The sequence below is a fragment of the Rhinichthys klamathensis genome, unplaced genomic scaffold (assembly GCF_029890125.1).
Source record: "Rhinichthys klamathensis goyatoka isolate OS25496 unplaced genomic scaffold, OSU_Roscu_1.1 h1tg000201l_1, whole genome shotgun sequence".
NCBI lineage: Eukaryota > Metazoa > Chordata > Actinopteri > Cypriniformes > Leuciscidae > Rhinichthys > Rhinichthys klamathensis.
The window spans coordinates 751064-893946 of NW_026606727.1; the positions used below are offsets into that span (position 1 = coordinate 751064).

Genomic DNA, 142883 nt, shown 5'->3' on the forward strand with positions numbered 1-142883 from the left:
ACTGTGAAGCTGCTTTGATGCAATCTGTATTGTGAAAAGCGCTATATAAATAAATGTGACTTGACTTGACTTGACTTTTTCTGACACTGAATAGGCTTTTTCTGCCCCCCTCAATAACCGTGATGCATAGGCAACGACACGCTCAATTCCCTCTGCTTCCTGGGTAAGTACAGCTCCTAAACCTACTTCACTCGCATCCGTCTGGACTCTAAAAGGTTTCTCGAGATTAGGTGCTGCCAGAATGGGTGCTTTGGTTAAATCCAGTGGTTAATTTGTAAAGTGGGAGGTCCCGGAGCGTAGAGGGGGGGTGGATCCGGCGACTCAAAACGGGGGTTGGAGGTAAAAAAAAAAAAAAAAAAAAAAAAAAACTACGTAGCTCTCTCTTTGTTCTCTGACAAAAAAAACCTTAACAACGATGTGTGTGTATCAGGGCAATGTTTATTTTAATTTCAGAACATGCACTACATGGGTGCAAAATGTAAAAAAAAAAAAAACTTTTCACAAGCAGCAAGGGGGTCGCACAACGGACGAGAAGCGCCGCGCCGCGTCTGACAACTCGAGCAGGGGCGGCGCCAGATCATTTTAAAGCAGGTGCTGAGGGGCGCATCTTACTAATGCTGTTCAATTTTCATAATCAGCATGTAAAAAAATAACATTATAATATTTTTACAAAAATTAAACTAAATGCGCTTATTTAATGGCTACAACAACACATAGTGGGCCATATAAAGACTCTCTAAATATTGACATTGACATTAACAATGCTGTAGAAGTGCAGTTTGTTACGAGCTAAATGTTAACTAATCTATAAGTGTTAGCCTACCGATTTTTTATACACCGATTCAGAGGTCTCGTGAGTTCAGTGTTGGATAGGTCAGTTGTTTTAACTATTCAATAAAGTGAATAGTTAAAATGAGTCATTTTGCGTATCGGACGTGTCATTAGTGGACGTCCAGCCATGGCACGCTTGTGTGATTATCTCGGCAGTTTAGGACATCGCACAAGATTTGCGTCAATACAGAATACATTTAATCACTGGATAGGTTCTTTCGGTTATTGAAATGTGGTTTATGTCAGCTGAATGGGCGGAACGCTTTTTAGAGAAAGGCAACGTGTTTTTTTGTTTTGTTTTTTTGCACAATTCACACACCGCGGTAATTCAGGAGAAAAAATCTCCAAATGCTCCACGTGAAACTGCGATCTTCCGACCTTTTACTATCGTGTCAATTGATTTTGATTAATATGCGCGGGCGAGAGAGAGAGCAAAACAGCGCTCGTGTTGTTTGAAGACGTGAGAGTGCGCGCGCGTGCGCGCGCGGCCGGGGCGCTCTCTCTCTCTGCTCGTTATGCGCCCTGTCAAGCGCAGCAGTCATTCTATTCTACATCACTCACCGATCAAAAAAGGCTTTGGCGGGACAAAAAATTGCTTTGGTGACCGCCAAAAAAATTAAATGCTGGAAAACCCCTGTTATTATGTCGAAATAACGAGAATCTCACCTGAAAATCCGATAACATCAGCAATTTTAATTCAAGCAACTGATTTCTGTAAATGAATGTAAAACTAAATGTATATTGCATGCAGCACAGGGTGAAGTCAAACAGTATTTACATTAACAACGCCGAATGGCGCTGCCGGTGTGTGTAGAGAATAATGTGTTAGAATTTTAAAGACTTGGCGCTGCGCTTCTCGTCCGCTGTGCGACCCACTTTACCCTGAAAATTCACCTCAAAAACGCATCGAAACTGCAAACACAAGATTTTTGTGGAACTTCAATGGGGAATAAAGACTAACAAGACAGATAACAACATTGAACACTACACAAACAGTAATTATTAATTTGCCATAGTGACACAGGAGGTGCCGGATCCAATAAAAAAAGGTTCCGGATCCAACGTCGGTGGTGCCGGAACATGTTCCGGCGTGTTCCGGCTCAAATTAAGCCCTGGTAAAATCCATCTTGAGTAGATCCAACGATTGCTGACACTGCTCTGACCAAATCCAAGTTGTATTTTTTTGTTTTAGTGCATGAAGGGGTGCTGCTTTTTCTGAGAAGTTGGGAATGAATCTATGATACCAACCAGCTAATCCCAAGAATCTTTGTACTTCTTTCAGGGATCGAGGAGTGGGAAATGATCGAACAGCTGAAACTTTGTCTGGATCAGTTCTTATCCCGTCTCCAGAAACTATGTGACCGAGAAACTTAAGAGATTTCTGAATGAAATTGCATTTTTTCATATTGAGGGTGAGACCAGCTTTGGATAGGCAATTGAATACCTGTTGGATGTGCTTGAAGTGCTCTTGTTCGTCTTTAGAGTAGATCACCACATCATCAATGTATACCATACAGCACCTCCCCTTCAGATCTCTAAGCACATGCTCCATTAATCTTTGAAAAGATGCTGCCGCATTTTTCAGGCCAAAAGGTAAACGTTGGAATTCATATAATCCTGATGAAGTCACAAAGGCTGTTTTATGAATACTGTCATGATCCATGTCTAGTTGCCAATACCCGCTTTTCAGATCAAGGGTACTGAACACAGATGCACCATGCATAGACTCCAAAATGTCTTGAATCTGTGGCATTGGGTACGCATCCAAAGGTGTCTTGGCATTAAGACCCCGATAATCCACACAAAAATGCGTCCCACCATCTTTCTTTGGTACCACAACTACCGGTGAAGCCCAAGGTGATATAGATGGACGTATGATGTGTTTATCTAACATCTCTTTTACCTCTTCATCAATGAAAGCTTGCTTCTCCTTTGACACTCGATAAGCTCTTTTTCTTACAGGCACCTCATCAGTGGTAAGGATTCGATGTTTAACCAATGTTGTATGACCGATGTCATGAGTACAAACTGTAGGCCAACCCAACATCAGACCTTCCAACTGAATCTGCCCCTGTATGCTAGTGTCTGCTTGGGCAGTCAGACTATGGATAGCCTGAAGATCCTCTTCATTGCGTGATGGTAAAGACAGGGCAAAGTAGAAGTGGACAGTATGTATCGTCGGAATTGTATCCTGACAAATAAAGGGATGGATAACCACCTCGTCCCTTTCTGTTGGTAAGATATACTGAACACGCTGAAAATCTATCACCATTCCTGACTTCAACAAAAAATCCATTCCCAATATAACAGGTACTGCCAGGTCAGAATCGTTCATTATGTAGAATTCAACCTCCACTGGAACATCATGCACTTTTGTTATCCAGAGTACTTTTCCTACTGCAGCTTGATGATGGCCGTTGGCCAGAAGAAACGTTTGTCCTCCACTTGACAACAAGACTTCCTCCTTACACAACTGTTTCCAAAGGGACTTTTGCATTAAAGACAAAGTACTACCAGTATCAACGAGTGCAGCTATACGTTTACCTTGAATGTTAAGCGGGATGGTGAGGTTTCTGGGATTAGGCTGCAAATCCTCTTTAATGTTTTGCACAACTCGAGTATAGGATGGAGCGTTTCTTCTTTGTGACTCCTGACTCCCGACATCCTTCTTCCACTGCTCATCAGCGTTCATCATGTTCCAGTACTTCTTCGACTCACTAATGTCTCTTTCAACTTGCATTCCAACCCGAACCAGTTCGTGGACTGACTGCAGGTTCCCTCTTAAAAGACTGGCAAGCCGAGGGTTGCAGTTCCTCAATATGGCCTGAATCATCTCCTTTTCAGCCATTCCCTTTTTCCACCTTAAACACAATGCCCGGTAATGGAAAGCGTAGAAGTCCCTAAAACTTTCATTTACCCCTTGCCTCCTTTCCATGAGCTTTCTCATGGCCACTACTTCATAATCTTCATTTAAGAAGGCTTGAAGAAAAGACTCTTTAAACTGCTGCCAATCACGGACCCTTTTCTTCTCCGCAGTCCACCAATCTTTGGCTGTGTGACTCAAAACAGCAGTAAGGGCTGCTATTGTTTCTTCATCTGTTAATGGGCGGACAGCAAAAAACTCCTCACAACGTTCAATAAAGGCAAGTGGGTCTTCCTCTGGGTGATTGCTGAACTTAGGGAATTTAAGCTTGACAGGCGGATTAAACTGGCTTCCTGACATACTGTCAGCGGTACAGTAGGTATGAGAATGAATGTCCTTGGCAGGCTTGTGTATAACAGGTCTACTCATGGATACCTGAGGGGTTGAACTTGTTGGATGGTACATCTGCAGTTTACGATCTATCTGCTTGTCTCGCCGCCTTAGACAATCTACCATAGATTCACCCAGATCTTTCACAAGCAGCTCTAGGTATTTTTTCACCCTTCCACATTCAACATGATATGACACTTTTTCTTCAGTGGATCTAAACCGTTCCTCACAATCCTGTACGGACATTCGTTCTCCCACCTGTTGTCGAAGGTTGCTGACATGTTTTTCCAGAGAATCAAGGCGATTGCTAATCTCATTATTTATGGTTGATTTAGACTCTGGTTCTGTAGTCTCAGGATCTTCATAGACCTCTGGGGGTGGATGAGGTGGTGGTGGAAAAACTTCATCAGGGTCTTCCACACCAGCTCCATCTTCCTCATCTGACATATATAAATCGCTAAAAGTATTGATCAGCTCCTTTAATGGCTCTCGGTGTGCTCTAAACGATGATGTTGAAAAGTCTGGGTCGGGTACAGGAACATCCCCTTCGAAAGCCTTTGAATCAGACATGATTTAATTGAAACCAATCAATAGCAAACAAGTACCTTAAAGCCTTCCCAGTCCCTGTTCGGGCGCCATTTATATAACCGTTACCCCTTTTGGGCTTAAGTTATATATCAGAGTAGGAATGGTAAGACTTAATATTGTCTTAGGTATAGATGAAAAAACTAGTTTACACAGCTATATTCCGGAAGAATCAGACACAAGCTTTACGCTTATAATGTATTCACCAACCCAAAATCTCAAAGGTTTACATCATACAAAAACAAAACAAAAACCAATAATAAACAAGGTAGAACACAGTAAAACACCAGGTACACCAATCATCACACAAGAAAAGTTAAGCGTTAAGGGAATCTGCACTGGAAAAGTGAATGATTCACTTTTCTTATGGTGGAGTCGACAAGGCTTGGTAATGGAGGAAATGTCCTTGCAAAAGTCAGTACTGTTAATTTGATAATCCCAAGGTTGTAGATAGAAAAGGTGTCTTCCTGTCTTCCACAAGTGCAATCCAAACCCTCTAGTGCACACATTAAACGTCCAAGCGTCATAATCCAGGCACCAAACCACCAAGCAGAAAGTTAGGTGAAGCAAATACTTTCACCCATACAAGAAAGCACCGGAATAAAAAGGTCCATCTAAATAGACAACACGGTCACAATTAGCATGAATAGGCCAATGCATTCAATACCTTCAATATCATCTTTATACATTAAATACATGTACACTCTGGTTTTGGTAAGGTTTGTAAAAAAAAACATACTACTTACTGATTGACCAAAAAGGAAACACATTCCTCAATCATAGGACCTTATAAAGTCAAACGGAATAGCCCAAGAAAGCCATTGCTTCCTCTATCCACATCCTTGCCTACTTCTTCAGGTATAGTACCTGGTTAAATACTCATCTATGAAGATGATTAACGCCCCCTAATGGAGTGGAGAAATATAACCGCTAAGGTAACAGAGTTAAAACTGTTACAAACAAACAAACTTATTTTAAAAACAAACACTTGAAATTAAATCAGCGTGATAAAAACTACAATAAATGACAGAAACCATATTTGGAAAAACGATATTTGAAGTGTAATTTAAGTTGTTCACTTGCCGTTGAATAACATGGGGAGGCGGGGTTTATGACCTATACTAGGACCGGCCACCGGGGGGGCGATCGAGACGTTTTGGCATCACTTTTCAGGGCTTGTGCGGCACGCTTGGCTTAGACAGATTGTAAAATATATCCATATGAATCAAACAGTTTATGAACGTTTTGAAATATCAGTTTTGGTTCAATAGACTTTAAATGGAGGGACAGAAATCTCTTAGATTTCATTAAAAATATCTCTGTGTTCCGAAGATGAACAAAAGTCTTATGGGCTTGGAACGACATGAGGGTGAGTAGCCTAATTGATGACAAAATTGTATTTTTTGGTTGAACTAACCTTTTAATATATAAAATATGATTAGAGCTTTGTGACATGGTGAAAGTAGCCATCAGAGGATGGGTACATGGTGGCCATAAAGGGATGGACATGGTCAGAAACAATGCTCAGGTAGGCCGTGGCATTTAAACGATGCCCAATTGGCACTAAGGGGCCTAAAGTGTGCCAGGAAAACATCCCCCACACCATTACACCAACACCACCAGCCTGCACAGTGGTAACAAGGCATGATGGTTCCATGTTCTCATTCTGTTTACGCCAAATTCTGACTCTAACATCTGAATGTCTCAACAGAAATCGAGACTCATCAGACCAGGCAACATTTTTCCAGTCTTCAACTGTTCAATTTTGGTGAGCTCTTGCAAATTGTAGCCTCTTTTTCCTATTTGTAGTGGAGATGAGTGGTACCCGGTGGAGTCTTCTGCTGTTGTAGCCCATCCGCCTCAAGGTTGTGCGTGTTGTGGCTTCACAAATGCTTTGCTGCATACCTCGGTTGTAACGAGTGGTTATTTCAGTCACTGTTGCCCTTCTATCAGCTCGAACCAGTCTGGCCATTCTCCTCTGACCTCTGGCATCAACAAGGCATTTCCGCCCACAGAACTGCCGCTCACTGGATGTTTTTTCTTTTTCGGACCATTCTCTGTAAACCCTAGAGATGGTTGAGATGGTCAATGCACTGAGTTGCCGCCATGTGATTGGCTGCTTAGAAATTAAGTGTTAACGAGCAGTTGGACAGGTGTACCTAATAAAGTGGCCGGTGAGTGTAGATTTATATATAATTTATATTATATATAAATATAAATATGTTATATATAAATAATATTTTTTCCTAAAATATACATGCATGTGTGTGTATTTATATATATACAAAATAATTATACACAGTGCACCCACATATATTATGTAAAAAAAACTTTTATTTTGGATGTGATTAATCGTGATTAATCATTTGACAGCCCTATTTTAAATATATATATATTACACTTAATATATTGTGTTAATATTCAATCATCAATATAATGCTATAGTTTCTCTTTAAATTTATTTTTGTGTGCAATCTTTATAATATATATATATATATATACATTTAAAAATTGCACACAAAAATCAATTTAAAGAGAAACGAATGACGTACCCAGTAGTCATGAACACCTGTAACCGTGAACAGTGTGTTTTTCTTGGTATTGGTGACATGGTGTTGTTTCCTTTCTCCCATTTCTCTTTTTTCCCTTCTGTGCTGAAGACTTGATCTGGCTCTTGTCCGACCTGGCCGTGTTGATCTGAAGCAGTACGTGGGCCCCTGTTCTCACTGGCAGCTGACTCAGATGTTCCGGAGGTTTTACCCTCAGGAGTCTGCGGCCGAGGCTGAGAGGTTCGCCGAGCAGGCGCTGGCAGCACAAACAGACCTCAGCGCCGCTCAGGTACAAGGACACTTCATGCTCTACAAGACAGACCCGGCTGGCTCCATCAAAAACATTGCAGAGATCAAGCAGTGAAGACCTACAGAGACAATACTGACTTTTGAATGATACAAACTGAGCAACAGGCAAGTGATAAACAGTGTGGTTGAATCATTCTTTGAAATTTACACCATAATTTACACTGAAATTTACATAAAGACTCTTCTCACATTGGAATAATAAAATCCCACTTGTGAAAAATTTGTGTATTTGACTTTGTTATTGTTAATGTTATACAACAACAGATGACATGATGCACTAATTGTGATGTAAACTAAGTTATTAGTATTTTTTTGCACATAACATCAATATTATATATGTTATCTAATCTTTTAGGTGATCGAAAGAAAAAAATGTACTAAGCATTCAGCAAATTTCTTTCAGGAATAAGAGCCGTTGTAAACACGGGTATGTTTTTTTGAAAAGGTTAAAAACCTGTTGTTTGTGTTGGTTCACTACAAGAGCAGAGGTTAATGTTAGAGGGATAGTTCGCAATGAAAACTGTCACCGTTTCCTTACCCTCATGTCATTCCAAACCTGTTTGACCTCATTCCTGTGGTGTAATGGAAAAGAAGAACTTTAGCAGAATGTTCACACTTCTGTTTTCTGAGGACCAGGGGCAGCTGTGGTCATCATTCACTTTCATTGTATGAAAAAGAGCAGCTTTTGTGTTCCAAAGAGGAAAGATGAAGGTTTTAACATGAGATGAGGGTGAGTAAATAATGATGTTTTTGAGTGAAGTAAAGTTCGATTATCTCCAGAGGTGAAATATCATTATTTGTACGAGAATGGTGTTTCAGATTTCGAAACAAACCTGCTCACAATATTACATTACAACAGATATTGAAGGGTTAACTAGAGAGGCTTTTGCCCCACCTCCCTCTCCCTCCCGTGTGAAAGAGGATCAGTGTTTCCCTCACTCTTCTCCCTGCTTCCATAATGGCTGTTCGTTTTGCATTGAGCTCTGCAGAAAGAAGGATTGGATTTGGTTTTCTGAGGCCCACAACAACAACCACGGACATCAGGAGAGGGGCAGTGGGTAATGCTGTTGCTTCTGTCACTGTCCAGGACAGCCACGGGAAGCTCAAGACTGTGGCTGACCTCCCAGAGATCAACACATCTAGGATGTTGTACAGACTGATCTTTAAACGGTACCTGAATCGCATGCATGAGCTACAGGTAAAGAAAGAAAACACAGCCGTAGTTTATTTATCATGTGACTGTAACTGCAGGACTGTTTAAATGATTTCTGCCACCTTTTATGTACTCAAGAATGTCAATGTTTTGCCTTTAAAGACACTGAATAGATAGGAAACAACTGTATAATTGAACACTTTTAAATAATTCAGTATAATTTTTGTTTATTTTTTGCTCTGAACCAATTTGGAGGTGCATTGCAATTTATCTCAAAATTAACAAGAATTTTTTTCTTAACTTTTTTACTTGTTTGTTCTTCACCTCTTGTTTTTCATCTCTCCAGTTATACGAAAAACAGCTTTATGGTCCCTTGTACAAAGTGAACGCTGGAAACTTCCAATCCATTTCAATAAACAGTGTGGACTTACTGGAGGAACTCCTTAGAAAAGATGAGAAGTTTCCTTGCAGAGGAGACATGACTCTGTGGACAGAGTACCGTGACATGAGGGGCATCGGCTACGGCCCTTTCACAGAGTAAAAACACATTGGCATTGGTTTCTTTATCCTTAACATGTTTTGGAACTTCTACATTATGTAAGACTAGTCATGTCATGAGATTTTATGAGGTCAAAGTGCATTGGGCTAATGTAGCGGTGTGATGTTGTGTAAACTTATCAGGTTATGTTGTTTTTTTGTTGCTGTTCTGAAAAGAGAATATGTTCTTCAACAGAGAAGGAGAGAAATGGTACAAACTGCGGTCAGTGCTGAACAAACGCATGCTGCATCCAAAGGACTCGGTTCAGTATGGAGATGTGGTCAATGCGGTGGTCAAAGACTTCATCAAACGGATTTACTATCTGCGGGAAATGAGCCCCACTGGTGATCTTGTACCTAACTTGACCAATGAGCTTTACCGGTTTTCCCTTGAAGGTATTTCCCCTCCATAAGCACTTGAAATTAGATAAAATCGGTAACACTTTACAATAAGGTCTCATTTGTTAACATTTAGCTAATACCTTAGTAAACATGAACTATATGAGCAATATATTTTTTACAGCACCTACTAACCTTTGATAATGTTAATAAAAATACATTTTATACATAATAAAATAATAAAATACATAATATGAACATTTACAACTTTTGATTTTAATAATATAATGGTCAATGTAAAAAATACTGTAAAAGTGTTGCTCATTGTTAGTTCATATTAACTAATGTAATGAACTAATGTTAACAAATGAAACCTTATTGTAAAATCAGACAATAGAAGACACAACTGGCTTGTCACAATTAACGGTAATTAGGAACCAACCACCTGACACTACATCATGCAAGACCTAATTATGCAACATTAAACATTTCACCACAAAGGACAAAATGAAGTAATTCTTAAAAAATGCAACATAATTGCTTGAAAAATGCAACATTTGTAGACATTTTTCCCCACATAATATATTTTAGCAAATATGGTAAATTACTAAATAATAACCTGTATTTAGTATTAATAAATAATACTAAATAATAACCTGTAATTTTTACTTGTCAAATTAAGTCATTTAAGTTGCACTACCAAAAGTTTAGGTGCGGCAAGATCTTACTAGATCAAAAACAGTACTGTAAAAAGCAGTAATATTGTGAAATATTGTCACAATTGGTAATGTAATTTAAAAGAAAACTGTTTTGTATTTTAATATATTTTAAAATGTAATTTATTTCTGTGATAACAAAGCTGAATTTTCAGCATCCATTACTCCAGTCTTCAGTGTCACATGATCCTTCAGAAATCATTATAATATGCTGATTTAGTGCTCAAGAAAAAAAACTTATTATTATCAATGTTGAATTATCATAGTTGCTTAATATTTTTGTGAAACTTTGATAAAAAAAATTCTTCAGTGAATAGTAAGTTCAAAAGAACGCCCTTTATCTATTTTAAATTAATGTGTCGTCTTTGCTGAATAAAGGTATTAATTTAAAAAAAAAATCTTACTGACCCCAAACTTTTGAACAATAGTGTAGAAGCAGATCCCTTTATCCATGACTTTATTTATAATTCAAACTTAATCAAATAGTTTTAAGTATTAAGGTATTTTATTAAGTTATTTTATTGAGAAAGTTAATTAAGTGACATCCTTCTGCTATAAGATCCCTGATATAATGTTGTCATGCAACAGTAACAGCGATCTGCATTGGGTGCTGCACAGTGAGCAGATGTTTCACAACAAAGTTTTAAAGTCATCCATTTTACGAATCAAATTATAGTCTTTATATTATCATTGCAATTAATGTGCATGCCAATTTATCATGGGTGCCAACTAATAGCATAATGTTTTCCATTTGCCCACAATAATTGTGAATATTCTGCCTGTTGCTTTTCTCATATAGGAATCTCATCCATTCTTTTTGAGACGCGCATTGGCTGCCTGGAGAAAGAGATTCCTGCAGAGACACAGGATTTCATTAATTCTATTGCACAAATGTTCACCTACAGCATGCCTGTGGTGGTGCTGCCCAACTGGACTCGCAGTTACTTGCCATTTTGGCAGTGGTACCTCAATGGCTGGGAGGGAATATTCAAATTCGGTGAGCTTGTTAGTTCACACATCTTTTTCAGATAAACTACAAGAGATACAGACATGTTGTGCAGTGTGATGATGTATTGTACTTGTGGATTATGCACAGCCGGAAAGATGATTGACATGAAGATGGAGGCCATTCAGAGGCGCGTGGATGCAAATCAGGAGGTTGCTGGGGAGTATCTCACCTATCTGCTTTCCAATGTTAAAATGAGCAGTAAAGATGTTTATGGAAGCATTTCTGAGCTTCTGTTGGCTGGAGTGGACACAGTAAGAAAAAAGTACTCTATCTTTGACTATTAAAACAAAATATATAAGAGTTTTAAAATGATAGAACATAAGGCTTTGTTTCTTTTCGCGTTCTAGACCTCCAACACCATGTTGTGGGCACTGTATCTCCTCTCAAGAGATCCAGAAGCTCAAGAGGCTCTGTATCAGGATGTAACCAGAGTCTTAAAGGGCGACAGAGTCCCAACAGCACAGGAAGTGAACAACATGCCTTACCTCAAAGCTGTCATCAAGGAAACACTAAGGTGGAGGATTATGTTGTGTAACATACATCGTATTTGAGAAGCCAAATTAAAATCTGACAGTGGCCAACCAAACAGCAAATTCTGGATATACACTCACCTAAAGAATTATTAGGAACACCATACTAATACTGTGTTTGACCCCCTTTCGCCTTCAGAACTGCCTTAATTCTACGTGGCATTGATTCAACAAGGTGCTGAAAGCATTCTTTAGAAATGTTGGCCCATATTGATAGGATAGCATCTTGCAGTTGATGGAGATTTGTGGGATGCACATCCAGGGCACGAAGCTCCCGTTCCACCACATCCCAAAGATGCTCTATTGGGTTGAGATCTGGTGACTGTGGGGGCCATTTTAGTACAGTGAACTCATTGTCATGTTCAAGAAACCAATTTGAAATGATTCGAGCTTTGTGACATGGTGTATTATCCTGCTGGAAGTAGCCATCAGAGGATGGGTACATGGTGGCCATAAAGGGATGGACATGGTCAGAAACAATGCTCAGGTAGGCCGTGGCATTTAAACTATGCCCAATTGGCACTAAGGGGCCTAAAGTGTGCCAAGAAAACATCCCCCACACCATTACACCACCACCACCAGCCTGCACAGTAGTAACAAGGCATGATGGATCCATGTTCTCATTCTGTTTACGCCAAATTCTGACTCTACCATCTGAATATCTCAACAGAAATCGAGACTCATCAGACCAGGCAACATTTTTCCAGTCTTCAACTGTTCAATTTTGGTGAGCTCTTGCAAATTGTAGCCTCTTTTTCCTATTTGTAGTGGAGATGAGTGGTACCCGGTGGGGTCTTCTGCTGTTGTAGCCCATCCGCCTCAAGGTTGTGCGTGTTGTGGCTTCACAAATGCTGTGCTGCATACCTCGGTTGTAACGAGTGGTTATTTCAGTCAAAGTTGCTCTTCTATCAGCTTGAATCAGTCGGCCCATTCTCCTCTGACCTCTAGCATCAACAAGGCATTTTCGCCCACAGGACTGCCGCATACTGGATGTTTTTCCTTTTTCACACCATTCTTTGTAAACCCTAAAAATGGTTGTGCGTGAAAATCCCAGTAACTGAGCAGATTGTGAAATACTCAGACCGGCCCGTCTGGCACCAACAACCATGCCACGCTCAAAATTGCTTAAATCACCTTTCTTTCCCATTCTGACATTCAGTTTGGAGTTCAGGAGATTGTCTTGACCAGGACCACACCCCTAAATGCATTGAAGCAACTGCCATGTGATTGGTTGATTAGATAATTGCATTAATGAGAAATTGAACAGGTGTTCCTAATAATCCTTTAGGTGAGTGTATATTTGCATATTATAATCTCTTTGCACATGTAATCTACTGTGCAGGATGTATCCTGTGGTGCCCATGAATTCTCGTCTTATTGCAGAAAATGATGTTGTCATTGGTGGACACTTTTTCCCAAAAAAGGTAAATTCTTCACATGTTGTTAGGAAGAAAAGAAGAGTTGCCAGTTTAGAAATTGACATCACTAAATCAGCTGTTTTTTTTAAACAGACAACATTCACTCTGTGCCACTATGCAATCAGCCGTGATGAGAAAGTCTTTCCAGAACCACGGAAGTTCAAACCTGACCGCTGGCTCCGAGATGGCAGAACAAGACCCAACCCATTTGGGTCAATCCCATTTGGCTTTGGAGTCAGAGGATGTGTTGGCCGTCGCATTGCTGAATTGGAGATGCATCTGGCTTTGGCAAGGGTAAGAGAAACGTCTCGGGTTACTTAGCTGTAACCCTGTTCCCTGAAAAAGCGGGAACAAGATGCTGCGCTTATCTCTATGGGAATACTTCTTCGTGTGACAATCAGTTAATTAAGTGTACAAACTCTGACTTGCTCCATTGGCTAGTGTGGTGGACGTAAGACTGAAGAGCATGGACTGGACAAAGTCGGTGAAGTTTCTCCTTGTTGCGATCCAGAAGGATCACTACAAATAAGGAGAGATGAATACCTTTACATTGCAAATTATCTGAGCTTTATTTTACATTCTTCCTCAAAATGAGCCGAGAATCGACCATCTAAAGCCACAGCTATCGACGCGAAGGACAAGAAACTGCTACAAAGTCCAACGCAGCCCCAGAGCAGACTCTTGCCGACAGGAAACAGGCAGCTTTTGTAAGGAACGAAGAACACCTGCGCGCCGGTGCTCCTAATCACGCCGCAATCAGCCAGTCACCTGCAAACAAGACAGATGCAACACACACACACAAAACAAGGAACGGCCGACAGGGACGTCACACTCCTGCTCCTGCGTTGTAAACGGTGGAGGGAGAATGGAACCTTAGGCAGGTAGTCAGGATGAGGATGCCAGATAATTTTCACCATTCCTGGGTCAAAGTCTAAGCAAGATGGTGAGGTCGACAGAGCTTGCAAATCTCCAATTCTCTTTAGTGAAGCGAATGCCATCAGACAACAATTTTTTAGGATCAGAAGCTTGTCAGGCGCTTACTCTAGAGGTTCAAAGGTATTCTCAATCAGTCCCTCAAGGACTATAGCTAGGTCCCATGAGGGAACTTTGATTCTAATGGGCGGCCTCAGTCGCCTGGCACTTCGAATGAAGCCGGCGATCAGAGGGTGTTTCCCGACTGATACCCCATCAACCAGGGCGTAGCAAGCCGATATGGCGGCCACATACACCCTGAGAGTGGCGGGGCATGTGTCTGCTAATAATTTCTCCTGCAGAAACTCCAGCACTGAAGCAACTTGGCAGTGGACTGGGTCCACGTGATGTACAGTACACTACCACTCAACGAACACCCCATTTAGTGGCATATATCCTTCTCGTGGAGGAAGTCCTAGCACTAAGAATGGTCTCAATAACTTCGTCCGAAAGCCCAGTGTCCCTCAGCTGGTACCCTTCAGGGGTGGTACCCACATGAAGGTTCCACAACTCGGGCCGGGGATGAAATATTGTCCCCTGTCCTTGCGACAGAAGGTCCCTCCTGTTCGGTGTTGCCCAGGGCAAGCCGTCAAGGAGGGATGTTATCTCTGAGAACCAAACTTGGTTTGGCCAACGCAGCGCTATCAGTAAGAGGCAAACTTTGTTAGAACTCCCGGGAGCAGCGCAATCGTGGGAAAAGCATACAGGCGCATTCTGGGCCATTTATGTGCCATAGTGTCCAGACCCAGAAGTAGAGGGGACATTGGACTGTCCCTTGAGAGGCGAAGAGGTCCACCTCTGCTTTGTAGAATCTTTCCCAAATTTGTTTCACTACCTCGGGGTGGAGTTTCCACTCCCCATTCGGAAATGTCTGTCTGGACAGTAAGTCTGTTCCCACATTCAATTATCCTGGAATGTAATCGCCTTGAGAGACAAGAACTTGTCCTGAGCCCAAAGCAGAACCTGTTGCGCTAGCTTGTTCAGATGGTACGAATGCAGGCCGCCCTGGCGATATATGTTGGAGACTACTGTAGTGTTGTCCACCTGCACTAGTACATGGTAGCCTCTTAGCTTCTGGAGGAAGTACTTTAGAGCCAGAAACAGAGCCATCATTTCAAGGCAATTAATGTGCCAATCGAGAAGATGACCTCTCAGGTACGTAGCCCACAGCACAAAGCCCTTATATGCCTCTGGGTGTTGACCCTTGGATATAACCCCTTGGCTTTGAGACACAACTGAAGTGGCCTCATGTGCAAAAGGCCCATAGGGATCAGCGTGCACGCAGATGCCATGATACCTAAAATCCCCTGGAACAGACGAAAATTCATATTCTGACCTTGCCTGATATTTCCTAGGGTGTCCGAAATGGTCTCGACATAAGCGGAAGACAGCTGTGCCCACATGGTGACCAAATCCCATATGTCTCTTCTTTGCATTGAGTCTCAGACCTAGAGAGGGCAGATGAGCGAGGACGACATCTTGATGTTAAAGCACGCTCTTTAGATTGGGCCAGTATCGGTCAATCGTCTATGTAATTTAAAATGCGGATACCCTGGAGTCACAGCGAAGCCAGAGCTGCATCCATGCATTTCGTGTATGTGCGGGGTGACAAGGCTAGGCCGAAAGAAAGAACCTGATATTGGTAAGCTTCGCCCCCGAAAGCAAACCTCAGGACAACACTTCCTGTGTTGTGGCAGAATTTCTATGTGAAAGTATGCGTCCTTGAGATCGATTGTGACGAACCAATAGTTAGTTATTTATAGATAGTTAGCATCTTGAACTTGATATTTCTGAGAAAAAGTTTCAAGCCACAAAGATCTAGACCGCACCCACGATAGTCGAATATGTCGACGTCGAAGGCGCGCAATGTGTAAGGTTTCCCCCATGAGCGAGAGATCTCGTCATGGAGGTCCTTGAAGAAGGGTTGAGATTGTTTTTGAAACCCTTCCTCCTGGCCACCGCACAGAAATCTGTCCTCTAATTTAGAGCGTCTGGGGAGATCTTCTTCCTGTTGCCAATCCAGCTGTAACCTGGCCACGGTGCAAGTCACCACCTCGAGTAGCTCTTCTTGCTCTTTGTCATCACGCGAGGTATGCTCGGAAGTGGTGAACTCAAGATCCATATCACAAGAAACAAGAGAAGAACTGTCCTCCACCCGAGCCGAAGAGAAACCGCCGCACGCTTCGGAGTCAGGCAGAAGGACATCGTGATCTGGAGAGAGAGAGAGAGCGATAAAGACAGACCCGTCTCTCGCCCCTCACCCAGATCAACATGCGAGCCCCATGATCTCAATGTAGGTGCTGGCCCTTGAAAGTAAGTAAGGCGAACGCGAAGCACTTTAACTGTTAACAACTCACAGTGCTTGCAATCACACTGGTCCAATGCACGGGCAGCATGCTCTTCCCCTAGACAAACAAAGCAGAACTAATGTGTGTCGAGTTCAGGCATGGGCTGTGAACACGGAGGCACACAAAACTTACTCTGTATGACGCTCATAATCCTTTTGAATTGAAGAAAAGACTGCGCAGTAATTTCAACAGAAGATAGGCAGAGAGCTTGAATCACACACACACACACTATGGCTCTGAAAACAAAGAAAACTGAAGGTGCACCTGCATCACATCTAATTATAGCCTCTGACGAGTACACACTCCAGTGACATCACTGTCAGAAGCCAACAAGTTCAAAGCCAAATTCTTTGCCGTGTTTACACACATAATTCACATGAAGACGTGTTCCCACTGCTAAGCGCAGCATTGAGAGTAGCTTTTGAAAGGGAACAGACATATTTATTTTTGATTTTGTGCCAGACAGTTCTATTACATTTATTAATTGTGCTTTTTGATTGCATCTTTTCATTCCAGCTAATCAAGTTGTTTGAAATCAGACCGGACCCAACTGTAGGTGAGGTTCAGTCACTCAATCGCACAGTGCTTGCGCCAGACAGAAAGGTTAACCTCCACTTTGTGGAGAGACCAAAGATACATTCTGAAGCATAGCTAAAGAAGACCACTGTCTCAGCAAGACATAAGCTGCATGTGTACATTTGAAAATTATCAGCTGAAGTGAATCATGTGAATATGTGAACTTAATATCTTCATTTGATAATGATTCTGTTGTGCTTTGGAATATGCAATATAAATGAGCCTGTATTACACTATGAACATTTTTTTTCCCATCCTATTTTATATAGCTTTTGCCATTAAATTGTTCCATTGTATTTCATTATGCTGATATATATGTATGTCTTTTATGAACTTGAATTAAGAAATAAATGAAACTTTTTAATGAATCCAAAATATATTTGTTTTATTATTGTTCAGTATTAGTGTAAGAGGATTTATGAATATTTATAATATATCACTGTGATAGATATAAAGGAAGGGAGGGAGGGGGCTTTCAACTGAAAGAAATTAAAATTAAAACCTTTCATCAAAGTTATAAATGAATTCTGAACAATACCCGGTCTTGTCTTAAGGCAACTTTGATTAATTTTTTTGATCCACTTCAAATGTCGACTACTGTGTGTGTATATATATATATACACACATATTTATATTAACACAGGGTGTGCATTATTTTTCTAATAATTCAACGGTCCATCGTCAATTATTCCTTACATTAAAAAAATGCAATCTTAATTTCAGATTTAGTTTTTTATGCATCCAGATAAAACTCAAAAGTGGTCAAGAAATTGTTTCTTTAAAAATTATAAACTTGATTTATCCAAATACAAAAACCTATCATAACAATTGGAGTGAAAGAAAAGTTGTAAGTTCGCATAACTTAATGGGGCTATGTTTTACAATGTTGTATTGCTGCTAAACCATGTAGTGTGGACTGTGGGGGCTTCTATGTTTCAAAACGGGGGCAAGACATGCTTATTACAGCAAATGATGTTGATTCCAAATTATGATAGCAATCATCCTAATAGCATTTCTGTATAATTTTTGACTAGGGACTTTGACTTCTTGTTAAAGGTAGGCCTAAAGTTGTGACATAAAGTCTATTTCACATTTGTGCATATTTGGTGATTTATTTTTTGTGGATTTCTACAATATGTTCGTTATTTTCAGCCCATTCACCCACCTGTAGTAGCCTACTTCTCTCTTCATCCAATGGTGTCATGCTCTTGCCTGCCTGTAGAGGCCGCAATCGCCTAGACTATCGTTGGATCGACGTGTCTGTTCACGAAGAAGAGAAATAAACATCCTGGCCGAGTGCGACGAGAACACGAACAGCGCTAAAGTATTTGCAGATAATATTATTCCTTTTCGATTTGAGTGGGTTTAATTTTTATATATATAGTGTAGAGATATGAAATGCATACAAATATTATTAATACTTTAGTTCATTTTGTGAGTTTGCAAAGGTAAAACGTGCTCAGTATTCAGAGAAAAACACACGGGTTTATTTTTCTTCTTTGAGCTCTTAACACGGTTTGCACATTATACAGATATTTCTGTTAAATACGTTCTATATTTGGGTTTAAATCAACTAAGCCACAGGTAACTGTTTTCTCTCTTTGTTTTACAGGATTCAGAGTAACGTTACGTTACGTTGGTCATGACCAGCAGGCGATTTGCTCAGGATCACATCAGTAAATCTTAACAGTTGCTGTTCCTGCTTCATCCATCATGAATCCAAACATCTTTGGTCAACCACAAACTGCCTTTCAGGCATCGAACAACACTAATCAGTCTGGAAACCTATTTCAGTCCTTTGCCCAGCAGAACCCAGCACAGGGTGTTGGCTTTGGACAACCCTCAGCTTTTAGTCAGCCAGCTTTTGGCCAGTCAACACAACAGCCATCTGTCTTCGGCCAAACACCTACTTTTGGCCAGGGCGGTGGGTTATCTCAAGGATCGGTGCAGCCGTCATATTCCTTTTTGGGAACAGCCCCAGCCTTTGGACAGCCGAGTTTGGGTCAAAGCACGCTTGGATATGGACAACCACCGCCATCATATGCTCAAGCTACAGGACAGAATCCGATGTCTGCTTTTGATCAGAGCTCAGCTTTCGGTCAGCCTTCTGCGTTTGGTCTATCCTCAAGTGTCTCCCAATCGTCGACCAGCTTCAGCAGCACTGTTACCAACCAGCCCAGTTTCGGTCAGCTTTCTGCCCTCTCCGGACCCACCGCAACATCCCCCTCAAGCTCCTCTATAGGGGGTAGGACTGATAATCCCCCTAGTGGGAACCAGTTTACTTTCAAGCCGCCCAATGAATCTGTTTTCAAACCTATTTTCAGCGTCAGCCCAGAACCTCCCAGTTCAAATCTGTCTTCAGCCTCTGAAACTATTGGATCATCCAAGGCCGTAACTAGTACTATGGGCAATTCCTCTGGTGGTTCGTTGTTCTCATGCGTAAAGCCAAGCGCTCTGGGCTTCAGCTTCTCACAGCCAGCAGCAGCTCCTTCTGTCTCACGTTCTAATGCTAATTTTTTACAAAAAGAGACGCTCAGTGTTGGCAGCAGCATTCAGTTCACCTTCTCTCAACCTGCCAACCCTTCCAGCAGTAGTACGCCTGTTTCACAGCCCACGACTCCCTCCACCTTCAGCTTCACACCGCAGACCCTTCAGCCACAGTCAGATACCAAAGTACCTGCGTTTGGTGGTACTGGCATTGGATCCTTTGGATTTGGGGTCACAAAAACTGAAGCCCCACAAAGAATGGAGGATAGAGCAGGAGATTTGCAGAACAGTGGAGGAGAAACAGCTTTTGTGAGTTTCGGCATAAAACGTAAAGAGGAGACGGTAGACCCAAATCCAGCTAAAAGTGATAGAGAAATTGGAGCAGACGGCTTAAGACAACCCGCTAAACGGCCACTGCTGAGAAGCCGTGGCCCAGCTGCAGGGCTTTTTCGCAGTGCGATGTCTGAGCTACTGAGATCCAAAGTCAGCCCAGTCAAGAGAGAAGATCATCCTCCAGAAAGACCAGATCCTCCTGGTCCAGCTGATGATGTGGCCACTACACCTCTGAGATCTCAGGCTCCAACAGTTTTGAAAAAAGCAGAGGAAGTTTGTAAGATACATTTCTTTTCTTGTGATGTTTTTTTAAGGTTCACACACAGAATTAAAATTCTATATGAGGTGCTAATTATTTTTATTTTATTGGCGGATATTAAATGTTGTACTATTTAGTCTGACAAAATAAAAAACACTAAAAACTTAAATTTAGACATCACAACAACATAATGTACAGTATGGAAAATGGATATTAATTTAGAGATTACATTTAAAAAATAATTTTTACATTTATATAATATAGATCTAAATGTAAAACAATTAAATATCCTATATCGTCTGATGCTGATAAAAAAATAAAAAAGGGCCGATACAGTACCGATATAATAATGCATCCTTAATTTTTATACTAAACTATTTTGAAATATTTTTTCTTGCTAACATTGTTGTGATCACTTGTCTTTGTAGCGCTCAAGCCTGAATCACAGACACACACTCCAGGTAGACGTGCTGCTCGAAAGGATAGCACAGGCAGTTTGGCTGGTCTCTCTCCTACCGATGCCACTGTTATACAGTGCAAAGGCATACCACCCAAACTCAACAGGAAGGAACTCGTCACAGAGCATTTTGGGCACTTTGGGAAAGTGCTTAAGGTGTATTGCAGGCCTCAGAAACATCTGGCCATTGTGCATTTCCATGATCATGTGAGCGTGACTAGTTAAATACATGATACAAAATTCTCATTGCCAGAAAAGCAGTTATATTTAATGAATGTGTTTGTGGTTTAATTAAGTGAACTCTTTCTTGCCTTCAGGCATCTGCAGCCAAAGCCAAAAAGAAAGGAAAGCTGTTCCAGAGGAATGAAATTCAGATATTTTGGCAAAGAAAGAAACAGAGTGAGTAACAGTACTATTTAGAAGTTTGTTTACTGTTTAATACAATAAAAATTCTAATTCATGAAATGTAAGATTTATTGTGTTGGACTGTGAAATTAATCAAATTAAAATCAAAATTGTGGTTTGGCCTTGTGGAAATGTTTAAACTGGAAAATGTTGCTTAAGTGCGGTGTTAATGTCATCCACAAAATAACTGATTAAATTGAGTTTTTTTATCAATATATTGATAAATTGATTATATTGATATAATTTTATCAATATAATGAAAGCAAGATGAAAATGTTTTTTAAACTTAATTAAAACATTGTCGAAAATATGATATAAAGAAATAACAGTGCAAGATGCATTAACTATGTACTAACAAATTTCTTTTAAGAAAAAAAAAGTTTAATTATGGCTACTACAAGTTACAATACAAATCCTTGACAGGAAATGAGGACGTGTGGTTAGGGGTCGACCGATATGTGATTTTCGGGGCCGATACCGATTATTACAGATCAAATAGACCGATAACCGATATTTTGAACCGATATATGTCTGGTGTAAAAATGTAAATTAATGTCAAAATTAAGACTAACAAAGGGTTTTGACAAATACTTTCTTTAAATGATTTTAAATATATCTTTGAATCTGAGAACTGTTATTAATAATAATAATTATAATAACTTAAAAAGTGCAGGGAGCACCCAGCAGCATTCTGTAAACATTTTGTAAAACTTAAAGACTCTATTTTAATGTTTAAATTAAATTTTAGGAATCAAAAAGCATTTCTAATTAATTGAAATCATCAAACTCATTCAATTTATTTACAGTTTAACAAAAATTACATTTTTAGGGCCCTATGAAAAACCGAACTTTTATTTTGACGGGTTACCGTGGAGATCTTTGAGTTTCTGTGTGTTTATGATATGATATGACGATAACTTTTCTCAGTTGAAGCATTAAAAAGCTCATGAAGTGACTTAGCGACTCTGGAGATGTTGTTTATGCAATCATGTCCTCATACAATGATGCGGCTGAGGCTGAAACCAGCGCAAGCGTCACGCGTGCTCCAGTGTGTGGTAAATGAAATCACCAATCACGCGTCTGCGAGGATTCATATTTAAATAGCAGCTAGTCTTTTTGCGGTTTGAAATTCGATTTGATTTGTACTGACCTGCTTTTTATTAATTAGTCAAAAAGTTGACAAATTCCATGATATTCCGCTTTATACAGTAAATTCCGTTTTTATGACTGTATTTCGTCTGTTTTCTGCATCGCGGAAATCACAGGGCTCTATTATATTGAGATATTTTGCAACTTCAGTGTAGTAATTTATTGCTTCTTCAGCAAAGTCTGCTGCTGCCTTAACTTTGAGAGACAACTGATGATCAGTGAAGCAGCTCCAGTCAGCAAGTGCTTTCGGTGTGATGGTGCGTTCAAGTCATCTCGTATAGATCGTATTTACGAGTTGAACGCATTTGAACGCCACCACAATGTCGTAAAAACCAGTGGGGAGTTCGGGATTTTCTAGCCCCGATCTTTCCGAGTTGTGGGCGTGTCACTGAGAAACATGGCGGAATACCACAATACTTAAATATTATGCAGTGATATTGTCAAGGTTTTCTTATTTACAGCGCAGTTAATATGAATATGAACATATTTCACAGAATATGATGGCATTATAATATAACAGTGCAACATGTAACGATAAAGTTGGCAGTGGGTTCATAAATTAATTAAAAACATAAACAAAGTACATCCGATGCACATTTCTTTGTTCTTCATTTTCTAGAACAAGAGTTTAAGAACCTTACTGTATTTTTGTGTAATTAATTAAGAGAAAGTATACTCCGCCATCTTCCTCCGACGAAAGTGACTTGAACGCACTGCCGTCGTAAACACGACTTCCCACCTCGTACGTACGAACTTCCCCAGGAGGACTTGAACACACCATGAGAGTGCAAAACTTTCAGTGCCTTCAGCTTTCCGCGTTGATTGGCCGGACTCCTGAATCCCAACAAATCAGATGGGCGGGGACATTAGTCTAGTCTACAGAGTGGTGATGAGTTCTATGTGAGTTCCGACCATGTTCCGACCAAGCGTGCCGCACAAGCCCTCAAAAGTGAAGCCAAAACGTCTCGATCGCCCCCGGTGACCGGTCCTAGTATAGGTCATAAACCCCGCCTCCCCATGTTATTCAACGGGACGTGAGACCAACTAAATAATTAAATTACTCTTCACATATCTTTTTTCTAAAGATAGTTTCTGTCATTTACTGTAGTTTCTATCACGTTGATGTAATTTCAAGTGTTTGGTTTTAAAACAAGTTTGTTTTTAGTTAGTTATTTGATGCTATAAAAACAGTGCTGTGACATCATGATTGACCGCTGTGATTGACAGGTTCTCTCTGCGAAGAAGTCACTGAAGCACCAACGGGCTTTTTTTCATAATGTTGACTATGTGTTTAGTAGTTGTATTTACCTTATTTTAACGAGGTACTGCAATCAGCAGACATCATTTGAGAGGAACGGAGCAGACAAGGCCACTTAAGAAAAGTGCAGGGCGTGTGCTTGCGATTGATTCAACGAGAGTGAGGACGGGGCCTTGATTTCGCAGCTTTACTTCCTGCTCACGACTGCGCATGACTGGTCCCGAAAACGCTACTGCGCAGACTCAAGTTCCTATATGTCAGCGCCATATCGGGACACTGGCGGCTTCAGTTCTCTCCAATGGAAAAGAGCGAAGGGGCGTCGTCCATCTTTTTTTACAGTCTATGGTTCCGACCAACAGAGGTGGCTGCATTAGAGCCAAATATAGTGCATTTCAAAATAAAATTATTTTATCGGCAAATCAGTTTTGAAAATGGCCGATAAAAATGCTTAATATCGGCGCCGATAATCGGTCGACCCTTAGACGTGATGGCTTTTTTTTTTAGCTGTGGACTGATGTGCATATGAAAACCTGTCCTGTTGGTGACATGTTAAACGTGATCTGCTGTGTAAATGTCATTTTTATGCCTGGTTTTAATGTGTTCTTTTATCCTTTAATCTAGGCAGAAACCGTAATGTTAACCTTTTTTTTTAAATCGCAATATGATTTTTTTTTGCACAAAATTATGCCTAATATTTGCCTGTATTAAACATGGCTGTGAACTTTCTCTTTCGTACTGTTATGCTCATAAAGTGCTTGTCATTTACAGGTCCTGGTGAAAAAGCTGCTAGACCTTCAGAGGTCAAAGATTTGATGGGGGACTCAGAGTCTGGGGCTGATTTGTTACAGTCCTCCCCTAGTCGCAAGCCTCTTCCCAGAGCACTGCCCATCAGCACCACTAGCTCTCTTACTAAAGGGTAATTTAAGACATGTAATATCAAACAATCCCTTTGCATGATGGTTATTTGGCCTGATTATTAATTGCTGTGTTTTTTCTGTTAAAGCTCTCCGATCAAAAAATCATCTGTTGCTAAAACACTCCAGTTTGAAATTGAGACACCACTGGAATTGGTCTCAGAGGAGCGGAGCGTAGAACGGCCTAATAGTAACCTGCCCTCAGTACTGCAGCCTCTCATCGGTCAGGTGGCTGAAACAGCAGAGGAGAGATACCGCCTCCTAGAGCAGAGAGATAAGATTTTACGCCAAGGTCTCTGATACCATATTGTATTGAACTTATTACAATATTATGTAATAAAATATTATATATATTGTTTGTTTTAGAATATAAATTATAGAGTAATAATGGTCTTTTTGTCTCTGAAGCTCGGCCCAAAAGAACAGACCTGGATATGTCTAAAGTCTTTGTGGGAACATGTCCTGATATGTGCCCGGAGAAAGAGCGGTATATGAGAGAAACCCGTAACCAGCTGAGTATCTTTGAGGTTGTTCCAGATACAGAAAAGGTTTGTGACAATCAGTGTTGGGGAAGTTACTTTTAAAAAGTAGTGTTTTCTCGTTACTAGTTACTTCTTAAAAAAGTAATCCGTTACTTTACTTAGTTACCCCCTTTGGAAAGTAACTTTTTATGTTACTCGTTACTTTTACGTTACTTTTATGTTGCTTGACTTTGGGCAGAACCCAATATCTGTTCCTAAATGTGTAGGCCTACATAAAATTCTACTATGAACTCTACTTATTGAAAAACTAGAGAAAAAAAAGAGAGATTTTGAGATAGAAAAAATATATATATTTATTTAAATAACATTTGAAAAACCTGTATAAACTCAACACCAAAGAACAATATTAACTATTGAGTGGTGGTGACGCGTTCATGAAAAATGTCACAAAGAACCGGCAAAAGAAATGATTATGAATATCAAATATAGCAAGGAGACATTTCAATTGTTTATTAATAAACAAGTGTTTTCCTTGTCAGTCAGTGTCGGCTGCAAAGATAAAGTTGACGATGCTGACTCGCGATCTTCACAGTAGTGAACGCGCCAGAGAGAAATGCACATTTCATATGGATTACATAAGCAGAGAGTAGGCCTAGTCTGTTTTCTCTCGTTTTGAATAGTTTTGTTTTAAAGTACACATTTCAAGCTTTCTATATATTTCTCAGATCTTTAAGGCAAGTAGCTTGCGCTAAGTTTCGGTTCATTTATGAGACGAGCTCAGTCCACGCGCCGGCACGGAGCTCCTGAGAAGTCCTGATTATATTGCCTGCTATATTTACTGCTTATTTATTAAAGACAATTGGTTGATGAAACATTGATTAAAATTAAGTTACAATTAATACAAAACGAAATTCACTTTAAAGGAAGGCTTTCTACAAAAACAAACTTAATGAAGTGGTCAAAATCATGTCTGCCCACTCCATTTGTCTCCCGATTGCGCATCTTATGCTCTTACTCATGCTTTTCACTTTTCATATAGCCTAATCAACATTGATGAAATTAAAAAATAAATTATTTTAATTAAACATAAATATGAAACTAAATCGTTTTCTTTAATGACTAGGCTACAACACGTAGGTCTATACAGAGAAATTTACTATCGGAGCGGGATTTGAGCGAACGCCGTCTTGCTGTAAGCATGTGGGGGTAGAGGTACGATTTTCGAGCAATCATCGAATATTATTTTGCTTGATATGCCAATCCTTAATATTTGGTGTTTTAAATGCCTGTTTGAGGTCTCTGTGAAAGATTTAAAGCAGTCTTTTAGTGCCGCTTTCAGAGCGGTCAAGTCCGAAGAACTGTTACGTCCATAACATTGTTTCTTTCCTCATAAATGCGAACACGTGAAATTCAATAAAATTAATATTTTATGTTCTGTGGAGAGCCAACCCTTCTTCATCCGGTGGGAGTATAACTTTTGGTTTGCGCAGTGTAATTCACAGAATTGATTGCTCTGCTACCAGCCTCTGTCACGTACCATGTGGAGCTTGTGACTATTGCAAGCACGCAGCTTAGAAGACAGTGTTGCTGTCAAATCTGTCCATGGGAAAAGTAACGTTGTGCGGAATTGAAAAAGGAACTACGTTTCGTTACCAAAATTTCAGTAGTAACGCGTTACACTACTTTTTACCCGAAACTTTGTAACGCGTTACACACAACACTGGTGACAATACAGTCCAATAATGATTTGAAATCCACATATTTATTGGAGTTCTTGGCTAAGGGTTAATATTATGTCAAAATGCCTTTGCCATTGGTTACCTTTGAGTTATTTGTCTAAATCTGCTTAGGTGGATCATTTTGCTGCCATCAAAGAATATAGCAGGTCTTCGGCCGATCAGGAAGAACCTCTCTCTCATGAGCTTAGACCACTTCCTGTGCTAAGCATGACTATGGACTACTTGGTGACTCAGATTATGGACCATGGTGAGGGCAATTACCGTGACTGGTATGACTTTGTCTGGAACAGAACGAGAGGCATTCGAAAGGTGGGCATAACAACTTTTAGTCTTATTTCTACTGATGTTATTATTTAAAAATATTAATACTGTCAATGTGAATATGTCGCCATTGTGTTTTTTTTTACAACTTAGCCTATTTTTTGTAATTATGCCTGAACATCTTTTGTAGGATGTTACCCAGCAGCATCTATGTGATCCAGTAACAGTATTGCTCATCGAGAAATGTACCCGTTTCCACATTCACTGCGCCCATCACCTCTGCCAGGAACCCATGATGTCTTTTGATGCCAAGATCAACAATGAGAATATGACAAAATGCCTGCAGAGTCTGAAAGAGATGTATCAAGACTTAGCCACCAAGGAGGTGTACTGCTCCAATGAGGCAGAGTTCCGCCAATACAACGTGTTGCTTAAGCTCAATGATGGAGATATTCTTCGGTAATGCGCCTCACCTTGCTAATGTTTTTTGTCAATAACGCTAATCATAAAACTATTTGGAATTTGGAATCAGCCCTTTTTAGGTAGTTAAGGCATCCCTGTTGCTCAAACAGTAGAGTGTGGTGCTAACCATGCCAAACAATAACAATATTTCAAAATAGGACATGGGTTTGACTTATGAACTGATCAATTGTGTACCCAAAGACTTTATATATAGAAAGACGGTGCACACTCGTATTACTATGATTGGGAGAAAGTGCGACATGCAATATGGAGGAATAAGTCCTGCATTCTAAATAAGAGCCAATTGCCGATTGGCAAGTCATTGCGTCACTGCAGCTGGCATTAGAAGCCCCGATTCCCATTGAAACAGTCAGTGTTCTCAGACGCACGCTTAGGGCTGGGTGTCCGCATTAGCTTGGTCCAGCCTGAAAAATGCAGTTTTTTGTCATGATTCGAGTGTTTAAAAACTAAATTTATGAGACAGTTGTTATTTCATTGGTGATGTCAAATATGAAATTTAATCGTAAGCTTGGCGAACAGTTTTGGAGAATTTGATGTTTCCCCATTCAAAGAGATAGGAGCTGCACTTGCATGCCTAGAGGCCTTTCAAAGATGTCCGGCGAGTGAAATGACTTCTTAAAGGCTTTGGTATACCTAAGGCCTGGTTTCACAGACAGGGCTTAGATTAAGCCTGGAATAGTCCTTAGTTCAATTAGGACATTTAAGTAGCTTTTTATAAATGTGCCTTACAAAAAAACATTACTGGTGTGCATCTTGAGACAAAACAATGGCACTAACATATTTTAAGATAATGTCAGTGCAAGTTGCTTTCAGTTAAAACAGCTCAAACATGCATTTTAGTCTGGGACTAGGCTTAAGCCTGGTCTGTGAAACCAGGGATATATGTAATAAAAGTTACCTTGGATAAGCGCCTGTCAAATACGTAAATATAAATGTACCGGTATTAGCCTTAATTTCTTGCCATATTTTTATATGATCAGAAAATAAATGAATTTGACTCTTCAATGTGAGCACATTGAAGAGGGAAATAATCTGGCTACCAATGACTGCACAGAATGGTTCTGATATAGATATTTGCTGAAGAGTACCAATCAGTAATTCTTTGCACTGACGGTATAAATAATACAAATGGATTTGCTTTGTGTCAATCCAGTGAGGTGCAGCAGTTTCGCAAAGAGGTACGGGAGTCTCCGGAGGTGGATTTTGCTGTGCAGGCCTTTGCAGCACTCAACAGCAATAACTTTGTCCGGTTCTTTAAACTTGTGAGTGCAGCTTCCTATTTGAGCAGCTGCATACTTCACAGATACTTCAATCAGGTAAATGCTTCTTACCCAGAGGGTAGTTTAGTAGCCAGTATTTATGAAGTACTTTGTCATTCATTACACTTTTAAGTTTCTTAAGAACTATTTTTGTCTCTGCTTGTTTAGGTGAGAAGCAAGGCACTGAAAATCCTCAATGTGGCCTTTACTGTTGGGTCCCAGAGATCCACCATTTTCCCAATCGAGGACTTTGTCAGAATGCTAATGTTCCGCAATGCCACTGAAGCCGCAGACTTTATTCAACAGTATGGCCTTAATATCAATGATGGGTATGTCCTACTTATATTCTCTGTTGTCTTGATTTTTGCAAAACATCTTTTGTTGTTCAATGTTAGATCCTTTCTCAATACAATAGTATCCAATGTCATTTTGGAGATGCAGAATTCTTGAAAATGAATGCCTTATTTTGTTTATCATCCAGCATGGTAGAACTTAGTCGGACAGCCTATCAGGAGCCTGATTTCTCCCTGCCGCAGAGCAAGTCTGTGGCTATTGAGAGGAAGAGAACTGTTCTGATTGGCGAGGTGGTGAATGGTGGACTGCTGCCCAACCCGCCTCAGCACAATCCCGTTTGCAGCTTTGACTCCAGCAACAAGTACACTGGAGATCGTCTATCGTCAGAGGCTCCACCAACTGCCCTGAAAGGTGTGAATGCACTTCAGTTCTTACTTCATTAGTGAAAAGTAGAATGTGCTTTTCTTTACAAGATATTTTGGTTTTGGCAGTTCATCCACAGAGGCAGGAGTTGAAGCCTGTGGTGGAGCCTGACTCCAGGCCTCAGGTGAAAACAAGGCTTCTGGTTGAACCACGGCTATTAATGGATGTCCCTGGCATGACCGAGCCTGTAAAACCTGACTATATGGAGGAAACCGGAGAGAAGTCCCAAACAGCAGAACCCACTCTGCCTGGGGTGACACAGATAGTTTTCCAACCCATATTAGCCCCACAGCCAGTCCGACCTCCATCTCCTCCACCCAAACCAGAGCCAGTCTACACAGATCAAGTGAGACACTTTTCAATCTTAACCACAAAGTGCAGCAGTCCTACATTGTGCTACATACCAGGGTTTCCGTTGTCCGGTAATTACCGGACATTGGCCAGAAAAAAAAAGGAAATGTCCGACAAAATTAAATCTCTCCGGTCAAATTGTCCGATTAAAATGGCCTAATAATCCCACGCCCATAACACAATCTGAATTTGAGAATAAGCCTAAAATGTATAAAGCAAAAATACACCGACCGATCAGAAGGATTATTTGCCATTTTACAAGCATTGAGTCTGCGGACACCGCTCCTCTTATCGATGCCGTAAGCCTGCGGCGTGATGCCCTCGCTGTCATGACAGCGCTCCGTGGCTATGGAGGATTGCATTTCTCCACAGCCTGCGAAGTCCTCATATGTGATTTCAACGAAATGTATCCAGTAGGGATGCTCATTTCGGTTAATTTTCCCCACCGACAACCGCCGCTCGTTAATCAATTATTAACCGTTAACTGATAAGATTATAATATTGAATTGGCATTAAATAAAAATAAAATTGACGCGTATCTGTGACCCGTTAAAAATACAAACATTTTTTTATCAATGGGTTTATTTTAACATGCAAAGTGCAAACAGCAGCATACAGATCAGATCAACAACAGAACCTGGATTCAGATAAAATTTTCACTCATTTCTGACAGTGACAACAGAGAAAAACAGAATAAAATAATACAAATAAAAAACATAAAATTGGCCAACACTAAATATATTTTTTTAACTTAAATAATTAACAAATTAAGATGACAAAAAGAAAACACTGAATCCGTTTGAACGAAGCTTTCAAAAACCGGCAATTTTTTTCCGTTAGACTAAGATTTTTCGTTAAATAAAAATAGCAGCCCTACCTCAATCCACACCTTGTCTAATTTTTATTTTAAAAAAGCAACAAGTCAACGTGATATGGGGTTAGTCTTATGGGCAAAGTGTCTTTTACTACCATTGATCAGATTCTCTGCGTTATCTCCTCAGATCGCCGTGCATCGCATCTTCTCCCTGATAACACGGTGGGCAAAGTTTGTTGTCCTTCATCACTCGATCACTCGATGCTTGTGGATGTTTGCTTCGCAAATGATACTGCATCGTACTTGTACTACTACTACTGTATTTTAATACCGCGCAGCATATTTTACAGGTAACTTAGTCGCCCTTTCTGTTGAAATGGTCCCACACAGTACTTTTCGCTCGCTTCATTTTGCTTGCTCGGAAAAAAATGTCTGCAGGCACGTGTGTGGTTGCGCGTGTCGACGCGCCCCGTGAGTTAATAAATATAGACTATATAGTATTTTTTTTAACCATGCAGCGAACTAATAAAAAAGAAGCTTAAAAAAATCGGACGTTCATGTTTTTTTCCGTCTATTTGAAAGTTAGGCTAATAAACATGTTGCATTCTATACGGCCTGATTATGTCATTTTTTTAAGTTACATAGCCTGCCTCCAGTTTTCCTCAACTTGACTAATTAAGAGGCGATATTTGACCGGCATATCATCAAAATGTCCGTAAAACGAAAACTCTGACCGGCAACATTGTTTTTTAGCGGAAACTCTGCTACATACATAAGATCACTGATGATACAATTCTCTCTGGCAGGATATCATGGCAGAGGTGGATGCGGTGCTTCTTGAGGTAGTGGAGGCTGAAGTCTCTAATGTAACCCGTGCAGCTGCTGAATATGTGTCTGTAGCCCTCAGGTAGGAACTCTTTCCTTTATTGACCTACAGGTTTAAAATTCTTGAGGGTGAAAATTAAACAAATTTTTTTTTCTTAATGTATCTGCTCACATGTGTCCTGCAGTGCAAGTGACAGTGAGCTGGAAACGGTTGTGAGTGAAGTCTTACATCAGCTGCTGAGGGAACTGTCCACATCAGAGATCAGAGCTGAGAAGGAGAGAATTGCAGAAGAGAAACGCAAGAAGGAAGAAGCCAGGTGTGTGAAAGACCTTCTACATTCATGATTTAATACAATGCTTGTGTTTTTGTGTTTAAGTTTCCTACTCTTCTTTCATTTTTGTTTGATTTTAGGCAGAAGGAAGCCTTTCTTGAGCAGTTCAGTGGTGAGATGTGTCTTAAGATCAGCGACGAGGTGCTAACAGAGAGCATTAGAGCGACCGCTGAGGCTGAGATAAGGTATGTCATCCTACATAACCATCTCACACAAGTTTTCCTGGCTATTGTCTGTCACCTTTGGCTTTTTCATGTTGTTGTCTCCTCAAAGGGATAGTTCAACCAAAAATATTGTCATCACTTACCCTTAAGTTTTTCCAAACCTGTATGAGTTTATTTCTCCTGCTGAACACAAAAGAAGATATTTTAAAGAATTTTGGTAATCAAACAGTTGACGGTAGCCATTGACTTCCATAGAAAAAAAATACAATTGAAGTCAATGGCTACCGTCAACTGTATGAGGTTGAGTAAATTGTGACATTTCATTTTTAGGTGTACTATCCCTTTAAGTTTAATCGTTTGTTGTATTCTTCATTTGTCACTTTGGATAAAAGCATCTACTTAATGAATAAATGCAACAAAACAAGTTATTATGATACATTACTTGACTGTGAAACATGACTTGGACACGTATTGACAGGTTTTAATGAACTTCACCAATAAACGTTTGCAAAACTGGTAATGTGGTACTTCTCTTCTAGGCTTGCTTTAGAGGTGAAAGCGGCTTGTATTGCGCACTGCTCTGCGGAGGAATGCAACAGCATAGTAGAGGAGACGATGGCTGAGGAGGTGGCCGCGATGGCACAAGAGATCTTGGACGATGAGTTGAGGCGCGCCCGCAAGTTCATCAAGAGGTTTGAGGAGCTAATTGTTTCTCTTTATGTGTATAAAGCAGGTCTTGGAGGTGTGTTTTATCACACTTCTTTAGAAACCTTTAAAGAACAGATGTGTGCATGTACTCTAGGTGGCGTGACGTGGTAGCCGTCCGTCGTCAGCTAAAGAGACAGATGCGTGGTTTCCCTGCAGCCCCTGGCTGTGTAGATCCACAGTTCAAACTGAAGGCCCTTGTCCCCAGTGCTCCTTCCAGCCCCTGTCTGGTCCTTTTGGCTCAGGGGATGGTCAACCTGGGCAACTCTGGGAACATGGCAGTTTCCTGCACAAGGTCTGTTATTGGTGATTTCAATCTAGTTATTTTATTTTGCCTGGATTTGTTTGTTGTTTTGAATTCGTCTAAATGATTGGTTATAGGTTGCTGAAAATGAGACAAGAAGCAGTTCATCAAATGAAAGTGTCCTACTACTACAATCTCTTACTGAGGTAAGTTTGGCATAGATGTGCAGGATGCAGATCCCTGTGATTGTCTGTATGCTTAATTGTCCTTCTTTGGCAGTGAGCGTGTATGGATGCCTCTTGACCTTCCCACCCTTGTGGCAGAAAGCACCCCTAATGCACCTGACAGAGTCTATTGGAAAGCCACACTTCTGTTGCCAAGCACCTGCGATAGTGACATAAGCTTTGCCAGCAGGTAAAGAACAAAATTATGGGAACATTTCTTAAATCATGTGAAATTATAACTGACATTTTTTGTTTAATTTATGTTTGTTTCCATGCAGGATTCTGACAGACTGGCTTGAGGTTAAATTGGGTGGAGGAAATCAATCTAAAGATAGTGAGAAAGAACCAAAAGGGCAACTAAAAACGTTGTGCATCAGTCACAGCCTGACAAATATTAAGGGACAGACTCGTGAAGTTCACATTTCTATAAAGGTGAGCCTCAGAAGAAATGAAAATTCTGTCATTATTTACTCAGTTACAGTGAGGTAATGAGGAGAAAATGGACCACAGGGGGAAAAATTGAGTGCTGCAGTGATGACATATTTTTGTAGGCCACCCTGGTTCCCTTGTCAAAAACTCGGTAGGATTTTTCCATTGACTTTTGGATTATTGCTGAAAATAAGCTCTGTGACCAACAAAAATCTATTGTTTTTACATTTAATGGGTATCAGGATAATCTTCACAAATTAACACAACTGAATTTTGAAGCACCTCAGTCGAGTGACTTCAATATCCCCATCACTAAGCTTCCGACAGCTCTTTTAGTCTTTATTTAAAAAAAGTTTTTGAGTTACAATAGTTTGCAAGACTGCGATTATAAACACAATGGGTCTCATTCATGAAACACGAGCAGAACGAATTTTTGTGTAAATCGTGTGTAAAGTGGATCTGGCGTAAATTTTCGGATTCATTAAAATGTTCGTATTTTCCAAATGTTAGTTGGTACACAAGAAATCTACACCTGCTCCCAGCCACGCGTAAATAGTGCGCTTAACACCCGAACGTTTTGCTCATTAATAAGGCTGCATTTTAATTCACCTTAATCGGGTACATATTTGCACAGCATTTTGAAAAAATATTATATATAGTAATTACATACGTTTTTTCTTATTATGAGAGCCAGTAATAGCATCTGCGATGGTGGTCCTTCTCCAGTTTGAATACTATTTTTCCAAAGTGAGCTAATTCGTTTTTTGCTCTCAAGCTTAATGTCGAATCATTTTCTTCTCACTTCTGGGAATGTTCGATTAACAGATGAAACTCCATTAACTGCATCTGTAATATGCTGCCAAGCTTCCTTTTTTTTAAGGACCCGATATGCCACTATGTACGCTTGAAAATAAAATGTGGCGTTTTGAATGAACTTCTGAAAATAAAACTTCAATTTCTGCATTTGACAATTTTTTTTCATTCGCATTCATGTCATAATATGATGCCCATATATAGTTGTCAGTCGGATTTAATGGGCGGGATTTATGGAAATTGAGAATGAACGTGCACGCGCATCCCATTTACGACTGAGTGGAATTCATTAACACACACACACATTTCACTATCACATCTGACGTTTACGAAGTATTTGTGAATCAGGAGAAGAGTTTTCGGGAAGGTCTCTTTACGCGCAAATCACTCGCATATTTACTCGTATATTTACGAATGTTTCATGAATGAGACCCATAGATGCTGTAAAAACAGACTAGTGAATAGATGAGTTTATGTGTTCGGCGTGACGTTTAATGTCCCTGAAAACCTCTGTAGGCAAAATTAGCCACTTGTTAGCAACTGCTTTTTTCAAGACAATTAAAAGCTTTAAAAAAGGGCTATTACTGATACATAATTTTATTTCTTAGAATAAAACGTGACCATTTTGAGTTTGTGTGTTTCAGGCATTTACCCAAGAACCTATTTAAAAAAAAAAACATTGACGATGGAACTGAATGTAAAAAAACAAACAAAAGGATTTTGACCCACAAAAATGCAATTTCTCCGGCTCATTGTGAAGCTCATTAGAATTGTATCTAGGGGTCCAAATGTCTCTGCATTTACAGATGATTAACCCCTGTGTCTCTGTGCAGGCATGTCATGGCCCCCTAAGTGCAGAAGACCAGTGCCTGCTGGAGGAACAGAAGGAGCTCCATGGTACCAACGCTCTGCTGATGCTGCTTCCCCCTCTTAACAGTGCTGGACAGGGCGAAGAGGACGAGGATGTGACCCTGCTCTCTGCCCTCCTCCAGCTGAGGCAGGTGCAGCAGGCCAGCTGCTGGCACTCTCCTCTACCACTGGTTGTGGTGGTTACTGGCAACCAAGACAGTGGTATCGGCGATCAGGGTTTGAAAGAAGGCAAGTTTGTTAAAGAAAATACATTGTATAATAGACAAGGGGTGTTAAAGACTACAATCTGATTATTTTATTGTCTCTCTTTCACAGCACTGATGTTGAATATGTTAGTGAAAGATGGCCTCATCTCTGAATACATCTTTGTCCATATTCCAGCAACCCTCACTGACCTGCAAGGCTCAGAGCAGGTTGGTCTGCAAAAATAAAATAAAACAATTAAAGTAAATATAGTTAAACCTTTTTGTGTTAGAGATGTGATCATATTGGTATCATAAACATCTCACTGAGGTTTTCTTTGCTACTGTCTGTCACTTTTAACTTTCTCGTCGACAGTTGTAAGGGGTTATTATGTCCAGGTCACATTTCTCATCGAAATTGGAAATTACATTTTAAGTGAAGAAAATTAAGCCATTTATTAGGATGATTTATATGACAATATACAAGATGATTCTTAATATTTTATTTATGAAATGACTTCATATTGTAGTAATATACCTTAAAATCATTAGTGTACACTGTACAGCAACCCTCATTCAGCAGGTTCGTCTGCAAAAAATATTGAGAATACACAGTTATGTTGTGTATGTCTATAAAATATGTCTGTTAGGGATGCGTATACATATGTGTGTGTGTGTATCTTATCAGAATCAGTCGATAAATGTGACCTTATAATGCTATTGGTATTGGTCCAATAGGCAAAATGGGGCGATATATTTATAAATTATAGCCAAATGATCATTGGGGCCCCACATTTATTTTTTAAGCTGTGTTTTTAGTTTCCATTTATTTTCTTAAAGAGTTTGTATAAAAAAAAGCAGTTTTTAGTTTTTTAATGTTGTCTGGTGTAATTTGAAGCATGAATAGATCTGGATGCTTTTATGCATTTTTTTTGTAATCAGCCAAAATGCAGGTTTATATCTAATATCAGCTGATATATTGGTTATCGAATTCAAAATATAAATAATTATCATATCAGGCAAAATTCCCATATTAATGCATCCTTAATTTGTGTTTAACCTCACTTAGGCATTTTTTAACTAAATATAGATGATGTACTTACTCATTCTTTTTATAACCATTCCACTTCAGATGAGTCTTGTTGTAAGGTGGCTTGCAGCCCGCTCTCCCGCTGGCCCAGCCCTCTGCTCTCAGACCCTGCTGCAGGTTGTTGAGTTAGGCCTGTGCCGTGAGTTCCACTCCAGACTACAACGAGACAAGCAGGACAGGAAACATGCAGGTCTCCCGTCTCAGCGCCCGGAGCCTATTGTGCAACTCTGTAACAGTGTGCTGAATTTTCTGGCAGGTGTGGTTTCGTCAGAGCACCTGTCCAGTCTGTGCTGGCCACCTCCTGAATTCTCTCTCCCCGAGAACAGCGAGCTGATTCCTCATCAGGCCTGGAACTCTCCAGAACACCAGGACTGGCTGAGGAGAACCATCCTCAGTCGGCAACTTCCTGAGTGGGATCTGCCTCCCGTTAATGGTATGGGAGAATACTATGAAAAACAGGAAATCCACACACCAAACAAATTCAAAGTTCAAGATCCATTTTTTGTTGTGTTTTTCATGTTGTGTAAACTAAATCTACGCACGCAGAAAATGCATTTCATGTACAAATTGGCACATTTTTCATATATTTTGCTAATGGGAGAATGCTTTTAGTGGAAATGTATTCCTTATTTATTCCAAACTTTTTACCAGTAATGTCTCTTATCCTCAAAATACAGTAAAAACCAGTTCTATTGTAAAATAGTATTACAATTTAAAATAACTGTTTTCTATTTTAATATATTTTTAAATATGATAATTTATTCCTGTGGTGGCAAAGCTGAATTTTCAGCATCCATTACTCCAGTCTTCAGTGTCACATGATCTTTAGAAATCAATCTAATATGCTGATTGTTGCTCAGTTATTATCAATTATTATTGTTGATCAATTATTGATGGTGTTTCTTATTAACAACGTTGAAAACGGTTGTGCTACGTAATAGTTTTTGTGGAAACTGTGATAAATTTTTTCGGGATTCTTTGATGAATAGAGTTCAATGAACAGCATTTATTTTAAATAGAAATCTTGGTAACATTATAAATGCTGAATAAGCCCTTGCTGAATAAAAGTATTATTATTCTTTTCTTTCTTACCCCAAACTGGTAGTCATGGTTTTAACAAAAATGTTAAGCCACAAAAACCTTTCAACATTGATAATAACGAAAAAAAAAAAAGAAGAAATCTTTCTTTTTGTGACACTGACGACTGGAGTAATGGCTGCTGAAAATACAGCTTTGCCATTACAGTAATACATTTTAAAATATATATTACATTGAAAAAATAAGTTATTTTAAATTGTAATATTTCACACTTTTGCTGTATTTTTATTTTTTTTTAACAAATAAGTTCCGCCTTGGTAAGCAACGTTGAAAACGGTTGCTTAACGTTTAAGCATAAGAGCTTAATTAAGCATAAGAGACTTAAAAAAAAAAAAACTTAATTATTTCAAGCTTTTGACTGACATTTTAGTAGAATTTGGGTATTTGACCCTGAATTAACTGTAGATAAATGCTATGGATTTGTATGGTGGCATTAAAACAATCTCTTCCCTTGCTACTCAGCTTCCTGGCCACATTTGTGCGCCTCTATAATCCAGTACGTATCCCAGATCCCCACCTCGCCCTTAAGCCAACCCATTCTAATGTCCCGCCTGGAGAACCTGCTAAGAAGAGTGAACTACCAATATTTTCATGTGAGCGGTGCAGATGGGGATGACTATGAGAAGACTGGACCATCCTTTCAAGAAATTCCCTGGGACGATATCATATGCCTGTGTGTAGAGCATCGTATGAAGGACTGGAGTTTAGAGCCTCTTGTGGCAAAAGGTGAGAATAACAGATTGGTAACAGAATGGACATTATGAACTTCAGACATTTTCCATTGTGATTAAAACGTGTGTTTTAACGGTTTTAATCACAGATGCACTCACAGATGATGGTGAGATTTATGTATATTTTAACAAAGACAGCCTGAAGAGTTTCCAGCCCCCTGACAGTTGGATAGAGGCTGTGAAACAGACATACCAGGAGAAACAGCATGCCTCAGAAGTGTAACTATCACTCTTTTACACATTTATAATTCAAGGTGTAATCTTATATAGTATAGCAGACTTACAATAAAAGATTCAAGCACAATTTTTAACTTTCTTATAGGTCTAATATCAGGCCCACCACAGCAGCCAGACATTTCCCCAAGCAGAAGCTGTTTCAGAGTCACATAGAGGAATGGCCTTCTGTCCATGATACTGCACAGCTTCCCATTGCACAACGCTTTGAACAGATTCTCTCTTCCATACGCAATATGAATGCTGAGGGCCAGAGGTTAGCTTTAACAAATTTAATATAAAAGTAAACTGTTGCCTTTTTTTGCCTGGTTCTGCTGCTGTAACCATTCCTTAACATGTATCTGTAGGATTGGAGAGCAGATACAGCATCGAATTGAATCGGATCATTTGCACCCTTTATCTTTTCCTCTTGCCCTGACCTCCACCAACCTTTCTATGCCTCTGATCATGACTCCCTCCCGAAAGCGTCCTGCTACTGGCACTGTCCATATACAGGTAGAGATATACCAGAGCCTTCGTCACAACTGGAGTTAATAGTTTAAAAAGTTATGATCACTATAAATGCGTTAAATCTCTATTTTTGTGTTTTTAAAGGAAACCTTTGACCTGGTTGAGAAAATATCATCTCCTAGCAAAATGAACAGACTTTGCTTTGCTCCAGACAGCACACAGACTCCCATAATGGAGCGACTTCAACATTCTCTCTCAACCGTTCAAAAAATGAATGCTGAGGGCCAGAGGTTAGGTTTAATATTTTTTTCCCAATGCAATAAAGTGATTTTTACACAGACTTTAGAAGATGCCCCTATTATTATTCTGAAATTCAGAGATGTTAATGGGCGTTTCATTTCCGACACACGCTGTAAGCTGTAGAGTGTAGACCTATCACAACAGGCTGGGTCATCTGACTCATCAGAGCAAAGTAGGCTCACGGAAGGGAGGGGTTTAGGGAGACCGGATCCTTGATCGAACCGTTTCATACACTGAGAAAAGAGCTGGTGATGCAGTGTATATTAAAACAATTTAAGTGTTTGGATCCAAGTGAACCTATTGTAAGAGACAATTAGGAACCTTTAAAATATCATAGTAGGGGCCATTTAAATTAGTGTTTGTACCTTATTCCCCATCCATCTTTTAAATTGTCCTCTTAAACATGCATTATGGGATTTTGTGTATTTTTATTCATTTTCTTTTACTTCTAGAATTGGAGAGCAGATTCAGCGTCGGATTGAGGCGGATCCTTTTTCCTCTGCCTCTTTTCCTCTCTTCCTCCCCTCCACCCTCCTCTCTGCACCTCCTCTAGTCATGAACTCCTCTAGGAAGCGCTCTGCTGCTACCTTCCACATACAGGTACAGTATTCCAGTATAACTAGTGCTAATATGAAAGTTGTTACAATGACAAGTAAACTGTTGGGAATTGCGTTAACAAGTATAGAGAGTATATATAAAGAGAGTGCTGAATAAAACTAACATCATTGTGAATAATAAGAGGCATTCTTTATCCTATGCTTTTGAATTACTGCCATTACTGGCCAACGGTTTTGTTCCCCGATGCATTAATAACAGGTCCAAACTATCTTTTATCCCCCAAGCAATTACATTTTTAAATTATTTTTCTAGTGTTAATTGATGATCTCTACGGGGACAAATAAACTGACTACTACTAATATGAAATTAAAAAGTAGCTTTCATTAAAATGTATTTGTTTGTTATTTGAAGGAAGTGGTTGATTCTGTTGAGAAGACTGAATCTCCTAGTGGAAAAAGCAGACCGGTATCTTTATTCCGGCGTTTGCAGGACTTGAAAAGAGAGTTGTCAAGTCAGCAAGAGGAGGAACGTGTGTGTGGCCTCAAGTTGAAGTGTCTTTTAGACATTGTAGAGAATTAATGTTTCAATATAACCGCAACTGCTCAATGCCATTTCCAGTCTTTGCTATTTGAACGAAAATGTCTTTTATTGGCTGGGTATTAGTCTTAACAGTTTTGTTTTTGATGTTTTTATTTTATATATTTGATTAAATACTTTTGCTTAAGTCATGTGCCTCATCCATTAAGTATAATTAGATCTTAGTGTGTATTTTCATGTACTTAAACATTAATTTAGAATTTGTACATTTGTCTTCAGACATACTTTCCCAGTTTCTGAAAAAGAGAGTTCAGTGTATTTTGTTTATTTCAATAATTATGTTGTATTTTAATGTATATTTTTGACAACCATAAAGATGTTTTTATCAAACTTCTGCCCATTTCGTTCAAATTATTTTTCTAAATATGCTGAGAAACCCTGTATAACATGGATAACGTTTGTTCAAATACCTGGTAAATTACGAATTATTACATGAGGGATTTAATTATTCACGACACTCCAAACGTGGTTGGTGTAAACTGGAAATTCACGCCCATTTTACTATGTTTCTATCTGCTGATTGGAGGACCTGTCCTCTGGTCATGTCTCTCCATTCGATATCACGCTCGGAAGGCCGCGCTATGTATTGTGGGAAACGTAGTTTAGGGATGAAGCTCTTTTGCGTTCTTCTACCGTTTTGAGAACGATCTTCTAGGGTGAATAAAAAACTACATTTCCCAGGGCGATTTGAAGGAGGTGTTTAGCGTCCCAATCAGCTGAAATATGACTGGTTCTTTTCACTTTACAAGTTTTGCTCTTTAACTTCAAAGATGACAGACGGAACGTAAGTATAAATTGTTTCATATTTGTGAAAACGAATTATATGTTATTTTAAAACCACGCAGATCTGAAACGAATACATTTATTTAAGACGCGTCAAAGAAACCAATAGCTATAATAAACAATGACGATTTGGGTTTTAAATGACTATTATTATTATTATTATTATTATTAGTAGTAGTAGTAGTAGTAATAGAACAATCCCTACCTGTTGCACAAATACACATTAATTATTTATTTATTTTTAAATCAACATGTTGTAAGGCACAAGTATGTTACTCCTCTGAAATTGAGATTAGAGAGGGATCCACCTTCCTAATTTGGTCCAGAACCGGTTGCCAGATATCAAAAAATGTATAGGCACTGCCTGCTGTAGCGTAGCCTACCTTATTTTTTCCATGGTCAGATTGTATAAAAGATCAATGAGCCACATTTTAAAAATTGGAGGGGACTTGTCTTTCCACTTAAAGGGATACTCCACCCAAAAATGAAAATTCTGTCATCATTTACTCACCCTCAAGTTGTTGCAAACCTGTATGAGTTTCTTTCTTCTGCTGAACACAAAGGAATTTATTTTAAAGAACGAAATAATTTTTGGATGGGGTATCCCTTTAAGCAGTATCCGCCGTCTAGCTAAAAAGAGTAGTAAATGCTTTGAGGCTTTTGTTGTTTTGATTTAAGTGAAGATGCTGCGGTACAATGCCGAATACAGAGATCATGGCATCAGGCTCTATGACTGTCCCCAATGTATCGAAAATAAATTTAAATATAGGCTTCCAAAAATCTTCAAGTTTTGGACAGAGCCAAAACGTGTGAGACAGAGTGCCTGGTTCGGCTTCACATCTATCACAGTGAGGATCTATGTCTGATTTGAATTTTGCCAGTTTTACTTTAGACCAGTGCAATCTATGAACAACTTTAAATTGAATCACTCGATGTCTTTGACATTGAAGAATGATGAATGTTTTTCAATATAAATTCCCATACATCCTCAGAGATTCCTATAGCTCTTCCCACAATCTTTTCACATGAGCCAGAGGTCCCATATTATGAGTATTCATTGCACTATAGATTTTACCAATGGCCCCCTTGGAGTATGGATTCACTTTTAGAACAGTCTCTAGAAGTGACTCAGGTGGTAATGAGGGGAAGTGACTAACAGATGATGTGACAAAACTGCGAAGTTGAAGATATTTAAAGAAGTGCATGTTGGGAATTTGGAATTTAGTTTTTTCACTTGCTGAAAGGTTGCAAAAGTGCCTTCAATATACATATCCTTTAGTACCCTAAGTACGGTGGCCGAGAGAGCTCAACGCGCTGCAAATGAGAAAACACAGGCAAATAGAAAAAAACACATGCATCAAAAGAATCATCTATAATAGGAGTAAACATGTGATTTCTTACTATGGGAGGATAGACTGATACATCATTAAGTGAAAAATGTCTTCTAAACTGTCCTCATATTTTGAAGGAGTGCTTAACCACTGGATTCGACTTGAATTTTTTTATTGTGGTTTTATATTTTAAAAATGCCCATCCAAATGTGTAACATTTTAAGGTTTTATTCAGGTGTTTGCGGAGAAGGGGGGGCCCCTATAAGACTGAGCCGGTGACGGATCTCAGCCGCTGGAGGTTGAGTAATGTGGAGGGCAGACAGACCTGGAGGTACATTGAGGAGGCAGACAGCATGGACAGACAGCAGAGCATGCTGGAGTCTCACTCTCTGGGACTGGATACGGTAAATATTACATTACAGACAAATGTGTATGGCATGCAATTCGTTTTTATATTCGTGTTCATGTCTAATCTGTTTCTCTTTGACCTCAGGGTGAGTTAATCTCAGCGTCCCCGGCCGCAGGCACTGCAGTAGAATCTGCTCTGAAGGGAATGGACTTCTACAGCCGCCTCCAGGCTGAAGATGGACATTGGGCCGGGGATTATGGTGGACCCCTTTTCTTACTTCCAGGTGATATATTACTAAGCCGATTGGAAAGACTTTTAGTTATTAGATGAAACCCATGCATTATTGAGTCTAATAAAGTAGCCAATAATAAAGTAACTTGAATAAAGGTGTACTTGATGCACACACTGATTAATACAGGGTTCCCACAGTCCTTGAAAAAAAAAAAATATATATATCAGAAATTCAAAGCTATTCCTTTTGTTGTGTTTAAATTTTCCTTGTATTGCCTATTTGTTGATGGATTTCAGGTCTGCTCATAACCTGTCATATTGCCAAGATCCCTCTGCCAGATGCATGGAAGCAGGAAATGGTTAGATATCTCCGCTCTGTGCAGCTGCCTGATGGAGGCTGGGGCCTGTGAGTAATGTTATGAATGAATTATGAATGAATTATGAACGAATTTTGAGAATAATGGGAATTGGGGAAAAATAATTTTAGAAAAAAAGTAAATTGTCCAGATGCATTACAATAACGAGAATTAGGGGTCAAATGGTCATGAATATAATTGTCACAATGTTGTGAAATTTGGTCCTAAAAACAGACCAATATTCATATTATTTGTCATTTACTTTACTGGGATAATATGGGAACTTTATGACTTGATGATGAACACAAATATTAATTTTCCAGGCACGTTGAAGACAAGTCTACTGTTTTTGGAACAGCATTGAATTATACCACCTTGAGAATTCTTGGAGTTGGGCCTGATGATCCAGATATGGTTCGGGCAAGGAATACTTTATACAGCAAAGGTCTGGGTTTGCTAATATATAGACAGTCACGTGTATGTTCATATGCAATGCAATGAATGAGATAAGATTGTCCAGTCTCAGTATTGTCCTGCTCTGTTACAGGTGGTGCTGTTGGTATACCCTCTTGGGGTAAATTCTGGTTGGCCATCCTCAACGTATACAGCTGGGAAGGAATGAATACGCTCTTACCAGAGATGTGGTACATAGAGAACTTATTAGTTTACAGACGTATTGAAGCTTTTGTTTTAGACATTTATGTAGTTGCATTTGTTTTGCGATATATTCTGTCAGGCTGTTCCCATCCTGGGTGCCGGCACATCCCTCCACCTTATGGTGCCACTGTCGGCAGGTCTACTTGCCCATGAGCTACTGCTATGCGGTCAGACTGTCCGCTGATGAAGATCCTCTGGTGCTCAGTTTAAGACAGGTGAAGTTTCACCACTAGAGGCCACTCTGAGACAACATTAAAACAGGCTTGTTTTTACAGTTAACTTTTTGAACTCAAGTATTCCAGTCACAGTTGTTGTTTTTGGGTTTTAAACAGGAGCTCTATGTCCAGGATTACTCAACTATTGACTGGTCAGCTCAGAGGAACAACATTGCTGCCTGTGACATTTACACACCACACAGCACCTTGCTTACTATTGCTTATTGTGAGAGAATTGTAGCATCTCTGTAAAAAATAAGATTTTTTAAGACTTTAGATTTCAGTTAATAACACTCGCAAACATGGTCTTACAGTGATCCTGAATGTGTATGAAGCTCATCACAGCACTATACTGAGAGAAAAAGCAGTCAAGGAGCTTTATGACCATATTAAAGCAGACGATCGCTTCACTAAGTGTATCAGCATCGGCCCGGTGAGAGAAAAGAGAAGACATTTTGTTATGTAAAGTCAGCATGAAATCAATATTGACTCCATTTTACTTTCTTAATACACTCCCCTAATCTTATTGTCATGTTTTATCAAAATGATTCATCATTCATTGTTCATAATACTTATCTATTTTCACAGATCTCGAAAATTATCAATATGTTGGTACGCTGGTATGTGGACGGACCCACATCACCTGTCTTCCAGGAGCATGTGTCAAGGATTCCTGACTTCCTATGGTTAGTGACCTGATTTTAATTATATGCTGTATATATTATATAATTATACTAATATTTGGTCTTCCTTTTTGTGATCCCCAATGATCCAGGATGGGTTTGGATGGTATGAAAATGCAGGTGAGATGTTGTCATGATGAAGAATCGAAACTTTTTGGTTCTAAAGTTTGTTTTATCTGATCAGTTAAACACTTTTAATTTTATTACTAACAATGTAACTGCAATTATATTTCTATCAGGGTACAAATGGATCACAGCTATGGGATACTACATTCGCAGTGCAAGCATTTCTTGAGGTACATATCTAATATTAATAAATCTGAAGCTGGCACATAACTGATGATTTCCCTGATCAGTTGGGCTTGTTTTCTGAACAGGCAGGTGCCCAGGATGTCCCCAGGTTTACAGAGTGCCTCACACAAGCCCATCATTTCCTTGATCTAACTCAGGTGAGCATGATTAAATCTCGTTTTTAAACATCATATTCTTCATTATTACTGCCTCTTTATGTATATAGCTTTTACTAAACTGTGTTGGGATTTCCAATGCTGCATTTGCTAATGTGTTAATCAAAATACAGTGGAGTTCAAAAGTGTGAGACCACACTGACAATCTTGAGATTTTTCTTTTAATTCGGTTAATAATAAAAGTTTTGTGGTTTTGAACAAATAAATCAAAGTAAAGTTATGTTGTAAAATATATATATTTTTTAAAGTTGGACTTTCAAGGTCACTCATCAAATTTGTACAAATTTGCAAAACAAAAATTGTACAAAAGGTCGGTTTATATATATTAAAAATGTAACATTTAAACATTTTTGTGGTCTTAGACTGAAATGTATTCATTGGGTCTCTATGAGGTCTAACCAGTTGCTCATTATTGTAGATCAAAGATAACCCTCCGGAATATGAGAAATACTATAGACAAATGAACAAGGTAAACATTTGTGCTATACATTTCAACTTTCTTAATCATTTTTAGTTTGCTCTTAAATACTTTAATGAGTTTGTGTGATTCAGGGAGGTTTTCCCTTCAGCACACGGGACTGTGGCTGGATAGTTGCGGACTGTACGGCAGAAGGGCTGAAATCTGTGATGCTACTGCAGGAGCAGTGCAGTTTCCTCAAAGAAAACATTCCCACGGAAAGACTCTTTGATGCTGTCAATGTGGTAAAAGCCTTATTTGCAATAGAGACATGTTTAACATTCTCTGTCTGTGACTTACAGAGCCACAATAATCTGATTTATATTACACTTAACCCCCTTGGAGCAACCTAAGGTTAAGTGTCTTGTTTAATGACTCCTGGCTCACTCCTAATAAGCAAATATCCCAGTTACCAGCTCTGAGCTTACGCCACTGTACCACACTGAGCCTCTTTATGACTCAAATCTCTTCAACACACAACATAGACAGTGTTAGACTGTCTTTAGTCCCCGTCTTTACTCTCAGTCCCTCAAAAATTGTCGCTTTCTTCTTGTTTACTGAAACAGAGGGTTCAAGTATAAGTTAATTATGTTTAGTTTTTATCCATTGGCTCATGTTATACATACGCTACATACTGTAGGGCAGCACTTCTCTCATGCTCATCCGACCACGGCTTCCTTCCACTGAAATCACAAAGCAAAATGCATCCAAACTCTCAAACTGTGTCAGAGAAAACACAATAATCATATACACTATTGTTCAAAATTGGGGGTAGTAAGATTTGTTTCATGTTTTTGAAAAAGTCCTTTTGTTCACCAAGGCTGCAATTATTTAATAAAAAATACAGTTGTGTAATATTGTGAAATATAATTAAAATTTAAAATAACATCTATTTGAATATACTTTGAAATGTAATTTATTCCTGTGCAAAGCTGAATTTTCAGCAGCCGTTACTCCAGGATTCAGTCACATGCTCCTTTCAGAAATCATTCTAAGATGTTGATTTGGTGCTCAAGAATTTTTTTTTATCAATTTTGAAAATAGTTGTGCTGCTTAATATTTTTTGTGGAAACCATGATAAATTTTTTTAGGATTTTCTTTGATGAATATAAAAAACAGCATTTATTTGAAATGTCTTAACTGTCACTTTAAAAAAAAAAAAACAATTTAATGCATCCTTGCTGAATGAAAGTACTAATTTCTTCTTCTAAAAAAAAATCTACTGACCCCAAACTTTTGAACGGTGCTGTAATTTTTGTGTAAATCTCTGTGATTTTGTTTCAGCTGCTAAGCATGAGAAATCCCGATGGAGGGTTTGCCACATATGAGACCAAACGTGGCGGGAAACTGCTGGAGCTGCTGAACCCTTCTGAAGTATTTGGTGAGCATGCAGTAAAATGTCATATTTAGTTGTCAATGTACTTTCCATCAGTCTTGACATGTCTGATTCTTTCTCTCTCTTTTTTTTTTTCTCTCTCAGGTGATATTATGATCGACTACACGTATGTTGAGTGCACCTCAGCTGTAATGCAGGCACTCAAACACTTTCACAGTAAATATCCTGAGCACAGAGCAAAAGAGATTAGGTACACACACAAGCACAATATTTCAGCATATTGAGGTTAGAAAAATAGTTTCGTTAAACCAGACCTCTTGATCACATAGGACTACTCTTCAGCAAGGGCTGGACTACTGCAGGAGGGTTCAAAGACCTGATGGCTCATGGGAAGGGTACGCATTGGTTCATTTATTATCAGAGACATTATTGTGTTGCTTCTTAGTCTGTTTATGAAGTATATTGTCTTTGGACACTCAGTGCCTTTGTTGCTTGTCTTAGGTCTTGGGGAGTCTGTTTCACATATGGAGCCTGGTTTGGTCTGGAGGCATTTGCATGTATGGGCCACACTTTCCAAAATGGGTATGTTATTTGGGTGTGTCCTGATGTTGATGTTAATTTAATAAATCATCACTGTTCTTTTACTTTGCAGTTAATTTTAAGAGCCCCTATTATGCTTTTTCAGATATTACAAGGTCAAGGTCAAGTTTATTTCTATAGCACCTTAAAACAACACGAATGTTGACCAAAGTGCTTCACAATCTAAGTACAGCTGCACATACAGATAGCATAACATTTAAAAAAATTCAAACCAAAAAACATATAAAAAAGGTTATAGAAAAAAAAAATATATATATATAAAACCTAGTAACAACATTAAAATAGACAACTCACATGATCTTTACAGAAATACATACAGCATTTAGATGCATTTTAGTATGCTTGTGCAAAAAGGTACGTTTTAATCGATGTTTTAAACATTTTTAATGTAGGGGAAACTCTGATTGATAATGGAGGAGTATTCCATAATTTTGGCGCATAAACTGAGAAAGACCTATCACCCTTTGTTTTTAGGCGGGTTTTACCTTTTATGCAGTGTGTAATATAGCTGTTTATAAATGTAAAACATTTGCAAAGTTTTAAAGATCAAAGTGCACTTTAAAAAGTGTTATTGTCTTCCAAAAGAAAGAGCGTCGGAAATGAAACGCTCAATATTATTTTTCTGATCTTCAACTTCGGAGGCTTCCTCAGCAATTGAATGCACAGTGATACGAAGATTAACGATGTCATTGTTGTTCACGGGCAGCCGAATTATTAATTCCAGCCTTACTTCTACTCCTACAGTTTGTAACACATTTACTTGTCTATGGTCTTCATTGGCTGCCAGTGAAACAACGATGCCATCGTTAATCTTCGTATCACTGTGTATTCAATTGCTGAGGAAGCCTCCGAAGTTGAAGATAAGAAATGATAATGAGCGTTTCATTTCCGACGTGCTGTAAGCGGGAAACCAATCACAACAGACTAGGCCATCTGACCAATTAGTGCAGAGTGGGCTCTCGGAAAGGAGGGGTTTAGAGAAACCGGATTCTTTATCGAACCGTTTCAGACACTGAGAAAAGAGGCGATGCTGCAATGTATATTAGGAGAAAATTAAAGTGTTTTTTGACCTTGGATGCATGTAAACCTATTGTAGGAGACCTCCAAAACAGAATTAGGAACCTTTAAAATAGCATAATAGGGGCATTTTAGCATCATCGCATCATGTCTTTTCTGTGTTGCAGATCTGTTTGTGTGGAGGTGAAACATGCCTGTGAGTTCCTTCTGTCGAAGCAGATGGAGGATGGAGGCTGGGGCGAGGACTTTGAGTCATGTGAGCAGCGATGCTACGTTCAGAGCAAGAACTCACAGATCCACAACACTTGCTGGGCTTTGCTGGGGTTGATGGCTGTCAGGTAAGGTAGAGGGTTTTTAGATACCTTTACAGAAGTGCATCCTTAATTTATAAAACAAATGTCATTTTTTAGGTACCCTGACATTAGAGTGATTGAGCGAGGCATTCAAGTTTTGATTGATAAGCAGCTGCCAAATGGAGACTGGCCACAGGTGAGCAATGCTGTTCCCTTGTCTCCATAATTCATCTGAGTTCTCTCAATCTGTCTAATAACATGTGCTGGGTTGTTTCCCTCTTTTCAGGATAACATTTCTGGAGTGTTCAATAAAAGCTGTGCCATTAGCTACACCTCTTACAGGAATGTGTTTCCTGTGTGGACGTTGGGCCGGTTTTCACGGCTTTACCCCTGCAGCTCACTGGCTGGGAAACTCAAACTCTGAGTCAGATACTGTGTACCTGTGCCTCAAATAAGCAGTATCTGACACAGCCGCCTATTTAGAAACATATTTTTTTTAAACAAACCTGTTTGCTGCTCTTTAGAATGTAGGACTGATTTGTCTAGATTTGTTTAGAATAGTATCTACATAATACTTTATTCAGTTCATTTGGATTTGTTTAGAATATTATCTACAGAATACTTCATTCATTTTTGTACTCATTTAACCATGTGACCAAGGCTTTGTATACTGTAGATGATTCTGCAATTAAATTTGATTTTCTATACTCTATTTTTAAATTTCTATAATTTTATATTTTGTCTTATTATTTTGCAATTATATCTGAATGTCTGAATTATGGTATAATTTTTCCTATGATTTCCACTGATTTCAATCAGTTTGGATTAATATTAATGGTTTTAAAAACAATCTTTTGATTGAACTATCAAAATTTTAAATTACTGTTGTTCAAGATGAAACCCACTGAATTACTATGCACTGTAATGAGGTCAAGTAACATCAGTGTAGCATACTATATAACTATACATAATCTCTTTACTATTTTTAACTCATTCTTCAAATATTAAGCGTTATGTCAATTTTACACAACATTGAATTTAATTTAGAATTGAATTAATTAAAAATAACTTTTATTGTCCCAAAGTAGACACCACTCTCTGAGGCCACCTCAAAATTAAATGTTGTCAGCATGTACTCACCTTCATGTTGTTTCAAATCTTTGTTTCTTTCTTCTGTTGGTAGGGTTGCCACCTATGTCTGATAAAAAACCGGGACATATTACCCGCCCAACTGGGGGGGGGGGGAGAGAGGGGTGTTTGAAGACCAAAAATGAACGGTTGAACACCAAAATTTAAATTTTAACTGTAGGCCCGCCTATACACCAAATGCTGCGCAAAAATATATCCTATATTCGCGTATTTTCAGATTTTTGTTCATGATTTTTTTTTTGCCCCTTTAATAAGCATTTAAAATATTCACAAATTATATGGATAAAATGGTTTTCTAAGGCCAAACACTATATTTCTAAGGCTATAGATGATTTATAGGCTATTATAAATGTTTCTGAAAAAGTAACGAGGCATTTTAATTGTTTATTAATAAACTAGTATTTTCTAAATCGGCTGCAACATATCTCCATCTCCGCTGTAAAGCAGATGCGCCTTTAGAGAAGAAATTCATATGGATTACATAATCAGACTGTATTTTCTTTTGATTCGAATTTGTTCGTTTAAAAGTGGACATTTCAAGCTTTAGCCTATGGGCTTGTTTATTTTGAGACGCGATCCAGTTCACGGAGACCATAAAAGAGCGCGACTGATTGTTTTATTTTATTTTACAAAAGCACAACGTTTTCTTGTTATTGTGAGTTTACACAAATAAAAGTAGTTGCGAATGATGTATTGTTGCGAATGATGTTTATTTTCTATGACCAGAAATGATAGAGTAGTAGGCCTATTTAGCGGGCCGTCGAGGGCGTGGCTATACTTTTATTACCTTTTTTAAGCTTTGTTTTATAACAAATATTCATCTGACTATCATAAACTATGCATCGTTTGAAAGCTAAAACACTCAAGAACCATGTTCTAGACTTGTTTTTGCAATCAATACACCAGAGAGGAAAGGGTTAAATAAAATGCAAAAGGACTGCTCATTTGAAAATGAGCAAAATGAACCGCTATACTCATCTTTCATCTCGTATGGTTCAGATCAGTTCGGAAGAATCCAAGAAACAACAGCATACATTTCAATGTAAGGGTCCACTCTTCAAAATGCATCCCACTTTTTAATCCAAAACAACGAAAAATAGGGGAAAAAAATGAAATATCCTCCTTTGTTTTCATGAGCGTTTTCGAGATAGAGTTCGCATCATGTTCATTTTCAAAGAAATATCGATTCTAATCCATATTCCAACACTCAAAAGCCATCTCACCCCCGCAGTTTAGACTCTTCCGGATCGAATGATACATCCTACTTCTCTCTCGTTCAATCACAGGCTCTGTTACAGACCAAAACAGTAAGAGAGTCCCTGACAGGCTGAGCGCGCTGTCCATCGCGCAGCTGGGCTTTCGACTGGATAAAAGCCTGGATAATGCTATCCAATGTCCTTTGAGCTACGTTTTGATTGATGGGAGTATTAGCCAACTAAAATCGATTGCAGTGATAGACAGTTCATGCAAGCACATTCGTCAAATTCAACTGCGCAAAGTTTTCATTCACATGTGCGCTTTCGCCACGCGCGCAGCACGCACACACATAGTCAGCCGACCAGAATGTAAACAGACACATAAACGCGATGTTTTGACACATGGAGCTTGCATAAATGCACGGATTTACTCTAAAGCTTATATCTGAGCATCTGTATCATGGATCGTCGACTACAGAAGAGATTTGAAGGTTTTTTTGCAGAAAATGACGAAGAGCAACAGGAAGTAATAGGATATTCATTATAAGTATCAGTTTATTGCAATTTATTTGGGTAAAAACCACGTTTGTAATTACAAATGTTCTAAAACATTTATGTTTTTCTTTTTATATATTTTATACATTAGTTGGAAAATGAACACTTCTGCAATGTCTATACATGTAGTGAGAAATCACTGTTTTTGCTATTAGAATTGTTCAAAATAAAGATAATTTTGGTAAAATGTTCAAATGTTGTGCTGAAATCGTTTTTTTCTTGTGTGGTTTGAAGGGCATAACAGTTCTGAATTGTTGTTGCAGACCTATAGTGTTTACTCCCTATGTAAAGTGTTTGGGTGCCAGGTGTCCATTTGGAGTCTCCAAATTGCATTTTGGAAAGGACGCCTATACTTTTCTTGAATAAAAGCTTACAGAAACTACATTTTTGGGAGTATCATCCTCAAATTTGAATCTAAACATGGTCAGACATTCAATTTTATCTTTATGGTGTTTTCAGGCCCTTAACATAAAAGTCTGATCATTTTTTCCCTAAGTGAAGTTAATTAAAAGAAATCGTGAGTCACATTCATGTAAATTTTACCTTGTTTTACTCTGTTCCTATGCTACTTTGAGTAATAATGACTCTTGGGTAACAAAGTTTCAAGTGTCTAGTTTAAAAAAAGATCAGAGTTATGAATGTGGACCATAGGGTTTAAGAGCTACAGACATTTGTATTTGGGTATGTCATTTTCAGAAAATTCTCAAAAAATGGGGCGCTGGTTAAGAGGTTAAGTTGTTTCCACTGTTGATAGAAAAACGGAAGTGCTCGCGCCCGCGCCTCGTGCAGCAAGCGCGCTCCACACTCAGATTACATGCGCTTCTTATGCGCTTCTTGAGGCAGACTCGACTCACACTAGCACACACACGCAAGGTCTCTCGCTCTCTGCCGTTGCGCGCGCTACACAGTTTGAACATACATATTCACGTAGCCTTTCGAAAACCGGGACATTCAGTGTCCCGGGAGAGTGCGTAAATTTCCCGGGACAGGTTATTAAAAAGAAGGACAATCCCGGTAAAACCGGGACAGGTGGCAACCCTATCTGTTGGACACAAAAGAAGATATTTTAAAGAATGTTGGTAAACAGACAGTTGACGGTAGCCATTGACTTTCCATATGATATAGGCAAATAAAATACTATAGAAGTCAATGGGTGCCTCAACTGTCCTTCATTTTTGGGTAAGCTATGCCTTTAAGTACGTTGCAGAAGATTTGTGCAGAATCTACACTATTTATTAATATTATTACATTTATGTTGGGTGCAGACTTTTATTTTGACATGGTGAAGCATTGTTTCTGCATTCACGCTGCTCTGGGTTTATGGATGAAGCCGGTTAAAGAACTGCTAGTTTTCTCACAGAATATCCCTCAATTTTGTGCGATATCGAAGGGCTCTCTGCAGCATGACAGGACGGAGATATGACTGTTAATGTCACGGTTTAAATGATGGCGTCAGGATGGCGGCAGCCTCGATCAGCTACATCCGCTTTACTCATTAACACCATAATCATCTTCATCAGCACCGGCGCGCAGACCCACACCTGTGACCATAAAGTGCCCCTGCCTACAGAGGTCAGTCCCTCTTCTCTTTTTTCATTTTTCTGGCCCCCAAATGAGCTTTGTTACACATTGTTTGGCTGTGCCTTCCTAATATCACCTTGCTGCGCTTTTTCCCTTCAAAATGAATGGTAACTGAGGCTGTCAATCTGCCTCAAGTCTCCTTTTGTGTTTCACAGAAGAAAGAATGTGACATGAAGGTGAAAAATTTGACATAATTTAAATTTTTGGGTGAACTATCCCTTTAAAAGACATTTATCAGGATGATGTCACATTAAAAGGATAGTTCACCTTAAAATGGAAAAAGAAAAACCTGTCATAATTTACTCATCTTCATGTTGTTCTAAACCTCTATATCTTATGTGTAACACAAAATAAATTGTATAGCAGTCCAAACTTATTTTTCCATTAAATGAAAGTCTACTCACTGCTCAAATAATCTTTAAAATACTATTATTTAAGATGATTTGGTCCCAGGTGTCTTTAACTACTATACTACTAATAACATTTAAATTAATAATTTGATACAATGCACTTATTGTGTACATTCATGTTTTTACATTGTACTTATATATAATATTTTAAAAAATACCTGCATGTAATTAAATTAATATCAGTAATTACATCTATAATTATACTGTTGACCCTTCCCCTACTTTTTAATCCACCCTTGAACCTACCCATACCATACCATACCGAAACCTATCCCTATCCCACCCCAGTAGCAGCAAGTGTTTTGCAATGCAACATGAACACAATAAGTACATTGCACTTATTTTTATGTAGGTACATAGTAGTTAAATACACCTAATACAAAGTGTGACCTATTATTTAACCAATTTATTATAATCTAATCTCTCTGGTTTGCCCTTCTAGGTGATACATAAAGTGTTTCTAAAGCCAGATAGATTGATCAAAAGAAGCACTGACCAGCAGTTAAAGATCCAGATAGAGTACGACTCCAGCTTGGATGGGTTAGTTATTGGTTTATATTTGATTAAATGCAGGAATGCCACATTATCGTGACCATACATTGACTTCACAATGTCTTTACTGCTCGCACAGGTTAGATGAAGACAAAAGCAGCCATGTGAAGGTATATTTTGACTTCTGTGGTCAAGATTTTATCAGTCAAAGGTTATTTGTTAAATCTTAAAAATGGCCTTTTACGTCTAAATAGGATGCATGCATGCATTATTGATCTTTGTCTGCTTTGTTTCAAGGACAAGCTCCTCCCACAGGCTATTGATTATCTTCAGGAGGCCTTCAGGGTTCGTAGGCAGTCTGGCCCAATATTGCTGAGCAGGTATTTCTCTACTGAGCTAGTGTTGTCTGCCAGCAAATCCTCTTAAAATTGCACTCGGGTCTGGCCTTCTGGATGCTTGGTGGTTACTTAATCTAATTAGTGTCTGTTTTTAATCCCAATATATTTTTCTTAATTATTAGGCAATGTGCAACCAATCAGTACCTTAGAAAGAGAGATGATCCGCATCGCTACTGTCAGGGACCATGTGCAGGCATCACCAAGTGTGGCCCAGTTGTTGTCCCTGAACAACATTTGCAAGTGAGTCCCTCCAAAAATGTGTTACTTGTTTTTATTTCAATATTTTTTGTCTGTATATACAGTATAGTATAGATGTTTTTTGTTGCGTATAAACCATATAGATTAGGAAGTCCAAAAACGTCAAGACATTTGTTCCTTATGTTTTCATTATGTTTGCTTAATATGAGCAATGTTCCGCATACAAATTTCATACTTGTTTGACATTCCCACCAAAGCCTATTTAGTCTACCCGTTGGCGCATAATGAGCATTGTATTAAAATCAAAATGTCTCTATCAGCCTAATAATTTGAGGGGTCCTTTATTAAAATGGGGTCCGATTTTACTGCGTGATTTGTGGGTGTTCAAAGGATGAGACTTTAAAACAGAAATAAGTTAAATAGGAATGGTGTATTTACATAATTCACAAGAAACTTAAACTTAACACAATAAAACTAGGAAACTTGTGTGTGGAGTCTGTTTGCAGTACAGAAAGTATTGAGTATTTCTGTTGCAGCATGAAAACGTCTGAAACATCTGTGTATTTGTAAAATATTGCATCTTATCCACTTCATCTGTGACAAAGTACACAAACGCCAAGCAAGGGAAGCAAATTGTCAGAAGAAATTAATTCCTCCCCCGATTGTAAGCGGCAAATCTTGCCGATTGGTTTAATCCAGCCAGCCATTTTAGATATTATTATAATAGATGATCTACTAATATATACAGAAGTATCATGACTAGATTTTTAAAGCTAAAAAAGGAAAAATATTGTAATATTGATAAATATGATTGTATTGAAAGGTAAATATATGTGTTCTTCTTTAGCAATGCAGGGTTTGCAGTGAGTCTGGAAAGTCCTGCGGTCCCGCCGGTCCTCCCGATGGTGAGGGGGTGGCGAGGGCAGATTTTGTGCTGTACGTGAGTGCGATGACCACAGAGCGCTATGGACAAGAGAACATCGTAGCCTATGCAGCGTACTGCCAGCTGGAGTCTGAACTGGACAGGTAATGGCAAGTAGGAATGTAGTTGATTTTTGATTTGCTGTGGTCTAGTGTGCTGCCGATAGTAAGCACAGAATTTCTTAATACAGGCCCATCGCTGGATATGCCAATCTGTGTCCCAATATGATCTCCACTCAACCTCAGGAGTTTGAAGGAATGCTTTCCACAGTCAAACACACGAGATGATACATGCCCTGGTAACAACATTAAACTCTATACATCCACTTGACACAGAGACCATGAAAGAGCTTCATAGTTTTTATAGATAGTTCAATTATATGCTTTGTTTCTAAGGGTTTTTCAGCAGGACTCTTTGCGTTTTACCATGATGATGATGGGAAACCTTTGACACCACGTTCTGCAAGTGGTCTGCCTGCATACAATGAAAGGTGATGGTTATGTTTGTATATTCATTTCAATTCATTTTGAAATATTATTTAAAAATATTTACATAAATATACAAAACTATCAAGCCTATGTAATGCTACTTCCAAAAAACAACAACAACAAAAAACAGAGTGCTTGACTCTTGCATTGTCAATACAAGATCTTGACCAAAAATTGATGCACCTCTTGATGGAAATAACATCACAACATTTAGAGCCTGCTGAATCTTGACATTGTCATTCTGGAATATGGCCATTATGTTTCTTCCTACATGGTTGTTTAAGAAATTAAAAGCTACACACTCCATCAATTAGTGTTAGAAGAATTGTTGCCAAACATATCACATGATAATGTTTTAACATTTGAAAGCAGTGGCACCGTTGCCACTAAGTTTTGTTCCGATTTTGCCGTGTTTGCCATTTAATGTTTCTCATACGCAACAGAAATGGCAGCGCTTATCAGTTATCACCATTGCAACCTCTAACAAAATTCAGTCACACCGGCAGAAAAAGAGGTCACAAAATGCAAACATTTAGTCACAGTATAGAGCCCTGACATACACTGTGTTTATTTCTTTCTATATCTCTCTCTCAGTTTAGGGTTATATCAGTGGAGTGATAAAGTCATTAAAAGAGCAACTCGGCTGTGGGACATCCGTGGTGACCTCATGGTTAGACACACCATCCATCTTTTGGCCACTCCACGTGTAGTGGTAAGTATTTCTATTTCTTTCCTTTTAAAGGTTTACTCCACCATTTTTTCATATTAAACTATGTTATTCCCTTAACTAAGACGAGTTGATACATACCTCTCTCGTCTCAGTGCGTGCACTAAATCGCTCTGTCTTGCGGCGAAACTTTGTTAGCACTTAGCTCAGCCCAGTTCATTCATTAGGATCCAAGCAGAGAAGTGACCAAACACCTCCACGTTTTCCCTATTTAAATACAGTTACACGAGTAGTGTAACTCAACCAAGAATGGTGTGTTGCAGCAAAAACAATAATTAACAAAACAAGCATCACAGTAAGACACATCAGATTCCAATTGTACTTTAAAAGAAAGTTTATTCTTTTAAAGGAGGTTGTTCACAAAAAAACATACCACGACAGCTACCTCGTGGCAGGTACAAGACCCCCTATTTGGGAGACCCCCTGCTCTTCTTGGGATGTGGGTGTAATGTCAGGGTTATGTTTAGTGTCATTTGTGTTTTAGTTTGGTTATGTTCTGTTCCCGTTTACCTGTGTTTCTTTGGTTGTTAGTTTCTATGGTTGCATTCTGAGTTTCTGACAGAGTCTCTTCTTCTGTACTTTTCCGCTTATTCCAGTAAAACCAGATCTGGCTGGTTGGTTAGAAATCTGGCTGGTTGGTCTGAAACTCCTCTAAACCCCCCTTTTCTCTGGGCTTTTACTATCCTCACACCTGTGAGGTCAAAAGGCTGAATAACTTTTGTCTTTCCTGATTACCCATGCTAATGAATTCAGAGGCTGTCTGACCATTTGCTTAAGTGTGTGATTCTTTGTTCCCACCAGGTATGCCAATATTCCAGGAGAGAAAATACATGATTGAATTAAAAGAAAAACCCACACAATGTCAAAATGAAAACTAAAATATTAATTTTTCCACAACAATCCCTCCTATTTATCATTCAAAAATAAAATAAAAATAAATATATAAAATAAAAATTAATAAATAAAAACATCACTACATCAAACCCATAAATGTACTCTTGTACTCTTCATGTCTGATTTTCGTATACCTGATCACTCTACTTGAATTTTGGAAAAAAGTAAAAATTTAAAAGTAAAAATAAATGAAAATACAAATAAATAAAAACTTGTATTGTCTGCATAATTTTGTTCATCCTTGGGATACCCTGTCATTTTCCAATTGAACAGACTCCTATTCACCCATGAACAACAACATTATCAGAATAACACATTAACATTAATCCACGCCCATCTCCATATATCACCTCGATATCCATATTTTGTTAACTTTTAGTTCAATCAGGCAATGGTTTTACTTAATAAGCTCTATTTAATAAAATCTTTAAGTTTTATCATTTTATGTGTGTGTTTTATCCCACTTCTTTAGAAACCTTTAAAGAACAGATGTGTGCATGTACTCTAGGTGGCGTGACGTGGTAGCCGTGCCCCTGGCTGTGTAGATCCACAGTTCAAACTGAAGGCCCTTGTCCCCAGTGCTCCTTCCAGCCCCTGTCTGGTCCTTTTGGCTCAGGGGATGGTCAACCTGGGCAACTCTGGGAACATGGCAGTTTCCTGCACAGGGTCTGTTATTGGTGATTTCAATCTAGTTATTTTATTTTGCCTGGATTTGTTTGTTGTTTTGAATTCGTCTAAATGATTGTTCCTGGTTCTGACTTTAATATTATAGGTTGCTGAAAATGAGACAAGAAGCAGTTCATCAAATGAAAGTGTCCTACTACTACAATCTCTTACTGAGGTAAGTTTGGCATAGATGTGCAGGATGCAGATCACTGTGATTGTCTGAATGCTTAATTGTCCTTCTTTGGCAGTGAGCGTGTATGGATGCCTCTTGACCTTCCGACCCTTGTGGCAGAAAGCACCCCTAATGCACCTGACAGAGTCTATTGGAAAGCCACGCTTCTGTTGCCAAGCACCTGCGATAGTGACATAAGCTTTGCCAGCAGGTAAAGAACAAATTTATTATGGAATTATTTTTGTGCCGATAAAAATGAACGTAACTTTTCAAGAAATCAATGAAAATATAAATTGAAACTGAATAAAATATCTTTGAAACTGAAAAAGAATGAATCGCAGGCAATTTTTTGACTTTGTTTTTAATACACTGCATGTTTTGCTAACTATTCCTCATATTTCTTTTACTGATCTAAACTTACAAATGCGCTTCAAGAGTTTTCATTTACACTTCTGAAGTTTTCGTTTGCTTCTGAAGTTTTCATTTACGCTTCTGAAGTTTTCGTTTACGCTCCCTGAGTTTTCGTTCGCTGTTCTGACACAATTCTCTCGTGGGGGCGGGGCTATTTGCAGTGTGTTCTCATTGGCTACTGAGTTTTTGATTGACAGCTTCTTGACCTGGAAGTGAAGACGTCAGTGTTGCGTTTACTTGTGTGGATGTGAGCGTCTGTAAGCGCAGCTTTCTATTTCATTTAGGTGATATTAAGTTATGTTTGTTTTTGAATTTTATCTGTATTTACCTGCTGCTGCTACTACTTTGTCAACAGAAACTTTTAGGAGCGCAAGAGATCTCTTCAGTCTATTCAGGTGTAATTGTACATCAAAGTAAGCCTACTGTATATGCCTACTTAAAATATTGTGTCCAATGTTTTAGGAGAATATTTGTTTATTCCTGATGATTCTCTTGCATGTTAGGCTCTGATTAGGTTGTGCTATTACAATTTATAGAGAATAGCCTACTAGTATACGTGTGATATATTCAGCCATCAAGAAAGTTTCACTTCAACCAGGTAATCAAGGTTGGCAACCATGGCCATCAAATTTCTCATTGTTACCATATCCATTTACACAATCAAAATGTATGATCACTTAAATAAGAGGAATTTAAACTATGAAAATTACAATCGTGGCTTGCTGTCAGATGATACAGACCTCAAAGGGCATTTCATTACATATTTCACACAAAGAATATTTTTGTTGCCATTTTTTTAATCATGCTGATAATTTTATTTATTTCATTTAGTTAATATTATCTTCTAACATTTAAAATTGTGAATATATTTGAACAATCATCAACAGGTTCAATTATGACTTACAAAATCAGTTAAATGAATTTAAATAAAAAATCAAATAAATGTACATTCTTTATTGTCACTACAGCATACACAAGTATCAAAGTGAAAGTCTTGGATGCGATTATGTTGTGACAGGAAAGACCAGAAGCCACAAAACATTAACTGCATACTATACATGTAATGCACAGTATTCTCATAATATACATACAAAATGCATAATTACAAAGATTTTTAAGGAAATAATCCATCTCTGTGAGTCCATATAAGACAAGTGGATTGTAACCCATGTATGACAGTTGGTCGGAAGTGATTTTTAATAGTTAAAACAGTTTACATTATTAGTATTTTTCTTATCCTATTGTTTCACTTCAGAAGGCATTGATTCATCCACTGAGGTCGCATGGACATCACGGTCACTGTGTGTGGTTTTTAAAGCATCTTCAGGACTCGCAGAGATGGATTACTTTCCTTAAAATCTTAATTCGTATTTATCTGTAGAAAGAAAGTAAAATGCATCTGGGACAGCATGAGTCCCAGATGCATTTTACAATGCATCTGGGAGTAAAATAAGTGAGTAAAATAAGTGAATTTTATTTTTGGGTGAACTATCCCATTCATATGCTGTTGGTATGCTAATCCATGATCAGCATAGACTAATAAGAATAAACTGCAACCTCTTGTGTACTTGTAAACTGTGTTTGTTTTAATCTAGAGCTCCAAAGAAATTAAAATATTTGCTATTTTATAATATTAAAATAAAATACATCAGGTGTCTGAAGATCAGGATCCCAGTCATTCAAAGGTGATATGTCTGAACAAAGTAACATTATTGTCTGATGGAGACAGTTGATCTCTGGTATTATCACTCCATCCTCTATGTCAGCATCAGAATTTTGTTTATGGAAAAGTTGCTCAACTCCCTGGAAAATGAGAAAGGAAATGTATTATGATCTAACAATACAAACTGCTTTGAACTCCCACATGCAGTAACAAGTTGCAGACTTAAAATAATTATTTCAAACAAATTATATAAATGTTTTAAGGGATTTTACAGTACTAAATATTTACCTCCGAGTCATGCACCATTTATCATCTGTAATACTGTCGTGTAACCAGTAGATGGCTGTATAGCCCTATAAACATTTATCCATGGCTGTGTATTCCCTAGTTGCTGGATGTTTTCAGTCATTATTACTTGCATGTATTAGGTTTTGCATTTGGACACATATTTATTATTAAAGACTATTCAAAATTCAACATTTTTCTCCGAATTTTTTTTTGTTGTTGTTGCATTATTATTGCTCAAATATGGACACAGAAAAAGCATTTTGTTGCATTTTGCAGAATAAATATTGCGCAGGGTGATACTTCAAAATAATTGAGTGTTTACATATTATGAATAGAGACGTGAAATGTGGTCAAGTCCTGTCTCTCCTCTTTTAAAAACTCTGCATCGCAAATTAATCAGCAATTGGCTTTACATTGCCAAAGTTGAATCGGGCAGTGATTGACAGCGCTCTTGTACAGATACTGTACAGTACTCTAGCCCAATGTTGTTTGGGGTGGCAGGGGGGAAATATGATCTAATCGAAGACTGTAATGAAACCGTAATGTTAGATAAACAAGTCATTTAATGATTGGGCTAACTTACCAATTAAATCAAGACGACACTGCTGTATAATGTTATGGGCTCTCACTGAGCTCTAATATGCCTCTCCAAAAGCAAGTACTGTATTATAAATAGTATTAGTTTAGTATTAATTCATAAAAAAAAATAAAAAAAAATCTGACTTACCACGAGTAACTGTTAGGCTATCCAGTATTCTGATATCGACGATGACAAATTATATCATTCGTCTGTACTATTCCTTCTATAAGAAATCACCTCAACAATATAGTGTAGCAGTAAATAAATACAGATATAAACTTAATATCACCTAAATGAAATAGAAAGCTGCGCTTACAGACGCTCACATCCACACAAGTAAACGCAACACTGACGTCTTCACTTCCAGGTCAAGAAGCTGTCAATCAAAAACTCAGTAGCCAATGAGAACACACTGCTACTAGCCCCGCCCCCACGAGAGAATTGTGTCAGAACAGCGAACGAAAACTCAGGGAGCGTAAACGAAAACTTCAGAAGCGTAAATGAAAACTTCAGAAGCAAAGGAAAACTTCAGAAGTGTAAATGAAAACTCTTGAAGTGCATTTGTAAGTTAAGATCAGTAAAAGAAATATGAGGAATAGTTAGCAAAACATGCAGTGTATTAAAAACAAAGTAAAAAAATTGCCTGCGATTCATTCTTTTTCAGTTTCAAAGATATTTTATTCAGTTTCAATTTACATTTTCATTAATTTCTTGAAAAGTTACGTTCATTTTTATCGGCACAAAAATAATTCCATAATTTATGGGAACATTTGTTAAATCATGTGAAATTATAACTGACATCTTTTGTTTTATTTATGTTTGTTTCCATGCAGGATTCTGACAGACTGGCTTGAGGTTAAATTGGGTGGAGGAATCTAAAGATAGTGAGAAAGAACCAAAAGGGCAACTAAAAACGTTGTGCATCAGTCACAGCCTGACAAATATTAAGGGACAGACTCGTGAAGTTCACATTTCTATAAAGGTGAGCCTCAGAAGAAATGAAAATTCTGTCATTATTTACTCAGTTACAGTGAGGTAATGAGGAGAAAATGGACCACAGGGGGAAAAATTGAGTGCTGCAGTGATGACATATTTTTGTAGGCCATCCCGGGAAGTTAGCATCACCCTGGTTCCCTTGTCAAAAACTCGGTAGGATTTTTCCATTGACTTTTGGATTATTGCTGAAAATAAGCTCTGTGACCAACAAAAATGTATTGTTTTTACATATAATGGTTATCAGGATAATCTTCACAAATTAACAACTGAATTTTGAAGCACCTCAGTCGAGTGACTTCAATATCCCCATCACTAAGCTTCCGACAGCTCTTTTTGTCTTTATTTAAAAAAAGTTTTTGAGTTACAATAGTTTGCAAGACTGCGATTATAAACACAATGAGGCTGTAATAACAGACTAGTGAATAGATGAGTTTACCTGTTCGGCGTGATGTTTAATGTCCCTGAAAACCTCTGTAGTCAAAATTAGCCACTTGTTAGCATCTGCCTTTTTCAAGACAATTAAAAGCTTAAAAAATCGCAAGGGCTATTACTGATACATAATTTTATTTCTTAGAATAAAACGTGACCATTTTGATGTTGTGTGTTTCAGGCATTTACCCAAGAACCTATTTAAAAAAAAACATTGACGATGGAACTGAATGTAAAAAAACAAACAAAAGGATTTTGACCTACAAAAATGCAATTTCTCCGGCTCATTGTGAAGCTCAATAGAATTACATCTAGGGGTCCAAATGTCTCTGCATTTACAGATGATTAACCCCTTTGTCTCTGTGCAGGCATGTCATGGCCCCCTAAGTGCAGAAGACCAGTGCCTGCTGGAGGAACAGAAGGAGCTCCATGGTACCAACGCTCTGCTGATGCTGCTTCCCCCTCTTAACAGTGCTGGACAGGGCGAAGAGGACGAGGATGTGACCCTGCTCTCTGCCCTCCTCCAGCTGAGGCAGGTGCAGCAGGCCAGCTGCTGGCACTCTCCTCTACCACTGGTTGTGGTGGTTACTGGCAACCAAGACAGTGGTATCGGCGATCAGGGTTTGGAAGAAGGCAAGTTTGTTAAAGAAAATACATTGTATAATAGACAAGGGGTGTTAAAGACTACAATCTGATTATTTTATTGTCTCTCTTTCACAGCACTCATGTTGAATATGTTAGTGAAAGATGGCCTCATCTCTGAATACATCTTTGTCCATATTCCAGCAACCCTCACTGACCTGCAAGGCTCAGAGCAGGTTGGTCTGCAAAAATAAAATAAAACAATTAAAGTAAATATAGTTAAACCTTTTTGTGTTAGAGATGTGATCATATTGGTGTCATAAACATCTCACTGAGGTTTTCTTTGCTACTGTCTGTCACTTTTAACTTTCTCGTCGACAGTTGTAAGAGGTTATTATGTCCAGGTCACATTTCTCATCGAAATTGGAAATTACATTTTAAGTGAAGAAAATTAAGCCATTTATTAGGATGATTTATATGACAATATACAAGATGAATCTAATATTTTATTTATAAAATGACTTCATATTGTAGTAATATACCTTAAAATCATTAGTGTACACTGTACAGCAACCCTCATTCAGCAGGTTCGTCTGCAAAAAGTATTGAGAATACACAGTTATGTGTATGTCTATAAAATATGTTTGTTAGGGATGCGTATACATATGTGTGTGTGTGTATCTTATCAGAATCAGTCGATAAATGTGACCTTATAATGCTATTGGTATTGGTCCAATAGGCAAAATGGGGTGATATATTTATAAATTATAGCCAAATGATCATTGGGGCCCCACATTTATTTTTTAAGCTGTGTTTTTAGTTTCCATTTATTTTCTTAAAGAGTTTATATAAAGAAAAGCAGTTTTTAGTTTTTAATGTTGTCTGGTGTAATTTGAAGCATGAATAGATCTGGATACTTTTATGCATTTTTTTTGTAATCAGCCAAAATGCAGGTTTATATCTAATATCAGCTGATATATTGGTTATCGACTTCAAAATATAAATAATTATCATATCAGGCAAAATTCCCATATTAATGCATCCTTAATTTGTGTTTAACCTCACTTTTGAACTAAATATGGATGATGTACTTACTCATTCTTTTTTATAACCATTCCACTTCAGATGAGTCTTGTTGTAAGGTGGCTTGCAGCCCGCTCTCCCGCTGGCCCAGCCCTCTTGAGTTAGGCCTGTGCCGTGAGTTTCACTCCAGACTACAACGAGACAAGCAGGACAGGAAACATGCAGGTCTCCCGTCTCAGCGCCCGGAGCCTATTGTGCAACTCTGTAACAGTGTGCTGAATTTTCTGGCAGGTGTGGTTTCGTCAGAGCACCTGTCCAGTCTGTGCTGGCCACCTCCTGAATTCTCTCTCCCCGGAGAAATCCACACACCAAACAAATTCAAAGTTCAAGATCCATTTTTTGTTTTGTTTTGTTTTTCATGTTGTGTAAACTGAATCTACGCACGCAGAAAATGCATTTCATGTACAAATTGGCACATTTTTCATATATTTTGCTAATGGGAGGTAATCTTATGCTCAAAGTAAAAAACAGTACTATTGAATTGAATTGAATTTTATTTCAGGATAGCTCCTTGAGATGTAACATCTCATTTTCAAGGGGGTCCTGCATCTATGTATACATGTACAGACACAAAAGACAACCACACAGCATCCACATAAGAAAAACACATACACACATACAAAACATTAACTCGCTCACCTGCCCTTGACCCCACAAATAACATAGCACACTTAATAAAGTATATTAACCAAAATCAGCCAAATACATTAAACAACTAATGCGTCATTTATCAGTATACCTTATACAAAATGTAACATGCAGTATAACGTCACATCTCGCACAGAAATGTCAAAGAAAAACCAGAAAAAGAGAAGATGTATACAACTATATGTTTTCTACATAGATCATTAAATGAAATACCATTGTGGTCCCTAATTACAAGTACATGTAGTTTTAAGAAAAGAAAAAAGTGATGATTTGAATGATGATTCCAGTCATGAGGGGCTTTATAATGAAATGCTCTCCTACCAGCTACAGAAAGTAACCTTGGAACCTTGTGTTGGACACAAATGTTGGACATTGGAGGTGTCTCAGTGAGTATGTTGAGCAATAGGGTATTAAATGCTGTTTAAGATATTCAGGACAATTGAAATGAACACATTTAAATATAAATAGAATCCAGTGGTAGTCCCTTCGTTGTTTAGGTTGCAACCAGTTTAATGAATCGTACATAAAACAATGGTGAGTTTTAAATGGACATTTCAATATAAATCTGCAAAAAGAGTTGAATACAACATTAATAGGTTTGAGATTGGACTCAAAGGTATTAGTGTAAACTATGTCTGCATAATCAATAATTGGTATTACCAGTTGAGAAATAATTTTTTTTCTAACTTGAATTGAAAAACAATTAATTGATCTGTACAGAGTGTTAAGACATCCGTATACTTTAATGATATTATCAATGTGTATCTTAAAGGTAAGGTTGGAGTCGAGCCAAAGGCCCAAATATTTAAATTCCTCAACAATCTGCATAAGGGACCCATCTAAAAACTTTATTTCAAAACCTGAAGCACAACGACGATTTTGTATCGTGGAAAATACCATGCAGCAGGACTTCTTCATGTTCAACAGAAGTTTATTAATGAACAACCACTGTTGTACTTTATCAAAGTCAGATTGAAGAGTTCTTTGAACGTGCAACAAATCCCGATCAGAGGTGTAGACAACAGTATCATCAGCATAGAGCTCTAATTCACAATGAGAACAAACCTGTGCCAGGTCATTGATAAAGATTGAAAAAAGTAAGGGGCCTAAAGTTGAGCCTTGAGGAACACCTTTATCAACAATTAAATAATTTGACTGGAATCCTTGATAAACAACAAATTGACGTCTATTATGCAAATAAGAGTTGAACCAAAGCAGAGCATTTTTGTTCAAACCAATAGAGTAAAGCTTATCCAGTAGAAGATAATGGTCAACCATATCAAAGGCCTTTGAAAGATCAATGAAAGCAGCACCAATGAAATGACCTTTATCAAAACCCGAGAAGACATCATTTGTAAATTTTACGAGAGCAGTTGAAGTAGAAAAATTGGCTCTAAAGCCAGATTGATGTGGAGATAAGATATTGTAGTTATTAATGTACACAGTTAATTGATTAAAAATTAATTTCTCAAATATTTTAGCAACTACACAAATGATGGAAATCGGGCGATAATTATTCACATCCGATTGGTCTCCACCTTTAAAAAGAGGTGTCACTCTTGCAGCTTTCCAAATTTGTGGCACAGTACAAGTAGTTAGTGATAAGTTAAAAAGATCTGCAAGAGGAAAGATCAATATGTGAGCAGCAATTTTGATAAACTTAGCTTCCAGCTCATCTGGTCCTGCACTACAATTTAATTTAAGGTCCTGTAATACATTAAAGACATCAGTAGGCATAATCTTTTTAAATGAAAAAGAGCCAGCAGGCATAGAAGAATAAGAAGACCATGCCAAACCATCAGAGCAAACAGATTTTGAACTACATAAAGACGAAAAATGATGATTAAAGGCATGAGCTATATGCAAATGATCAGTTAAAGTGTCATTATCCTTGCATATTCGCTTCACAAATGTTTTTTTATTTTTGTTAAGAATGTTATTTAAATGATTCCAGAATTGCCTATGGGTTAATGAAATCGCGAGAGAAACAGTCTCTATAATAATTCGATTTGGCATTCCTAGTTTCAGTTTTACAATTTAAAATAACTTTTCTATTTTAATATAATTTGAAATATGGTAATTTATTCCTGTGATGGCAAAGCTGAATTTTCAGCATCCATTACTCCAGTCTTCAGTGTCACATGATCTTTAGAAATCAATCGAATATGCTGATTGTTGCTCAGTTATTATCAATTATTATTGTTGATGCATTATTAACAACGTTGAAAACGGCTGTGCTACGTAATAGTTTTTGTGGAAACCGTGATACATTTTTTCAGGATTCTTTGATGAATAGAGTTCAATGAACAGCATTTATTTTAAATAGAAATCTTGGTAACATTATAAATGCTGAAAAAGCCCTAGCTGAATAAAAGTATTATTATTCTTTTCTTTCTTACCCCAAACTGGTAGTCATGGTTTGAACAAAAATGTTAAGCCACAAAAAACCTTTCAACATTGATAATAACGGGAAAAAAAAGAAGAAATCTTTCTTTTTGTGACACTGAAGACTGGAGTAATGGCTGCTGAAAATACAGCTTTGCCATTACAGTAATACATTTTAAAATATATATTACATTGAAAAAATAAGTTATTTTAAATTGTAATATTTCACACTTTTGCTGTATTTTTTTATTTTTTTCCGCCTTGTAAAAGTTCCGCCTTGGTAAGCATAAAGACTGACATTTTAGTAGAATTTGGGTATTTGACCCTGAATTAACTGTAGATAAATGCTATGGATTTGTATGGTGGCATTAAAACAATCTCTTCCCTTGCTACTCAGCTTCCTGGCCACATTTGTGCGCCTCTATAATCCAGTACGTATCCCAGATCCAAACCTCGCCCTTAACCCAACCCATTCTAATGTCCCCCTGGAGAACCTGCTAAGAAGAGTGAACTACCAATATTTTCATGTGAGCGGTGCAGATGGGGATGACTATGAGAAGACTGGACCATCCTTTCAAGAAATTCCCTGGGACGATATCATATGCCTGTGTGTAGAGGAGAGCATCGTATGAAGGACTGGAGTTTAGGGCCTCTTGTGGCAAAAGGTGAGAATAACAGATTGGTAACAGAATGGAAATTATGAACTTCAGACATTTTCCATTGTTATTAAAATGTGTGTTTTAACTGTTTTAATCACAGATGCACTCACAGATGATGGTGAGATTTTGGTTTTGGTTGAGGGTTTTGGTTTTTTGGCAGGACTCAGGAGTGCCTTGCTCTGTCATATAGCGTAGTAGATCATCCGCCTCTGTTTTTGTTTGTTTTTTTGTTTTCCCCGCGTGTTCACTCATCATCTGACCTCATACACTAACCTCGCGACAACTGCCACCTACAGTACCTGTAGTTATCGCGAGGCTAGCTAGAGCTCAGATTGGGAATGTTTTTTTTTACTCCGCCCGGGGTATTATTATTTTTCAATAACGCAGGTTAAAATACGGGAGATTTACGGGAAAATCCTAATACGGGAGGACGGCGGGAAAGAAGGGTAAAATACGGGACTTTCCCGGCCAAAACTGGATACTTGACAGGTATGCCTCTAGGAAGCGCCATCCACACAGGTGTAGGCTACAGTATTCCATAACTATAACTAGTGCTAATATGAAAGTTGTTACAATGACAAGTAAACTGGTGGGAATTGCGTTAACAAGTATAGAGAGAGTGCTGAATAAAACTAACATTGTGAATAATAAGAGGCATTCTTTATCCTATATGCTTTTGAATTACTGCCATTAGGCTACTGGCCAACGGTTTTGTTCCCCGATGCATTAATAACAGGTCCAAACTATCTTTTATCCCCCAAGCAATTACATTTTTCTAGTGTTAATTGATGATCAGTTGGTCTGGTTATTTTAAATTAGATTTATTTGCTTTAAATTATTGTTAATTGATGCCTACTGTGATTGTTAAATATCTCTGTGAGTATGCTGCAAACTTATTTTCCCTACGGGGACAAATAAACTGACTAACTAATATGAAATTAAAAAGTAGCTTTCATTAAAATGTATTTGTTTGTTATTTGAAGGAAGTGGTTGATTCTGTTGAGAAGACTGAATCTCCTAGTGGAAAAAGCAGACCGGTATCTTTATTCCGGCGTTTGCAGGACTTGAAAAGTGAGTTGTCAAGTCAGCAAGAGGAGGAACGTGTGTGTGGCCTCAAGTTGAAGTGTCTTTTAGACATTGTAATTGATGTTTCAATATAACCGCAACTGCTCAATGCCATTTCCAGTCTTTGCAATTTGAACGAAAATGTCTTTTATTGGCTGGGTATTAGTCTTAGCAGTTTTGTTTTTGATGTTTTTATTTTATATATTTGATTAAATACATTTGCTTAAGTCATGTGCCTCATCCATTAAGTATAATTAGATCTTAGTGTGTATTTTCATGTAGCCTACTTAAACATTAATTTAGAATTTGTACATTTGTCTTCAGACATACTTTCCCAGTTTCTGAATAAGAGAGTTCAGTGTATTTTGTTTATTTCAATAATTATGTTGTATTTTAATGTATATTTTTGACAACCATAAAGATGTTTTTATCAAACCTCTGCCCATTTCGTTCAAATTATTTTCCAAATATGCTGAGAAACCCTGTATAACACGGATAATGTTTGTTCAAATATACCTGATAAATTACGAATTATTACATGAGGGATTTAATTATTCACGACACTCCAAACGTGGTTGGTGTAAACTGGAAATTCACGCCCATTTTACTATGTTTCTATCTGCTGATTGGAGGACCTGTCCTCTGGTCATGTCTCTCCATTCGATATCACGCTCGGAAGGCCGCGCTAGTTTAGGGATGAAGCTCTTTTGCGTTCTTCTACCGTTTGAGAACGGTCGTGAATAAAAAACTACATTTCCCAGGGCGATTTGAAGGAGGTGTTTAGCGTCCCAATCAGCTGAAATACCGGTATGACTGGTTCTTTTCACTTTACAAGTTTTTCTCTTGCGCTTCAAAGATGACAGACGGAACGTAAGTAGCCTATAAATTGTTTCATATTTGTGAAAACGTATGTTATTTTAAAATTACGCAGATCTGAAACGAATACATTTATTTAAGACGCGTCAAAGAAACCAATAGCTACAATAAACAATGACGATTTTGTTTTTTAAAACATTATTATTAGTAGTAGTAGTAGGCTAGTAGTAGTGGTAGCATTCAAAATGTTAGTGCCCGATAATACAGACAATATGCATATCAGTTAATCTTGTCTTTATTATAATATAATATGAAGGTGTTTTATTTATTTTAACAAAGAGAATATATGTATTTTATATCCAGGTTTTTACTGACAAATCTTACCAAATTTTAAATAAAGTAATAAAAAGGGGAGCTTTTGTTGTTAAGGTAATACCCTTACACTTCCATTCATATATTTTTTTATTCATATTTAGAAACACATCAACAACTGAACTTTTTAAACATGTACCTGTTGTAAATGACTTGAATTTTTTTATTAAACATCTTATCAAACATAAGATACACTTTACAATACATTTTCATTTTATGTTAACCAACCCACCCAAGAACAATCCCCACCTGTTGCACCAATAGCCAACACATTAAAAAAATATTTTATTTTTTTAAATCAATAACATGTTGTAGAGAAGGCGGCACAAGTATGTTACTCCTCTGAAATTGAGATTAAAGAGGGATCCACCTTCCTAATTTGGTCCAGAACCGGTTGCCAGATATCAAAAAATGTATAGGCCTTATTTTTTCCATGGTCAGATTGTATAAAAGATCAATGAGCCACATTTTAAAAGTTGGAGGGGACTTGTCTTTCCATTTAAAGGGATACTCCACCCAAAAATGAAAATTCTGTCATCATTTACTCACCCTCAAGTTGTTACAAACCTGTATGAGTTTCTTTCTCTGCTGAACACAAAGGAAGATATTTTGAAGAACGATTGGAACTTTGGCACCATTGACTTCCATAGTATTTTTTTTTTTCTACTATGGAAGTCAATAGGGAATTATCACGCTGATAGGCTACGTAGTACTTCCGCATTCAGTGATCTTTGTGCACTGCCACTTCCGTTGAATCACCGATCACTCTGGCGAACTGATGACGGACTACACTAAGTTTAAATACGCCATCGATTCACTAAAGTGCCGGCTACAAACAAACGTGCTACCTTGTTTTAATTTAAAGTTCAGACCTTAATCCCGGCGAACCGCTTTAATCCACTTCTTCCTTATACTCAATTCAGTCGGGAATCCATGAGAACTTAAGTATAGGGTTAGCGTTGTTGGTTGGATTTACAAAGTGTAACAGAGCAGTGACATCTAGCCTTCGTTTCAGCCATTGTTGAACTGCGTCGGAAGTGGACATGCACAAAGTTGACAAATCCCGCCCATGAAACCCGGAAGCGTGATAATCCCCTATGGTGCCAAACAGTGTTGCCACAGTTACTTTGAAAAAGTAACTTAGTTACTTTACAGATTACTTGATTTTAAAGGTAACTTACTTTACAAGTTACTTTATTAGTTACATTCAGCAGCTGCCGAAAACATCCCTTTTTAACAGTGATATCAACAATGTATCTCCTGACATTTTAAGTTGAACTTAAAAACTATTTCCTGAAAAAATACATGTTTTTATAAAAAATAAAATAAAGACAGTCTTTCTTGGCTTCACTTAACATAAATACTTGTTCTTTTAAATAAAAAAATTAAATAAAGACAGTCTTTCTTTACTTCACTTAACATAAATACTTGTTTTTCTAAAACAGAATAACAAAAGACAGTCTTTCTTGACCTGACTCGCGATCACTAGTGAACGCGCCAGAGAGAAATGCACATTTCATATGGATTACATAAGCAGAGAACAGTCTGTTTTCTTTCTTTTTGAATTGTTCTGTTTAAAAGTACACATTTCGAGCTTTCTATATATTTCTCAGGTGTGTGAGGCAAGTATAGGCCTACCTTACGCTGTGTTTCGGTTGTTCACGCGCCGGCGCCTCCGTGTCTTGATTTATTGTCTGCTATATTTACTTTTTATTTATTAAATCCAGGCAATTGGTTGATGAAACATTTATTAAAATTAAGATACAATTTATACAAAACGAAATTCACAAAGGGTTTCTGCTTTCTGTTTGATGTCTCTGTGAACGTTTTAAAAGCAGTCTTTCAGTGCCGCTTTCAGAGCGCTCACGTCCGTAACGGGGAACTGTCACGTAGCCTACCATTGTTTTTCCCTCATAAATGCGTACACGAAAAATAAGACAAAATGAATATTTTATGTTCTGTGGAGAGCCAACCCTTCTTCATCCGGTGGGTAGTAGCCTACCTACTTTTTGTACTTTTGCCAACTAAAAGTTTTTTGTGTCACGTCCGTTACAGATGTGTATTTCCCTCATATTAAATATAAAACGCATGTGTAGACTGATATTTTTCTATGTCCTCCTTATTTATTAAGGGAGTATGGATAAACAGACGCTTCAATATATTAGTATTAAATGCATTTTCTGAGAATTTACATTTCAAGTTTTTTGTCTCAAATGTCACGTCCATAACGATGGAATAGCCCAATTTTAAAGAATTCATCCTCAACTAGGTTTGTGGTGTAGGTCTACGTATTTTATAATGTTAACTTAAAATAATACGAATAGTAATTTAAAGATGTGGTAGCATTGGATCTGGACGGGAAGGATCGGTAACTCACCGGAGTAAAGATAGTTTGCGGTTTGATTTTCAGTTTTCGTTTCGCTGTGGTCCCGCAGTGCGGTGTCGTGGACATGCAAATAATATCTCATGTCGTTATTCATGATTTGTGAATTTGTGTAACGGTGTTTCTCCGGGTCAAAAACCTTTTTTTTTTTTTTCTTTTTTTTTAATTGGGTATAGCTCCAAAAGTCGGTCACTTAGGAGTCTGAACCCAGTGTCACCTTGACATGCTCGATTTGTGAATTTTTTCACAGCAAAGCTCTTATCTGTAAAACGTTCGCTAAGTCCGGTAGACAGGAATGTTGAAAATAGGCGTTGTTCATGTTTAAACAATGGATATTAACAATTTATAATAAACACACACACTGCTGGATTACAAAAACACTTGTTTTAGATTGAACCTGATTTGTGAAAACTTTCACAGATCAGTTTGGGTCAGTTAACCCTTCCCTGAGTGGTTAACTTGGTCATTCTGATTTGTGAAACCTTTCAGAGGTCAGTTTGGGTCAGTTAACCCCTCCCTGAGTGGTTAACTAGGTCATTCTGATTTGTGAAAACTTTCACAGATCAGTTTGGGTCAGTTAACCCTTCCCTGAGTGGTTAACTAGGTCATTCTGATTTGTGAAACCTTTCACAGGTCAGTTTGGGTCAGTTAACCCCTCCCTGAGTGGTTAACTAGTTCATTCTGATTTGTGAAACCTTTCACAGATCAGTTTGGGTCAGTTAACCCTTCCCTGAGTGGTTAACTAGGTCATTCTCATTTGTGAAACCTTTCAGAGGTCAGTTTGGGTCAGTTAACCCCTCCCTGAGTGGTTAACTAGGTCATTCTGATTTGTGAAAACTTTCACAGATCAGTTTGGGTCAGTTAACCCTTCCCTGAGTGGTTAACTAGGTCATTCTGATTTGTGAAAACTTTCACAGATCAGTCTGGGTCAGTTAACCCCTCCCTGAGTGGTTAACTAGGTTATTCTGATTTGTGAAAACGTTCACAGATAGGTTTGGGTCAGTTAACCCTTCCCTGAGTGGTTAACTAGGTCATTCTGATTTGTGAAAACTTTCACAGATCAGTTTGGGTCAGTTAACCCTTCCCTGAGTGGTTAACTAGGTCATTCTGATTTGTGAAACCTTTCACAGGTCAGTTTGGGTCAGTTAACCCTTCCCTGAGTGGTTAACTAGGTCATTCTGATTTGTGAAACCTTTCACAGATCAGTTTGGGTCAGTTAACCCTTCCCTGAGTGGTTAACTAGGTCATTCTGATTTGTGAAAACTTTCACAGATAGGTTTGGGTCAGTTAACCCTTCCCTGAGTGGTTAACTAGGTCCTTCTGATTTGTTAAACCTTTCAGAGGTCAGTTTGGGTCAGCTAACCCCTCCCTGAGTGGTTAACTAGTTCATTCTGATTTGTGAAACCTTTCAGAGGTCAGTTTGGGTCAGTTAACCCTTCCCTGAGTGGTTAACTAGGTCATTCTGATTTGTGAAAACTTTCACAGATCAGTCTGGGTCAGTTAACCCCTCCCTGAGTGGTTAACTAGGTCATTCTGATTTGTGAAAACTTTCACAGATCAGTCTGGGTCAGTTAACCCTTCCCTGAGTGGTTAACTAGGTCATTCTGATTTGTGAAAACTCCACTCAGGGAAGGGTTAACTGACCCAAACTGATCTGTGAAAGTTTTCACAAATCAGAATGACCTAGTTAACCACTCAGGGAGGGGTTAACTGACCCAGACTGATCTGTGAAAGTTTTCACAAATCAGAATGACCTAGTTAACCACTCAGGGAAGGGTTAACTGACCCAAACTGATCTGTGAAAGTTTTCACAAATCAGAATGACCTAGTTAACCACTCAGGGAGGGGTTAACTGACCCAAACTGACCTCTGAAAGGTTTCACAAATCAGAATGACCAAGTTAACCACTCAGGGAAGGGTTAACTGACCCAAACTGATCTGTGAAAGTTTTCACAAATCAGAATGACCTAGTTAACCACTCAGGGAAGGGTTAACTGACCCAAACTGACCTCTGAAAGGTTTCACAAATCGGAATAACCTAGTTAACCACTCAGGGAAGGGTTAACTGACCCAAACTGATCTGTGAAAGTTTTCACAAATCAGAATGACCTAGTTAACCAACCAGGGAAGGGTTAACTGACTCAAACCTATCTGTGAAAGTTTTCACAAATCAGAATGACCTAGTTAACTATTCAGGGAAGGGTTAACTGACCCAAACTGATCTGTGAAAGGTTTCACAAATCGGAATGACCTAGTTAACCACTCAGGGAAGGGTTAACTGACCCAAACTGATCTGTGAAAGGTTTCACAAATGAGAATGACCTAGTTAACCACTCAGGGAAGGGTTAACTGACCCAAACTGATCTGTGAAAGGTTTCACAAATCAGAATGACCTAGTTAACCACTCAGGGAGGGGTTAACTGACCCAGACTGATCTGTGAAAGTTTTCACAAATCAGAATGACCTAGTTAACCACTCAGGGAAGGGTTAACTGACCCAGACTGATCTGTGAAAGTTTTCACAAATCAGAATGACCTAGTTAACCACTCAGGGAAGGGTTAACTGACCCAAACTGATCTGTGAAAGTTTTCACAAATCAGAATGAAGTAGTTAACCACTCAGGGAGGGGTTAACTGACCCAAACTGACCTCTGAAAGGTTTAACAAATCAGAATGAACTAGTTAACCACTCAGGGAGGGGTTAACTGACCCAAACTGACCTCTGAAAGGTTTCACAAATCAGAATGACCTAGTTAACCACTCAGGGAAGGGTTAACTGACCCAAACTGATCTGTGAAAGGTTTCACAAATCAGAATGACCTAGTTAACCACTCAGGGAAGGGTTAACTGACCCAAACTGACCTGTGAAAGGTTTCACAAATCAGAATGACCTAGTTAACCACTCAGGGAAGGGTTAACTGACCCAAACTGATCTGTGAAAGTTTTCACAAATCAGAATGACCTAGTTAACCACTCAGGGAAGGGTTAACTGACCCAAACCTATCTGTGAACGTTTTCACAAATCAGAATGACCTAGTTAATCACTCAGGGAGGGGTTAACTGACCCAGACTGATCTGTGAAAGTTTTCACAAATCAGAATGACCTAGTTAACCACTCAGGGAAGGGTTAACTGACCCAGACTGATCTGTGAAAGTTTTCACAAATCAGAATGAACTAGTTAACCACTCAGGGAGGGGTTAACTGACCCAAACTGACCTCTGAAAGGTTTAACAAATCAGAATGAACTAGTTAACCACTCAGGGAAGGGTTAACTGACCCAAACCTATCTGTGAAAGTTTTCACAAATCAGAATGACCTAGTTGACCACTCAGGGAAGGGTTAACTGACCCAAACTGATCTGTGAAAGGTTTCACAAATCAGAATGACCTAGTTAACCACTCAGGGAAGGGTTAACTGACCCAAGCTGACCTGTGAAAGGTTTCACAAATCAGAATGACCTAGTTAACCACTCATGGAAGGGTTAACTGACCCAAACTGACATCTGAAAGGTTTCACAAATCAGAATGACCTAGTTAACCACTCAGGGAAGGGTTAACTGACCCAAACTGATCTGTGAAAGTTTTCACAAATCAGAATTACCTAGTTAACCACTCAGGGAGGGGTTAACTGACCCAGACTGATCTGTGAAAGTTTTCACAAATCAGAATGACCTAGTTAACCACTCAGGGAGGGGTTAACTGACCCAAACTGACCTCTGAAAGGTTTCACAAATCAGAATGACCAAGTTAACCACTCAGGGAAGGCTTAACTGACCCAAACTGATCTGTGAAAGTTTTCACAAATCAGAATGACCTAGTTAACCACTCAGGGAGGGGTTAACTGACCCAGACTGATCTGTGAAAGTTTTCACAAATCAGAATGACCTAGTTAACCACTCAGGGAAGGGTTAACTGACCCAAACTGATCTGTGAAAGTTTTCACAAATCAGAATGACCTAGTTAACCACTCAGGGAGGGGTTAACTGACCCAAACTGACCTCTGAAAGGTTTCACAAATCAGAATGACCAAGTTAACCACTCAGGGAAGGGTTAACTGACCCAAACTGATCTGTGAAAGTTTTCACAAATCAGAATGACCTAGTTAACCACTCAGGGAAGGGTTAACTGACCCAAACTGACCTCTGAAAGGTTTCACAAATCGGAATTACCTAGTTAACCACTCAGGGAAGGGTTAACTGACCCAAACTGATCTGTGAAAGTTTTCACAAATCAGAATGACCTAGTTAACCAACCAGGGAAGGGTTAACTGACTCAAACCTATCTGTGAAAGTTTTCACAAATCAGAATGACCTAGTTAACCATTCAGGGAAGGGTTAACTGACCCAAACTGATCTGTGAAAGGTTTCACAAATCGGAATGACCTAGTTAACCACTCAGGGAAGGGTTAACTGACCCAAACTGATCTGTGAAAGGTTTCACAAATGAGAATGACCTAGTTAACCACTCAGGGAAGGGTTAACTGACCCAAACTGATCTGTGAAAGGTTTCACAAATCAGAATGACCTAGTTAACCACTCAGGGAGGGGTTAACTGACCCAGACTGATCTGTGAAAGTTTTCACAAATCAGAATGACCTAGTTAACCACTCAGGGAAGGGTTAACTGACCCAGACTGATCTGTGAAAGTTTTCACAAATCAGAATGACCTAGTTAACCACTCAGGGAAGGGTTAACTGACCCAAACTGATCTGTGAAAGTTTTCACAAATCAGAATGAACTAGTTAACCACTCAGGGAGGGGTTAACTGACCCAAACTGACCTCTGAAAGGTTTAACAAATCAGAATGAACTAGTTAACCACTCAGGGAGGGGTTAACTGACCCAAACTGACCTCTGAAAGGTTTCACAAATCAGAATGACCTAGTTAACCACTCAGGGAAGGGGTAACTGACCCAAACTGACCTGTGAAAGGTTTCACAAATCAGAATGACCTAGTTAACCACTCAGGGAAGGGTTAACTGACCCAAACTGATCTGTGAAAGTTTTCACAAATCAGAATGACCTAGTTAACCACTCAGGGAAGGGTTAACTGACCCAAACCTATCTGTGAACGTTTTCACAAATCAGAATGACCTAGTTAATCACTCAGGGAGGGGTTAACTGACCCAGACTGATCTGTGAAAGTTTTCACAAATCAGAATGACCTAGTTAACCACTCAGGGAAGGGTTAACTGACCCAGACTGATCTGTGAAAGTTTTCACAAATCAGAATGAACTAGTTAACCACTCAGGGAGGGGTTAACTGACCCAAACTGACCTCTGAAAGGTTTAACAAATCAGAATGAACTTGTTAACCACTCAGGGAAGGGTTAACTGACCCAAACCTATCTGTGAAAGTTTTCACAAATCAGAATGACCTAGTTGACCACTCAGGGAAGGGTTAACTGACCCAAACTGATCTGTGAAAGGTTTCACAAATCAGAATGACCTAGTTAACCACTCAGGGAAGGGTTAACTGACCCAAACTGACCTGTGAAAGGTTTCACAAATCAGAATGACCTAGTTAACCACTCAGGGAAGGGTTAACTGACCCAAACTGATCTGTGAAAGTTTTCACAAATCAGAATGACCTAGTTAACCACTCAGGGAGGGGTTAACTGACCCAGACTGATCTGTGAAAGTTTTCACAAATCAGAATGACCTAGTTAACCACTCAGGGAGGGGTTAACTGACCCAAACTGACCTCTGAAAGGTTTCACAAATCAGAATGACCAAGTTAACCACTCAGGGAAGGGTTAACTGACCCAAACTGATCTGTGAAAGTTTTCACAAATCAGGTTCAATCTAAAACAAGTGTTTTTGTAATCCAGCAGTGTGTGTGTTTATTATAAATTGTTAATATCCATTGTTTAAACATGAACAACGCCTATTTTCAACATTCCTGTCTACCGGACTTAGCGAACGTTTTACAGATAAGAGCTTTGCTGTGAAAAAATTCACAAATCGAGCATGTCAAGGTGACACTGGGTTCAGACTCCTAAGTGACCGACTTTTGGAGCTATACCCAATAAAAAAAAAAGAAAAAAAAAAGGGTTTTTGACCCGGAGAAACACCGTTACACAAATTCACAAATCATGAATAACGACATGAGATATTATTTGCATGTCCACGACACCGCACTGCGGGACCACAGCGAAACGAAAACTGAAAATCAAACCGCAAACTATCTTTACTCCGGTAGCTAACCGTGGGAGTTGTAAGGGGTGTGTCGTGATTCTGCCTTCTCACACACATTTCAGTTTCATATCGCATATCAGCCATCATTTCTACTAAAGAAAATGACAAAAATAGTAACGCGCAGTAACTTGGATAAGTAACTTTAATCGGATTACTGGTTTGGAAATAGAAACGCGTTAGATTACTCGTTACTGAAAAAATTAGTAGCCTAACGAAAAAAATTCAGATTAGAGGCATCACTGGTGCCAAACTACTGTTTGGTTCCAATCGTTCTTCAAAATATCTTCCTTTGTGTTCAGCAGAAGAAAGAAACTCATACAGGTTTGCAACAACTTGAGGGTGAGTAAATGATGACAGAATTTTCATTTTTGGGTGAACTATCCCTTTAAGCAGTATCCGCCGTCGAGCTAAAAGAGTAGTAAATGCTATGAGGCTTTTGTTGTTTTGATTTAAGTGAAGATGCTGCGGTACAATGCCGAATACAGAGATCATGGCATCAGGCTCTATGACTGTCCCCAATGTGTCGGAAATAAATTTGAATATACGCTTCCAAAAATCTTCAAGTTTTGTACAGAGCCAAAACATGTGAGACAGAGTGCCTGGTTCGGCTTCACATCTATCACAGTGAGGATCTATGTCTGATTTAAATTTTGCCAGTTTTACTTTACCAGTGCAATCTATGAACAACTTTAAATTGAATCACTCGATGTCTTTGACATATTGAAGATGAATGGATGTTTTTCAATATAAATTCCCATACATCCTCAGAGATTCCTATAGCCAGTTCCTCTTCCCACAATCTTTTCACGTGAGCCAGAGGTCCCATATTATGAGTATTCATTGCACTATAGATTTTACCAATGGCCCCCTTGGAGTATGGATTCACTTTTAGAACAGTCTCAAGAAGTGACTCAGGTGGTAATGAGGGGAAGTGACTAACAGATGATGTGACAAAACTGCGAAGTTGAAGATATTTAAAGAAGTGTGTGTTGGGAATTTGGAATTTAGTTTTCACTTGCTGAAAGGTTGCAAAAGTGCCTTCAATATACATATCCTTTAGTACCCTAAGACCATTTACAGACCAGGCATCAAAAGAATCATCTAGAATAGGAGGAGTAAACTTGTGATTTCTTACTATGGGAGCATATGATACATCATTAAGTGAAAAATGTCTTCTAAACTGTCCCCGTATTTTGAAGGAGTGCTTAACCACTGGATTCGACTTGAAATTTTTTATTGTGGTTTTATATTTTAAAAATGCCCATTCAAATGTGTAACATTTTAAGGTTTTATTCAGGTGTTTGCGGAGAAGGGGGGGCCCCTATAAGACTGAGCCGGTGACGGATCTCAGCCGCTGGAGATTGAGTAATGTGGAGGGCAGACAGACCTGGAGGTACATTGAGGAGGCAGACAGCATGGACAGACAGCAGAGCATGCTGGAGTCTCACTCTCTGGGACTGGATACGGTAAATATTACATTACAGACAGACAAATGTGTATGGCATGCAATTTGTTTTTATATTCATGTTCATATCTAATCTGTTTCTCTTTGACCTCAGGGTGAGTTAATCTCAGCGTCCCCGGCCGCAGGCACTGCAGTAGAATCTGCTCTGAAGGGAATGGACTTCTACAGCCGCCTCCAGGCTGAAGATGGACATTGGGCCGGGGATTATAGTGGACCCCTTGTCTTACTTCCAGGTGATTTATTACTAAGCTGATTGGAAAGGCTTTTAGTTATTAGATGAAACCCATGCATTATTGAGTCTAATAAAGTAGCCAATAATAATAAAATAATAAAGTAGGCTAACTTGAATAAAGGTGTACTTGATGCACACACTGATTAATACAGGGTTCCTACAGTCCTTGAAAAAAAACAAAAATATCAGAACTTTAAAGCTATTCCTTTTGTTGTGTTTAAATTTTCCTTGTATTGCCTATTTGTTGATGGATTTCAGGTCTGCTCATAACCTGTCATATTGCCAAGATCCCTCTGCCAGATGCATGGAAGCAGGAAATGGTTAGATATCTCCGCTCTGTGCAGCTGCCTGATGGAGGCTGGGGCCTGTGAGTAATGTTATGAATGAATTATGAACGAATTTTGAAAATAATGGGAATTGGGGAAAAATAATTTTAGAAAAAAAGTAAATTGTCCAGATGCATTACAATAACGAGAATTAGGGGTCAAATGGTCATGAATATAATTGTCACATTGTTGTGAAATTTGGTCGTAAAAACAGATCAATATTCATATTATTTGTCATTTACTTTACTGGGATAATATGGGAACTTTGATGAACACAAATATTAATTTTCCAGGCACATTGAAGACAAGTCTACTGTTTTTGGAACAGCATTGAATTATACCACCTTGAGAATTCTTGGAGTTGGGCCTGATGATCCAGATATGGTTCGGGCAAGGAATAATTTATACAGCAAAGGTCTGGGTTTGCTAATATATAGACATTCACATGTATTTAGAGATAAGATTGTCCAGTCTTAGTATTGTCCTGCTCTGTTACAGGTGGTGCTGTTGGTATACCCTCTTTGGGTAAATTCTGGTTGGCCATCCTCAACGTATACAGCTGGGAAGGAATGAATACGCTCTTACCAGAGATGTGGTACATAGAGAACTTATTAGTTTACAGACTTATTGAAGCTTTTGTTTTAGACATTTATGTAGTTGCATTTGTTTTGCGATATATTCTGTCAGGCTGTTCCCATCCTGGGTGCCGGCACATCCCTCCACCTTATGGTGCCACTGTCGGCAAGTCCACTTGCCCATGAGCTACTGCTATGCGGTCAGACTGTCCGCTGATGAAGATCCTCTGGTGCTCAGTTTAAGACAGGTGAAGTTTCACCACTAGAGGCCACTCTGAGACAACATTAAAACCGGCTTGTTTTTACAGTTAACTTTTTGAACTCAAGTATTTCATTCACAGTTGTTGTTTTTGGGTTTTAAATAGGAGCTCTATGTCCAGGATTACTCAACTATTGACTGGTCAGCTCAGAGGAACAACATTGCTGCCTGTGACTTTTACACACCACACAGCACCTTGCTTACTATTGGCTATTGTGAGAGAATTGTAGCATCTCTGTAAAAAATACGATTTTTTTAAGACTTTAGATTTCAGTTAATAACACTCGCAAACATGGTCTTACAGTGATTCTGAATGTGTATGAAGCTCATCACAGCACTATACTGAGAGAAAAAGCAGTCAAGGAGCTTTATGACCATATTAAAGCAGACGATCGCTTCACTAAGTGTCTCAGCATCGGCCCGGTGAGAGAAAAGAGAAGAAAAGAGATTTTGTAATGTAATGTAGTCAGCATGAAATCAATATTGACTACATTTTACTTTCTTAATACACTCCCCTAATCTTATTGCCATGTTTTATCAAAATGATTAATCATTTATTGTTCATAATACTTATCTATTTTCACAGATCTCGAAAATTATCAATATGTTGGTACGCTGGTATGTGGACGGACCCACATCACCTGTCTTCCAGGAGCATGTGTCAAGGATTCCTGACTTCCTATGGTTAGTGACCTGATTTTAATTATATGCTGTATATATTATATAATTATACTAATATTTGGTCTTCCTTTTTGTGATCCCCAATGATCCAGGATGGGTTTGGATGGTATGAAAATGCAGGTGAGATGTTGTCATGATGAAGAATCGAAACTTTTTGGTTCTGAAGTTTGTTTTATCTGATCAGTTAAACACTTTTAATTTATTACTAACAATGTAACTGCAATTATATTTCTATCAGGGTACAAATGGATCACAGCTATGGGATACTACATTCGCAGTGCAAGCATTTCTTGAGGTACTTATCTAATATTAATAAATCTGAAGCTGGCACATAACTGATGATTTCCCTGATCAGTTGGGCTTGTTTTCTGAACAGGCAGATGCCCAGGACGTCCCCAGGTTTACAGAGTGCCTCACACAAGCCCATCATTTCCTTGATCTAACTCAGGTGAGCATGATTAAATCTCGTTTTTAAACATCATATTCTTCATTATTACTGCCTCTTTATGTATATAGCTTTTACTAAACTGTGTTGGGATTTTCAATGCTGCATTTGCTAATGTGTTAATCAAAATACAGTGGAGTTCAAAAGTGTGAGACCACACTGACAATCTTGAGATTTTTCTTTTAATTCGGTTAATAATCAAAGTTTTGTGGTTTTGAAAAAATAAATCAAAGTAAAGTTATGTTGTAAAATAAAGAACATTTAAAAAGTTGGACTTTCAAGGTCACTCATCAAATTTGTACAAATTTGCAAAACAAAAATTGTACACAAGGTCGGTTTATATATATTAAAAATGTAACATTATTTGTGGTCTTAGACTGAAATGTATTCATTGGGTCTCCATGAGGTCTAACCAGTTGCTCATTATTGTAGATCAAAGATAACCCTCCGGAATATGAGAAATACTATAGACAAATGAACAAGGTAAACATTTGTGCTATACATTTCAACTTTCTTAATCATTTTCAGTTTGCTCTTAAATACTTTAATGAGTTTGTGTGATTCAGGGAGGTTTTCCCTTCAGCACACGGGACTGTGGCTGGATAGTTGCGGACTGTACGGCAGAAGGGCTGAAATCTGTGATGCTACTGCAGGAGCAGTGCAGTTTCCTCAAAGAAAACATTCCCACAGAAAGACTCTTTGATGCTGTCAATGTGGTAAAAGCCTTATTTGCAATAGAGACATGTTTAACATTCTCTGTCTGTGACTTACAGAATCACAATAATCTGATTTACATTACACTTACTATAGTAATAACCCCCTTGGAGCAACCTAAGGTTAAGTGTCTTGTTTAATGACTCCTGGCTCACTCCTAATAAGCAAATCTCCCAGTTACCAGCTCTGAGCTTACGCCACTATACCACACTGAGCCTCTTTATGACTCAAATCTCTTCAACACACAACATAGACAGTGTTAGACTGTCTTTAGTCCCCGTCTTTACTCTCAGTCCCTCAAAAATTGTCGCTTTCTTCTTGTTTACTGAAACAGAGGGTTCAAGTATAAGTTAATTATGTTTAGTTTTTATCCATTGGCTCATGTTATACATACGCTACATACTGTAGGGCAGCACTTCTCTCATGCTCATCCGACCACGGCTTCCTTCCACTGAAATCACAAAGCAAAATGCATCCAAACTCTCAAACTGTGTCAGAGAAAACACAATAATCATATACACTATTGTTCAAAATTGGGGGTAGTAAGATTTGTTTCATGTTTTTGAAAAAGTCCTTTTGTTCACCAAGGCTGCAATTATTTAATAAAAAATACAGTTGTGTAATATTGTGAAATATTATTAAAATTTAAAATAACATCTATTTGAATATACTTTGAAATGTAATTTATTCCTGTGCAAAGCTGAATTTTCAGCAGCCGTTACTCCAGGATTCAGTCACATGCTCCTTTCAGAAATCATTCTAAGATGTTGATTTGGTGCTCAAGAATTTTTTTTTATCAATTTTGAAAATAGTTGTGCTGCTTAATATTTTTTGTGGAAACCATGATACATTTTTTCAGGATTCTTTTCTTTGATGAATAAAAAAAACAGCATTTATTTGAAATGTCTTAACTGTCACTTTAAAAAAAAAAAAATCAATTTAATGCATCCTTGCTGAATAAAAGTACTAATTTCTTATAAAAAAAATCTTACTGACCCTAAACTCCTGAACTGTGCTGTAATTTTTGTGTAAATCTCTGTGATTTTGTTTCAGCTGCTAAGCATGAGAAATCCCGATGGAGGGTTTGCCACATATGAGACCAAACGTGGCGGGAAACTGCTGGAGCTGCTGAACCCTTCTGAAGTATATGGTGAGCATGCAGTAAAATGTCATATTTAGTTGTCAATGTATTTTCCATCAGTCTTGACATGTCTGATTCTTTCTCTCTCTTTTTTTTCTCTCTCAGGTGGTATTATGATCGACTACACGTATGTTGAGTGCACCTCAGCTGTAATGCAGGCACTCAAACACTTTCACAGTAAATATCCTGAGCACAGAGCAAAAGAGATTAGGTACACACACAAGCACAATATTTCAGCATATTGAGGTTAGAAAAATAGTTTCGTTAAACCAGACCTCTTGATCACATAGGACTACTCTTCAGCAAGGGCTGGACTACTGCAGGAGGGTTCAAAGACCTGATGGCTCATGGGAAGGGTACGCGTTGGTTCATTTATTATCAGAGACATTATTGTGTTGCTTCTTAGTCTGTTTATGAAGTATATTGTCTTTGGACACTCAGTGCCTTTGTTGCTTGTCTTAGGTCTTGGGGAGTCTGTTTCACATATGGAGCCTGGTTTGGTCTGGAGGCATTTGCATGTATGAGCCACACTTTCCAAAATGGGTATGTTATTTGGGTGTGTCCTGATGTTGATGTTAATTTAATAAATCATCACTGTTCTTTTACTTTGCAGTTAATTTTAAGAGCCCCTATTATGCTTTTTCAGATATTACCTTTTATGCAGTGTGTAATATAGCTGTTTATAAATGTAAAACATTTGCAAAGTTTTAAAGATCAAAGTGCACTTTAAAAAGTGTTATTGTCTTCCAAAAGAAAGAACGACGGAAATGAAACGCTCAATATTATTTTTCTGATCTTCAACTTCGGAGGCTTCCTCAGCAATTAAATGCACAGTGATCCGAAGATTAAAGATGGCATTGTTGTTCCCGGGCAGCCGAATTATTAATTCCAGCCTTACTTCTACTCCTACAGTTTGTAACACATTTACTTGTCTATGGTCTTCATTGGCTGCCAGTGAAACAACGATGCCATCGCTAATCTTCGTATCACTGTGTATTCAATTGCTGAGGAAGCCTCCGAAGTTGAAGATAAGAAATGATAATGAGCGTTTCATTTCCGACGTGCTGTAAGCGGGAAACCAATCACAACAGACTAGGCCATCTGACCAATTAGTGCAGAGTGGGCTCTCGGAAAGGAGGGGTTTAGAGAAACCGGATTCTTTATCGAACCGTTTCAGACACTGAGAAAAGAGGCGATGCAAAACCTATTGTAGGAGACCTCCAAAACAGAATTAGGAACCTTTAAAATAGCATAATAGGGGCATTTTAGCATCCTCGTTCATGTCTTTTCTGTGTTGCAGATCTGTTTGTGTGGAGGTGAAACATGCCTGTGAGTTCATTCTGTCGAAGCAGATGGAGGATGGAGGCTGGGGCGAGGACTTTGAGTCATGTGAGTCATGCTACGTTTAGAGCAAGAACTCACAGATCCACAACACTTGCTGGGCTTTGCTGGGGTTGATGGCTGTCAGGTAAGGTAGAGGGTTTTTTAGATACCTTTACAGAAGTGCATAATTTACAAAACAAATGTCATTTTTTAGGTACCCTGACATTAGAGTGATTGAGCGAGGCATTCAAGTTTTGATTGATAAGCAGCTGCCCAATGGAGACTGGCCACAGGTGAGCAATGCTGTTCCCTTGTCTCCATAATTCATCTGAGTTCTTTCAATCTGTCTAATAACATGTGCTGGGTTGTTTCCCTCTTTTCAGGAGAACATTTCTGGATTGTTCAATAAAAGCTGTGCCATTAGCTACACCTCTTACAGGAATGTGTTTCCTGTGTGGACGTTGGGCCGGTTCTCACGGCTTTACCCCTGCAGCTCACTGGCTGGGAAACTCAAACTCTGAGTCAGATACTGTGTACCTGTGCCTCAAATAAGCAGTATCTGACACAGCCGCCTATTTAGAAACATATATTTTTTAAACAAACCTGTTTGCTGCTCTTTAGAATGTAGGACTGATTTGTCTAGATTTGTTTAGAATAGTATCTACATAATACTTTATTCAGTTCATTTGGATTTGTTTAGAATATTATCTACAGAATACTTCATTCATTTTTGTACTCATTTAACCATGTGACCAAGGCTTTGTATACTGTAGATGATTCTGCAATTAAATTTGATTTTCTACACTCTATTATTAAATTTCTATAATTTTATATTTTGTCTTATTATTTTGCAATTATATCTGAATGTCTGAATTATGGTATAATTTTTCCTATGATTTCCACTGATTTCAATCAGTTTGGATTAATATTAATGGTTTTAAAAACAATCTTTTGATTGAACTATCAAAATTTTAAATTACTGTTGTTCAAGATGAAACCCACTGAATTACTATGCACTGTAATGAGGTCAAGTAACATCAGTGTAGCATACTATATAACTATACATAATCTCTTTACTATTTTTAACTCATTCTTCAAATATTAAGCGTTATGTCAATTTTACACAACATTGAATTTAATTTAGAATTGAATTAATTAAAAATAACTTTTATTGTCCCAAAGTAGACACCACTCTCTGAGGCCACCTCAAAATTAAATGTTGTCAGCATGTACTCACCTTCATGTTGTTTCAAATCTTTATGTTTCTTTCTTCTGTTGGACACAAAAGAAGATATTTTAAAGAATGTTGGTAAACAGACAGTTGACGGTAGCCATTGACTTTCCATATGATATAGGCAAATAAAATACTATAGAAGTCAATGGGTGCCTCAACTGTCCTTCATTTTTGGGTAAGCTATGCCTTTAAGTACGTTGCAGAAGATTTGTGCAGAATCTACACTATTTATTAATATTATTACATTTATGTTGGGTGCAGACTTTTATTTTGACATGGTGAAGCATTGTTTCTGCATTCACGCTGCTCTGGGTTAATGGATGAAGCCGGTTAAAGAACTGCTAGTTTTCTCACAGAATATCCCTCAATTTTGTGCGATATCGAAGGGCTCTCTGCAGCATGACAGGACGGAGATATGACTGTTAATGTCACGGTTTAAATGATGGCGTCAGGATGGCGGCAGCCTCGATCTACATCCGCTTTACTCATTAACACCATAATCATCTTCATCAGCACCGGCGCGCAGACCCACACCTGTGACCATAAAGTGCCCCTGCCTACAGAGGTCAGTCCCTCTTCTCTTTTTTCATTCTTCTGGCCCCCAAATATGAGCTTTGTTATACATTGTTTGGCTGTGCCTTCCTAATATCCCCATGCTGCGCTTTTTCCCTTCAAAATGAATGGTAACTGAGGCTGTCAATCTGCCTCAAGTCTCCTTTTGTGTTTCACAGAAGAAAGAATGTGACATGAAGGTGAACAATTTGACATAATTTAAATTTTTGGGTAAACTATGATCCCTTTAAAAGACATTTATCAGGATGATGTCACATTAAAAGGATAGTTCACCTTAAAATGGAAAAAGAAAAACCTGTCATAATTTACTCATCTTCATGTTGTTCTAAATCTCTATATTTTATGTGTAACACAAAATAAATTGTATAGCAGTCCAAACTTATTTTTCCATTAAATGAAAGTCTACTCACTGCTCAAATAATCTTTAAAATACTATTATTTAATATGATTTGGTCCCACTTTATATTAGGTGTCTTTAACTACTAAACTACTAATAACATTTAAATTAATAATTTGATGCAATGCACTTATTGTGTACATTCATGTTTTTACATTGTACTTATTATATATATATATATATAAAATACCTGCATGTAATTAAATTAATATCAGTAATTACATCTATAATTATACTGTTGACCCTTCCCCTACTTCTTAATCCACCCTTGAACCTACCCATACCATACCATACCGAAACCTATCCCTATCCCACCCCAGTAGCAGCAAGTGTTTTGCAATACAACATGAACACAATAAGTATATTGTACTTATTTTTATGTAGGTACATAGTAGTTAAATACACCTAATACAAAGTGTGTCCTATTATTTAACCAATACTTATAATAATCTAATCTCTCTGGTTTGCCCTTCTAGGTGATACATAAAGTGTTTCTAAAGCCAGATAGATTGATCAAAAGAAGCACTGACCAGCAGTTAAAGATCCAGATAGAGTACGACTCCAGCTTGGATGGGTTAGTTATTGGTTTATATTTTATTAAATGCATGAATGCCACATTATCGTGACCATACATTGACTTCACAATGTCTTTACTGCTCGCACAGGTTAGATGAAGACAAAAGCAGCCGTGTGAAGGTATATTTTGACTTCTGTGGTCAAGATTTTATCAGTCAAAGGTTATTTGTTAAATCTTAAAAATGGCCTTTTACGTCTAAATAGGATGCATGCATGCATTATTGATCTTTGTCTGCTTTGTTTTAAGGACAAGCTCCTCCCACAGGCTATTGATTATCTTCAGGAGGCCTTCAGGGTTTGTAGGCAGTCTGGCCCAATATTGCTGAGCAGGTATTTCTCTACTGAGCTAGTGTTGTCTGCCAGCAAATCCTCTTAAAATTGCACTCGGGTCTGGCCTTCTGGATGCTTGGTGGTTACCTAATCTAATTAGTGTCTGTTTTTAATCCCAATATATATTTTTTAATTATTAGGCAATGTGCAACCAATCAGTACCTTAGAAAGAGAGATGATCCGCATCGCTACTGTCAGGGACCATGTGCAGGCATCACCAAGTGTGGCCCAGTTGTTGTCCCTGAACAACATTTGCAAGTGGGTCCCTCCAAAAATGTGTTACTTGTTTTTATTTCAATATTTTTTGTCTGTATATACAGTATAGTATAGATGTTTTTTGTCACATATAAACCATATAGATTAGGAAGTCCAAAAACGTCAAGACATTTGTTCCTTATGTTTTCATTATGTTTGCTTAATATGAGCAATGTTCTGCATACAAATTTCATTTCACTTGTTTGACATTCCCACCAAAGCCTATTTAGTCTACCCGTTGGCGCATAATGAGCATTGTATTAAAATCAAAATGTCTCTATCAGCCTAATAATTTGAGGGGTCCTTTATTAAAATGGGGTCAGATTTTACTGCGTGATTTGTGGGTGTTCAAAGGATGAGACTTTAAAACAGAAATAAGTTAAATAGGAATGGTGTATTTACATAATTCACAAGAAACTTAAACTTAACACAATAAAACTAGGAAACTTGTGTGTGGAGTCTGTTTGCAGTACAGAAAGTATTGAGTATTTCTGTTGCAGCATGAAAACGTCTGAAACATCTGTGTATTTGCCAAATATTGCATCTAATCCACTTCATCTGTGACAAAGTACACAAACGCCAAGCAAGGGAAGCAAATTGTCAGAAGAAATTAATTCCTCCCCCGATTGTAAGCGGCAAATCTTGCCGATTGGTTTAATCCAGCCAGCCATTTTAGATATTATTATAAAAGATGATCTACTAATATATACAGAAGTATCATGACTAGATTTTTAAAGCTAAAAAAGGAAAAATATTGTAATATTGATAAATATGATTGTATTGAAAGGTAAATATACGTGTTCTTCTTTAGCAATGCAGGAATTGCAGTGAGTCTGGAAAGTCCTGCGGTCCCGTCGGTCCTCCCGATGGCGAGGGGGTGGCGAGGGCAGATTTTGTGCTGTACGTGAGTGCGATGACCACAGAGCGCTGTGGACAAGAGAACATCGTAGCCTATGCAGCGTACTGCCAGCTGGAGTCTGAACTGGACAGGTAATGGCAAGTAGGAATGTAGTTGATTTTTGATTTGCTGTGGTCTAGTGTGCTGCCGATAGTAAGCACAGAATTTCTTAATACAGGCCCATCGCTGGATATGCCAATCTGTGTCCCAATATGATCTCCACTCAACCTCAGGAGTTTGAAGGAATGCTTTCCACAGTCAAACACGAGATCATACATGCCCTGGTAACAACATTAAACTCTATACATCCACTTGACACAGAGACCATGAAAGAGCTTCATAGTTTTTATAGATAGTTCAATTATATGCTTTGTTTCTAAGGGTTTTTCAGCAGGACTCTTTGCGTTTTACCATGATGATGATGGGAAACCTTTGACACCACGTTCTGCAAGTGGTCTGCCTGCATACAATGAAAGGTGATGGTTATGTTTGTATATTCATTTCAATTCATTTTGAAATATTATTTAAAAATATTTACATAAATATACAAAACTATCAAGCCTATGTAATGCTACTTCCAAAAAAAAAAAAAAAAAAAACAGAGTGCTTGACTCTTGCATTGTCAATACAAGATCTTGACCAAAAATTGATGCACCTCTTGATGGAAATAACATCACAACATTTATTTCCATCAAGTGGTGCATCAATTTTCGATCAAGATCTTGTATTGACAATGCAGTCCAGCACTCTGTAAAGTCTCCTCCACCTCATCCCAAAGACTTTCAATGAGTTTAAGATTTGGACTCAGAGGTAACATGTGTGAAAATGATTCTTCATGCTCCCTCCCAAACCGTTCTTTCACACTTTGAGCCTGATGAATCTTGACATTGTCATTCTGGAATATGGCCATTATGTTTCTTCCTACATGGTTGTTTAAGAAATTAAAAGCTACACACTCCATCAATTAGTGTTAGAAGAATTATATAACATGATAATGTTTTAACATTTGAAAGCAGTGCCACTAAGTTTTGTTCCTATTTTGCCGTGTTTGCCATTTAATGTTTCTCATACGCAACAGAAATGGCAGCGCTTATCAGTTATCACCATTGCAACCTCTAACAAAATTCACTCACACCGGCAGAAAAAGAGGTCACAAAATGCAAACATTTAGTCACAGTATAGAGCCCTGACATACACTGTGTTTATTTCTTTCTATATCTCTCTCTCAGTTTAGGGTTATATCAGTGGAGTGATAAAGTCATTAAAAGAGCAACTCGGCTGTGGGACATCCGTGGTGGCCACATGGTTAGACACACTGTCCATCTTTTGGCCACTCCACGTGTAGTGGTAAGTATTTCTATTTCTTTCCTTTTAAAGGGATACTCCACCGTTTTTTCATATTAAACTATGTTATTCCCTTAACTAAGACGAGTTGATACATACCTCTCTCGTCTCAGTGCAAACTCGGTGCATATATATCTATGGACTCTGCGCAGTAATATCATCACTCCGGAGAGGGAGAGGGGGGAGAGGATTTTTCACGAGTGATGATATTACTGCGCCGAGTCGAAGTGCTCTCAAGCACTTGCTATGGTATTCCACCATACATTATAGTTATCCACTTTACACGCTTAGAAAAGCGCAACGTTTTATTTTGTGTCACCATTCTTGGTCGAGTTACACTACTCGTGTAACTGTATTTAAATAGGGAAAACGTGGAGGTGTTTGGATCCTAATGAATGAACTGGGCTAAGCTAAGTGCTAACAAAGTTTCGCCGCAAGACAGAGCGATTTAGTGCACGCACTGAGACGAGAGAGGTATGTATCAACTCGTCTTAGTTAAGGGAATAACATAGTTTAATATGAAAAAATGGTGGAGTATCCCTTTAAAGGAACATCATGCATATAGTCAATTGTGCTACATGATTTGTTTTGATGTTTTAACAGGAGGAAGCCAGGAGACATTTTAATTGCCCCATTCTAGAGGGCATGGAACTGGAGAACCAGGGAGGTGCTGGAACAGAGTTCAACCACTGGGAAAAACGTCTGTTAGAGGTAATGAGAGATACACTAAACAGTTTCAGTGTCAGTACTGTCAAAGTACTATTTTATTTCAGAATGTTTCATTTTAACAGAATGAGGCAATGACTGGATCTCACACCCAGAACAGAGTGTTTTCCAGAATTACTTTGGCCATAATGGAGGATACAGGGTAAGAGAAGTATTGTTGCTCATCGCTAATGCAGTTGATTCATGTGTGAACATTCATATTTAAGTGGAATTTAAGTACCAGAATTGTAAGGTTGTCTTGTGAGTGACTCCTCTGTGCTATCTTATGTTTTAAGGTGGTACAAGGCCAATTATAGTATGGCAGAGAACCTGGAGTGGGGAAGAGGTTTGGGGTGCGACTTTGTGATGAAAAGCTGTAAATTCTGGATAGACCAACATCGCCATACGTAAGCTTTTATATGTGAGATGATGCATAAATAAAATATATATAAAAATGCATAATAAAACTCTGTGTGCACTCTCGAATAAATCTGTTGTTGTAGTTAGTGGACTTCCTTTTATGCATTTCGGCGGATGCTTTTATCCAAAAAATGGCATACCAGTGCATAAAAATGATAGATTTTATTAGTTCATGTTTTCTGTAGGAATCAAACTTGTGACATTACTAGTGCTACCCAAACAGATTATGAATGTTGTACATTTGCACCAGTTCTTTATTTTAGATTGATCCCAGTGTCTTATTGTACATTATCTAGAGAAATGGGAGTTTCATAGACTTAAACATATTATAGTATAGTGGAAAAGGTTGATACCTGACCCTGATGGGGTCTTGCCTTGTGTGAATAAAACAGGAGGTCAACACTGAGCCCATACTGTGATTCTGTGAGGAGCGCACCTCTGCAGCTCACCTGCAGGCAGGACCAGCTGGCAGTTGCCGTGTGCAACCTGCAAAAGTTTCCTCATTCACTTCCTGTAGAGTATCAGGTAAGATCAGCAGAAATGCAAATGTAAGTGTACGGGTGAAGAGCCTGTGTGTAATCTTCACTCAATCCTCAATCTGCTTTTCCCACATTAAAATATTATAAACATTAACATTGTTTTTCTTTAAATCTGCTTAAAACAATGTGTATTGTGAAAAGCAGTAATAAAATGAATGGACTTGACAGGATACCTGTTGGTTGCTTTTTAATTGTATAAATCCAGGATGTAAATGTCAGACGCAGTTACAGGTAAGTAAAGAATGCCTGAGATAAACGTGTTGTCCTTATTCAGTATCTGCGGTCAGATGAGAGGATGTCATTATTTTAACATTTATTTTCGTAAGAAAAACAAACTTTCCTGTCCTGTCAGCTGTTAGAGAACCACTGGATTAAATCATATTGATAAACCCTCTTCCTCCTGTAGTATTTTGACCATATCCCTGGCGTCCCTGAGGCGGATTTATCAGCGTATGGAGGGGCCGTGGAGATTGCAGACTACTGTCCCTTTAGCCAGGAGTTTAGTTGGCACGTTGGTGGGGAATACCAGCGCAGCTCTTACTGCAGGGTACATGAGAACCAGCCAGGTGAGATGCCACTCCCACATATCCTTTCAGTATTTTTTTGGGATGTAAACTCTTCTTCCATTCTACAACTGTTGAGACTATTGGGGTTTGCTTTTTTAGCCACATGGAGAAACTATGGGGCGGAACAGTACGGCCCAGGATCAGTGTGTCTATACCAAAAGTCAGCGTTTGTGATGGAGCAGTGCACCAAACTAATGACCTACCCAGACTGGGGCAGTGGTTGCTATAAGGTAACAATATTTTTCAGGATTCTTTTATGAATAAAAAGTTCAAAAGAACAGCATTTCTTTGAAAAGGCAATCTTTTGTAACATTATGAATGTCTTTACTATAACGTTTCATCCTTGCTGAATAAAAGTATAATTTCTTTTTATTTCTCTGAATGGTAGTATAAGTGTGTGTGAGTTTGTGTGTTTGTGTGTAAATACAATTTACAGTAAATAATAAAAGCATTTATCTTCTTTTCACTTTGAACTGGGGAATTTATGTGTACTGAAACTGTGATTTGTGGTGCAGGTGACTTGTACAGCCCAAGGGTTGTTGGTTTGGGTGCAGAACGAGTCGTATCCATGTGTTCGTACTGGTCAGGTGATCAGCGTGAGCATACGAATGAACGGATGGGTCTACAGCGGGCAGCTCATCTGCCCCACCTGCTCTGACTTCTGCAGCGACTGCCCCCTCCCTCATGAGATACCACCTCTAAACACCACCAAGAGTGCTCGCTTAGGTGAGTTACTGTCTGACATGCTTCACATAACCACATTAGCCGTTTACATTCACCTATTTTTATGCTCATTTTGGGATATTGTATAAAAAAACACTGGATGGAAACCCCAAGATAATAATATTTCACTGTATTTTACTGTATTTTTCATCAAATAAATGCAGCCTCTGAGACCATAAAAGACTTCCAAACTTTTGACCGCCAATGTACATTAACAAGGTTCAGAGAAAGTAAAATGCAAAAAAAGATGAATGTGTTTCATATTATAATATAATTCTTTTTTTCTCTCTCAGATCCTTGTTCCAGATCTTCCTGTTTGGTGGTGAACTTATGGCAGCTCCTGTTAAGTCTTACTCCACTGCTGATCGGGTTTCTCCTCTGTGGCAGGGACTGAATTTAGTCCTGGTGGAACGGGTGAATACGGACAGCTTGCTGCCACAGGCTTCCCTTGAGGTTTAGCTGCTGTGGAGGGCAAAACGGCCATCACTTCTGTAGTGTAGTCTGCGATCTGATAACTGTTCTCTCTATGCAGAGGTGTGGACTGTAGGTGGGATTGAAAAGCCATTGATTGCACTCCTCCTTGCCTGGCTGTCAGGTGCCAGCGAGCTGTAGATCCAATGTGAAGCCATAGTCATGGAAGCTGCGGTCGTGCAGCACAGTTATGCAGGTGCTAATTAATGTTCTCTTTGTCTCTCTGATGGACCTGTAACATTTTGGGTCATAACGTAGGCATCTGGCTGAGAATGATGGGAGATATTCTCTCTAGTGTTCAGCTCATGGTGCTCCTCTGCTGTTCTGTGAAAGTACTTGCTGCTGGTAATGTTTTGATCAGCGTATATCAGGTCATGTGACTGACGATGCTTGTGAATTTGCATGGAGAAGGGTAGGTGAGATGTCTGTTAAGGTCAGTGAAAGTGCTGAATTGAATTGTTTTTTGATCATTTATAGAAATTTGATTGTTGCCATTGTGTACGTTAAATACGTTAGAAGAGGTTTAATTGATTCATATACAGTCCAGAAGCCTGAGATTACATTGAAAAACTGGGATTAAATTTTTTTTTTATTTGTAGATATATATAACATTTTAGGATTTTGAGAAAATTTAAAATATTATGAAAAATAAAGAAAAACACATTGATCATGTCTGTATAGCTTGGGTGCTGCTGTCATTACAGGAAAAAAGGATGATAAACCAAATACTTAGAAATTCTGAAAAAAAATTTTTTAATTCAACTTTTGACTCAGCATTGTTATGCTGATGTTATATCTTTTGTAATACATTTTATACTAAATTAAATGGCTAAACAATGCATTGTCATTAGTGGTCTCAGACTTGTGGACCTCTATTTAGTTTTATTACAACTATCAGATATACAAAATTCAGCTTTGATTAAAGGTGCAGTAAGTGATTTCTGAGAAACACTGTTGATATTTGAAATCAACGCAAAAAACACACCCCTTCCTTCTTTGCTCCGCCCCCAAAAATGCATAAACACGCAATGCAAGAGTGGATGTCTTTTTATCATAGCTAAGCTGAAGCAAAGCAAAATAAAGCTTCGCGAAAAATAAGAAGAAGATGACAAACGAACTACAAGGAAGAACAAAAAAATAACATACAGTGCACAAGATATAAGCAAGAGTTTGTTGAATGAATGAATGAATGAGGCATTTATACACTTACCGGCCACTTTATTAGGTACCCCATGCTAGTAACGGGTTGGACCCTCTTTTGCCTTCAGAACTGCCTCAATTCTTCGTGGCATAGATTCAACAAGGTGCTGGAAGCATTCCTCAGGGAGTTTGGTCCATATTGACATGATGGCATCACACAGTTGCCGCAGATTTGTCGGCTGCACATCCATGATGCGAATCTCCCGTTCCACCACATCCCAAAGATGCTCTATTGGGTTGAGATCTGGTGACTGTGGAGGCCATTTTAGTACAGTGAACTCATTGTCATGTTCAAGAAACCAATTTGAAATGATTAGAGCTTTGTGACATGGTGGAAGTAGCCATCAGAGGATGGGTACATGGTGGCCATAAAGGGATGGACATGGTCAGAAACAATGCTCAGGTAGGCCGTGGCATTTAAACGATGCCCAATTGGCACTAAGGGGCCTAAAGTGTGCCAGGAAAACATCCCCCACACCATTACACCACCACCACCAGCCTGCACAGTGGTAACAAGGCATGATGGTTCCATGTTCTCATTCTGTTTACGCCAAATTCTGACTCTAACATCTGAATGTCTCAACAGAAATCGAGACTCATCAGACCAGGCAACATTTTTCCAGTCTTCAACTGTTCCATTTTGGTGAGCTCTTGCAAATTGTAGCCTCTTTTTCCTATTTGTAGTGGAGATGAGTGGTACCCGGTGGAGTCTTCTGCTGTTGTAGCCCATCCGCCTCAAGGTTGTGCGTGTTGTGGCTTCACAAATGCTTTGCTGCATACCTCGGTTGTAACGAGTGGTTATTTCAGTCACTGTTGCCCTTCTATCAGCTCGAACCAGTCTGGCCATTCTCCTCTGACCTCTGGCATCAACAAGGCATTTCCGCCCACAGAACTGCCGCTCACTGGATGTTTTTTCTTTTTCGGACCATTCTCTGTAAACCCTAGAGATGGTTGTGCGTGAAAATCCCAGTAGATTAGCAGTTTCTGAAATACTCAGACCAGCCCTTCTGGCACCAACAATCATGCCACGTTCAAAGTCACTCAAATCAACTTTCTTCCCCATACTGATGCTCGGTTTGAACTGCAGGAGATTGTCTTGACCATGTCTACATGCCTAAATGCACTGAGTTGCCGCCATGTGATTGGCTGCTTAGAAATTAAGTGTTAACGAGCAGTTGGACAGGTGTACCTAATAAAGTGGCCGGTGAGTGTATAGCGCTTTCATATGTACTACACGAACTTGTTGTTCGTCACCAGCAGCACACCAGCTCCACAAACAACTTTGCCACTCGAAACTCTACTTATAATATAGCTAACATTACAACAACAGCAAATATTGGTTCTGTGAAACAACAAAACCAATGTTACTCAAGTATGGAGCAGAAACAACACAATGTTTTCAGGCCTTCCTGCTTGGGTCTCTCCAGTGCTGGAAAGCTTTTCTAATATTAAGCTCTTGCCAGATCATAGACTTCTTTTTCCAGTAATATTCCTCTGACCTTTTTCCTTTTGTAATGTCACTCAGCCATCTTTCTTTGACTACAGTCTTTCTTCAAATCTCCCTCTTGCTTACTCTCTCTTCTCCCCCATCATGAGTGGACATGCCCCCTACTGCAGATTGGCTACAAGTGTTTTTTGGTGCTCGGTCCGATCCACTTTCTCAAAAATCGTTTACTGCCCATTTAAGACTGATTCTTTTGATTACCTTGAAATATGTTGCCAGATTTTGGTCCTAAAGGGCTGTCCTACCGAGAACAACGGGTTAAGAAAAAGAGAAAAGTGCTTTTTGTAGACCTTTATATGAGATCAGACAACATTTGTTTGTTTATTAGTTTGCCTTCACTGAAAAGTATGCATCTTTTTTTTTTTTTTTTTTTTTTTTTGAATGCTAATATAAAAACTTTTGTCATGGTTTAACCAAAACTTTTAACCAACATTAATTTGCATTTGAAATGTAGCCATTATTTTAAAAAACAAAACTGGGAACAAATACCAAGGAGTTGCACTGTGTATATGTGATAGTTTAGAGATTAGATTGTTACTGTTTAGGTGTTAGAAGACTCGTGAAGGTGTCTGTAATGCAATTATCTAGTATTTTACTTTTAATGGTATGTTTAATGAGGAACCTGTGTGGATGCTGATCTGTCATCTTGTTACTAAATACACTAATTTATAGTTCATAAAAGTTCTTTTGCCATTCGTAAACATTTTAGTATTATAATATTTGATTTATTTATTAGGTAATAGTGTGCTATAATTTCAGGAAACGGTATTAGTTCAATTTAATGGTTTTGCTGAGAGAAAACATGGCAGCTCTAACACTGATTTTAGAGCCTTTGCATATGTAATAAGTTGTGTAAATATATACATGTTTCTTTAGTAGTACTGATCGCTCCTGTGTTAAGAATTGTATTTTGCATTTTGAGTCTGATGAAGAGATTAATTGTGTGATATATATGTTGCAAGTAAGTTTCATAGTGAAGCTTAGAGGATCTACTCTAAAATATGGTGTGATAATGGTATGAATTCATATTTACTGGATGTATGTATAAGTTTATATTCTGAAATGTTGGACTGAATGAGCCCTTACAGTTTTAGGGGCTCATTATTATGTAACTGAACGAGTTTTATACTCTCAATCAAACCTCAACTGAAATGCCTTTCCCTTCATGGTATTCACTCAAGGACTGTATGAGCATATCGTTTTAACGGTATGTTTTAACATAATTTTGAGTTTTCTTAGATTGAAAGCAAGCCGCCTTTGTATTATGCTCATATAGGAGACCCTTTTCTTGGGTATTGTAATTATCACTGCGAGAATTGAGGCTTAGTAGCATTGGAACATTTATGAACAAATTTATTTATTTATTTATACTTTTTCTGGTGTGTACAGTACATTTCATCTGTCAAAAATGACTGAGATACATTTGACAACTCATAATAGGACATGTTTTTTCATAATTCATTTGAATTATTGCTGCATAAATCGCAATTGTGTTATAATAGTAACTCAGTTCAATTTGACAATGCTTATATTTGAATTTCTCATGTTAAATCCTCATGAGCTCAGTAAGTAAGCCTTGCACCATTTGAACTAAGATGGATTAAAAAAAAAAGTCAGAATTTAATTCAATTTTACTGTCCCAATGTTCTGACGTACACTTTGCCATGACTTGTGCTCAAAAACAACCATTTCTTTGTATGCCTTTTATTTATTTTACTTATTTTATTTATTATCATTTTATCTACACATTAATTTAATAAATAATGTTTGAATGTTTTGGTTGGAAAATCTTGTTGAACAGAAATGAATTGAAAATGCCAAGTCATGAGACTGAAGACCAAAGACAAGTCTATGTAGAACTAAAAATCTACCACACAATCTCTCATTATGTTTTTCTCTATCTTTTGTATTGTATATGGTACATTAGTGCTCTTTTTAATGGTACACAATTAAAAGAGATGTTCAACAATCAGTAACCTCCTGTTGAGACATCATTTACATTGTTAACAGTTGTGTTTATTTTCCCAATAAAATGAATGAACAAAAAGACAGTAGTCAACAGCTGAAGTGGATCAAAAGTTGTCCTAAGACAAGAACGGGTATTGTTCAAAATTCATGTATAACTTTGATGAAAGGTTTTGGTCCACTTCAAATGTTGACTACTGTATATATATATATATTAAGCGGTTTTCTTAATGTCAAAAAGCTTAAGATGCAGAATGTTACTGTAGAAATTTTTCACAACTTGAAAGAAACATTAGTTTTCAAGAGTTAAAAAATAAAATACACTGTATTTGCCAAAAAAATATTTAGATCTGGCAATTGATGACGGGATGAATAAAACAAAAAGTGAAAAACTTTTATGATTTTAGGCATTTTTTTTTTTTTTTTTTTTTTTTTTTTTTTACAATTTATAGTATTTTTGAGTACAATTTGAGTATTTGTACCACACGTCAAGAAGGTGGTAACATCCATAAGTAACATCACATCTGGCCAATCAGAATGAGAGCTGAGCTAGCGCGCTTCCGTCTGGTCTCCACCTAGGACTTTTAATTTGAAAATTGGATTTTGTGGTGTTTCTAAAGAAAAAATCACTGAAATTATAAAATGACATTGGATCAAACTATATTAATATGATCGATATACGATGCATAACATAATTATATCCAAACAATTCGTTTTGTACGGTTCAATTAATTTTTCTTTTAGACCACCTCCTGTCACATGATGTAGGTCGCGAATGACTTCACGCTCTGTCATGGCTGCACGAGACATAAACATGCCAGTGGTGCTGTAATTCAGAGCATTAAACCAGTGCGATGATTAAAACAGCGGCCATAACAAATCATTTTGACTTGAGCTTCGCCCTATGAAATCGGTTGGTCCGTGTTTGAGCGGCAGGTGAAGTGTTTGCTGTCTTGTAGATCATAGGAAGTATCCAATCATGCAGACTGAAGCCGTGCTGGAGCATCACAGCAGCTCACAGAGTTCCCTCAGGACGGGCTCCAAATCCTGGCAGTACAGGTACTTCACACAAATATTCCCATTTTAGAACAATCTATGTTTAATTATCGAAATCAAATAGCGAAGAATACCTTTTATGTGAGGACTGAGGAGGAGATTGTATAATAGTCAATTTCCGGAGTAAGCTGGACTTTAAACACGACATTGACATATTTCTGTCATGGTCTACTGTATGTCGTTCCATCTATATGACTTACTTTTTTTTTTACCATGCTTCACAAAAGGACAGCCTCAGTCTCCTTTCACTTTCATTATATACTTATAGACGATAGACCATCATTTGGAGTAGTTATGTGGCTATTATTCTTCAAACATCCTGTGAATGGTTTTTGTTTGCACTTTACAGCTTTATGGTTGATATTTGGTGATATGATCTTTTGGTAATAGTATGCATATCTGGTACACACTAGTGCTTTTACAACATTGAGTTTAATGAATTTTCTTTTTATTAACTGAAGTGATCTGATGGAAAAGGTGGATGGGTATTTGATGAAGTATACCAATCTTGTGACTGGATGGCAGTATCGGTGAGTCTGATGTATTCATTTTTTATAAACAGGCCAAAATGGAATCTGTGTAGATTTAGTGTAAAAAAAAATCTTCGGAATTCTGCAGGTAAAATGTAATGGCCACAATATTTAATGAACAAACATATAATCAATGATGAATGATTAGACCTTTATAATTAAAGGTTTGGACCTGAGAGTGCATATTTCATCCATGGTTATCATATTTAGATAAAACTAAAACCATTAAAAATATATTTTTTAATTTGTTTACTAATATAACTACAAATAAATATTAAAACCTTCAGTATATAGACAAAAAAACGTAATAAAAATGACTAAAACTATATATAGAACGAGATACTACAGTTATATCTTGAAATTGTTTTTATTCTTATATTTTCCATTTTCATCTTAATTTTAGTTAAAATTAAGATGAAAATGGAAAATATAAGAATAAAAACAATTTGAAGATATTAATAAAACTATAGTATCTCGTTGATACTAATGTAACACTGATTCCATGTGGGCGTGCTTATATGCTCAGAGCCTCTTCTTTTTAATCAACAAGGGTGCAACCTTCTCAGTTTTCTCTAAAGCTGTTATTTTTTTACTCACTATAGATATTTTGTGCTCAACAATGAGGCTGGGCTGCTGGAATACTTTGTAAATGAGCAGTCCAGGAATCAGAAGCCCCGGGGCTCGCTACCGTTAGCCGGTGCAGTGATTTCCCCCAGCGATGAAGATTCACACACCTTCACTGTCAACGCCATCAGCGGAGAGCAATACAAACTCAGAGGTTGTCACATGATCTCTTTCACTCTTTTTCTACTTTTTTAAAATCCCAGATGTTTAAACACTTCCATTTATATACTGTATATTCTCATCGAAATGAATGGCTTAGTATAAATAAAACAGCCCTAGATAGTGCTCTCTTAATCATACCACAAGTTTTTTTGTAAAAATTATCCTTATACTAGCATGCATCTCTGGCCTGATCTGAAATAATATGATCCCAATCAAGGCTTTACATTAACTTTTTTGCTCACCAGCAACTGTGGCTTGTGGTTTCCAAAGTTATTGGCTACTCAGCATTTTCACTGGCTACAATTTTGACACAGACACCATGGAGAAAATCTAGATATTTTTGATATTATCTCATAATTTAGCAGCAGGTATATTAGGCTGCTGTCACTTTAGGACCTGGCGCACTGATCCATGATGCTGATACACATTTGTTTTCTTTCTCAACTATTTACGTTCATTTAAAACATAACTGACTGTGTTTATGTGAATAGTTGCCAAGACCTGCATTTTGACATTATTTTGTGTTTATTTGATTAAGCGCAATAAGCAGCGAAAAAGAACTTAATTTAGTACTGAGAGGTGGCTTTATGTGCCCGCACTTTGGCTGTGAGCTAGCCTGGGAAAACCCAGACAACTTCTGGCAAATTTAGATTTCCTCTGAAAGTTAGTCTGGCAAAGAGCTCATTCAAGCCCATTTCCAATCCGTCGAAATCGAGGCACCAATCAGAAACGTTGGGGCGGTTGTCGCTCGGATTTTGAAGCAGATTTTGTAGCCTACATTACAAAGATGGATGCCGCCGGCGAACATCACTCGTTCGAATCAGCTATCGCGTCTGTTTTAAGCGATTTGACCGTTTCATTTTTGTTAAAAACCGAGCAAAGAACATCACTGACAACACTCTGAGATGTTTCTTGCATACGTCATCTCCTTCATCACTCTGATTGGGTTTAGGTCTATCCGCGACGTCCGTTGGTGACGCCCCTCTGGAAATGATTTGTCTATGACGCTTTGCCAGACCATAACTCAGTTACAACTGAGAATGGTCTGGTTTTAACCAGGCTAGCTGTGAGCACAAAATCTGCGGGAATTGGTAAAATTATGCGCAATATGCACAATCTCATGCTAAAATTCAAGCCCTGTAAAATCAACAATATTCATTCAGAGCAAATGAAATGAGTGAGTGAGGGGAGGTGGGTTTGTGTGTCAACTCACTGTTGGACAGATGAGAGAGCGAGAAAGCGCAGCTGGTATCGTCTACTGTATCTATTCTGTGGAAAATTAGTATTGGATGTGTTTCAGATATTTCAGTATCGATATACATGTATCTTAAAATCTATATTTTTTACAACACTACATTGCACTTAGTTTATTATTTCAGATGCCTTTTTAAAAGACTACAATTGAAAAATGTATATATTATATATAAAATTCATCCCGCCAAAGTGGCTAGTAAGAGTGACTTACCACGCCACTGCTGAAATCCACCCGCATTTGGTGGGTGTTGTCAAGCCCTGATCCCAATAATTTATTTTATGTTAAAAATCTTTTTAATACCTGTCTGTGTAACTTCAGCCTCAGATGCAAAGGAGCGTCAGCACTGGGTCAGCCGACTGCAGATCTGTGCGCAGCACCACACGGAGGCGATGGGCAAGGTGAGACAGTACAACCAGACACCTGTAATACTGTAAAACCACCACTGCTCAGTGATTTCCTAAGTTACAGGAACAGACAGAAAATCTGTTTAATGACAATGCTGCAAAAACTGTAAGATTCTGTCATCATTTATTTATCATCATGTTGTTTGAAACCAATAAACTATCCCAACTTTCTTTTGAGAACCAAAAACCAACCATTATTGACATTAAGTCTGGTATGATGTGAAAACCCTCCTATATATACATGTCAGGCAAACATATTTTATTGGATTGTAATTTCTGCTCCTCTGAGCGATTCGTTTTATTCTCTTCGTATCCTTGAAATAGTTTTTAATTGTCACGTCAAATTTCACAATGGACATTGTTTAAAAGCAGCTGTACAGAAAACCATCATGTTAATGTATATAATATCTTAATATCTTTATGCCTTGTAGTTGTATTTAGCATATTGGAGCTGAGCGATAATGTAGTCTACATTTTGCAACAATACAAGCAATCAAGCTGTGGAGATATTCTATATAGTATATATCACCCTACGCAAGTATTCTGTATTTATGCATATAAAGTAGGACATTCTTATATATACAACTTTATATAAAGAGCTGGGTAATAATATAATTACATTTTGCATTGATATAAACAAGCAGTTATACAGTATAGGATATGATATAGTAATATATAGTATAATATAGTATATTTTGCTTTACATGAGTGTACTGTATGTACATTATGCATATAAAGTTAGATGTAATATATACACTCACCGGCCACTTTATTAGGTACACCTGTCCAACTGCTCGTTAACACTTAATTTCTAAGCAGCCAATCACATGGCGGCAACTCAGTGCATTTAGGCATGTAGACATGGTCAAGACAATCTCCTGCAGTTCAAACCGAGCATCAGTATGGGGAAGAAAGTTGATTTGAGTGACTTTGAACGTGGCATGATTGTTGGTGCCAGAAGGGCTGGTCTGAGTATTTCAGAAACTGCTAATCTACTGGGATTTTCACGCACAACCATCTCTAGGGTTTACAGAGAATGGTCCGAAAAAGAAAAAACATCCAGTGAGCGGCAGTTCTGTGGGCGGAAATGCCTTGTTGATGCCAGAGGTCAGAGGAGAATGGCCAGACTGGTTCGAGCTGATAGAAGGGCAACAGTGACTGAAATAACCACTCGTTACAACCGAGGTATGCAGCAAAGCATTTGTGAAGCCACAACACGCACAACCTTGAGGCGGATGGGCTACAACAGCAGAAGACTCCACCGGGTACCACTCATCTCCACTACAAATAGGAACAAGAGGCTACAATTTGCAAGAGCTCACCAAAATTGAACAGTTGAAGACTGGAAAAATGTTGCCTGGTCTGATGAGTCTCGATTTCTGTTGAGACATTCAGATGTTAGAGTCAGAATTTGGCGTAAACAGAATGAGAACATGGAACCATCATGCCTTGTTACCACTGTGCAGGCTGGTGGTGGTGGTGTAATGGTGTGGGGGATGTTTTCCTGGCACACTTTAGGCCCCTTAGTGCCAATTGGGCATCGTTTAAATGCCACGGCCTACCTGAGCATTGTTTCTGACCATGTCCATCCCTTTATGGCCACCATGTACCCATCCTCTGATGGCTACTTCCACCATGTCACAAAGCTCTAATCATTTCAAATTGGTTTCTTGAACATGACAATGAGTTCACTGTACTAAAATGGCCTCCACAGTCACCAGATCTCAACCCAATAGAGCATCTTTGGGATGTGGTGGAACGGGAGATTCGCATCATGGATGTGCAGCCGACAAATCTGCGGCAACTGTGTGATGCCATCATGTCAATATGGACCAAACTCCCTGAGGAATGCTTCCAGCACCTTGTTGAATCTATGCCACGAAGAATTGAGGCAGTTCTGAAGGCAAAAGGGGGTCCAACCCGTTACTAGCATGGGGTACCTAATAAAGTGGCCGGTGAGTGTATATATATATATATATAGTGCGGTCAGAAATCTTGGAGTAATCTTTGATGATCAGCTGACCTTCACAGACCACATTACAAAGACAGCTCGATCATGCAGGTTTGCTATGCACAACATCAGGAAGATCAGGCCTTTCCTAACTGAGCATGCAACACAACTTCTCGTCCAGGCCCTGGTCATTTCTAGGCTTGATTACTGCAATGCTCTTCTGGCTGGACTTCCATCATGTGCAACTAAACCTCTACAAATGATCCAGAATGCTGCAGCTCGTCTGGTCTTCAACGAGCCCAAAAGGGCCCACGTCACTCCTCTGTTCATCTCTCTGCACTGGCTACCACTCGCTGCTCGCATCAAGTTCAAGGCTTTGACGCTTGCTTACATATTGACCACAGGTTCAGCTCCCTCCTACTTCCACTCACTACTACAAGTCTACATCCCTACCAGAAGCCTACGATCGGTCTATGAGCGACGGCTCGTGGTACCATCACAGCGGGGCACAAAATCACTCTCCAGAACATTCTCATTCACGGTTCCATGCTGGTGGAATGACCTCTTCACGATGACTCGCTTGGTTTAGTCCTCAGTTGTAAGTCGCTTTGGATAAAAGCGTCTGCTAAATGACTAAATGTAAATGTAAATGTAAATATATACACAGAGAGAGAGAGAGCTGTGCAATAAAACAGTTATACAATGATATAAACAATCTCGCAGCCGAGATTTGCTAGTGTGTATATATATATATTTCTTTACGTGAGTATACTGTATGTATGCAGGTAAAGTAGGATATACTTTATATCCAACTTTTAATATATCTCTGGATTATAATATAGTTTACATTTTTTCGACGATATAACAATCAAGCTAATCAAGTTAATCCAAATTTTGTTTTATAATTTTTAGGAAAAATGCGTCTAAAATATTTTTAGTATCTATTTAAAATTTTGCTAACTCAAATATAGTTTTCACTATGATGATAACCTAAGAAGCTGACATGACAATAACAAACTAACAAACAAACTGGAATGATGTGACTTTGCGCTGCATATTTGACTATATGTGACTGCGAATTAGATGTAGCTGAGGGAAAGATAATCAGTGAATAATGACTTATATTTAGGATCTGTTAATCACATAAAACCTCAGAAGACTTTTAATATAGCGTACAAATCATAAGGAGCATTTTTGTCCTTTGTGGGGCTTCGCAGTAAAACTCATCACCAGTTTTCTAGCATTTTGTAAAATAACAGAATTGGATCAAAATGTGGTAAATGATGATAAAATTGTCATTTATGTGTAAAACTAATCCTTTTTAGCAATTATCCTTAATCCCACAGACAAACCCACCGCTTCAATCTCGCAGTCTCTCCATGGCGTCTCAGGGCAGTGGCAGCTCTCCAGGATCTCAACACAGGATCAACCAGAACTCAAACGTCCTGTTGGGCCTGTCCCAGCTGCAGCACGGCTCCTCCCTTTACTCCAGCAGGAAATCACTGCTGCCTGATCACTTGCTGGAGGCCAGAGAGGTAAGAATGAGTGATGCTTTTAGAGGCCCAGTGGCACAGTCAATTAGTAACTTTAAAAACATCGGATCTGAACTTTTGAGGTGTTAACCGAATGTTTTTGTCCTGCTCCAGATGATGAGCCAGGCGCAGGGCCAGCACAGAGACCTGATCCAAAGTATTGAGGGTCTGCCCTCCTCCCAGGGTCCCTCTCCCTTGGACCAAGACCTGCTGCTGCTGAAAGCCACCTCTTTGGCCACTATGACCTGCCTCAGCGACTGCTTGCATATCCTGCAGCTCCAACAAGTGGCTCGACAGAAAGTTCCTCTCGTTGGTGAGATTTAAAAAAAAAAATGTTTTTGGGGGATTATGGCTAATTGCTGAAAGGATTAGTTTACACATAAATGACAATTTTATCATTCTCATTTTGAAGAACTGATATTGATTCTTAAATCCTAAGAATAATATAAATAAAATAAAATAAATTCCATTTTGGCGCTCTTTAATGTGACGTGACGGAGCGCACATGAACTGATCATCTGTTCCACTTTACTACTAGTTACAGCACGAAATAAACATGAATGAACATCAGAAGGTATGCTAAAAGGTACAGTACAACTTACCGAAATCCATATCATGTCTCGTAATAGTTCGATGAGTGTTTCAACCGGGGAAATATGTCAGTAAAACAGCTTGTAAACACTGTCACATAATGTTAGATTTACCTCAGAAAAGCCATTCAAAACTAGCTTGAAAAATTAACTCTATAGAGGAGCATTTTGATAAATATGTACACTATATTTCATATTGTATGTTCTTCAATATTTAATGTATTTTTGAAGGTTTTTATGACAGCCACCATTTAAATGTTTATATATATATACATATATATATTTTAATTAGTAGAAACATTAAAAATGTATTATTATAAAAAACTTTCTTATGGGCAATTTAAATGTAAGTAGCCTACAAATCAGTTAATTTGAACCTTTAATATTATTGTAATGTACAATCTGGGGTTCCATTTATAGTTTACAGCATTAGTTTTGTACTAGCCTATTGGTAATTGATAATGTAAAAACTAAGTTATGAGTGAATGGACAGAAGGATACAAAATGATAAAAATGTGTAAAATAGGTACATAATGCTTGACATCTGGCTCTGTCTGGCTTTTTGCCTCTGTCAGGCTCTTTTAATCTTAGACCTGACTTTACTCTATACTTTGTCTAATGCTACTGCAGTGCTTAGATGTTAAGTGAAAGCATTTCTCTTCCAGTAAAAGACAGTAAGAGGGTTATTTATAAGCACAGCTTCCATCACAGGAATTCTTCTTGACTTGTGCTGATCCTATGCGTCTTTTGTATTCCTATCTGATTTTCTTGACAAGATTATACCACTAAATTGGCAGCATATCCTACTTTTATTTAGATTTTTTTATTGAGTTCTAGTTTTGTTAAGTTAGCAAGTGTATGCAGAACTCAGTCAGAAACCGTACGAGGTTTAGTATATTTTCCCATGTTTACTCTTATCGTTAGTTCTTTTGGCATTTAGGAATAATAGTACTGTATCTATTCTGCTTCCTTATTACTTAACATTGACTTAGCGCAATTTCTTAATATCAAATAAGCATGATATGTTTTTTTTTAATGGCCGATATTGCTATCTAGAGAGCAGAGTGGCCGATATAATACGATATTGTACAATTTAATAATAACAAATAAAAATTGTACAGAAAATGTGCAGTGTCACTTTGCAATACTGTTGGTAGATTTTGCCACTGCCCACTTTTGTTTATCTGCCAATCGGGCACAGATATTTGACAATAATCTTAAAAGAGCCAAATATTCACTGATTAATTGTCCTGGGCTGCATTGCCCAAAAATATTATAAGCCTAAGTAGATCGTAGAGATCATTGACGCCAATCATTTTTACAATCTGACCAGGCTTACGATGCTTTTGGGAAATGCAGCACTGGCTGATTTAACAGTCTGTCATTAGTCATGTTTTCAAATTCATCTATTTGGCACGTCATGATTTATGTTAAAAGGAGCAAGTACAGCTTCCTTTTTTGTTGAATACTTATACTCTCCTGGTGTAGAGTTTGTGTAACACTCCTATATTGGCTGTCGAAATGCAATCCAAAGATGAATAATGTAAACTTTTAGATAACCACAAATACTCTCCTTCTCCAAATCCGCTATCAGACAGTTATTGAATACCTTAAATCACATATTGACTGCGACTCACTGATCCTTATGTGTAATCCAGGTCAATGCGATAAGATCAAAATACACTACAGCACAAGTCTTTCTGCTCACATCACAGTGTCGTGTGTGTGTACCAAAAATAACCAATAGCTGAACAGCAAAAAAGGTAGTTCATTTTCCATTATATAGTACAGAAAAACCGCAAGTGTTTGTGGTCACAAATCCAATAATCTCAGGTCATGTTTGTGTCTGTAGAATTTATGACCTAGAGCCCTGCTCAGCGAGTGGAATATTGTTTTATAATTAATGAGGAACTGTATCCACCACTGATAGACTTCTGCAGGTAACTAGAGCTCTGCTGGCGTCACTCAAGCACAGCGGTTGACAGACTTACCAAATTGTGTTACCATACTGTTGTCAGTTCTTGGATAAATATTTCTCCTGTGAGATTTGCGTGTTTGGGGGTTCCTCTTGGACGAACATTTATTTTGCCAAACCGAAGACTTCTAGTTGTGTGCTTGACTTTAATGCAACCCATTCATGAAGCATACATATTTTATTACTCTCTGACTAGAAAGAAACATGTAGACATCACACACTTCCAGTATCACCTGCATTTCCACTGTTGTTGAAGTAGTGAGGGACCATGTGAACTTTCAGAACTTCCTAATGACTGGAACAAAGCAAAAACCACCAGATTAGTCTCCGTGCCAATAGGCAAACAAGTCAACAATGGGCAGGGCCTCATGCAGACGGTGAGACCCTGTTCTCAGGTTTCCACTGAGAGCTCTGTGTCAGTTGTCAGAGCGCTATACGCCCAGAAATCCTGTGGCGTTAGAGGCTGCTGTTGGCCTGTCGGCATCGTGCTGGTGGGCCGGTGATATGAGCACCCCTAAGACTGGTTTTGTGTGCCCTGTAGGCCCTGCCCTCGAGTGGCTGGAGCCAAAACTGCCCGACATCCTGAAGAATGGAGGGACGCTACCCAGCATCACCAAAGATGATGGTAACACAGTGGGAACCGTTCTAGAACCTTTAGAAATGGACTCCTGTGATATCGCTGGGGTAAGATTTGCTTTATCTAAACTTTCTTGCTGACTGTTAACGGTCAATAATTTAATAAATGGGTCTGAATGATTAATTAGCACACATTTTTGAAAACCCTCATTGATTGATCACACTTGACTTGTTTCGATGTAACTTATTTGAAAAAATAAGTTTAAAAAGTATGGGATCTAAAGTGGTTGTCCAAATTAAGAGTAGAAAATTGATTTCAGTGGATCTGAGCTTGTTTTAGATTACACACATTTCAGAATGGCTGTTTTGGATTGGTCTGGTCAAATAGTCTATTCACAAAAACGAGTTTGTTCACTTAAATTGGACTTAAGTATGTATGAGTATCATTGTGTTAGATAACAAAATATCAAACCATGTGGTATCTGCAAACAAATAATGCTTTTCTCAGAACTAACAAGGCTTTTCTGATTTATTTTCGTGGTTAAATTACGTTTCAAACAACAGGTGTCCTACAATAGCAGTGTAATCACTAGTATAGTGCCTTGAACTCACACCATTGGTTGAGCCAGTGCTGTTATTTCGGGCTGCAGCAGTGTTTTGGTAGCACCACAGAGACACTGTTTACACTTTACTACAAAAGTCACAGCAAAAACTTGCCACATTGTTACAAAAAAAATCAGTTTCAAATAAATGCTGTTCATTTGAACTTTCTATTCATCAAAGAATACCAAAAAAATTAACAGCTTCCACAAAAAAATTAAGCAACAGATCTTTGTGCAACATTAATAATAAGAAGAAATGATTCTTGAGCAAATCAGCATATTAGAATGATTTCTGAATGATCATGTGACCCTGAAGACTCGAGTAATGCTGAAAATTTAGCTTTGCCATCACAGGAATAAATTGCATTATAATAAATAAATAAATAAATACATTTTATAATTTTTAAAATTGTAATTATATTTCACAGAAATACTGTTTTTACCGTATTTTTTATCTAATAAATGCAGCCTTGGTAAGCATAAGAGACTTCTTTCAAAAACTTTTGAACAGTATATATTAGTGTTTTAACAATGTAAGAATTGCATGCTCCAGCTTTATCTATGGACATTTTCCACTAACATTTCATAACCAGAAACTGTATGAATTTGAAAATGATTTGTCTTAATTTTAAACAGTATATTTATTTTTTAATCATTTTAAAACCTTTTTGTGAATTGTTTTAAAAAGTGTGCTATCTTTGTTTTATAATAAAAAATTACACTTGGTTTGATATTCTGTTATATAATGCATATATGATATATAAAATGAATTCATGCATTTTGACATTCACAAAAGTATGTCTTAATTTTCCAAATGTATCTTGAGGCCTCTGTATGTTATTACAGCAACACAATTGTGCATGATTGTATTCATAGCAGATGCTGATGATAATTACTGACAACTGATATTGTTTTGGAGAAGGCTCTCTGACTTTGAGTCTCAAGAGTAATCTTTGCTTCAGTTGCCTTGATGTAAACAAACACCTGAGCCTCCCTGATTGTCGAACTGTAGACAGGGCTCCCTATTAACCTGAGTAAATTTGTCTGCAGTGTTAAATGTTACCTATGCTGTATGTTTTTTTTCTTCTTCTAAATACTCTTGCATAATATTTTGCTTCACTTAACTGTACCCTAGCATCCACTGTTTCAAGCAGCATAGCAGATAGAAAAACAATCATCATATACCCCATAAAAAAAAAAAAAATTCTACATTATGTAATGTAATTATTTGACAAGTGTCATTAGTGGTATTTGCTGAGGCAAGCAGAACCTATTACATACATAGGGTTTGGATTTAAACAAACCAAAACGTAACTTGCCCACATGTACAAATGATGCCTCAGATTGTGAAGCTTGTTGGGATAGCTGTGCTCTTACTTATTTTAGTGATCAATTTTATGAATTTCATGGTAAAATGGGAAATAAATCAGAGAATTACATCCAAGGAAGGACTCGAGCCATATCTTGGGGACAGAATATCATAGAGTAAAAGTTCATGCAATACTTGGTAATACCTTGCAATTTTAAATGTATGATTTCCAACAATGGCAAAGTTATAAAAGCCATTAAAATCTTAGAAATTATGTTCATTTCTATATTTTTAAATCTCTAAAAGATTTAATCAGCCAAAAATTGCACACTGTGAAATGTTGATTTAAAAAATGTGTATATATTATTTTAGTCTAATTTATATACAATTATAGTATTTATTGGTATTTTTAAATATCTTTTATATTTTCAGTTTTCATTTTAATTTAAGTTTTAGATAATTAAGATAATTCATTTTAGATAATTAATTAAGCCTCTACCTCTATAAAATGTAAAACGAAAAAGCATCCTGTAGTTTTGGTCAAAAGGTGTGGAAACCCTGTAGAGGGGGTCCCAAAAACTAGTTCTGTCCTTGCAGTATTTTATTGGTTGAGTAGATGAGTTGAGTAATCATGGAGTTTGGTGTGTGTTTCAGGAGCAGGAGGAGATTGATGCCACGCAGGAGGTAGACGACTCCTCTCCAGTCGAGGAGGAGGATCTGGGTGCTGTCGAAGAGGAGCGCAGCGTCATTCTGCACCTCCTCTCTCAGCTGAAACTGGGCATGGACCTCACCAGGGTATATCAGCTCCATCTCGTTAATGGCTTCTTGTGTCTTTCTCAAACATCAGATAAAAGTTTAAATCATGCCATTTTAAATTAATTCTGTTATACAATTAAAATAAGATTGTGAAATAACAGTGTTTCACATGGGTGTATAGGTGGTCCTGCCCACTTTTATACTGGAGAAGCGCTCCCTGCTGGAAATGTATGCAGACTTCATGTCCCATCCGGACCTTTTCGTGGCCATCACCGATGGCTCCAGCCAGATGGACCGCATGGTCCGATTTGTGGAGTATTACCTCACTTCCTTCCATGAAGGGCGCAAAGGTGCCATTGCCAAGAAGCCCTACAACCCCATCATCGGAGAGACCTTCCACTGCTCTTGGAGAGTACCCAAAGCGACATCATCTCCGACAGGTGTCCCGAAAGAGGGGACCTCGTGCACGTCAGACTGCTACAATGTTCGCTTTGTGGCTGAACAGGTTTCCCATCATCCCCCTGTCTCGGGCTTCTATGCAGAATGCCAGGAGAGGCAGATGTGTGTCAACACTCATGTGTGGACCAAAAGCAAGTTCATGGGCATGTCCATTGGCGTCTCTATGATCGGAGAAGGTGCGTTTCGCCCGCCTCACACTCAGTTTACTATGAACGTTTCCATGGATCCATTGTTGATTATTAGGAATGTTAACTTCCTGTGCTCACAGGTAATCTACACCTATTAGAGCATGATGAAGAATACACCTTTAGTCTGCCCTCTGCTTATGCCCGCTCGATCCTCACTGTGCCCTGGGTGGAACTGGGAGGAAAGGTCAATGTCAACTGCACCAAGACAGGCTACTCTGCAGTCATCACCTTCCAGACAAAGCCTTTCTATGGGGGCAAGCTGCACAGGTCAGGATCACACTGGATCACATTACGTGACTCCATTTTCCATCTCTTTGAGACCGTATAGGGTTTTCAATGTAAATTTATACAGCAGACTGAGTAAATGGCTGCTGAAAATTCAGCTTGGCCATCACAGGTATACATTTTTTTTTTTTAAATGTATATATAAAAAACTTTATCCTGAATTGTAATGTTTCACAATATTTGTTACTGTATTTTTTGATCAAATAAATGCAGCCTCGGTGAGGATAAACTGTTGTGTAAATGTCCAGATTAAATATTGTCCAGACAAATTTTCTGAGCAAAACACTGTAACACTTAACAATAAGGTCTCATTTGTTAACATTAGTTAATGCAATAACTAACATTTAGCAATATATTTTTACAGCATTTATCAACCTTAATTAAAGTTAGGTAATAAAACATTCATCTTCATGTTAGTTCACAGTGCATTAACCAATGTTAACAGATACAACCTTTGTTCTTAAAAATGTACAAGTAAATGTTGAGATTAATATTAACTAGGATTAATTAATGCTGTAGATGTATTGTTAAATGTTAGTTCATGTTAACAAATGAAACCTTATTGTAAAGTGTTACCCAAAACACTACATTCAATAAGAAAAAATGTAGGGGAAACTTTAACCATCTGTAATGATTTTCCACCATCTCTTCACCCCGGGAATTAAACTGGCTGTTTTTTGGCCCTTTGCCATTAAAATTTCAATGAAAACGCCACATGAAGCACTGTTCTGAGCTTATATGGCCTGTTTTCACCTGAACACTTGATGTGTTTTTACTGATCGGATAGCTATCGACTTGTTAAAACGGTTCCATTTACACTTAATAAATGTCCCCGCAAAACGAATATAAATCTGATCTTCAATTCCCGCTCTATGTGCAAATTTAATGGCGTTCGCGTCAACGAAAGCGCCAGATATGAGCTGGATTTTATTTATCATCAGCTAATTTCAAGGTCAATAGGAGTAGGAGAGAGAGCGGCATCAGCATTGGTAAGATCATTTCACTACTTTTAATGAAGATGATTGAGCATATACGGCAGTTTGCACGCCGGCTTGCTGAAAAGATACTTAGCATCTGCAGCGATGCGTGTTGCGGTAGCTTAAGATGTAAAATTTACAAATGTGGTTTCAACAACCAGATGCATTTAAAATTGTCCTGTTTCGTTTGGAATGCGTCTCAAACCAGCTCCTGAAGCGGTTTGAGGGATCGGATTTAAATCCGATTAAATCCGTCTCGAAAGCATTTCGGAGGGCATTTTCACAATCGGATCTGATTGACCAGGTGTAAACAGCCCCATTGACAGGTTGTGAGTTTGCTATGGGGTCTTGTTAGAGAAATATTATTTCCTATGTGTCTTCAATCAATGCCACTGCTTATACATGATTAATTTTAAATGAGGTACAGAGACTTCCTTACATAACTTTCAATCATGAAAGATACATTTTGTTTTTGACCATATTTTTATTGTATGTACCGGTATGTATATATGTCAAAAACAAAACGTATCTTTCATGATTAAAAGTTATGTAAGGAAAGCTCTGTACCTTATGTAAAATTAACAAAATTATGTATAAGCAGTGACAATGATGGAATACACATAGTAAAATAATATTTCGCTAACAGTCCAATATAGTTTGCACTGCTCTATCACATTGTGACAGGTTCACAAAACAATCTTGCAAAGATCAGACAGAAATGATTATGGACCTTGTAATAAAATAGACGGAACAATATTTTCACGTGGGCCGTGTGAAGGACACCCTCTGATTCTATGCAAATGAAGCTGACAACTGCAACTGGCTGAAGAATTGGCTAGACGTCTGCCCTAGAATCAGTCAATGGTCTTTTTGGACAGTTGAGGAAATTGAGTTCTGCAAGTTACAGTTTTTTACAGTAGTACAATATCTTATTTTAGTCACAATGGAACTGAAGTAGCGACAGATCTTTACTCCAATACTGTGACGTACATCTGAGTGAAACGGATCATAGAAAAAAAGAATAAATGTAGGAAAGGGACTTGGTTCTATCCATCGGTTGGTGATTGGTATGAGTGCTTTAATCAGAAAGCCGAGCCAGTGGACTGTAACAGAAGCCTGTGCTTTGTTCCTCAGAGTGAACGCGGAGGTCAAACATAACCCCACCAACTCCGTGGTGTGCCGCGTGCAAGGCGAGTGGAACGGCGTGCTGGAGTTTTCCTACACCAGCGGAGAGACACGTGTCGTAGACGTCACCAATCTCCCCGTCACCAGAAAAAGAGTACGGCCCAATGAGCTGCAAGGACCCTACGAGTCCAGGTAACACCAGTTAATCAGTTTATGTAAACAGTTTATTATTGCATTCAAGCCACACAACAGTGTTGATGTCAATATGACATCAGGTTATTTTTATGAAAATGAGTAATCTAAAGGAATACTTTCAAAAATGATATTATGAAGGGCTGAGAAAGAAGGATAGATAGGTTTGAAATAAGAGTAAATGTAACAGAATTTTTTTTTTTGGATCAAATATTCATTTAAGGGAAAATTTTATAATTTTATCATGTCTTGCTATCTGTGGATTCAGACTGAAAAAGGTTTAATGTGGTGTGAGGGCTCCATCTTTAACCTGTGACTCTTCTCCCTGTAGGAGACTGTGGCAACATGTGACCGAGTCTCTGAAGGATAGGGATATGGAAAAAGCCACGGAACACAAGCGTTTCCTGGAGGAAAGACAGAGGAAAGAGGAGAGGCATCGTGCAGAGACACAGACAGCATGGAGGACCAAATACTTTGAGCGCAAAGTAAGAACACATCTGAATCTTATTTTTTAAAATCATATAATAATTTCTACATAAAATAGTAAATAAGTGTCGGCGGGTCCTTAAAAAGTCTTCAATGAAGTTTTCCTAATAAAAGGCCTTAAAAAGTATTAAAATGTCTTAAATTCAGATTCGATGGGCCTTAAATATTTTTTTGTCACATTACCGCTAAAATTCTCCAGCCTGACGTACCCTATGTCTGTTTACAATCATTGGACAGACCGAAGATTTTTTGGTAACGCTTCCTTTTACAGTACAGTACTTACGTGTACTTCCAGTGTACTTACCTAGAAAGTACTGGCTAATATAAGGTAAGTACATGGGTTAGGGGTAGGTTTTAGGGGTAGGTTCAGGGGTTAGTACCTAGTTATTACCCAGTAATTATAATTACTATAATAAGTACATAGTAAGTACATGGGTAACAGGACTGTAAAAGGAAGAGTTACCGATTTTTTTCCCATGGTAGTTACTGTGTCATCTGAGAGAACTGAGGTAGCAGAATACAGCTAGCTGGCCAGCCTCCTAGCTAGTTTAAAATCGGTAAATGTAAGTTTACTGAAAAACGATGAGTTCTCGTGGTGGTTGAAGCCTGTGCCTGGAAATGTGTATTAAGGGAAACTGCGCCGTTTGTCTGAGATGTTTTTAACTCTGTAGCGTGTAATGGGCATCATCACGGCGGTGGAATCACACACGCAGAGTGCAGGGCTCGACCTTAACGCTTGTCTGAGACAAGTGCATTATGCTGTTCTTTTGAACTTTGTATTTGTCAAAGAATACTGAGAAAATTGAACAACTGTTTCCACAAAAATATTAAGCAGCAAAACATTGAAACATTGGTCATCATCACGCTGAACAGGAAAACTCATCTAGTGAAGTCTGCTTTTACAGCCTCCTTGTGTTTATACTCATGCTTGTGTTTATACTCATGCTTTTGCAAACTCTTCTAACTCAAGATTTCCAACTGGTAGATCTTAAAGATCGAAAGAGATGTTGGAATCTTAGTGGTTGGTTTATAGCTTAACTTTAGCTTTTTACTTCTGCTGATTGTATTTTGGCTTCAAAACAGCTGTGTTCATTTGTGAAGATTATCTTGATGAACAATACTTGTAAGAATCATACACTTTTGTTGGTCAGAGTTTATTTTCCGCAATAATCCAAATGCTGGTAGAAGGTGTTTTTGTCGAGAGAACCACAGTTCTTCAATTCCCTTTTTTTTTCTCTTTCCAGGGTGAAAGCTGGGCGTATTACCAACCACTGTGGAAAACGGCAACTCATAGCTCTTCCCCGGTTCCCCCTCCTCAAAATCCATGACCTCTGACCTTTTAAGAGCTGAGTTCAGGCACTGTACAGTCTCCTGCTATAGTAAACCTCTGGCCCTGTGTTCCCTCTCTCACAGATGAAGACATACACTCTCCTTTGTATGATTCCTGAAACATAACTTCAATTTGAGTGTTTGTAACGCTTTGTGGACTTGCGGGTTTGCACTCTGATGTTCATATTTTGCATCCCTCGGTGGTAAGATTTTTGTAGAACTACACAGTGAATGATTTCTCCAAATCTGCACACTGATATTCTTTGTTGATGTTGCCTTAACAAGTGTCGTATGTAACGAGACCTGAGTACAGCCTGACGGTTCTTAATGTGGAATTGTGTTTGGGGTGAACTTCTTAATCTGACCATACTGTATTTGTACAGTCAAAGATTTCTGATTCTTTTAAAATCATATATAAATTATCATAATTTAAATATCAAATGAAATGCAGGATTAGGGGAGTTCAAAAGGACAGTTGCGTCAATAGCCGGCGAAGATGTGAGTTGTTATTGCTTAGCGGAGCCAGACGCAGCTAGAGTTTTGATGAGAGAGAAGCCGTTGGCTTGGCTTTTGTATTATGCTGTCTTTTTCTCGTTCTTGCTCTGGTAAATGAGGCTTGCAGGTGCTATACACAAAATCTGGGCCAGATTGAAGTGTTCAGGTAGAGGCCTGCTCTTCTGTTTCTGCTTGATGTTCATTGAACAGTTACGTTGGCTTCAGTTTCAGAGAGATTTTAAAGGGATAGTTCACCCCAAAATGTAAGTTTTGTCCTCATCTTCTCACCCTCATGTCATTTAAAATCTGTAAAGGTGATGATACACAGGGCAACCTTTTGAGCAATGTTGCTGGGCAATCTTGCTGGGCGATTGTTGCTTGGGTACTTTCCCATTGAAAATGTGCAATACATTTCTATCTGGATAATTTAGATCAGTCGTGGGCCCTGTGTCTCAGTCTCATCTGGTTGCCTGTTGACGGCAACATTGCCCAGCAACATTGCTCAAAAAGTTGCCCTGTGTATCATCACCTTAAGACTTTCTTTCTTTTGTGCAACACAAAGATATTTTAAAAATCCATACAATGAATGTCAATGGGGTCCAAGTACTTTGGACCCCAAAGTTCTTTAAAATATCTACTCTTATGTTCCGCAGGGAAAGGAAAAGTCATAAAGGTTTGGAACGACATTACTCACCCTGTTATATGTAGTCTAGATGACTTGTGCACTATATTACAAGTCTTCTGAAGTCATATGATCAGTTGTGAGATACTGACAGAAATTTAAGCTGTTTACTGATATCATTAAATATAATTTGCACTGTTAACCTAAACAGCTTAGATTTCGGTTGGCCCTGCTGAAAAAAAACCCCACCCAAAATCAGCCTGGTTTGCTGGTCTTAGTGTTTTTGTTTTTTTTAGCATTTTTCAGCTGGTCAGAGAGGAAGACCAGCTAAGACCGCTGAACTAGGTTCAGAAGAAGTTTTATAGAGCACTTTTATGGTGTTTTTCTATTTATGAGGTACAGTATAAGTCACAATTCACTTTTCTTGTATGGAAAAGAGAAGCTTGGACATTCTGTCTGAGTATTTCATGCAAAATCAGAAAATAATACAGGCATGACATGAGGATGAGTAAATGAAGCCAAAGTTTTCATTTTTGCAATCAGATGTGTTTATAGCATGTGTTCCTTGCAGAAGGTTCAGGTTTTAGTTAGCTGGTCATGATAGTAAGGTTTTTTTTGTTTTAATCATGTGGAATTTTGTGTTTAAACGCTTCATCGTTTGATCTGCCAGCTGAGGACAGTTGCAGTGATGGTGCTGGCTGAAGTGTTACGTCTCTCATATAATCTCTGCTTCAGCCCTGGCATTGGTTGCGCTGAGAAACTTGTGGTGCCTTATTTGTGTTAGTCTTCCTCTCGTTCCACATCACAGCCGTCAGCTTTCTCATCAAAACAGAGTAAGACGGAAGCCGCAGCCTTTGTATATAGGTATCTTCTGTAATTTTCCTGTCCACTAAAGACAGAATTCCCACAAAGTGTTTCGTTCATCAGCTGTGCTTTCCACTCAAGTCATTCTGCTGAGCCATCAACTGCACTGATGTTTTAAATACACTCCCTGTAGCCTCAGAACATATGATTGAAAAAAATAAAAGGGTTAATATATTGGAGGATTTCGGATTGTTTTTCATTTGATTTAATGTGTGTCCGTGTGGTATCAAGAGGAGATGCAAATATCTCACAATAACTCGCATATAAAGGAAGATCCATGGGTAGTTGAAATGTGACGTGACAAACGGATTTTGCTCATTTGATTATAGTTATTTATACAGGTATATGACCTAATTTTAATTAAGACATGGAATATTTTGTACTTCATAAATATAGATTTGTTTCACATTTCAGGACCAATTAAAATAATCAAGGGAAGGCAAATCTGGAGAAGCCCTTTCTGCCTTAGTGTAAAAAATAATAAAAAGGTAATTGTGACATTTCTCACAATTGTGACTTTATTTTTCATAATGTGAAAAATATCTCAATTGCAACTTCAAAATATCTTTTATACTTGTCAATGCAATCTTATTTCTCATAATTGCAACTATTTCTTGTGATTGCGACTTTATATCTAATTTTGACTCATGTCACAGTGTGACTTAATATCTCACAATGTGACTATTTAATATTTTACACTTTCTCACAATTACCATTTTTTCATAGGCAGAAACAGGTTTTCATACAAAACAGTGATTTACAAAAGGTGAAAAACAACTACTGCACCTAAAATATACAGTTTCCCTTTAATACTGTATTAATGTACACTACCATTAAAAAAACAATTATGCAATATGCAGCTTTGGAGAACATAAGATGTTATTTAATTCTTTTTTTTTAAAATATCTTTTGAACTGTAGTGTAAAAATGTAACCCAAAAAAGACTGGTTAAAAAGTCCATGGGCACGTTATGCATATACATTTTATGTAGTGATTACTGTACAGCTGTGAAGCCAGTTCACACAAGCAATGGGCAAAATGACTCAACACATCTCTGTTTGCTTCATCTTCAGTAATGGAAAAAGTATGACAGGTTGCCATATGTTCATGTTGACATTCTCACAGAAAGTATTTATCTCCATCAGTTCTTTTTCCAGTATGCAATCTGGTATGAATTTTCCCTGTCCTCAAAGTAGCTCTGTAGAATTTGGGTGAACCTCAGATTGCTTAAAAAAGTTTAGCTGGAGTGTAAATGCAGGCTGTTTAGAAACTAGACTAGTCCGTCTCATGCTTTTCTCTTTGTCTGAGACCCGAGCTCACTGACGTAACGAATCATTAGCTTATTGAATCCTGTTGACCATCAGAAGCGAGTCTGAGGAATCTTTTAAAAGTTAAAATTAGGATAAGCTAATTGATTATCATCAAAGTCTAGAATGAACAGCATGTTCCTGAACTTCTGAAGTAGGACATTGATAATCCCAGATAAAAAGCCTTGATGTAGTTGTCATTTAATTAAAGTAATCAGCTAAGTGGTTAAAAAAGGGTCAGTGCAAAGAAACTCATTCAGAGCAAAAGGAACATAAGGTAGCTCTTTTATGTCTAAAAACAGAAGTTCAATTGCTGGTGTATCGTCTTTTTGAGTCGTAATTTCAGCTGCAGGTCTGCGGTAATCAAATTGAAGTCCCCCAAAACCGAGTTTATGGGAAGATCACGTGGACTTCATAAGTGAGTGAGTCAGAAAGAGCAATGGAAAATTTTAAATCAGAAAATGATGTGTGGTAAACATTTTTGGGAAAACATTTTAGGAAGAATGGCGCACTTTTTTCAACTCTCTGCCACGTACCCTCAGCTTCTCTCCACCTGCAATAGCTTTATTTTTATTTATTTTTTTGTAGTTGCTTTATGGCACAAAGCAGCTTTGAGAAATTTTCATTTCGCCTTCATCCTTTACAACATTATACAAGAAAATAATGATATTTTAGAACGGAAACCCTCTTTTGTCCGTCGGTTTAGATTAGTGTTTAAAGAAAAACGGAGACCAGCTCCACATAGTGAATCAATATGCATTACAAGAATAAGTCTGATTTTTCCAGGCAGGTCACATTTGACTCGGTTGCCTGGAGGAAACGGAGATCTGCGTGTCAGCTGTAACATGCGGACAGATGCCAGTGCTGTGGTCCGTGCAGGGAGGAAGGGAGGGGAGGGATGGGGCTTGGTCTTCTGTAGGTGGCGTTATGGGTGTGTGTGTGCAGATGGAGTTCTCCAGCTCTTCCTGAGCCAGAGTGTTAAAGCGCTCCACCACGCAGTGTGCCGTCAGACGAGCCTCCGGGTCTTGATCCCAGCACTCTGTTATAGTCGCACACAAGAGCTGCATGCCCTAAAACACCAGACAGAAATGTGCGATTACGAATAGAAATGTCGGTAACATCATCTAAGACGCCTGTATATAGCCTACTACATCTAATTTTAATTTGCCAATTTATTGTTGAATTTTTATGCTGATTGTTTTTTAATGTATTGCAAATATAATGTGGTTTGTTCTCGCTCTCTCACTATATATTAAATACATACATGCATACATTTGTATATGTGTATATATATATGTGTGTTTATGTGTGTATATATATATATATATATATACACACACACACACACACACACTAATATATTAATGCAAGAACAGAATATATACATATATAAATTAAAAATATTAAAAACATTTTAGTATTTTAAATGTGTGCATCTATCATACATGTATATTAACATTTTTGCATTTTATAATGAATTGTATAGCATTATGTATATTTTTCACAATATATTTGATGTACATAGATTTTTATCAGTTTTATCAACATCCAGTTATAATTGTGTACCCACTGTATGTGTCGTCCAGCTCGCTGGAATATCTGGTCGTCCTCTGTCTCTTAACACCAGGTCTCTCATGCTGTCTACACAAGGTTGCTCACACACCTTGGAGCCAAATGGGGGTTCGTAACTCTTTACCTCTGTTGAAAAGAAAACAAATGTACTTTAATTCTTATAGTATGCTTTTAACCTCAAGGAAATATCCATGGAGAGCTTTACTTGCCTCCTATGACGTCACACCTAGAGACCATTTCCCACAGCACCAGGGCCATGGAGTAGATATCAATCTGTTTGAAGGACTCCAAGTCCTCTAGATTCACCCTGGACTCCAGAACTTCAGGGGCCATATAGCGTGCCGTCCCCACCTACAGGACATGGACCATGTGATTTAAATTGGACAACTTCGCCAAATTGAATTACCAATGGTTTCATGCGATTACATCTGAGACCTTAACAAATCAACCACTGTGCTTTTAGGTTACGCTTAAATAGCTTGAAGAAATGATCACCATGCCCACAGCAATTCTGCCTACTCAGATGATGATACATTCAGAAATGATTCAGCTGGAAGGGATGTTTGTGTGTGTACAACATTTGAAGACCGTGACTATTTCGATAACTAGAATGCTGCCTACGCAGGCATCATACGCATGTTCTTGGCAACTACGCTGTCTTCTAGCATTCCTCGTTTCGACCAAATTCTAAGGCTGAAACTATTGAAATCTGTTTCCCAGGCGTCATTTATGTCATGAAGTTTCTGCCTATGTACAGTCATCTAAATTGTCCCAAAAATCCAAGATGATCTGAGCCAATAGCCTCGTGGGCAGTGCTCCGACGTGTAATGTGTTTGCACTTCGGGTGACCCGAGTTTGAGTCCTGGCTCAGGGACCTTTCCCAATCCTGTCAGTTCTCTATACTTGTCTATCTATAAGGCAAAAAATCATTCTAAAAAAAAAGATCAGATAAAGCAAAATAAATGTTGATTATAAATATGCAATACTGTTCAAAAGTTTGGGTTCAGTCAGATTTTTTTAAAGGAATAACTGTGATACTTTAATTCAATAGGATGCAATAAATTGATAAAAAGTGACAGACATTTCTTATTCAAATAAATGCTGTTCTTCTAAATGTTCTGCTTATCAAATAATTCTGGAATTTTTTTTTATCATGGTTTCCACAAATAATAGCAGCACAACTGTTTTGAACATTGAAAATAATAAGAAATCTTTCTTGAGAAGCAAATCAGCATATTAGAATGATTTCTGAAGGATCACGTGACACTGAAGACTGGAGTAATGGTGCTGAAAATTCAAATTAAATTGTAAAAATGTATCACAATATTACTCTTTTTAATTAATGGTGAGCTTGGTGGGCATAAGAGACAAAAACATCTAAAAAAACATAAAATAATCTTACCAACCCCAGACTTTGGAAAGGTATTGTACTTATTTACATTGATACATAGTAGTTTGGTATAATAAAAAATGCACTATTTTACCCAATATGTTTATGTTATCAGATTATCATGCTGTGGCTTGGCAACAAAACATTTGTAGTGTTACAAAAATCGGTCCCTTATGAGGTTCAATTTAATTTAGGATGCCGGCCTTAGAAAGCAACTACCTATGTAGGCAGCAGACACCAAGACAGCTCACTAGGTTTTTATTCAGAGCCAATGTTTTGTCTCTGCTTCCTACCTGTCCACTGTTGGCAAAATCATCTACGGTGAGGGAGAGGTCGAGTCGCAGAGCCAGTCCGAAATCACAGAGTGCACACTCGCTGTGGTTCTTCAACACGATGTTGCTGCTCTTCAGATCTCTATGGGCGATGGGCACTTTTGGTGTGCCGCAGGGCGTTGTGTCACTGTGCAGGTGCGCCAGGCCTCTCGCTATAGAGCCTGCCAGGGAACACAGCTCGGCCCATGTGAGGATATGGCCAGCTAGAAAGTCCTGAAGGTTACCCATGTTATAATAGGCCATGATGAGCCAGTATTGCCTCTGGGAGGCAGCAGTAATACCACCCCGCTCCTCAGCTGTCAGGAACTGCACCACATTCTCATGTTTTAAGTTGGCGTCAGAGAATATGGCTCTTTCGTTACACCACGAGGAATACTCCACCGCCGGGAATATCTTCACAGCCACCGTTTCGTACTGCCCACCCTCATTATGACTGAGCCGTGCCCGCCACACCTCTGCGAAGCGCCCCTTACCCACCAGCGCCTCCAGCTGGATGGGCAGCTGCTCTGTGTTGTGGTTTAGGTTATTGGCACAAGTCGATGATATTTCTGAATTGACGTCATCGCTGAGGGATGACAGCTTGCCACGGTAATCGCTGCCATTTACTTGGCCCTCGGCTGGATCCAGAGACTGGTAGTGTGTGCGGCGTGGTCCCCAGTCTTTGGGTTTCTTACCAGGCTGACGTGTGCGGTACAAGTAAAAAGCCATGGTGGCAATGACAGCTACCAGAAGGGGTGGAACCAAGCTTATGACTACTACTGGAATGACGTCTTTAGACTTCAGCTTTGAGAATCCTGGGGAAAAAAAGGGATTGATTACATTAGCACACATCTCTGTTCCCAAGCCCATTGAAGTGCCCTGCTATATAGGCAGCTGCCTTCTAAGGGAGCGTCCTAACTGAATTGCTACTTCATGAGTGGTTGATTTGGATGGCCAAATACAAAGGCATTTGGGGCTTGACTGATAAATCGTTTCAATAGAGTTTGCTTTTAACATTTTTCTGAATTGATAATAAAATGAATAATGTTCTAATAAGCTAAATACATAACACAAAAATGCTATTTTAGTTATATTATTAAAATTAGTTTTTTATTTGATCAATATTATTCTGTACTGAAAGAAATATATTTAATAGTGATGTCAAATCAATTATATGTGTGTGTGCGTGTGTATACACAGATATATATTATTTATTTATAAACTTTTATGTTGCGATTATCGAGATTCACTGATTTGACAACACTAATATTTAATAGTCATGGAGGATTTTTTTACTGAGCTCATTGCAGTGGATTATGGGATATATATATATAAATTTATTTTATTTTCAACAATGTTGAATAATATGTGGGTGGTGGGCAAAAATTACAAAAAAATTATATTAAAAAATATATGATGCTTCCTTAGAATTTAGGAATGAAAATAATGCACTTTTGATGCTTTAAAATTCTGCCTACATATACGAAGCTCAGTAGGTTTTGGAATAGAGCCATGGTTCTGGATGTCAAAGCAAAATGTTTTATCAGAAAAACAAGTTTTAATAGTGTTGAAATATTCATTTCAATGTACTACTTTTCATGCTCTACCATTGGCTCCTTTGTCAAAGATGAGTCTGTCGTTGCACTCATGATCTCCGATACAGCCGCAGATGAAGAGCAGGCCATCTTCAGAGGGCTGAGGTGTCATCAAACACTCTTTGGAGGAGTAGTTGGCCAGCATTATGTTCTCCAGGATATCCTTCGGGTTATAACACAGCGTCCGCACGCTCATGCTCACATTGTCCTTCTTCCTGTGTGAGAAAAAAAATGACAGAAACATCACTTTAATTGTTAAAAAAGTGATCAAATTCTTCAAAAAGATATTTCCTGTTCCTCTGATCAAATCTAGAATAAAAATTAACCAGGGCATCACTGCTCAGAGGTGCACTTTGATCTTTATGCCAGAGTCTATACTTTCCGGAGAGGAATAAATGTGTTTGACCCCTCAGAGAAGAGTCTCTTTTTTTTACACAGCTTGCTTCGACTGCAGTCACTCAAAGGTCACCTCGACTGGCTTCTTCATAGACTGGCTTCTTTATAGACTGAGCAGGGAGGAACTGGCTTAAAAGGAAATCTCTTGAAAAGCGACCCATATTAGACCACAGATCCCAATCGCTGTAAGGCAGCTAAATCCTTATTCAATGGGACCTTATTGAAATATTCTGCCATTTCAGCACCAAACTTTTTAGAACATAATTTCATCCAGATTACAGGTAGAATATCAGTTTCCAGCACATTTTATTCAGTAACATGGTATTGGAGAAACTGAACCGCAAATCAGACATCGCGATCAGTACAGAACAAATGATTCGGTTCATTTCATGGAATCAAAAGCATGCATCGCAACCAGGGAAGTCCTGAACCAAAGATTCGAATGAGTCGGTTCTTTTTACTGAATCATGTACAGCTTATAACTTTGACTGAGACAGTGCGATTCAAATCACAGTTACTAGTAGTTAAATATACACATTATGTCAGTAGTATTTTATAAAAAATTAATAATGTTACCACATTTTAGATTTTTTTTGTATTGTTTTCTAGTATTGTAGTATTTAAACTGTCTAAAAAGACTCCTATTGAAATTATCTCATCATTTGCAAGATTTCCTCCAAAATGTTTATTCCTTAAAAGTACTAAAACCATTAATGGAACCAGGGATAGTTCACCCAAAAATCATTTACCCACCCACATGTTCCAAAACTTGCATGAGTTTATTTCTTCCGTTGAACACAAAATCAGATACCAGACAGTAGACCGTAGCCATTGACTTCCATAGTATTTTTTTCATACTATGGACGTCAATGGCTACCGTCAACTGTCTGGTTACCAACATTCTTCAAAATATCTTCTTTTGTGTTCAACAGAAGAAAGAAACTCATACAGATTTGGAACAACCTGAAGGTAAGTAAATAATGACAAAATTGTCATTTTTGAGTGACCTATTCCTTTAAGGAGATGATTCCCAATCTCTAGTAATCATCTTGGTGTCTTATAATGTATCGCAGAGGCTAGGCTGAGATTTTATGTCTTTGAATTGTGCCATAGAGAACAGGGTTCCTACTATCAAACTCAATTTTATGCAAGTCACATATGAATACTTCAAATTTAGTTGTGGACTTACCATATCGCTACACACACTTCTTCAGCCAGGGTACAGTAAGAGGTCAGACTGCAGTTGCTCATGCAGACGTTGTCTTCACATACAGGACTCGAGTTGTCACACCACTTACAGAGGTTGGTCTTTATGAGGGTGAAACTCTGCGCCTGCAAAACTGGAAAAGGGACAGGCAATAAGATTTCATGGTTTACACAATATTTTAAAAATCTATTTCTTTCTTAATCTTTTCTGAAGATTTTGGGTAGATGACAAATATCATGGATATATTACATAGTAAAAATGTATATGTATTAATTTGTGTTTTTCCACCACCTTTTTAGCCTTTTTCATAGATAAATTTGATTTTGGGGGTGAACTATCCATTTAAATTACCCTTTGGTGTGTAGAATGGTAATATGTATCATTGGGATGCTATTATAGTTTTGTTAATACTTCGAATTAGTTTGTACTTCTGTTTTATATAGGGATGCACCCATAAGAAAATTTTGCCCGATACCGATAACCGATAATTCTTTATATTTGAAAGCTGATGACCGATATATTGGCCAATAAATCTAAATCAATTTTTTTTAAATAATTTTTGAAAGCCTGATTACAAAAACAAAAGTCTCACCATTAAATCCATGTCCCAAGCACACAAATATAATGATGTTCTTATTATAATTTGATGTAGTTTTAGTTATTTTAGTAGCCTACATCAAGTTAAAGTAAATGAAAATTCGAAATGTTGCTTCGGCAACTAGCTGAAATTAAATAAGTTTAAGCTTTAATGTCAGTTAACGTTTAGTTAATATAACGATAAGTTCATATAATAATTGTATAACCATACATTATAAAATACTTCAGGCCAAAACTACTTTTCAAAAAATAGATGATGGCCTTGGGACTCTCAAGGAAAAATTATTTATTGCTATTAGGCACAAATAACTCAAGCGTGCAGTAAAAGCAGTCAAAACTGTCTAATGATGAAACTGATTGCAATGCAAAGTTATAAGAATGAAAGCTGTAATGACAGCTGCAATCAAGACAGCATTTAAGAGCAAATCTTTGAGCTACGTGACCCATCTGGAGTTCATAAATCTCTAATTGAATTTGGATGAATGTAGTATATGGCCTGGTGTGTGTATTTGGTTTGGTGCACACATCACTGAAAGCATGTGTATTCATGAGAGTGTCAGGAGTTCCTGTGGTTAAGTGGGATAAGCCTGAATTCCTTCCCACGCACACGGTCTCCTCTGTCCTGATACTACCACATCACAACAATATTAATTGTTTATTAAAAGCAGATGAGGGGTGGGAGCCGTTTCGCTGAAGGAGTGCAGTGACCTTACAGTAAACAGTATTAAAAAAGAAAGAGCAGAGATATTTAACACAGACTTCCAGATGTCCGCTGATGCCAACCATCAAAATATACAACAGAGAGAGAGAGAGAGAGAGAGAGAGAGAGAGAGAGAGAGAGAGAGAGAGAGAGAGAGAGAGAGAGAGAGAGAGAGAGAGAGAGAGAGAGAGAGAGAGAGGGAGAGCTCTTGCATGAAGGAGTGAGGGACATGAAGGGAGAAAGAGACAACAGAGAAAAGGAGAAAAAACTGAAGAAAAAAAACTTAAGGCTAAGCACAAAAGCCCCCCTTCCATAAACTTTAAAGTAATTAAACTCTGCAGCAACTGCTCCAGAAATAAATTGAAGCCAGAAATGCTCATACTGGCCAAGTTTGAAGCTCAACCCCTCAGTGCCTATGGGAACACCAATGGCTGCATGCTTACAAGAGATGCTGGCCTGCAATTATTTAGTTTGCACTCAAGCAAGTTTCCCTTCTCGTACCCTATTTGTAATTTATAAGTATGATAATGAATATATGTAATATGTAGTCTGTGTGTGTGTGTGTGTGTGTGTGTGTAGCAGTTTTCTATACTGGTATTTGTAAAATGGTAGTAAAATAATATTTCGATATTTTTAAGTCAAGTCAACTTCCCCTCTCTCTCTCTCTCTCTCTCTCTCTCTCTATATATATATATATATATATATATAATTTTATAATAATATAATATAATAAATAAAAATATGATAAATGCATTTATATATATATATATATATTGTATTGTATGTATATACTATATACATTACATTTTTACATTTATTATATTTTATTATATTATATATCTGTATATATTTCCCAAAAATATGTTTTAAATAAAACAGTAGATCTGCTGTGGGTACCTGACTTATGCATCTAAAAATTACACGTGTAATATAAATATATATACACTATACTATATATACTATATATATATTACCCCTCCCATATACCTTTGCATGCTATAAAACATTTTCGGGGGCCCCATGCAGTAATCAAACCATCCCACTGGGTGGCAGATTTCCAAGTTTTTCCAATTCCTTTTAAACTCAGCTTGATCCCTGAAAGCATTTCCTGATATTAAATGCATAACAGTACAGTGAAAGCAGCACTGGCATAACTGTCGCATTCATGACAAACAGATGTCTTCAGAAGTTGCTGTTTTAATGTTGACTGTGGCTCCCACACACTCCATGAGTGCCGTTTCAGTGTTAAGGAGGGTGAAGGGCCTGGCCCCATTACTAATTGTTAAGAGACGCAATCTCTCATTATTGTCAGCGAAATGTTCTCATGCCAAGTAATAAGTAGCAACCCTTTATCATAATTCAAAACAAGATGCCTCTCCTCCACAGGTACCATGCAAACCCATGCCCACTAAAGAACAACTTCTTGGACTCGAGGCAAACAAAGGAGAAAAAGAAAGTCTGTGTTCAGTGAGAGGTCACTGGGGTTGGGTTAGGCCTTTCAGCATCATACCCTCTGTTTAAGTCATTACAATATTGCCATTGTGGGCAATCATGTTGACAAAGCAGAGAAGCATCAAGGGATCTAGATGGATGTCTTTGTATTTTTATGTACAGTCTCTCTGTGAGGTCACATTCGCACACACTGACACTAGCAGCCTTTCTGTATTTCCCAGATTTTTCTCAGAGTCGTTTCAAACAACAGATGGGATATGATAAGTGAGACTGAGAAGTGGTAGTTTTCTTCTCTCGGCCTGCATGGTAATATTTCATAATTGTTGTTGTAAGTGGAGCTACTCTATACACACCCAAACCCTTTAAGGAGGCCCCATAAGATCATTTGGATTCTCAAGATTTGGTTTCCCTGTTGGAACTTTCCTAGCATCGTGTTGTTTTCATGCGGTCACAGTGCATGGCATCTTTTATGCCCATTGTAGAGATTCTGTTTTTTATTAAGACCATTTTTTTGGCGTACAGTTTCACAACACAATCATGTATGCAGATCTCAATATTAAGTACTGTTATGAAAATCCAAAGACTTTCATTGGTGTAAAAAACTACTTTTTACACTGCACTGTGACTCTTATCTTAAAAAACCCCAAGAAATATGATGAACATGTAGTTATATAGTTTGGACCTTCGTCACCTCAGGAGGTATACGTTTTAGATTTTTTTTACATTAACAATCATTTCATAATTTCATAATTTATTTTTTTAAGGATTGTAACAAGAATTAATTGGCTATTCATGTAATATTTATATTTATTACAGAATACTAGATTATACAATTCTTTTCCTCACCTTTATTCAATAAAATAATCTTACATAAAAATCTACATTTAAGCATTGATTTCTTAATGCACTAATCCATCAATCAAACCTTTATAAGAAATGTGTGGCAATAGGAGGCAAAATCACTATGGATGATGCTTCAACTCACACAATTCAATAAAACTATAAAATGTAGCTTATTGTTCAAGTAAATCAAACATGAACCTTAATATACAATTATTTACTGCATTTGCAGTATCTCAGAAAACCAAAAGAATTAGTTAGCACCATAAGCATTGTGTATTTTTTTCTGAGTAAATAAACTTTTAACCAAGATATTTAAACCAGTTTTTTGTATCCTAAGGCTATTTACAGTGGTGTGATTTTGTTTCTGTAGCCGTTTAAATATATTAGACATTCTCTTCAGTGTCAAAAGAAGTTTTGCACACAAACTCAAAGACAAAAGCTCTGATGCGTGGAGCCTCCATGCAGTCAACGAAAGCAGATCGAGAGAAGTGAAGATCTACTCACGACAGAAACACAGAAGAACAGATGTGTGAGCCCACAAACTGCAGCCTCCGCGACCCATAATATCTCACGATCCGAAGATCCCAAACTGCTGAAGCGATTCCGTTATTTTCTTTATCTGCTCGTGTCAAAGACACAGATAAGCTCATCTGTAAGAGAGTTCAGGACTGTGTGTGTGACTGAGTTCCGTGTAGGCGGATCCAGATGTTTTTAATCCAGATGTGAGTGAGAGCGGATCCGCCCAGGAACTCACATTTATCAATGCACGATTCACAATATACAGAGAACTGATTGGATTGAACAATGAACTACAGTCCAGCTTGTAGTGAGAAGCACTACAATTTAATTTCTTTCTTTCTTTCTTTCTTTCTTTCTTTCTTTCTTTCTTTCTTTCTTTCTTTCTTTCTTTCTTTCTTTCTTTCTTTCTTTCTTTCTTTCTTTCTTTCTTTCTTTCTTTCTTTCTTTCTTTCTTTCTTTCTTTCCTTTTTTCTAATAATAATAATAATGATGATGATAATAATAATAGGTCTAAAGCTAGGCTATAGGCTTTTTATCCCCCCCCCCCCCACCACAAAAAGTTAAGCCATACAAAACTGACAGATTCCGCACTTTTGTCGTGACGCTGCACAAAATGTAAATAGCTATATTCAAATAATTTCGAGATAATGACAGACTTTTGAACACAGTTGGGAAATGCTTAATGCTCGAACTGTTTTCTCAGGTAATAATGTGGGAAAAATAATCCGCTAAAATCATCTTAATAAAGTTAATGAGACATACCCGTACACCATTTAATCAGTTTAAATCATTGTATTAATAATTTCAACAAAAGAATGATTTTTTTTAGAACATTCGTGCTATTTTATGAGTAACTGTTGTCACCATAGGTTGTCACGCGCGCGTGCACGCGCACATACTTGCTGTGAAACCTGTCTATGTGTGAAACAGGGAAAGTGGCCAACGCGCAAGCGCGAGACGGGCAAACCATGGCGGATTCAGGAAGCGAAGATATAGCGGTGATTGGAAACACAGATCTGACTCCTTCGGAGTCGGAAAACAACTTAAAGAACACGGTAAAGCCCAGTAACAGAATCTTTTTATGCGGGGTGGCCGATAATGTGTGCTGATTTGTAGATGTCGCGCGTGCGAGCGCGTGATATATGCGGGACGGCAGTGTTTTGCTTTGGCTCATGAATGGCCATATCAATATTGCTAAAATATCATGAGGTTCTGCGAACCTATTACATAAGCTGGATGTATGTTGTTGCACTTTTTTATTACAGTGTTTGTGAATTATGTAAACAATAATTATATAAAGCCGCACACACGTAGAAAGTTGCTTTACTTTATGTTGTCAATGAAGAGCCTTTGCCACGTAGTTTGTAAACACCCAGTATATCATACAGTCATCTGATGTGTTAGTCCGCATCCTTGATTTATGCTCAAGTCAGTAGATTGGCGTTACATCAACACATCGTTAGATCTTATTTACTGCTTCATACTCGAATTTCTTAATGGGTTGATGCTTGAAATATGGTACAAAATATGTCCAATATCTTTTATCTTTATTTTTTATAGCATAATTTTAGACTTTAAGAAATTAATCAAATTATTACTACAATGTTCTTAACACAAATGTACCTTTTTAATTTGGTTTTCTTTTTATGAAACTAAACCTTAGTCTGTCATGGTGCTGAAAGTCAGTTTGAAACCATCATGTGTAATCCAATCAATCATTAATTCATTGTCTATAATAATAATTTTTTGTGACATTATTTTTGTATCTGATGGGGATTACCCATAATATTACCCATACTGAGCGAAACTATAAGCATGTGAAAAAAAATAATGTTGTGAGAAAATAAAAGCAGGAGATTTAACCTAAACATTGTGAATACTTCGGAAGAGATTTTTTTGAAAAGGGATGAGTGCTTTGATGTGTCCAAACTTCCTGATTCAGCTGGAAATATGTCAAAACATGAGACAAATCTGCTCATAGAAATACCTGTGCTTTTTTTGCATTGAAAATATCATAAGGATACTGTGGTGTAACATGCATATTAAACATTATGGTTTTCTGGATCAAATTTTACAGATGGTTGAAAAAGGGACTAGTCTTCTGAAGAGGATGGAGATCAGTGTGGCTGAAGCAGAGAAGAGGACCGGCAAGAATGCTGTCAACATGCAAGAGACTTATACAGTGTATCTTATAGAGACACGGTAAGACACTTCCCTTTCACAGTGCTAGAAATCTTATAATGGGTTGTGGGTGGATCTTCCATCAGGACACTGATCCAAAACAAACATCAAAATCAACACAAAAATGTGTCATTGAGCACAAATTGTAGCTTCTGCCATGGCCGTCCCAGTCCCCTGACCTGATGAGTTGAGTTGAGTGAACTGAAGAGAAGAAGCGCCAACATGGATCTGGGAATCTGAAGGATCTGGAGAGATTCTGTATGGAGGAATGGTCTCTGATCTCTTGTCAGGTGCTCTCTGAACTCATCAGGCATTATAGGAGAAAACTCAGAGCTGTTATCTTGTCTAAAGGTATTTAATAAAAGGGTGCCAATAATTATGGCCAGCGTGTTTTGTAGAAAAACATTTCATAATGTAACCCCCCCCCCCACACACACACACACACTTTAAATTCTTTTACTTCATTGAAAGGTTAGACTTTTTGCAATTGTTTTAATGAAAGATCAGAAGGATAAACTATGCAGAATTATTTTTACAGCCATTTTTTATCATATTTACCAGGGGTGCCAATAATTCTGACCACATATGGAGTTTCTATTGACATACCATTTATTCTGTGGTTAAGCCAAAACTATACAAAAGTATTACCGGTACCTAAATACTTGTTCTTTAAAGGAGGCTAGAAGCCATGTAAACCCTACCATGTCACAAGTATTGCATGTCTTCCTTTCTTGACATGATAATGAAGGTCAGGGGTTTGGATGAAGATAGTTTAGAGATACACTCACCTAAAGGATTATTAGGAACACCTGTTCAATTTCTCATTAATGCAATTATCTAATCAACCAATCACATGGCAGTTGCTTCAATGCATTTAGGGGTGTGGTCCTGGTCAAGACAATCTCCTGAACTCCAAACTGAATGTCAGAATGGGAAAGAAAGGTGATTTAAGCAATTTTGAGCGTGGCATGGTTGTTGGTGCCAGACGGGCCGGTCTGAGTATTTCACAATCTGCTCAGTTTACTGGGATTTTCACGCACAACCATTTCTAGGGTTTACAAAGAATGGTGTGAAAAGGGAAAAACATCCAGTATGCGGCAGTCCTGTGGGCGAAAATGCCTTGTTGATGCTAGAGGAGAATGGGCCGACTGATTCAAGCTGATAGAAGAGCAACTTTGACTGAAATAACCACTCGTTACAACCGAGGTATGCAGCAAAGCATTTGTGAAGCCACAACACGCACAACCTTGAGGCGGATGGGCTACAACAGCAGAAGACCCCACCGGGTACCACTCATCTCCACTACAAATAGGAAAAAGAGGCTACAATTTGCAAGAGCTCACCAAAATTGGACAGTTGAAGACAGGAAAAATGTCGCCTGGTCTGATGAGTCTCGATTTATGTTGAGACATTCAGATGGTAGAGTCAGAATTTGGCGTAAACAGAATGAGAACATGGATCCATCATGCCTTGTTACCACTGTGCAGGGTGGTGGTGGTGGTGTAATGGTGTGGGGGATGTTTTCTTGGCACACTTTAGGCCCCTTAGTGCCAATTGGGCATCGTTTAAATGCCATGGCCTACCTGAGCATTGTTTCTGACCATGTCCATCCCTTTATGGCCACCATGTACCCATCCTCAGATGGCTACTTCCAGCAGGATAATGCACCATGTCACAAAGCTCGAATCATTTCAAATTGGTTTCTTGAACATGACAATGAGTTCACTGTACTAAAATGGCCCCCACAGTCACCAGATCTCAACCCAATAGAGCATCTTTGGGATGTGGTGGAACGGGAGCTTCGTGCCCTGGATGTGCATCCCACAAATCTCCATCAACTGCAAGATGCTATCCTATCAATATGGGCCAACATTTCTAAAGAATGCTTTCAGCACCTTGTTGAATCAATGCCACGTAGAATTAAGGCAGTTCTGAAGGCGAAAGGGGGTCAAACACAGTATTAGTATGGTGTTCCCAATAATCCTTTAGGTGAGTGTATGTAAACAATGTGCCTGTAATGACAGCTGGAAGTATGGAGCTAATGAAACTAATGGTTTTTACCTATTGTGAATATGAATAACCAGCTGTAGATAAGGTAAGTTTACACATTGACTGTACTAGCATGGCGAACTGCAAAACATCAAAGAGTCACGGCACACTATACAAGCTCAGAAACTGTGGAAGCCGGACTGGTAGAGCCATCGGATTTCCTCTCTTTACTTAAATGTTTACACTAGACCTCTTCTTCCTGTGCCTGGGTCTGTCACTTTAACATGTTCTTTCTACATCAAATAAAACAAAACAGAAGTATTCCACTGGACAGGAAGTGATATGCATGCAGCAGAAGTGTAACTTTCACCTCTCACTCTGACCCCGTCACCCCGCCAAGCTTTGTGTTGGAAAGAGGGACTTGTCATTCTGGAGAGGGTGATGAGTCAGCGCTTCAGGCAGATGTGCTTTGTCTGTGTTTTCCAGCAGGGCCAAACACGCATGCTGGCCAGAGTGCAATAACATATTATCACATGATTCGAAAACAATACTTAGTGGTCAAAATCATAAAATCACTGCCTGCAACCAAGACTTTTTCAAACATGTTTTTTTGGTATGTCTAAAAAATGGATACGATTTTTCCCCAGAACTAGATTTTTACAGTTTTTTAATTAAATGAGAATGGAGCTTGTTCATGCAAAAAGTTGCTGTTGTGGGTGGTTGCCAGGGATTTGCTATGCTGTTTCTTAAGCCCCAAATCAGCATATTAGAATGATTTCTGATGGATCATGTGACACTAAAGACTGGAGTAATGATGCTGAAAATTCAGCTTTGCCATCACAGGAATAAATTGCTTTTTAAAATATAATAAAACAGAAAACAAGTTATTTTAAATTGAAATTATATTTCACAATATTACTGTTTTTTTACTGTGTCTATGTTTGCTCAAATAAATACAGCTTTGGTGTCCATAAGCTGCTCTGAATAGTTTTTACATTTAAATGTATACATTTGGCAGACGCTTTAATCCATAATGACTTACAATGCATTGAAGTTTTTTTTATACAATTTACCAGTATGCATCCCCTGGGAATCGATCCCATGACCTTTGTGTTTCTAGCACCATGCTCTACAGTTTGTGCTACAGTTTTTAGCATGTTGCTTGCTATGTGTTTGTTTGAGTGTTCTGGGTTGTTGCAAAGATATAACTCAAGTCCCTCCTTCAGGGTTTATTCGACTATTTTACTGTCCCACAAGGAAAATCACAAGTTTGATTGCTTGGAAATGTAAAAGCATACCTCTGCTCAACAGGCCGCATGATTTGAGGTATCATTTTCAAATCTGTTGCACAAACGGTACGTGACGAGTTACATGCTCAGGGTTAAGGGTTTGTTCAAATCCCTAACCGTAACAGTATATAAAGAGTAGTAATCGTGATGCTAACGTTAGCATAACATTTTTGGCTTTATTGATTCTTTATACATGGAGATAACTTAACAGTGCTGTACTGTTGCTCGTTTCCATAAAAGGAAGCACATGTTTTTGTAAGCACCATGTGGAAGGCAAACTGCACACACACAGTGGGCTTTAGAGAGCAGTTTGGTGCCACTGATCTTGGGGAAAGTTGTACAGTCTGAGTGGAGAATGCCTGTCAGCCAATCCGCACCTTCCTTGTGCTTTGATTTCATCATGGATTATTAGTGTGGAGCACATTATGTGCTCCCATTTCTTCCCTGGAGCCCTTGGGAAGTTAGGATCTTATTTCAAAGTCTACACTTTTTCTTCAGTGTTTCCCCCCTCATGTATATTTCCTTCTCTGTATCTCTTAATTGCATTTTTCCATTTGTATTATTGAGGACTCTAACAATCAGAAAATATCAGGGAATTTAATTGTTTACACGGTAAATAATGTGTAAAACAAGTGTTTAAGTTGAGCATTTGTGTTCACTATAGTTCAAAAGATTAGGTCAGTATGATTTATGTTTTTGAAAGAAGTCTCTTATCCTCACCAAGGCTTTATTTATTTGATCAAAAATACAGTAAAAACAGTATATTGTGAAGTATTATTACAATTTAAAATAACTAATGTTTTACAATGTATTTCTTTTCCTGTGAAGGCAAAGCTGAATTTTCAGCATCAGTACTCCAGTCTTCAGTATCACATGATTCTTAAGAAATCATTCTAATATGCTGATTTGCTGCTCAAGAAATATTTCTTACTGTTTTTGTGGATCATTTAATTGCATCCTTGCTGAATAGTGTATATTATTTTTATTGAGGTTTTCAAACATCAAAAACAAAAAAACAAAAACAGACAAAAAGACCCTTCATAAAACAGAAATCTGTGCAATGTGTAAAATGAAACAAAAGTACTATAAAAAAGGAAGACATACACAAAGCCAACCTCAGTTACAAAGTGTAATCACAATAGTTACATAAAGTGATTATTACAGATCAGGAAAACATAAATAAATAATTAGTCCTTCTGATTTGACAAAAAAGTAAAAACTGGTTCCCTCATCTTATCGAATTTTGCAGGGTTCCCGGATATTGAGTATCTAATTCTTTCAAGGTGTAACGTAGAAGTGAGTCCAGTTAGCCAGTCAGAAAAGAGGGGTCTAGTATTTTTTTTCCACAAAAGCAAGATAACTTTTTTAGCTACAGTCACACCATATTGAACTGGTAACCGTACCTTTGGCCTGAGCCTGCAATGAGTCTGACCAACCAAGAATTGCTATAAGTGGGTCAGGAAGTAAAGCACAATTGTAGACTTTGGCAAAAAAATGAAAAATTTCTATCCAAAAACTCTGAATTTGTGAACAGAACCAAAAAAGGTGTGCCAGGGTACCCTCAGCAGCTTTACACTTATCACATATAGGAGAGACAGAGGGATAGAATTTACTAAGCTTTACTTTAGAGTAGTGAAGTCTATGTAATACCTTGTACTGAATAAGTTGGTGTCTTGAATTTATAGAACAAGAATAAATAGATGAAAGACATTTGTCCCAGACAGTCTCAGTAACCTGAATCCCTAAATCTTCTTCCCAAGCCTTTTTCAAATGAAGTGAAGAAAAATCTGTATTTTCTTTAAAAGCATTAACAAAAAGAGATGTGATGCCCTTAGCATCAGGAGAGTTGGAAAATAAATCAAATATTTTACATTCTAAAGGCAAAGTTTCAAAGTGTATAATATTTGTACGAACAAAGTTCCTGACTTGAAGATATCTGAAAAAGTGAAAAGAGGGAAGGCCAAATATTTCGCTGAGCTGAGAAAAGGAGGGAAATGTATTATTAATATACAAATCTTTTAGAGAATTCCTTTACCTTGCCATTCCCTAAAAACATTATCTGTAAGAGAGGGTATAAACGCATGGTTATAACAGATAGGAGAAAACAGGGAGGTACTTGGTAGCTTGATTTCCTTTCTGATCTGATACCATATTTTGATGGAGTTTTTAAGGATTAAATTAGCTTTGGGAACTTCTTTACTAGGCAGTGGTGCCGAAAAAAGCAGAGCAGAAAGAGATGAGTGGATGGCACTTTGTTCTATCGCTAGCCAGGAGGGGGTGTCTACTTGAACAGTGCCCGGAAAAGAATCCTGCCAGTACGTTAATATTCTGCAGTTCGCTGCCCAGTAGTAATGAAGAAAGTTGGGCAAACCCAAACCCCCCAAGCATTTTGGTTTGTACACGTGTGTTTTGGATATACGAGCGACTTTATAACCCCAAATGAAAGGCATAATTATTGAATCAAGAGTTCTGAAGAATGATTTAGGTAAAAAGAAGGGCAAATTTAGAAAGAGATATAAAAATCTAGGAAGGATCACCATTTTAATTGCATTAATACGGCCGATCATTGAAATAGGGAGTGATCTCCATCTTTCTATGTCCTTCTTTAGGTTGTCTAGTAAGGCAAAATAATTTAATTGAACTAAATCCTTTGGATTCTTAGGGACAACCACACCGAGATATTTTATCTTGTCTAAAGTGATTTTAAATGGCAGGCTCTTCATAAAAACTGGATCTATATTATCGCTGACGGGCATGAGTTCACTTTTTTGCCAGTTAACAGAATAACCAGAGAAGCTACTGAATGAGTTTAATAAATCTAACAGAGGAGGAACAGAGCGCTCGGGGTCTGAAAGGTACAAAAGGACATCGTCAGCGTAAAGAGATATGATATGATCAACCTGACCTATACGTAAGGGCGGAATCTGTGGATGAAGTCTAATGGCTATTGCCAAAGGTTCTATGGCAATGGCAAACAACAGGGGTGAAAGAGGACACCCCTGTCGGGTACCCCTATGCAATTCAAATTGCGGTGATCTATCGAGGTTAGTTAACACTGAAGCGCAAGGGTGGTGATACAACATGCTAACCCAGGAAGAAAACCTATCGCCTAAATTAAATTCTTTAATAGTGGTTAAGATGTAGTTCCATTCAACTTGGTCAAAAGCTTTTTCTGCATCCAATGTGATAATTGCCAATTTAGAGTGGGAGTTTAGCTTAGAATAGATTATATTTAGGAAACGTCTAACATTAAAAAAGGAAAATCTTTTTGGGATAAAGCCAACTTGGTCGGGTTGAATAATAGTTGAAATGCATTTGTTTAACCTTGTTGCCAAAATTTTAGTGAACACTTTTAAATCTGTATTGAGAAGAGAAATTGGACGAAAAGAAGACACGTCAGCCTCGTCCTTGCCTTTCTTAAGAAGTAAAGAAATATTGGCGGAGTATAGAGAGGAGGGAAATTTCTGCTTGATGAAGGAATGATTGAACATCCGTAACATAAGGGGTGCAATTTTATCTACATATTTCTTATAAAATTCAAAACTGAAGCCATCAGGACCAGGGGACTTCCCGTTAGGAAAGGCATTAATCGCGTCCATTATCTCTTGAATTGTAATATCAGAATTCAAGATTTCCCGGTCCGCTTCACTTAATTGAGGGAGGGAAAGCGAACGAAGAAAATCCGAAATAGCCTCAGATGATACAGAAGTCTTAGATTCGTACAAGTCTGCAAAAAATTCCATAAAGCGTTTATTGATATCCTTTGGGTTAGTCAATATTTTACCATCCTTATCCGCTATGCTATGAATTGATCTACTGGCATAAGAGCCCCTCAATTGACGGGATAATAATTTATCTGGTTTGTCCCCAATCTCAAAATGCTTCTGCTTAATTTTTAATAACATCTTATTCACCTGGTCTGACATGATCTTATTATATTCAAATTTAAGTGACCTGATGTTATTTAGAACACAAGAGTCAGTGGTATACCTTGCTGAATAGAAGTATTAATTTTTTAGAACTTAGGCTATATTATATGTATATTTAAACATTATATCGGCCAACCTTTTGAATTTATTTGTTGTCCAATAAAAGGGAACGACTGGAAAAGTAATTGAAATTCATTGATTGAAAAGTAGTGGCATGCCTATACGAACAATACGAACGGAGTACTGACACTGCAGAGATGTTTAATTAATTTAGGAGAGTTCATATACATGCTCCTACAGCAGTGTGACAGTAAATTTTGACAGTAATTTTCCTTGTGGGACAGTCAAATAGTCGAATAAACCCTGAAGGAGGGACTTGAGTCATATCTTTGCAACGACCCAGAACACTCAAACAAACACATAGCAAGCAACATGCTAAAAACTGTAGCACAAACTGTAGAGCATGGTGCTAGAAACACAAAGGTCATATGTCGATCAGAGGTCCTCACGCCTTGTTTAATGCGGGTCTCACGATCACAATCTCGCCAGCTTCGGTCACTAAACAGAGGTAACTGCTATATACCTGAGATTGGTCGCATTCACGCTTACACAATCAAAGATACTTTGGCATAGCCCCCATGGAATTGCATACACTTGAATTTAACGTAACGTTTACTTTTGCTTTGGATTGGCCATGCCGTGATTTCCCACATACACTTATCTAAAGTAACATTAAATTAAAACAGAGGTAAGACACACCCAAATTTAGATTGGTCAAGCAGCATTTGCTGTTCTAAAACGGAAATTTACTTCTTGTCTTTGCAAAACCAAGTACACTTGAATTAGTGCCAAATATTAGTCGTCACTAATCTGACACAGACTTG

General features: G+C 38.1%; 10 protein-coding genes and 1 long non-coding RNA gene across 11 annotated transcripts in view; 9 read left to right on the plus strand and 2 right to left on the minus strand.

Moving 5' to 3' along the window:
- The first annotated feature begins 8360 nt into the window (after positions 1-8360).
- On the plus strand, positions 8361-17365 carry LOC130096620 (sterol 26-hydroxylase, mitochondrial-like). The gene is made up of 9 exons (XM_056263189.1): positions 8361-8725; positions 9027-9217; positions 9414-9613; positions 11072-11269; positions 11369-11532; positions 11629-11795; positions 13154-13235; positions 13323-13523; positions 17066-17365. Exons 1-9 carry the CDS (start codon positions 8486-8488, stop codon positions 17198-17200), a joined length of 1578 nt encoding a protein of 525 aa, XP_056119164.1. The 5' UTR covers positions 8361-8485; the 3' UTR covers positions 17201-17365.
- A 1008-nt stretch (positions 17366-18373) lies between these two features.
- Positions 18374-40669, plus strand: mcm3ap (minichromosome maintenance complex component 3 associated protein). Its single transcript, XM_056263192.1, has 31 exons — positions 18374-18484; positions 18738-20222; positions 20633-20868; positions 20979-21060; positions 24242-24389; positions 24477-24679; positions 24796-24935; positions 26720-26917; positions 27060-27328; positions 28506-28668; positions 28780-28940; positions 29093-29316; positions 29397-29674; positions 31300-31400; positions 31504-31635; positions 31731-31835; positions 32354-32506; positions 32617-32814; positions 32901-32969; positions 33043-33177; positions 33266-33419; positions 35063-35327; positions 35415-35512; positions 36414-36804; positions 37932-38195; positions 38290-38419; positions 38523-38690; positions 38782-38929; positions 39029-39174; positions 39637-39784; positions 40154-40669. The coding sequence occupies exons 2-31, from the start codon at positions 18839-18841 to the stop codon at positions 40319-40321; spliced, it is 6459 nt and encodes a 2152-aa protein (XP_056119167.1). The 5' UTR covers positions 18374-18484; positions 18738-18838; the 3' UTR covers positions 40322-40669.
- A 393-nt stretch (positions 40670-41062) lies between these two features.
- On the plus strand, positions 41063-49724 carry lss (lanosterol synthase (2,3-oxidosqualene-lanosterol cyclase)). Its single transcript, XM_056263193.1, has 22 exons — positions 41063-41123; positions 42689-42857; positions 42947-43085; positions 43331-43439; positions 43713-43834; positions 43937-44033; positions 44126-44261; positions 44379-44487; positions 44576-44694; positions 44850-44947; positions 45037-45064; positions 45184-45240; positions 45322-45393; positions 45830-45880; positions 45964-46113; positions 47153-47249; positions 47349-47454; positions 47534-47599; positions 47706-47786; positions 48989-49159; positions 49232-49310; positions 49401-49724. The coding sequence occupies exons 1-22, from the start codon at positions 41110-41112 to the stop codon at positions 49536-49538; spliced, it is 2208 nt and encodes a 735-aa protein (XP_056119168.1). The 5' UTR covers positions 41063-41109; the 3' UTR covers positions 49539-49724.
- Positions 49725-53307: 3583 nt separating this feature from the next.
- On the plus strand, positions 53308-56332 carry LOC130096641 (leishmanolysin-like peptidase). The gene is made up of 7 exons (XM_056263231.1): positions 53308-53586; positions 54448-54545; positions 54637-54667; positions 54795-54877; positions 55018-55135; positions 55941-56119; positions 56206-56332. Exons 1-7 carry the CDS (start codon positions 53458-53460, stop codon positions 56300-56302), a joined length of 735 nt encoding a protein of 244 aa, XP_056119206.1. The 5' UTR covers positions 53308-53457; the 3' UTR covers positions 56303-56332.
- Positions 56333-60947: 4615 nt separating this feature from the next.
- LOC130096624 (uncharacterized) lies at positions 60948-61975 on the minus strand. The gene is made up of 2 exons (XR_008808204.1): positions 61908-61975; positions 60948-61176 (listed from the first exon to the last, which is right to left on the minus strand). It is a non-coding gene; the product is annotated as an uncharacterized LOC130096624 (long non-coding RNA).
- Positions 61976-62092: 117 nt separating this feature from the next.
- LOC130096643 (uncharacterized) lies at positions 62093-68659 on the plus strand. The gene is made up of 8 exons (XM_056263233.1): positions 62093-62161; positions 62272-62379; positions 62749-62886; positions 63698-63962; positions 64050-64147; positions 65037-65094; positions 65226-65235; positions 68425-68659. The coding sequence occupies exons 1-8, from the start codon at positions 62093-62095 to the stop codon at positions 68657-68659; spliced, it is 981 nt and encodes a 326-aa protein (XP_056119208.1).
- A 1909-nt stretch (positions 68660-70568) lies between these two features.
- Positions 70569-87429, plus strand: LOC130096625 (lanosterol synthase-like). The gene is made up of 22 exons (XM_056263194.1): positions 70569-70621; positions 80815-80983; positions 81077-81215; positions 81473-81581; positions 81834-81955; positions 82039-82135; positions 82228-82363; positions 82481-82589; positions 82679-82797; positions 82961-83058; positions 83148-83175; positions 83294-83350; positions 83432-83503; positions 83933-83983; positions 84067-84216; positions 85268-85364; positions 85461-85566; positions 85646-85711; positions 85818-85898; positions 86656-86823; positions 86893-86971; positions 87062-87429. The coding sequence occupies exons 1-20, from the start codon at positions 70608-70610 to the stop codon at positions 86762-86764; spliced, it is 1929 nt and encodes a 642-aa protein (XP_056119169.1). The 5' UTR covers positions 70569-70607; the 3' UTR covers positions 86765-86823; positions 86893-86971; positions 87062-87429.
- An 805-nt stretch (positions 87430-88234) lies between these two features.
- LOC130096627 (leishmanolysin-like peptidase) lies at positions 88235-96290 on the plus strand. The gene is made up of 17 exons (XM_056263196.1): positions 88235-88477; positions 89359-89456; positions 89548-89578; positions 89706-89788; positions 89929-90046; positions 90855-91033; positions 91120-91225; positions 91323-91417; positions 92171-92288; positions 92889-92996; positions 93077-93153; positions 93287-93397; positions 93803-93935; positions 94356-94515; positions 94615-94745; positions 95031-95241; positions 95532-96290. Exons 1-17 carry the CDS (start codon positions 88352-88354, stop codon positions 95630-95632), a joined length of 1986 nt encoding a protein of 661 aa, XP_056119171.1. The 5' UTR covers positions 88235-88351; the 3' UTR covers positions 95633-96290.
- A 4727-nt stretch (positions 96291-101017) lies between these two features.
- Positions 101018-119210, plus strand: osbpl11 (oxysterol binding protein-like 11). Its single transcript, XM_056263195.1, has 13 exons — positions 101018-101437; positions 101896-101964; positions 102567-102742; positions 104324-104403; positions 107707-107895; positions 108007-108205; positions 110999-111141; positions 113599-113739; positions 113882-114335; positions 114428-114614; positions 116744-116926; positions 117258-117411; positions 118657-119210. Exons 1-13 carry the CDS (start codon positions 101358-101360, stop codon positions 118738-118740), a joined length of 2139 nt encoding a protein of 712 aa, XP_056119170.1. The 5' UTR covers positions 101018-101357; the 3' UTR covers positions 118741-119210.
- A 2894-nt stretch (positions 119211-122104) lies between these two features.
- tgfbr2l (transforming growth factor beta receptor-like) lies at positions 122105-132778 on the minus strand. Its single transcript, XM_056263197.1, has 7 exons — positions 132597-132778; positions 128483-128633; positions 126910-127112; positions 125285-126117; positions 123811-123952; positions 123600-123727; positions 122105-123099 (listed from the first exon to the last, which is right to left on the minus strand). The coding sequence occupies exons 1-7, from the start codon at positions 132652-132654 to the stop codon at positions 122821-122823; spliced, it is 1794 nt and encodes a 597-aa protein (XP_056119172.1). The 5' UTR covers positions 132655-132778; the 3' UTR covers positions 122105-122820.
- A 759-nt stretch (positions 132779-133537) lies between these two features.
- The window catches only part of snx4 (sorting nexin 4), a 21515-nt gene continuing 12169 nt past the window's right edge, over positions 133538-142883 (plus strand). The window contains exons 1-2 of the mRNA XM_056263198.1: positions 133538-133666; positions 134689-134813. Coding sequence (XP_056119173.1) covers positions 133580-133666; positions 134689-134813 — 212 coding nt within the window. The 5' untranslated portion in view covers positions 133538-133579. The remainder of the gene's footprint in view (positions 133667-134688; positions 134814-142883) is intronic.

What these genes read in the sequence shown, in the direction of transcription:
- LOC130096643 (XM_056263233.1), top strand. Translation starts at nt 62,093, where the DNA reads ATGACAAATTATATCATTCGTCTGTACTATTCCTTCTATAAGAAATCA. An exon ending in AAGTTCACATTTCTATAAAG is followed by an intron (nt 62,887 to 63,697) that starts GTGAGCCTCAGA and finishes GTCTCTGTGCAG; the next exon opens with GCATGTCATGGCCCCCTAAG. An exon ending in CGATCAGGGTTTGGAAGAAG is followed by an intron (nt 63,963 to 64,049) that starts GCAAGTTTGTTA and finishes TCTCTTTCACAG; the next exon opens with CACTCATGTTGAATATGTTA.
- osbpl11 (XM_056263195.1), top strand. Translation starts at nt 101,358, where the DNA reads ATGCAGACTGAAGCCGTGCTGGAGCATCACAGCAGCTCACAGAGTTCC. An exon ending in ACTTGCTGGAGGCCAGAGAG is followed by an intron (nt 107,896 to 108,006) that starts GTAAGAATGAGT and finishes GTCCTGCTCCAG; the next exon opens with ATGATGAGCCAGGCGCAGGG. An exon ending in ACTCCTGTGATATCGCTGGG is followed by an intron (nt 111,142 to 113,598) that starts GTAAGATTTGCT and finishes TGTGTGTTTCAG; the next exon opens with GAGCAGGAGGAGATTGATGC.
- LOC130096641 (XM_056263231.1), top strand. Translation starts at nt 53,458, where the DNA reads ATGATGGCGTCAGGATGGCGGCAGCCTCGATCAGCTACATCCGCTTTA. An exon ending in TACGACTCCAGCTTGGATGG is followed by an intron (nt 54,546 to 54,636) that starts GTTAGTTATTGG and finishes CTGCTCGCACAG; the next exon opens with GTTAGATGAAGACAAAAGCA. An exon ending in TCCCTGAACAACATTTGCAA is followed by an intron (nt 55,136 to 55,940) that starts GTGAGTCCCTCC and finishes GTTCTTCTTTAG; the next exon opens with CAATGCAGGGTTTGCAGTGA.
- LOC130096625 (XM_056263194.1), top strand. An exon ending in ACTCTCTGGGACTGGATACG is followed by an intron (nt 80,984 to 81,076) that starts GTAAATATTACA and finishes CTTTGACCTCAG; the next exon opens with GGTGAGTTAATCTCAGCGTC. An exon ending in ATTTCCTTGATCTAACTCAG is followed by an intron (nt 83,504 to 83,932) that starts GTGAGCATGATT and finishes TCATTATTGTAG; the next exon opens with ATCAAAGATAACCCTCCGGA.
- mcm3ap (XM_056263192.1), top strand. Translation starts at nt 18,839, where the DNA reads ATGAATCCAAACATCTTTGGTCAACCACAAACTGCCTTTCAGGCATCG. An exon ending in ACTAGCTCTCTTACTAAAGG is followed by an intron (nt 24,390 to 24,476) that starts GTAATTTAAGAC and finishes TTTCTGTTAAAG; the next exon opens with CTCTCCGATCAAAAAATCAT. An exon ending in ACCTGCAAGGCTCAGAGCAG is followed by an intron (nt 35,513 to 36,413) that starts GTTGGTCTGCAA and finishes ATTCCACTTCAG; the next exon opens with ATGAGTCTTGTTGTAAGGTG.
- lss (XM_056263193.1), top strand. An exon ending in ACTCTCTGGGACTGGATACG is followed by an intron (nt 42,858 to 42,946) that starts GTAAATATTACA and finishes CTTTGACCTCAG; the next exon opens with GGTGAGTTAATCTCAGCGTC. An exon ending in TGGTGCTCAGTTTAAGACAG is followed by an intron (nt 44,262 to 44,378) that starts GTGAAGTTTCAC and finishes GGTTTTAAACAG; the next exon opens with GAGCTCTATGTCCAGGATTA.
- tgfbr2l (XM_056263197.1), bottom strand. Translation starts at nt 132,654, where the DNA reads ATGGGTCGCGGAGGCTGCAGTTTGTGGGCTCACACATCTGTTCTTCTG. An exon ending in TGTTCTTCTGTGTTTCTGTC is followed by an intron (nt 128,634 to 132,596) that starts GTGAGTAGATCT and finishes TCCCTTTTCCAG; the next exon opens with TTTTGCAGGCGCAGAGTTTC. An exon ending in CGAGCTGGACGACACATACA is followed by an intron (nt 123,100 to 123,599) that starts GTGGGTACACAA and finishes CTGGTGTTTTAG; the next exon opens with GGCATGCAGCTCTTGTGTGC.
- LOC130096620 (XM_056263189.1), top strand. Translation starts at nt 8,486, where the DNA reads ATGGCTGTTCGTTTTGCATTGAGCTCTGCAGAAAGAAGGATTGGATTT. An exon ending in TTACCGGTTTTCCCTTGAAG is followed by an intron (nt 9,614 to 11,071) that starts GTATTTCCCCTC and finishes TTTCTCATATAG; the next exon opens with GAATCTCATCCATTCTTTTT. An exon ending in TGCATCTGGCTTTGGCAAGG is followed by an intron (nt 13,524 to 17,065) that starts GTAAGAGAAACG and finishes TTTTCATTCCAG; the next exon opens with CTAATCAAGTTGTTTGAAAT.
- LOC130096627 (XM_056263196.1), top strand. Translation starts at nt 88,352, where the DNA reads ATGATGGCGTCAGGATGGCGGCAGCCTCGATCTACATCCGCTTTACTC. An exon ending in GGGAAAAACGTCTGTTAGAG is followed by an intron (nt 92,997 to 93,076) that starts GTAATGAGAGAT and finishes TCATTTTAACAG; the next exon opens with AATGAGGCAATGACTGGATC. An exon ending in CACCAAGAGTGCTCGCTTAG is followed by an intron (nt 95,242 to 95,531) that starts GTGAGTTACTGT and finishes TTTCTCTCTCAG; the next exon opens with ATCCTTGTTCCAGATCTTCC.